This window comes from Takifugu flavidus, chromosome 13, assembly GCF_003711565.1.
Source record: "Takifugu flavidus isolate HTHZ2018 chromosome 13, ASM371156v2, whole genome shotgun sequence".
In the NCBI taxonomy this organism is placed as follows: Eukaryota; Metazoa; Chordata; class Actinopteri; order Tetraodontiformes; family Tetraodontidae; genus Takifugu; species Takifugu flavidus.
The window spans coordinates 13,167,966-13,311,055 of NC_079532.1; the positions used below are offsets into that span (position 1 = coordinate 13,167,966).

General features: G+C 45.0%; 7 protein-coding genes across 10 annotated transcripts; 5 read left to right on the forward strand and 2 right to left on the reverse strand.

Moving 5' to 3' along the window:
• Positions 1 to 6,494: 6,494 nt before the first annotated feature.
• Positions 6,495 to 11,537, forward strand: neto2b (neuropilin (NRP) and tolloid (TLL)-like 2b). The gene is made up of 12 exons (XM_057053014.1): positions 6,495 to 6,821; positions 7,582 to 7,638; positions 7,806 to 7,964; positions 8,043 to 8,291; positions 8,382 to 8,429; positions 8,594 to 8,721; positions 9,158 to 9,259; positions 9,423 to 9,549; positions 9,820 to 9,933; positions 10,386 to 10,516; positions 10,593 to 10,685; positions 10,765 to 11,537. The coding sequence occupies exons 1-12, from the start codon at positions 6,812 to 6,814 to the stop codon at positions 11,206 to 11,208; spliced, it is 1,662 nt and encodes a 553-aa protein (XP_056908994.1). The 5' UTR covers positions 6,495 to 6,811; the 3' UTR covers positions 11,209 to 11,537.
• Positions 11,538 to 12,035: 498 nt separating this feature from the next.
• si:dkey-30c15.2 (uncharacterized protein LOC558938 homolog) lies at positions 12,036 to 16,897 on the reverse strand. 2 transcript variants are annotated; one of them, XM_057053009.1, is made up of 12 exons: positions 16,645 to 16,897; positions 16,490 to 16,533; positions 16,013 to 16,076; positions 15,621 to 15,752; positions 14,652 to 14,747; positions 14,518 to 14,567; positions 14,308 to 14,433; positions 14,178 to 14,223; positions 14,004 to 14,075; positions 13,744 to 13,897; positions 13,297 to 13,376; positions 12,036 to 13,205 (listed from the first exon to the last, which is right to left on the reverse strand). In XM_057053009.1, exons 1-12 carry the CDS (start codon positions 16,675 to 16,677, stop codon positions 13,053 to 13,055), a joined length of 1,050 nt encoding a protein of 349 aa, XP_056908989.1. In that variant the 5' UTR covers positions 16,678 to 16,897; the 3' UTR covers positions 12,036 to 13,052. The 2 variants fall into 2 exon arrangements, with proteins under 2 accessions (XP_056908989.1, XP_056908990.1); XM_057053010.1 differs by having other exon boundaries at positions 16,490 to 16,529; positions 16,645 to 16,866.
• A 202-nt stretch (positions 16,898 to 17,099) lies between these two features.
• On the forward strand, positions 17,100 to 21,242 carry LOC130536809 (ADP-ribosylation factor 4-like). The gene is made up of 6 exons (XM_057053013.1): positions 17,100 to 17,295; positions 17,976 to 18,056; positions 18,524 to 18,633; positions 18,810 to 18,881; positions 19,650 to 19,772; positions 19,858 to 21,242. The coding sequence occupies exons 1-6, from the start codon at positions 17,229 to 17,231 to the stop codon at positions 19,939 to 19,941; spliced, it is 537 nt and encodes a 178-aa protein (XP_056908993.1). The 5' UTR covers positions 17,100 to 17,228; the 3' UTR covers positions 19,942 to 21,242.
• Positions 21,243 to 21,645: 403 nt separating this feature from the next.
• On the forward strand, positions 21,646 to 25,167 carry zgc:77752 (uncharacterized protein LOC393862 homolog). 3 transcript variants are annotated; one of them, XM_057051259.1, is made up of 13 exons: positions 21,646 to 21,858; positions 22,097 to 22,288; positions 22,358 to 22,438; positions 22,503 to 22,621; positions 22,757 to 22,894; positions 22,971 to 23,242; positions 23,320 to 23,616; positions 23,704 to 23,952; positions 24,024 to 24,140; positions 24,207 to 24,308; positions 24,389 to 24,457; positions 24,546 to 24,656; positions 24,733 to 25,167. In XM_057051259.1, exons 2-13 carry the CDS (start codon positions 22,098 to 22,100, stop codon positions 24,853 to 24,855), a joined length of 1,869 nt encoding a protein of 622 aa, XP_056907239.1. In that variant the 5' UTR covers positions 21,646 to 21,858; position 22,097; the 3' UTR covers positions 24,856 to 25,167. The 3 variants fall into 3 exon arrangements, with proteins under 3 accessions (XP_056907239.1, XP_056907240.1, XP_056907238.1); XM_057051260.1 differs by lacking the exon at positions 21,646 to 21,858 and having other exon boundaries at positions 21,915 to 22,288; positions 23,320 to 23,433; XM_057051258.1 differs by lacking the exon at positions 21,646 to 21,858 and having other exon boundaries at positions 21,931 to 22,288.
• A 22-nt stretch (positions 25,168 to 25,189) lies between these two features.
• On the forward strand, positions 25,190 to 27,244 carry cimap1b (ciliary microtubule associated protein 1B). The gene is made up of 7 exons (XM_057051261.1): positions 25,190 to 25,307; positions 25,723 to 25,838; positions 26,011 to 26,214; positions 26,345 to 26,446; positions 26,539 to 26,651; positions 26,732 to 26,881; positions 26,966 to 27,244. The coding sequence occupies exons 2-7, from the start codon at positions 25,727 to 25,729 to the stop codon at positions 27,119 to 27,121; spliced, it is 837 nt and encodes a 278-aa protein (XP_056907241.1). The 5' UTR covers positions 25,190 to 25,307; positions 25,723 to 25,726; the 3' UTR covers positions 27,122 to 27,244.
• A 176-nt stretch (positions 27,245 to 27,420) lies between these two features.
• rabl2 (RAB, member of RAS oncogene family-like 2) lies at positions 27,421 to 30,007 on the forward strand. Its single transcript, XM_057051262.1, has 8 exons — positions 27,421 to 27,944; positions 28,025 to 28,054; positions 28,214 to 28,293; positions 28,395 to 28,474; positions 28,888 to 28,999; positions 29,092 to 29,189; positions 29,284 to 29,367; positions 29,452 to 30,007. Exons 1-8 carry the CDS (start codon positions 27,838 to 27,840, stop codon positions 29,530 to 29,532), a joined length of 672 nt encoding a protein of 223 aa, XP_056907242.1. The 5' UTR covers positions 27,421 to 27,837; the 3' UTR covers positions 29,533 to 30,007.
• A 149-nt stretch (positions 30,008 to 30,156) lies between these two features.
• On the reverse strand, positions 30,157 to 113,989 carry shank3a (SH3 and multiple ankyrin repeat domains 3a). Its single transcript, XM_057051257.1, is given in 27 exon segments — positions 30,157 to 34,316; positions 34,319 to 34,424; positions 37,912 to 40,016; positions 40,112 to 40,638; positions 40,828 to 40,936; positions 41,053 to 41,180; positions 41,408 to 41,431; positions 41,566 to 41,646; positions 44,484 to 44,619; positions 44,744 to 44,868; positions 45,839 to 45,921; positions 47,240 to 47,293; positions 48,396 to 48,471; positions 58,120 to 58,233; positions 69,650 to 69,673; positions 70,033 to 70,214; positions 75,772 to 75,941; positions 76,030 to 76,259; positions 76,555 to 76,621; positions 76,703 to 76,780; positions 81,314 to 81,430; positions 81,788 to 81,955; positions 82,934 to 83,085; positions 83,404 to 83,512; positions 96,882 to 96,953; positions 100,152 to 100,355; positions 113,554 to 113,989. Coding segments are annotated over 27 exon segments (6,009 nt in total). The 5' UTR covers positions 113,860 to 113,989; the 3' UTR covers positions 30,157 to 33,854.
• Between the last annotated feature and the right edge of the window lie 29,101 nt (positions 113,990 to 143,090).

A 143,090-nucleotide genomic window follows, 5' to 3' on the forward strand; every position in this document is an offset into this window, starting at 1 on the left:
TGACATTGCTAAAGCTATTTTCATTTTAATGGTGTATTTTTTTCTTGCCTATAGATTTTTGCTGACATAAATGGAAACAGGTCATGAGGCCATGACTGCTCTGTCTGAAAGGAATTCCACAGGGCTCCGTCACTGGATTTCAGCGGTGCTGCTTCTCATCTTTATCCAGATGGTGATCTCCCTGGTGGTCTTTGGTGGTGAGTTCATCTGCTCCAGTGAGATCGCCATTAGCCCCTTTCACTTCTGCCTAATTCAGCACGGTGAAAAGTTCTGTGACGTCTGGCAAGGACCCGACATAAAGGTGGACGTCGTCACAACGGTGATAATTGTCAGTCTGTACGTTCCACTGGTGTTTGTGGCCTTTGCCCTCCTCTCCACGCTGTTTGCAGCCTACGGCAGGGACGGACTTCTCCTCTGCCTCAGTGGGGCCTTACAGGCAGCGTCCAGCCTCCTCATCCTGACCGGAGTTATCGCTTTCCTGATGCTAAACCAGTCATACCTGAGCTGGAAGCACATGACCATCTGGTTCTACAGCTGCTGTGGAGTCCTCTCTGAGCTGATTGTCGTGACCTTGCTGACACTTGTGTCAACAAAGAAGCTAAACTCTGTCTACAGTCCAAACTTTGAACCACTGGTTGAGATGGCGTGAACCAAGTCCACCACAAATGGTTTGTTAACGTTTGGATTTAATTTCAGCGGGATTTTGAACCCTTTGAAGATCTGCTTGTTGAAATGTTGTAAATGTGAAACAAATGTAAGACAGTCGTGTAAGTGGGAACAACATAAACGGGCAGTAAGGGGAAGGTGGAGGGGAGTCAGAAGATGAGTCAAACAGAAAGGGAAATCAAGTGTAGCGGTAACTAATGGACCGTATCCTTGACACTTTCCTGCTCAGTGACGAGGTTAAACCGGAAGCTGTTTAGTTCACTAAATCCAATATTCAACTCTAGTGTCAGACAGAAAAGTACTTCCTGTGTACCCACAAATAGTGATAAGACAAACTTTCTAATCATATAAAGGACATTGATTGTTTGTGTTGTTCTCAGCAGTAGAACTGTATTGATTTCCTGTTATCAAAAATCTGTATATACTGAAGATTGCTTCACTGTAACACAGAATCCTTTAGTGTTGCCAGTTTTCATTCACTAATAAAAAGAACTGAAGGATTTATTTGTTTTTCATTGGGGGAATTGTCAGAGTTACAAAACGTCACAGCTAATAAAGGCAGTCTGGGCTGCTCTCCTTCAATTTAAACATGGCAGCACATCAGAAGGCTGAGTGTAAACACTTCAATTCATTATCAGCTGAAGAAAATTTCTCGGACGAGCTGTAAACCATCTTCATCCCCCTTTGCTTTTGTCTGTGCGTTCCCGTCTTTCTCCAGTTCAACATTTAGCAGCTCATTGGGATCCTGAACTGGTCCTGACCTGTGACTTGCAGGTTTCTGTTGTGGCGGGCTTCTGGTGTACGGAAGAGTTTCCAACTCTGCAATATCCATGTCTGTTTCTGACACATACGTTGTGTCGTGGCCATAGCTATGGTCTGAGGACTGTCCCTCCTCCATTACCTGCTTTTCTGTCTTTTCTGAAGTGAAACATTCCTCCTTTGTCTTTTTAGTAGTGTCTGCTGCACTTTCTTCGGCCTGCGTCAGAGAAAAGGTGATGGTATGATGCTTACATAACATTGGCTGGTTTTCTGTTTTTGAATCATGCCAACAGAGTATTATGCATTTATATTTTTATTAGGTTCACCTCGGGTGCAGGAAAACATACTGAATATTAGATACCTCGGTGACGTCACTTAGACGTAAATTGTGAATTGGCGCCATCTTTCGGCCGCTCAACAGGATCGCATCCTCACAGGGAGCATCGTGAAGTACAGAAATAGCTGCTTCCACCAGCTCTTTCTCGTTCATACAGTAGAAGACAGCGCTGAAACAAATCATTGCATATCTGCGAGTTAAATGGACCAAACTGTTTTGATACAAAGTGGGGAAAACATTAAACAGGAAGTGTTTGTACGTCACATACCTCGCAGTTTTCCGTTTCCTCCGGCTCTTCCGCGGTTCGTCCTTCTTTACGTTCTCTCCCCTCTTTGACATCCATGAGGGCAATGACCGCTGTCTTTCTGTCATATGCGCTCTCGAAACACAACAGACGAAAGACTTGCGGGGTCGTCAATCACGTGGGGAGTCAGTCACGTGATCACGCAATGCTGACACCAACACCGCCGCCTATCGGACTGACAGAAAAATGCACCAAGGAAAACGGTTGAAATATACACATATTTCTTTTCTATTTTGACAGCTTACATAACTGTTTTTTTATGTTATCAATCATTTGTTTATCATATTGGAAAAGGAAAAAGTTTAAAAAAGAACCTTTTCTGTCTGGCACGTTTCAAATCTCAACTAATGTTATAGAATGTTTTTCCTGACATGAGCTGAAATACCCTTTTTTTCAGTCTGGTGAGTTCCAATTTTTTCCATTTTTACCCTTGTTGACAGCAGTAGAAGAATCTTTAATCTTCTCCCTTTTCGTCGCCCTCCTCCAGCCTTTGGTTTTCTGCACAGATTCCCTTTACAACACTTTGTATCCAAAGCTGCCTTCTCTCTCACTCAGGCCCTTTTTTAATTATGTCTCTAAAGCCACATCCTACCAGTGCTTAGGGCTTGATTGCAAATACCAGCTTTGTTTATTTGACTAAATTAAAAAGTCGAGAAAGAGCAAGAGGAAAACTGGAAGAGCGTGTTAACATCTAGATGGATCCAGATTTTTACTTTTCCCAAAGCTGTAAAGTTCATTGAGTTTCATCAGGCAAATAATCAGATGAGCTGTAATCAAGTGGACATAAAGCTCAAAATCCCCATCCACATTATCATTCTTATTTACACCACACATAAATGCAGGCTGTTTGTATTAAATATATATAAATATATATATATACTATTAATGACCTATTTTGTAAGAGTAGTCTATGCATGTTTTCCTTAGAAACAAACAGGAAACTCAAACCTTAAAACACACACTTCACTATTTTGATTTTAATTTTGTTATGATCAGAATTCTAATATGCATGACACAACAAAATGTGCACCAAATATCTATTGTCAAAACGCTGTAACTGCGTGTGAAAAGTGGTTAAAGTTATTAAACACTAGCAGAACTCCTCATCTCCTCCAGGCTCTTTGCCACATCCTCGGATCAGGCTAAGAAGATTTCTGCGTGCTATTGGAGTAAAGCTCGTCACTGCCCGACTTGATGCTGAAATATTGGGTCAAACGTGACAAAGTGTCTGCCGAGCACGATTTGGACTATCAGCGTTATTTCCATGAATTATGTCACATCGTCTTGTTTCCCCTTCAGTTCTCCTTCCCATTCAAGGACCCTAATTGATGAAACCCACAGTAATCACATGGAAGTCTCCCTGGGTTTAACCCTGCCCCCAGGAACATTTATTATCATTGGTATTTGGCCACAGCAATGCTAATGCTAAACATCTTTAAATCATCGGAGACATTTGTGCACAGTGATACACAGCCTTTTTTTTGGTTACAGAACAGAAAAAAAAGCAGTGCGACCTGATTTTAGACACAAACACCTGAGAAAAACAGAGATTTTCTGTTCAAATGTCAGCACTTTCATTTTTGTTGCCACATCACACTGAATTTTAAATAATCGCCACTTTCTGCATCCATTATTATAGCCTGTGTGACATTTTCCTGTCTCAGTCTAATCTGTCAACTGAGTTCAGGGTCAATTGCTCTGACTACATAACATCCCATATGTCTGCATCTGCCCAGAAGTGTGATGTTTGCGTTTACTCTCAGTGTTGGACTAAACACAAGCTGACCCTTATGTAAGGCGACATTCAGGGTCACGACTGCAAAAAAAACCATATGGCGAAAGGATATAAGACCGTTATGTTTCTAGTAATTCCTCCACTGATTGGTTTGTCTCCCCTGACGCGCTCTACCACAGCGCGCTCTGCACGTGGAGCCGAGGGCAAGCAGTTGTGAATTTAAAAAAGTAAAAACAAGCCAATGGGATGATAAATGAGAAGTCAGTGGGAGGCTGCAATCTGCTCTGCCCTATTAAAGTCAGGATGTGCATGTTGGCTTCGGCGCGCTCTCATCAACACTAATGGGCCAAAATCCACAGGGATTTCCTACCAATCACAGGCTGTGGCAGCGTCTTAATTACTTTCCCCCGGAAGCTGATAAAACTGCTTTTGGTGTAAATTTAATCTGTTGTGTTTTAGAGACCCAGCTCAAGCAGAGAGCCCAGAGAGTTCATTATTTGTACTAATGTAGAAAAATGAATGCATTATTGTATTTTTAACCCTTTAGCTACACACGGCTGTTGATGCCTGTGTCCATGATGATGGTAAAGATGTGTGGTTTAATCAAATATGTGCTTTTCCAATGAAAAAAGGGCTCAGTCAAGCTCAGACGCACAGGCCATTAGAGATCATATCAATTCATCCTCAAGCTAATAAGAACAACGGCCGGATGACAGTCCAATCAAAATGCTAATTACCACCTCAGAGCAGGAAAATAGGCCTGACGCTCCAGGATTCATTATCTGCCTTTAGTGCGACTTTCCTTCACAGTGTGTGTCGTTTACGTGGCTTCAAATCCAAATCGACTGTAAAAGGTTGCGACATCGTGACAATGTTTTCAATTACTTCCATAGCAGTTTTTTCATGAAGGTGAAACCTGTTTCAAGGTCTTTTTTCCCTAGTGTGCCAAAGCTGGATGAAGTGATCAATGAAACATTCATGAAAGATACCAGAGCTCAAAAGCAGCTACGAATTGGGTGTTGAGCTTTTATTCAATGATTTCTTTCATTTCATCTGTAAAAAATAAAAAAATAAAAATCTCTCTTTTTTTCTCAGGCTGTTGATTGAAACCAAAGCGCACGTATAGGTGCTTCACACCAACTGACAGGAGCAGAGCTTCTTTTTTTTTTTACTTTAAAATGAGAAGCAAATTCAGGGTGACTTCATTATCAAACCCAACAAGATAGTGATTCATTAAACTGTCTGATTTATCATCCCACCTCTAATTACGCCCAAGATTCCAAAGTCTCAGCATGACGTCATCTTTCCCACCTCATCCCCCTGCTCCTTGATTACCTCAGAACACAGTCCATCAGTCGCCATGGCAACAGATGCAACTGGCACCTTGGTAGAGGTTCAGTACGTGTAGGTGCGCGTGTTATCCATGGTCACGTGCAGCCCAGCGAACAGCCGCAGCTGACAGACGTGGCGGCCACCTGACGGCTCATCATCCTGCACCTTCATCCCACATCACACACCACAGATGAATAATTCATTAACTCCCTTCGACATTTTCCTTGTATAATCACTCACGCAGGGAGACTGCCGTCTCAAATCACTGACATGATGCAACCTCACCACCGTGCATATCTTTAACTGCTTGTTCATTACCCAGAGGTCGTTACCAGTCCCATTTTACTGAAGAACGATAGCGGATGCTGAGTCTATCATACCCCCCTCCTTCCTCCCAGGATCTAATGATAGGGTGGTTTACTCTGCTTTATGCAGGATGTTTACACTGATGAGGCCGCTGTTTTACTTTCTTCATTTCATGTCAGAGCAGGAAAGATGTGTGAAAGGATCTCATTGTTTTGAGGAAATATTGCATTCAAAGCTTACACCCACTGAAGTGGAAATGAAACTTTTAAGTGGGCTGAAATATGTTGGCACGGATCATGTTTGAAGTCACCCAAAAGCTGCCTGATGTAAAGTAACTGGCATACAGGGCTGTGGGCAAGGCAGCAGTACTGTGATTAAAAGGCGCCCCATCAAAAGACCTGAAAAAAATCCCTTGGAGAGCTCAGAACTCCAAATAGCAGGACATCTCCCCCCAAATTATGACTTAGACCCAAACTCTATAGGCAGCAGTCAAAGGTCAATGTCCCTCCAGAATCGGGAAAAACACCATTTATTTAGCCGTTCCGTTGCCCATTATCAACATTTTTGAATATTTTCATACATCCAGCTCAAGGTTTTGAGTCGTTTGGTAACCAGACAAACAAACATGGCTGTCACCACCTCCTCCCTGGGAGAAATAGTCTTGGCTTTAATCGTCATCTCTGAAGCTCTGGCCAGATTTATGAGGCTTCAGGCACCAGGTGTCCTTTTGTGGCAAATGTAGCTGGACAGCAGGGACATGTCTCCTGCTCTCTTCTTAATTATCCAGGTGCAGCCTTAGACGCAAACCCTATGAGCACAAGAGCCTGTCATTGTGTTTAAAATGCACAAAAATTCTCATTAGCGAGTTATTAAACTTTAAACGGGGAAGTCCTTATAGCCTGTGTTCTAATTAGGCTACAGCGGGCTGCATAATGAGCAGGTTGTATTTCTTATTTATGAAGACGCTCATGCGCAATGAGTCGCGCCAATTGCGCCCAATCTTTAATCCTTGCGCCTCCACAGACATATGACCGTCAGTCTCTCTCTCTCTCTCTCGCTCTCTCTCTCTCTCTCTCTCTCTCTCTCTCTCTCTCTCTCTCTCTCTCTCTCTCTCTCTCTCTCTCTCTCTCTCTCTCTGACACACACCACCACAATTTTGCATCTGACAGTTCTCGGCGATGAAGCTTAAGTTCAGCAGATCCTTTTCTGCCACCGAAGCCTCTCTCGTCTTGACCCATCCGGATTAAGACAATGTTTTTGTCGATCGTGCGCTTCTCCCCTGCGCTAATCCGGATCACGGGCGAAGGAAAGTGAGCCTGTTTTGGTCACATTTGGAATCCACCCGAAACGGAAAAGCGCGTCACCTGGAAGGATGCGTGCAGGTGAGTGAATGGAAAACCTTTTATTTTGTAGGTATTGCTCCCAAACGGCAGAAATGGCGCAAGAGTGCCTGTTTGTATGTGCGTAAAGTCTCTCAAAGTTTCCTCTGCATATTTAAATAATGCAGATATCTGCAGCTCAGCCTTGTCTTTGCATTCTGAAAACGCTGAATCGAACATCTTTGCTCCTACTCTGCTTTAAGATGCTAATTCAGAGCAGCAGTTGGATCTATGTCTGGATGATGGGGCGTCTTAGGTGCACTTTATTCTCTTTATTCGTGATATAAATCTGTTTGAGCTGATTTAAGAAGTAGCTGATTTCATGCAGACCTTAAGAGGGCAAAACGATGTGATTTTACAATTCCACAATGCTCAGGCTAAGATGTTGTCTTGTGTCCAGAGAGGCACAGAGCTGTGCACAGAGGATGTGATTAATCGCATGTACGTTTGTTTGATGCATAGAAAAGCAGCTCCCATAGTATCAGTTACATAAAGTTAAAGTGAATCAGGAAGCTGGAAAAAAGTGGAAGTCAAGGAAGCAGATGGTTGAAGGATGGAGGCAAAGTGTCCTTATCCTTTCTGTTAAGCTTTTTTTTTTTTCACCCCCCTTTGACCCACCCATGACCCCGTTACTCTACAATATATATAAATTCCAGTCTTTGGCAGAGAGACCACGGCGCATACACACTTACTCACACACACACACACACACACACACACACACACACACACACTTGCGCTCACAGACTCTCTTCTTTCACAGTCTGGACGTTCCTCCTTTTTATTCAGGAGGGATTTGCTCTGGCCCAAAAGACCAAAGGTAAGATTGATGCATTCGCTGGACGCCCATAATTCATGACAATGGAATTAAAGATAAGTGATGTTTTTTCTCTTATTTAATCAGTTGCCATCACTTGTCTGTCAGCTTTTCTTCCGTATGATGAGCCACAGCGATGTTTTCTCCCTTTTTTTCCTTCATCCAACCAGATGAGGGAACCAGATCCAAAGTGGTCAAACCCTCCCCGCGGCCCCTGCGGCCCCTTCACTGTGGTAACTGGGAGCGAAATGCAGATGGCGGCAGCTTCAGCTCACCAAACTACCCGAATACCTACCCGCCCAACAAGGAATGCTTGTATGTTCTGGAAGGTAAGCCACAGCGAGCCGCCATAACCATCTCACGTCCGTGTAGTCGAACTCTGAGCCGCGTTGCTCCGCTTCCCTCAGCTCTGCCCCGCCAGAGGATAGAACTGCTCTTTGACCAGAACTTCTACATCGAGGCTTCCTTTGAGTGCCGTTTCGACCACATCGAGGTGCGGGACGGCCCCTTCAGCTTCTCGCCGCTCATCAATCGCTTCTGTGGCTCCACCAGCCCGGGCCTCGTCCTCTCCAGTGGACGCTTCATGTGGATCCGCTTCTTCAGCGACGATGAGCTGGAGGGGATGGGTTTCCAGGTGCAGTACAGCTTCACTGCAGGTGATTATAGCAAATATATGGTCGGCATGGAAACCCCAGAATGTTCATAACATTAATAAAATGGCATTTGTCTCCATCTGTCCTCCATAGATCCTGAATTTCACCTGCATATCGGAGGACTTTTAAACCCCATCCCAGGTAGTGTGAGCAGATTCTGGAGTTCTGACTGTTAGTGAAATATTTTCATGATTCGGATCCAAAAGATCCTTTTTAGCATCGTCGCTAAGCTCCTTTTGTCTTCATCTCCGCGGTCGCCTGTTGTCTGACTCCGCGTTACCCATGTGTTGCTGTCTGTGGGCCAGATTGTCAGTTTGAGCTGTCTGGGGCTGACGGACTGATCCGCTCCAGTCAAGTGGAGGAGGAAAACAAAGTAAAGCTGGACCAGGCGGTGGACTGCATCTGGACTATCAGAGCTCCGCTAAACCACCGGGTATGTACGGAGAAATCCTTCCACTTAATGTTTTAATTCCCCACAGCCGTGCCGCTGCCGTCGCATCAATAACAATGGATGCACACGTAAGTGAGAGGGTGTAATGGAGTAGGATGAAATAATACTTTGATAAGTAATAAGTCTGCAACAGATGGGGGTTGGAGCCACATCTCTTGCATTTCCACCCCCATACAGTTGAGATTACGTGGGTTTTATGCTATATGACATAAGGCCTGCTGGCAAATGTAACCATTTTTTGTTGCACACAACAAGCTTGAGACACATTCATGCTCCAGTTCTGAAGCAAAACCATTTGTGCTGATAATCCAGCAGGAGTACAGATACATGTGATCTCTTTTATCCTGTACGGATGTTACAGAAGAATACGATCAGATGAATGAAATGTGCTGGAAATAATCCTGGTTTCTTATTCCAGATTTACCTGCGTTTTTTGGAGTACCAGATGGAAAACTCCAACGAATGTAAGAAGAACTTTGTTGCTGTTTATGACGGAAGCAGCGCCATAGAGGACCTAAAGGTAATGACTTTGAATAATATAATAACTAAATAATTAATGAATTAACATTTTAAAAGACCTTTTTGTCCTCAAGGACTTTAATCATGAATAGTTATCAACAGACCTTGGTGTCACCGAGGCAACACATCTTGTGAGAGGAAAATAATGCGCGGTGTCCTTGCAGGCCAAGTTTTGTAGCACAGTTGCTAATGACGTCATGCTGGACACCGATGTGGGAGTGGTGAGGATGTGGGCCGACGAGACGAGTCGCCTCAGCCGCTTCCGAATGCTGTTCACTTCTTTCGCTGACCGTGAGTCCCTCCCTGAGGTTATCCTTCCCTGTGCGTTCATTCAGTCTGGATGTAACAGCGCCCCCTCGTGGTTTCTCTTCAGCACTGCAGGTTCCACGAAAATACATTTAACCTTATTGGGCAGTGGAATGCCGCAAACTTTTATAGACAGTGACTGAAAAGTTTATCCTCAACTCAGGGAAAAGTCTTGCGCAACTTTACTTTGAGAAACAGCTGAATTGTTTGGCCATAATGACTACCTGGGATAATGCGCTTGCCCTTGTTTTCCAGCCCCCTGCGCTGGCAATGCGTTCTTTTGCCACAGCAACATGTGTATCAACACGTCACTGGTGTGCAACGGCATTCAGAACTGCGTCTTTCCCTGGGATGAAAGCAACTGCAAAGGCAAATCTCTTCAGTTGTGTTGTATCGCAGTGACTTGTGTCATATTGCATAACATGGTCCTTGTGGTGTCTGTGTGCTCCCGCCCCTCAAATTCCCTTTCCCCCAAATGTTCCAATGCTCCGTTTATGTAATTTTCCTCTCTGAACAGTGTGTATCTGTAAATACTGGACAACAGAGACCATCTCTTTGAAATGAGCTCTTGGCAGTGATGCAGCCATCCCATCATCTGTAATAGACCTCTAGTGCCTGTCGGCTGTTTATTGGCACCGCGTTCTCTTTGAACGGCTGTTAATCACATCTTCTGGCTATTCGGTGAAGGCTTTGAATAGTTCCTGGATACATTCCTAGTGTCCTGATGAAGAGGGGCAACAAGTCATGCGTGTGTTCTCATCGCTTCTAAATATGATTGTATTTTATTTCTCTTTGTCCCTTACATCACGCCGATCATGCAGAGAAACGGAGTAAAGGTCTCTTTCACCAGATCACCAAGACTCATGGGACAGTCATTTGCGTGTCCACGGGGGTGGTGCTGTTCCTCCTCATCCTCTCCATCCTGGTGCAAGTCAAACAGCCAAGGAAAAAGGTCATTAAGACATACTGACATCAGCAGATTGACTGGGAAGAAGTTTCCATTAAAGATGTTGATTTATTATTTGAAGGTGTTGATACGCAAGAATAATCTGTTCCAACGCAGTGACTTCCAGGAAGTGTTTGACCCGCCGCAGTATGAGCTCTTCACTCTGAGGGACAAGGTTGGGCTTCTTTATTTGCATATTTATGCAAACGATGATCTGTTTAAAATGAGACATAGAGCGGCGTTATTCTCCCCAGGAAATGTCTGCTGACCTTGGGGAGCTGTCAGAGGAGCTGCAGTCCCTCCACGCCCTCAGAAGGTCCTCATCAGGTTCCCGGTGCATCCACGAACACCACTGTGGCTCCCAAGCGTCTGTCAACACCTTCAAAGCTATCAAAGGTGCGTACGGCATGGGCCGGGGGTCCATGGAGCTCCCCCCGTTCAGGGGGGGACATTCGGAGAACTTTACCTCCCTGGGCGACTTTAACAGCAGCCTGCGGAAGAAAAGCTGGCCTAGCGTGAAACAGGGCCGAATGCATCACGGATTGGTGGACAGAGGTCTGGGGCAGGACGACAGGGTGATGGAGGAGGATGAAGAGGAGGAGGAAGATGGGAGGTACGGCGTGTATGTGCGCAGAGCAGGAAGCCGACCAGGGAATTTTGAAATGGTTCAGCAGAGATCCTTGTCCATGGACTTTTGAATTTGGACGAACCTTTCATATTTTGGACCAAACGTCGCAACTTGTGAATTTCCCTTTTCCTTATGATAATGACTGAATAATGATAATGGCATAATCCTCCCTCACACAAAATCTGTAACAGAGTAACACTCCTGCAGTTTGGACATGATGATGCTGCTAAACTCTAAATCAAATGTGTTTTTAAAAGTATGAAGAACCTACGACAAAGTTTTATAAGTGAGCGTAATTTCAGTGGGATAAAAATGACTTCTTCAGTTTTAAATAGTGAACTTTGTCATGACACTGTGTAATATTCAGATGAATTGAGATTTAAATTCAGTATCACTGGACCACAACTGGTATTTTTACCCTGTAAAGGTCATGTCAGATCGTAAAATCATAGTTTTTAAGAAAAAAATATGTTGGCTTTTGTGGATGTATCACTCACAATAGCAGCTTATAAATATTCCACATCCGTTCTAAGAGCTCCGAGCCATACTAATGCTCATATCCGCCTCTAGAGGACGCTCTGGGTATTGCGGTTGGAGGAGAGCTGCTAGAATAATGCAGTTATACTCAACAGTTGGAGTCAGACTTTTGACTGTCAAGTTAACAGCAGTGAGAACATAAAGGGGCAGTGCTCCCTGAGCAGAACAATGGCGAATCTTCTGTCTCTGCCACACAGTCCCCATACTAGCATCAAATTGGCAGGTCGTAAAAGTAACGTCCACAGATGATCACAGAGACTTTCAATTTAAAACCGTAGAACCTGATACAGCAAAAAGAATTCAAGATAAGCAAATTAAAGTAGAAAATGGAACATTAAGTGGACAAATAAATCACAAGTGTTTGTTAATATTGCTTTTATTTCTTAAATAACTTAAATACATCCCTTATTATTTCTAAATAAAGAAAAAATGTTTGAGACAAACGGCTGCAGTTAGCTATTCTTGAAAGATGCTGGAAATGAGTCACATTTATAAACCCAGCAGATCTGTGGGTCTTATCCATCGTATTCAGAAAATTCACTGAGCAGATAATTGATTGAGCAACTATGCATGTGCACACCCGGAGGAGCACATGGCAACAATATCGGTGCTGTTGGTGTCACCGTGTCCTCTCACGCACTCACTGTCACTGTTTGAGTTTTATTCAGGAGGAATTCCCTCTACTTTGCGAAAGTGCAACCAAGTAGCTGGGATGAGTGAAATTAGCCGTTCCCTCGTGCTGCGGCTCGTTCAGCGACGGCACACAAACGGACTTGTTTTTACTGAAGACAACCAGATACAAGAGCAGATAGTTCAGGCTTCATGTAACCAGTAAAGCCAGGTGATCTCTTACACAACCGGTGATGTGTCAGTCATTTACAGAGCCTTCCGTACAGACAGAGACACATGTAAAGTCCAATAAAATGCTTATTTTACAGGGTTTTGGAGCAACAACAAAGCAGAAATTCCTTGTGAAGGAATGCAGTGCCATATGTTCTGTGCAGACAGTAAATTATTCTGCTGTGTTTTAACTTCCCTTTTCACCACCCCAGCAATGGAATGTTCCTAAATCTGAAAACTGGAGTAATCATAAATGAAAAAGGCTCTGTAACATAAATACGCACAATACAATAAAAAAGGCCACTGACGGTGGTGACATCAAGGGTTCTCCGACAGCCCCAGAGGTCGTTCCTCACAGCAATTCTACTGAAACTCAAAAAAACATCAGAATCGGTGTTTTCTTTGATTGCCTCTCGCTCTCGGTCCGCACTTATGTCAATCAAAACAGTTCAGCGTTTAAGTCAGACCAGCAGCCTGTCAGGCCAGCAATATGCTGCTGTAGCCAGGCAACATCTCTCACGCCCACCAGGGCAACAATCACCACGAGCTGGTCAGTGACTGTTCGAAAAAAGCCAGACGGTCGTACACCAGCAAGGGTGTGTTTTCCCCAAGGATGGCCTCCGTGAAGTTCCGCCGTCTCCAGGCATACACCATGCTGTTCAGGAAGCCTTGCAGGGAAACTGTGGCAGCCTGGGGTGAATAAAAACAACAGCATGCAACAGTCTGCTGCTCGGACCTGAAATAATTCCCCTTCCGCTTACAACATTCTTTCAACTCTTACCTGAATGAAATAAAGGGCAAACAGGTGGTGCTCAATTTTCAGCCACAACATGAAGTTAGACAGCAGAACGAGGACGAGCACTGCGGCAGGACGACAGGAAAGAGGACATGTTTTCAGACAGCGTTAAAGTGTCTGTGGTCTTGCTATATATAGCTAGGTCGCTCTTGAAAAAGAGATTTTAATCTCAATGAGCCTTTTACCTGGTTAAATAAAGGACTGATAATATTAAGTGCCCAACTATGCATTCTACTACCAAAATGTGGAGATTTTCCTAAGAAATTCAAAGGGCTGTTTGAGGGTTAAAACATGGTTTTAAGGTCAAGGTTAGAATTTAATTAGGGTTAGGGAGCTAGTTGGGAGGGTTAGGGTTAGTGCAGGGAGCTGGGTAAAGTATTACGTCTATGAAAGTCCTCAGAAAGATGGATGTGTTCGTATGTGAGCGTGTACCTGGTGTCCAGCAGAATAAGATGACCATCATCATATTTCGGGCTGTAGAAAACACAGTTTTGAATCTCCTCCTTGAACGACCGTCTCCTTCAACAGGGAAAAGTCCCTCCTGCTTGTGTGTTTCATACCACTGACCGACCTTATAGTAAATCACCTGGGACAAGAAGTGGAATAAGTGGACATGGAGTAGGGAGCAGTCTCAATGATTAAAGGATAAAAACAAACATCCCCATTCCTCCTAACTGGATTCTATGACTTACGGAGCAGGACAACATCACCGGAATTACCACAAGGAAAAGGAAAACTCTGATCAACATGTCGTGGATGATCTCCTGGGAGGACAAGCAAAAGGATACTCCCATTATGGGCTTCCAAAAGACTTAAAAGCAATCAAACAACTGCATTCAGATGTCATCAGATGTTCAGATACTCACGGCATCAGAGCAGGAGTCGCTGGAGATGTGCAGGAATAATATGCAGCTATCGCACAGAAAACACAGGTTAAAATGCTGCGTTTGTTTTCTAAGATGAGGGTTTTATTGTTCGGCAAGGCGGCGCGCTCACCTGGTGCAGTATTTACTGCCATTGCGGATATACCCAGTCAGCGATGGGTCCGAATCCGGAATCACCACAGAGGGTTTTATGAGGGGAGTGAACACATAGCCTGCGTAGATCGCAATTGGGATCAACCTGTGACATCGGACAGAAATAACATGAAGGCAGGTGAAGGACAGAGTGTGTGAGTGATGGTGTTATGCGCAGTCATGCACTCACCACACGATCGCATACACGGGCGCGGAGACCGCCGCCTTTGAGATCTGATTCTGTGAAACCAAGACAACAGTGAGGAAGTCATGAGAGGTTCCAGATTTCTTCTCCATAAGGAGCAGATGTTTGACCGGACCCACCTCGTGCCCTGGGGGAGCGGCTCTCCACCCTTGGATGGCGCCCTTTGACTTCCAAGCGTAAACCAAAACCAGCAGAAAGGAAATTAAATAAAAGGTCTGGAGGAGAGCAGAAGAGAGGGTATTATGGGTATTATAACTGTCTGAATCCAGTTACAAACATCACGAAATTCACCTATTCAAGAAACTAAAACCTGAAAGTTTTTTTTTTTGTTGTCGTTTTCAACACTCAGGTATTGAGATTTCTCTAAACCGAACCAGCAGCACTGATTAAATATTGACCTAAATAATCCCCCTATCTGTTGAAACTGAAAGAAATCCATATTCTGAATGGAAGTGACATTCCTGCAGGGGTTTTCTCTGTAGGGCAAATATCCACCTGGACAATTCAGCACGGACTGAACTCGAATCGGAGATTCCGACGTGTGAAAGGACAGCAGGGCGAAACTTGTGTTTTCAGTCTGGGTGACATCGTGTAAACCTAGCCGCGACACGTGAAAGCAACACTGTGTACGTTTGCCAGTTTATAGATGCCATATAAAATAACTTGAGGTTTGCACTGTTTTTACTATGATTGTGACTCTGCAGTGATGTAACCAGACTCATCAGGATCAGCTTTAAAGAGTACTTTCGGGCACCTTACAATCCAATATTCAGCATTATTTAAATGGTACTTTTTAAAAGGGTGAATATTGAAACCTAAATTCCTGGCTTTGAAAGAATCCTGCCCATTTTTGACAACTCTTTAGGAGCAACCACAAAGAGAAGAAACTTTACTTTGTTTCTCTCTTGGTTTCAAATCTATCAGTAAAAACAAGGATTGAATAGCCAGTGATTATAGTTAACATATTGCCTACAAACATAAAACACAGATATTTGGAGCAAAGCCCCTTTTAACCTACATTTAAATCAAAGTTAACTTGGACTTATTCCATTGCTGATGGTGTCAGCTTTTAGATGGGGCAGTCTCACCATTGACAGCGGAAGGATATACTGACAGATGGAAACGCGTTGGTCGGAGCTGACTTTGTTGATGGCGCTGCTGTAGAGGAGCACCACGGCAGCCAGGAGGTCTGCCAGGGCCAGCTGGACCAGGAGGTGCCCCTGGAACCAAAACACACAAGAGGGGAAGTCTGCTGATCATATAGACCTTATAGATAACTATGTGCCCGATAGCAACAGGCACGAAGGCCAACACACAGGTTGAGGAGGGGTTTAATAATAATGATGCCATATATTTGTTTTGTAAAGATCAAATATGGAGCAGAATCTTTGCAACGACCAGCACTAGGTTGGGACACTTCCTTGTATATGACAATATATCCTGGAGTAACAAAGCCAATACATATCTGTTCTCGACGAACCTGTTTACTGAGATGCCTCCATCTGACAATGGAAACCACCATCACAGAAAAACTCCCGATGATACTGCATATAATTAAAAATACAGCACAGGTACAGCAGATCAAACATGCAGCAAATTACACACATTAGCACAACACAACTGTCAACATTGGTGTATTGAACTTGGCGTGCACTTGATGTGCCAGACATAAAAACACAAGTTTGTCACAAGCTTGTGTTGAGAGTTGTAAATTTTAGTTAAAGTAAATATTAAAACAAATCGAAACTGATGCAGAGTGCTCAGATTCTTTTTTGTGTGTGCGCGCCAACTGTCTGACGAACTGTTGTCACATGTGCTCAACGTGTTCGATCATAACTCTTTTGGTCAGTTCCAAAAGACTGACTCAGTTAAAAACCTTTATTCAAAACACAATCACCACTCGTGCTTTGCTGGTTTAATGTAATTCAATAATTTCAAAAGCATATAGTGATATTACCTGGGAGTGAGCAACACTATGTATTCAGTAGAGAGAATATCTATCTGGGGGGGGAAATGACAGTTATTATACATGTTATACCAGTAGGATAAGTACACAAAGATTCTTGCGTAGTGAACTATGCACAATAAATGAATAATGAATATAATGCCTACCTGCTTTCCACTCAGTACACCTTCAAACGTCATAGTAAATATCAAACTATGAACCTTTTCGAGATAAGAGCTTTATTTTGGTAAAGCTGCTTCCATAATATTGCTCCGTTCTCTCAAGAAGGACCGATTGCCCCTGCACGCTGTCCTGTCTTGCTGTTTTGTGTCCACCTGTCCTGAGGGAGATTCGAACAGCCCTCGATGGGAATTCCAAAGGATGACGCACGTGATTGCAGCCTGTCTGTTGTAGTGACATCTAGTGGTGGAAATTAGGACTGACCCATACGAACAACCGGAAGTGTAAAACTTTAAAAAAAGAAAAATGTCCATATTAAATGTCAAAAGTATCATATGTCATATTCATTGTCTACGTTATCACAATTTAACTATTATTAAAGGCAAACAACAAAATATTTGTATGTTGTTGTCGTTGACACTAATAACCGGTGTTAATAAAGTTGACTCAAACTGATGACGTAGCCGCTTCCACGTAAGCCCGGACGTGGCACTCGGCAGCACTTTGTGAGGGAAGTCGGAATCAGCAGAGCGGTGTCAAATAAGTATTTCATTGACATTTAGAGTTAGATATGGGACTCACCATCTCATCGATTTTTGGTAGCCTCTTCGGCAAGAAGCAAGTGAGAATTTTGATGGGTGAGTGAAAGCTTTGCTTCTCTAACGATAGTGTTAATGTAGCTTTTAGCATTGCGGCATGTCTTGCCCACCTAGCTTAGCTGAGTTTTGAAGTCTTTTAACCATAAATGTTTGAAAGAGCAAATGGAATACAGGGGGGAAACAAGCGAAAAAACTTAGTGATTTTCATATCAAGCGTAAACTGTCAGGTTTCCGATGGTATTCTCGATTAAGCTTTATACTGAAGTCTTCCAAAAGGGGTCCAAACCATCTAAAAGTACGCCAAACCTTTGTTTGATTACAGTTTTACGCTGCTATCTTCACTTCATACGTTTTTTCAGATCTGAAATCAATCATAGCTGAATCAATTAAACTTAATTTGTTATAGCCGTAACTCTGGAAGGTCATGGTGCAGTCATTCATTCCATTTGAATTTTGTAATTCGATCTTTTAGCCACTAAATGTCGCCTTTAAGTACCAGACAGCTAATCCAGTTTCTTGTTTATTTCTGCAATGATCTTGCATTTAATTTTAGTTTTAGGACATTTAGTTTTAGGACATGTTCTCATGTAAAAACATGTCATTATAATTATCAGGACAGTAATGGTGATCTTTCCCGTTATTTAGCCATTTGTGGGACAAAACTGCTAAAGCTCCAACTCTTCATTTTTGTTAATATTTGTGGGACTTTGTCTTTGTAGTCGGCCTGGATGCTGCTGGAAAAACAACCATCTTGTACAAACTAAAACTTGGTGAAATTGTAACCACAATCCCCACCATCGGTAAGGAATGCATGCGCTCTTAATTATAAATTATCTCGTTTATTTTGAGCTACTAATATTTAACTACTAACTACTTAACTACTAATACCGTTCATTGTCAATGATGATATGTATCGTTTTGGTTTTTCACGATACAAAAATTCTGATATTACACAAGTGTTGTCTTCCTGTTTTCTGGGGCTGCGTCACAGTAAAGTGACATCATTTCCTGTTCTGCCTGTTCAAGTATTTGCTTTTAACCCCGTCCATTTTCATTTCTCATTACTGCAGCCAAAATTAACGCCACAAATATTATGTCCAAATAGCAGGTGTGGTTATTGCTGAGTTTTGAATTGTTTTGTCTCTGCTTTAAAAAAAAAAAAGAGAAATGTGATATATGAGATGATCTATGATAAATTGTTATATAGATGTGTATTCAGTGTATCAGAGCAATGAATTTAAGACCTGTTTCTCTTTTTCCTGTAAAGGTTTCAATGTGGAGACTGTAGAATACAAAAATATCAGTTTTACTGTTTGGGATGTTGGTGGCCAGGACAAGATCAGACCCCTTTGGAGACATTACTTCCAGAACACACAGGTATGCCATAGGTGTGACTGTATCAGAGATGTCCACCTGGACATTTGCCTGTGAGATCTTAGGCATGTTTTCCTAGTCTGCCCATCCCCTTTTTTAAAAAAACAAAACAATGGAGATGTAAAGCTCACTTAAGAAAAACACGTTTTGCAAAATAATTCTGTATATTTGTCATCTAGGGCCTTATCTTTGTAGTGGATAGTAATGACAGAGAAAGAGTAACGGAAGCCAAAGAAGAGCTCACAAAGATGGTGAGTACATGAGTACCTGATACAGGTGGAACACATAACTAGCTATTACTGCTTTGCGGTTCTCATTTATGGACCAATGTTCTTGTGACATTTTCTGGAGCAAACTTTGTGCGACAAGTAATAAATGTGTGTCAAACTGCACATTTCCTTCCTCTGGCTTTTGCTCGTGGCGTACTTGTCTGAAGAGATTCTCAATAAATGAAAACACTGTAGGTTACTTTTAAATGTAGATAGAATCCATTTTAAATCGTAATGAGGATGTTTTCATAATCTGTGAAATCCACATATATGATAATAATAATGGTATGGCCGTGACACTGCTAGTTACTGACCCTGCTTTAAACTGTGTTTGCAGCACCCTAGGTGGCCAATGAAAGTGAACCTAGAGTAAAGTTCTTTTCTGTTTTGTTAATAAAATGTGAGCAAACCTTTGTTCTTCTGTGACTCTTGCTGTGCTGGTTCTCACAGCCGTCACTGGTTTCATCATGTAGAACCTGTTTTCTCTCCATTTATGTCAAGAGGGTTGATAACATCTGTCCTTTTAAGCCAGAAAAGTGTGGCTATGAAGTCATTTCCCCCTTGATTTTCAGAAAAAGTCAGTTGATATTTGAAAACAAACACGTTTTTCACAAAAAGCAAATATTGTCGCCCCCTAGTGGTAAAGATTGCTACTGTTCGGTACACCGTTATAGTTATTTTCAACATTTCTGCTTTTTTTAGTTTATTTTTCTACTGATTTTCACCTCTTTGTATCCCTGCTTGTTCTAGTTGGGAGAGGATGAGCTGAGAGAAGCTATTTTGCTGGTATTTGCCAACAAACAGGACCTTCCCAATGCCTTAGCGATCAGCGATCTCACAGACAAACTCGGTCTACATGGCGTCCGCAACAAGGTAAGTACAAATGTTATAGGACCTGCAATGTGGTTCAAACTTGCATTCATGTCTAACTTTGCTGTAATATCTGACCTATCGCCAGTGGTACATCCAGTCAGCCTGTGCTACCAATGGCTCTGGGCTGTATGAAGGACTGGACTGGCTATCCAAAGAGCTGGCCAAATGAGGCACCAGCAGCCCATATCAGGAAGAATCGACACCACCAGGCACGAGTGAAATCACAGACATTTGATCCAACATATTTTTCTTCCTGTACTAATCTGGACCAAAAGGACAAGGCTGGTGGACGGTTTAATCATCTTTGTAAAGTTTTAATATCTGATATATTTTTCTTTTATGTATGCCATTTTCATCGCCTTACATTACAGACTTTATCTTGCTCTATTTGTTTCCCCAAAGTTGGATTTCGGCAGGTTGTAAATACTTACAAATTTGCGTCGGCCTTTCTGGGAGCTTTTGTGATGATCATTTTTGTCCAGGTAGCATCTGCTGCAAAGAACCACTTTTGTAGATGTTTTTGAGCATATTGGATGGAGGGAGCTGAAACTAAAACCCTAAAATGGTGAAGGACAGTTTTAGGCGATTACAAGCAGGCCTTTAAGGATTCTTCACTGCTATTATATTATTCCAGTCCTGCTGGGAAAGTGCATACGCTAACATAATGATTGCAGTGATTTTTTTTTTTCTTTTTTATACAAATATATATGGAAAGTTTGGACAGTAGTTTGGAACCTTGTGGTCTCCAATAAATGGTTCCATAAAGTAACAGTGTGCCTTCTGTTGTGTTTCGGTAATTCTTTCATCATTTTATTCTTTCGCCACACTCCCTCCATCACCCCAGAGACATTACAAAGGAGTTCTGACACTTCCTTTGGTGTCGCAGTGTGCGTTGTGATGTTTGCATTTTTTGTACCACCAGTGCGTTTTCAGGATGCTCAGGAACGGAAAACCTTGGAAAAAGATGGTTTCACAGTATTCAGGGTTGACAGATGTCAGCGTTTCTGTAGCATTTTTTTTTCCTTTTCCTGTCAGTCACCCAAACTGCAGATGGGGTGGAAGCATTTTCCACCTGCGTACCTCAGATCTGTCGTAATCACAAATGTGAGCCTGAAACATTGCGTAACCCTCAGCTTTCAGCGGATGCCGCCAGCTGCGGCTTTCACGCCGTGCAGCTTGACCGCGGAGCTCGTTCTGCTTATTACAATCGTCAGTGTGGATGGAAAACTGAACACGTGCTAATAGTTGCCGAAGATGGCTCAATGCTGCAGATGTTGCTGTAGCTGGGTTTGACAGCGAGGCCAAAGGTTGCACTCCAGACGTGCCGTTAGCACTGAGTCGCTTCACTGTCTGCTTTATTACATTTCATCACTGTCCATTAATCCGTGTAGACATTTCAAACTGCGTACGGGGCATGCTGGATCTGTTGCTTTTGCAAAACTATTTTACAAATAAAATAACTTAATCTGACAGTGTTGTGGACTTTTATTTTTTCTCAGTTAACTTTTCCAACTTCTTAATGTGTAAATGTCTGAAGACATTTTTGACTACATTAATGATGTGTTCTCTTTTTCACTGTTTTTCAACCAGAAAATTAAACTATATTTATATATGTGCGTGTTTCACTTGAGTGAAGCAATGCTGAATGTTCACTTTAGTCAATCCATAATTTAAGGTGAGGGAAACGATTTATTTCTAACTGTTCTCTTTCTGGACTACAGGGGGCGCTGTGACGGTATGGCTACGTTCATAAAAAAAAAGTGGGCTGATTTACAATAAAGAAATAAATGTTCTTTGACACGCACGTAGAGATGAACATGCTTGTTAAATAAATGACTGATTTGGTGGCAACAAGGGCCTTCGTGTATCCAATATTCATCGGTGGTGTATAAGTATAATTGGCTTGTAAATGTCTGATGTCATGTGTTTATGGCTAATCGGGCTTAGTGAAGCTGTGTCAGCTCAGTGTGTGTGTGTGAGCTGCTGGGTCGCTCCGCTGTGTGTGTGTGGTCATTGTTCATCAGTTTCTTGGACTTGTCAGAGACATTAAATGGGATTTGTAGCGTCCGCGTCGAACAGAAAGCAGGTAAATCTGAAATCTTCACAGTTGATTGATTACAGGACAATAAAGGTTTGTTTTGTACAGAGGTTGCTGCTTAAAATATAATTTCTTTACAAATATTGCTAAAATAAAACAGAATAATGGAACTTTTATTGGTGGTAGGTGTGTAAATAGAATATTGGGGTTATTGAGAAGTTGATTTAGTATAAATTCAGATAATGCTGGTGAGGTAAATGCACTTGGTTGCGTGTCATTGGTGCAGGATGATGCCAACGATGACCTCGCACATACCGGTACCCCGGCCCTCCTACACCCAGGCCAGAGAGAACCTGGTGAAGGCCATCCCACCCAAGATCCTCTGCCTGCTGGCCTGCGGAGGTAAAGACTGCCGCTATGAAGGACCCGAGTGCTGGAAGGCAAACCAGCAGGTGATCAGAGGCCTCTTCTCCTCCTGGTGAGACGCCGTCTCTGTAAACACCACTTCCCTGCACCAACGCGCCGCTCACACCCTTCTTCCGCCCAGGGTCACGGATGACATCGTTGCCATGGCGCGGCCGTCGAATCACCTCATCGAGAAGTACCGCATCGTCGAACAGTTTCAGAGGTTATCTGTGTTCATCGCTGCTGCGGCGTTCAGGCGCGGTTGGTATTTCATCTTTTGTTTGCAGGCTGAACATCAGATCAGTCATCAACATGCAGCTTCCAGGGGAACACGCTCACTGTGGACCCAGCCTGGACCCAGAAAGTGGTTTCACCTACTCCCCGCACATCTTCATGGACAATGACAGTGAGATCTGCTTCTTTACCCACCTGTCGCGTTCGATCAGAATCACGTTAAATCTGCTTTTACGCGTATACCCGGATATGGGAATATTGGGATCATAACAAATATTCGTGGATGTGCGTATTTGTGTATTTTCAGTATATTTTTACAACTTCGGGATGCCAGATTATGGAGTGTCGTCCCTCGTTGGCATCATTGACGGGGTGAAAGTTTTGGCCTTTGCAGTGACAGAGGGGAGGGTGGCCGTCCACTGCCATGCTGGTCTGGGCAGGACAGGTACTGTGGCCTCTCTGCTAGTGGTGCACAAATGCTCTCCTGTGATTTCAGCATGTGTGTGGTGTTTCCTTGTCAGGCGTCCTGATCGCCTGTTACCTGGTCTACACTCTCCGCCTCAGCCCCAGCGAGGCCGTCCACTACGTACGGATCAAACGGCCTCGCTCCATCCAGACCCGGGCGCAGATCAACCAGGTGTTCGGCTTTGCTCGCCTGCTCGGCACGCAGCTGGTCCAGTACCCGGACCTGAGCCTGCGGCATGGAGCCCCATTTACCCTGCAGCACTACCTGAATCGACAGGCGCTGCTGCTGCACGGCCGGGAGGGACGCGCGCTCAGATACACGCCAAAGGTCAGGACGCGACACTATCGTGTTGTTTCCACGCACACAGCTGGCAGGGCTGCTGAACGCTCTCTCCTGACTCCCAGGTGGTGTACCTCCTTTGTGTGCGGATCTCCTGCCTGGCCCTGGGGCTTCCTTCTCCTCCAGAGGTCCATGCAGAGCTGGAGAAGAGGTCAGCTCTGAAGGCTCTGAACAGGACGGTGAGGGAGACCCTGGTGGCCAAACATTACTTGCCCCTGCTAAATGAAAGCAACAAGAGCTCCTGGGTGGGGTCAGTGACCTCCTGGGATGACCCCCTGGGGTGTCTGGAGAGGAGGAGAGAGCTGTTGGCCGACAAGCGCAGCTTCAGTGACTCTGACCTCAGCAAGCTCAAAATCCGGGAGGTCTGATTTTCACATTATCACTTTGAGCGTGTAAACCCAAAACCAGACCAGACTGAGACCGTCTTCCCCTCTCATTCTCCATTGAAGGACACTGGGTGGAGTCCATATAGCAGCCCGACAATGGGGAGACACTGGTGCGTGCAGGATCTGATGAGAGCTGACCTGAAACCAGTTAACTCGGTCCGCGCTGCACATTCACCAGACAACCAGACAACAAAAAAGCATCCTCATTCCATCAACTTCCAGATGTTGAGCATGAGAACAGGCAGCAGATTGACCAAGAGGTCCAAGTGGGCCCTTAAAAAGCCACTTCACAAACACAGCTCCAGCATTGAGGTACTTCTGAGCCTGGCTGCCATGACAACCCACCGGTGACTGTGTTACAGTGCGATCTGTGTCATATACAGCTGTGCAGGACTCAGCGTCATCCAAACTCCACCTCAGTGGCCCGCCTGGTGGCAAAGGCGATGGCGGACCAGGGTCCTCCGGGAGAGACTGTCCTGCAGAGATCGGCTCTTCTGCAGGTGACTGGTGCACGGATGGTTTATATCTCCCAATCTGGAGCGCCTTTGACTCTGGTTATTCTACAGGAGGAGCTGAACAGTAGCGACTGCGGGTGGGCTCTGCTGGTCACCGAGTCGGACCCCCAAGTACTCTGCTGCCTCCTGTGGACTTGGCTCGATAGGTTAAAGGTCGCTTGCATTTAACACGACTTTATTATTACGGTATTTACATTGTCTGAGGCTTACGTCTGTATTTTAACTACATCCAGGATCCCGTTTTAAATCCAGATGACGTTGAGAGGCTGAACAGCAAAAAGCCTTTGAGCGTTTTAAAGAAGGTAACCACGCTCACGATGCCAGTCATGCTTTACATTCTGAATCACATAGTGAAGGATTTGAAATGCCATCAATGCGACGCCATTACAGGCGCAGAGACACACCATCTATTGTCTCCTGAGCTGTGTGAACACAGTGACCAGCGTGTGTCCACACAGAGAGGAGGCCGTGCTGCTGCGGCTGCTGCGGACCCTCACCAGGGTGAGACGGGAGTATATATTCATGGGTGAGAGCTGGTGTTTGTCTGAATAACTATCGTTTCCTGTCGAAAACGCAGCGTCCTCAAGAGGAAGTGGCGAAGCTCGCGCATCTGATGAAGGTCCTGAAGGCTGGTTTGAGAGAAAGCTTCCACAGCTACAGTAACCTCAGCTGGGCCTGCAGCACCAATGCTACGCTTTGAAAAAGCAAACCCACAGTCAGCCTGAGAAATAAAGCTTTCTTTTCTTTCTAAATCAAATAATATGTAAAATTAAGGGGAAAATATAATTGAGATTTGATTTAGCTGCCTGGGATTCTGTTGCTTTCTTGCTTGTGTTTCATTCACTTGTGTAAAATATGCCAATTAATTAAAAACTTTTTATTCTCACACTGCTGTAGGGTTATCAGATGTATTACATTTAGTGTTTTTTTAAAACATTAAATGCATGTTTTCTCTTCAATTGCTCACTCTGCCATATTTAATAAATCACCGATTCCTTCGGTGCTACATGCATTCATGTATTATTCTTTCCTACTCACACGTGGTTTCATGGCTAATCTCCATGGTAACATTGCCATAGTAAAGGTGACAATCACTAAACACTCTTAGGGCTTAACACATGCCGAGGAAAGCTCAGACAGGATCTTTATAAGGTAGGTACTTTTTAAATTAAGCTTTAGTCATTTAATGGATGGATAAAAAATAGTTCTTATGATTATAAGTGGCATTTGCCAAAGGGACCACAGTGGTGTTTTGTTGATTCATAACTAATAAAGTCAGAGATATTCCTGTTGTAATGCCAAAAATATAATATAATTTACAAACCTGATGCTTTTTAAAAAACTCAAACATGATTGATGCATTTTTTAATAAATACATATATATATATATATATACACACACACATATATACATACACACACACACACACACACACACATATATATATATATACAGTATATACTGTATATATATATATATAACTGAAAGCGTTTATATAACTGTGATCTGTGTAGACAAAGGCATGTCCCACATAGCTCTTTCTTCCCTTTTCTCTTGCTCTGTCAGGATAATGAAAAGCATTGAAAACTGGGTTGGAACCTGGAGGCCTCACAGGCCAAGAGGACCTATAGCTGCCCTCTACAGCAGCCCAGGACCCAAATATGCCCTACCAGGACTGACAGGTACCCCAAAAATAGTTACATAGCCTTTTTCTGACCAACTTCATAATTATATCTTCTTCTCCTCATTCTATTCTTCTTCTTCTCCACGTCTCACTTATTATAATTTTATTTATCAGCAGCAGTGTTGGTCATTTTCAAAATGATAATGTTTGTCTTTAATTATTCAATGAAGGATCTTCTGAACATGATCCAACTAAATACAAGGCACCAATGTTCAGCATGGGCATGCGTCATAAACTGGCCAATCCCAGCTGCTCCCCTGGACCAAAATACTCGATGCACCCCAAGATCACCAGAAAGGGTCATGATGGGACTCCTGCTTTTTCAATCTACAAGAGACGAAAGGATCCTAGATTGGTCCAGACTCCTGGACCCGGTCAGAAAAACTCACACTCATTAGTTCTACAACAATTAAACAACCGCACATGGAATTGTGTATTCTGATACTAGAATGTTTCATCATGTGCAGATCTTGTACCTCACTGATCCTTGCTTCGGTGTTGCAGGTGCATACTCTCCAGAGCGCGCGGACAGGTTAAATTTCCACTCAGCTCCAGCTTGTTCTTTGTCAGGGAGGCACAAAGAAATCAACAGCAAGCAAACTCCAAGTAACTTTTGGTGTTGTTTTCCTAAATTGAAGATACAAATGGCAAAGTTCAATGGCACAAGAAAGCTACTTTATCTGTTTTTCTCGCTCCAGGTCCAGCCTCATACACCCTGCCCCCTGTACTTGGACCCAATACTGTTGTCACACCTGCAGCTCTTGCCTACTCAATCTCTGGCCGCAATAAAAGTGACAGTGATCTGAACAAAGTGTGTTCAGTTTTAAAATATGCCATTATGAAAATAATTTCACTCTGTACTATTAGTAATATTTGTTGCTATTGTGGTAGATTCCCCTCAAGAGTCCTGGACTTGTCTACAAAGTTGTGGACCCCTCAATTTACAGACCCAAAGCTCCCCAGTACAGCATGACAGGCCGCAACTTCCCACCCGATGACAGCACGAAGAAGCCAGGACCTGGTGCACACTATCCTGAAAAGGTCCTAATCATGCATGAGTTATGCAAATGGCCAAAATTTATACATGTTGTTAATTTCTGGAATATATTCTGTCTATATTCCCAGGTGACCCTTTCAAAACCCAAAGCTCCAAGCTTCACTTTTGGAATACGTCATTCACAATACATCTCATCCCTTGTTGTGGATGAATTTAACAAACGATCTCTTACAAATGAACGAGACAAGGCTGCTACAGCCTTAGAACCAAAGGCTGCTTGGTGATGGGGAAAATATTGACTATATCTTATATATAAAACCATAAATCATTGTCACAATTTTGGTTAGCCTGTGAAATGCTATTTCTATAATACTATTAATCAAATACAACGAGGGCTTGTAATCAATTGATTTTTTCATTTCAATTTCCAATCAGACTTCAACCTAAATCAAAATAAACTAGTAAAAGACGCAGCTGGTTGTTTGGAAAGAAAATATTTTTTGACAGGCAGCTCTAAGGACAACATTAAACCGAGAAGTGGTCCTTTGAGCGTCTCCGTTGCATAGGAACGAAACCTGCCGTGGTTGCCACCATTGATCACCACGACAAACGTACAATTGTAGGTAGCTTTTCCCTACACGAATGTAGTACATTAGCTTCGATATAGATCTACATAAGTTATATATTTGACCTGTATAAATAACTTCGGGTGATAGACGCCACCGACGATAAATCGGTAAGCAGAGTTTGCTAATTGACTTAAGTCGTTGGTTAGGCTGCCCAGCTAGCATGCTGGATAAACAGAGGAAATTTTGTTACAGAATATTACCTAATTGGTGGTGATATTGCTGCATTATTTGGCCAATTTACGATTAGTTTATGCGACGACTGACCAACAAAATGGAATAAAATAAGTCTTTGACATTGACTAATTGAGAGCTTGGAGAGTTCAATATTCTCTGCTAGGTTAGTGTTATCTAATAGTAAATAACAGTCAGAAATGGCCTGCGATGTGAGCAGCGCCCCCGAACTGGATCAGAATGACTACGATGCAGATGAGCAAGTAAAGATCATCTGCCTTGGAGACAGCGCGGTGGGGAAATCAAAGTAAGTCGACTCAAGAAGTGCTTATTATGGTGAATTTCCTCAAGTCATAAGCTGCTGTTGTGTGAATCTGTGTCTCACAGGCTGATGGAGAGGTTTCTCATGGACAAATAGTATCCTTTTTTAATTACAGAAATGGAAAATATCTCTGATCAGTCCTTTCTAGGCATTGTCCCAACAGGATCATTGCAGCCACAACCATCAAGATCAAGCTAAAGTGGGTTTGAAGGAGCTCTGAGTCAAGTTTACGATCCCTTAACCCATTTTTGTAGTCGTCCCCACCAGCTGTCCACCTACGCGTTGACCCTTTACAAACACACGGCCACAGTCGGAAACAAGACCGTGGCAGTCGGTGTGTATCGCGCTGTATTTGTGCACCCACTGTAACCCCAAAATTGAACGTTGTTTTCACAGAAAATGCAGTTTTTATGATAGCTATATTTGATTTGCCAGATTTCTGGGACACCGCTGGTCAGGAGCGATTTCAGAGCATGCATCCTTCGTACTACCACAAAGCCCATGCATGCATTATGGTAAGTGAGGGTGACATTCACGTGTGTGCAGAAAGGTGAGGAATAGAGTTTCAGTCACAATCATGTAAATGTTTCTGCAGTTTTGTATTCGAACCTTCTATATTTATAACTGGGAGAAGATGGCGAGCCATGCAGAGTTGGCAGCTGCTTATTGAGAAGGACTTGCACCTGAACAGAACTTGCTTTTATTTTGCGTGAGATTTGACAGATAAGCAGTTATGTTGTGCGAGATATCATACGATTATCGCTTAAACAGCCACGTTTACACATGTTTTTTAGGAGCTCAAGTCAACGATTACCCCATACAGTGTCCAATGTGGTCTTTTTTTCATAATACTGTGCTGGATGACCCAGAAGTAGGTTGATTCTGTATTGCTGTATTTGGTTCTTTAGTATTTTTTCCTTTCCATTAGGTGTTTGATGTTCAGAGGAAGATCACATATAAGAACCTGGCCAACTGGTACAAGGAGCTGAGAGAGTACAGACCCGAGATCCCCTGTTGTGTGGTTGCCAACAAAATTGATGGTGACACTGAACACTTACACAAAGAGTGGCTATTCAGTCTTTATGATGCTTGTAAATCAATTTTAGCTTTAATATGTTTTTAATTTCTGCAGTTGATTTGAAGGTGACACAGAGAAGCTTTAACTTTGGAAAAAAGCAGGCACTCCCGTTTTACTTTGTGTCAGCCGCTGATGGCACCAATGTTGTCAAGGTCTGCAGTTTGTTCTTGATCCTTGATCTTTAATTTGTTCTTGAAATTTTCATTACCAACTAAAGCAGCTCCCTGACCCCACTTGTCCCTGCAGATGTTCAGAGAGATGATCGCGAGAGCTGTGGACTACAAGCAAAATCCCAGCGACTTCATGGATGAAGTGTTGCAAGAATTAGAGGTAGAACCTTAAATGATGACTACATCAGGCAGAAGGCATAGTGCTTCAGCTGATGTCAGTAATTCTGGCACTCTTTAATTACAGAATTTTGACCTGGAGAAGAAAGAAGAGAACTCAGAAACTGATGAGGACGGACTGAAAGCAGAGAGTCCCGAGTTGGGCTGACGGACACTCTGTGATTCTGCAAACCAGTCAGCTCTTCGTGGAGAATCTGGCCTTCTCTGGGATTCAAGTGAAGAGTAAATGCTTCTTTTAGTCCAAATGTCAGGAAAAAACTCCCTGGGAGGCTCAGTGTACTTTTGCCTAATTGTGTTGATCGGCTTTGTAAATGTACGTTGAATATGGCAGGCGTGGTTTTTATTGAGATTGTCCGTCATCACAGGCGTAGAACCTTGAACCAGTGGAGTTCTCATGTTGTTTCTCATGTTCATTATTGTACTGCAACAATGAGAGATATGTAGTATTTCCTTAGTTTGTAAAACTGTGAAGCTATAAACTCACAAAGAGACCATGTGTGTATACACACACATTGTGCCCAATGTGGCACAGCAGTGTGCTGACCGCTGTTACATTTATTTTATCATGTACAGATCATGTTCCCTGTCTGGTAAATAAAAATGCAATACATTATATTACCAAATTCTGTATCATTCTTTATGTTGCGGCTCGCTGTAACTTGGAACCTATAGTCTGATTCAGGGTGTCATAATTTATACAGTGAATATAATACACTTGCTAAAAGGGAAATGGGCACGTGGTGGTGCTAAACGAGCAGGAAGCAGACGCCGGTCATGTTTTAATAATAAATTTATTACATAATATAACAAACATATATCTCTGTGGTGGAGATATCTTGTGCAACATCTCAGATCTTGCCTCGACCTTCCCCGTCACGTTAGCTTTGACTGCATGAGGAAAAGAATAATACTGCGCGTTGCTCCTGGTTAGCTCATATTTCAGTACTGGCTTAATGGCTGGTGGGGGGGGATTATGATGCTCGAAACATGTTACGGGTGCCGAGAAGGGCCAGTTCAGTTGTGTGACAAGGCTGAGGTGTTGCAGGGATACTTCCACCATTCTAAACTTCACAGTGCAAACAAGGAGAAACCCAACAATGAAAAAAAAAAAAGATGATAAGATCACTGGATCCAGACACCAGTAGGATTTAAAAAAGAAAATAAAAGGTTACACCGCTCCCTCTACGCTATGTAGATTGTGCTTTGTTGATTAGAAAGTAAGACAACGGTAACCTCTCACTGTACTTATCTGACCTCATGATGTGTAAGTCTGCTTGCTCTGTAGCATCCATTTGCATCTGTGTTTTATAGTAAACTTACACCACCACCTGGACCAAGTACTGACTGAAGTATTGTCTCTTCTAAGCAGGCCAGCCTGTGTGATTATACACATATTTTACTTATAGTTTGTAGTTATAAGGGAAAATAATAAGAATGACTAGAGTTTCTGTAATAAATACAGATACAGGAGCTAACAAATGTCTGTAGTTCTCAAGATTTCCAGGAGATGGCACCATATTATTGAGTCTAACAGCTCAAGAGTAAGATATTCCTAAAGCAAAGACAAATATACAGTTAAGCTATTTTTGGCACATTTTTTCCCCCTTCCTTTATGTTTATTCCATCACCTTATTCGCATATCAAAAAAACCCAAAAAATGAAGGTCTGAAATAGGAAAAAGGAGTGGAGGGCAAAGAGCATAAATTTGATCTGGGAATGGGTTTACAACGAGGTGAAAAAGCGTAAGCTGCATCCAAACAGGTGAATTTAGTAGTCTCGCTATAAAAACACAAAAAGTGACATGTTTGACCTTGTAGTAATCTCTTTCCTCTGTCACTCTTGGGCAAAACAGTCCAGGATGTCATTTAATAGAAAGTAAGAATGCAGAACAATGATCTGGAATTAAGAAGTGTGTGCACTATTCTGTGTGTGTGTGTGTGTGTGTGTGTGTGTAGGAGTGTGTGTGTTGTGTGAGACACAGCCACTGCCGGCAATCTGATGGAAAAACAGTAAGGCTATAGAGTGGACTGACTCTAAAAATGTACTCCCACAATGGTCAAACACGCACTCTTTTACACGCATTCTCACCGTCTCTCTAGAACAAACACACAGTAATGCAAAAAACATCCACATACGCACACACGCGCACACGCGGCAAAGAGGAGCCACGCACAGAGTTTCAGGGAATCCAGATGCACGCATGCGCTTGGACGTCGGGTGGCTTTTATGATAGCACCGTGTCACCTTGTTTTGTGCAAATCATCCCCTAGTTCAGAGTTCAAAAGTTCAAGAGTTCATAGAAAGAATAAAATCTGCTCACCTTTTCCCAGGTGTTAACTATGCATATAAGCCAAACATTCATATATAGATCTATATACTTTTTTTTGTTTTCAAAAAATTTATATGAAATCTATCATATATACATTGCTTGTGATTTTTTTCCCCCTTAAAAAAAGCAAGTATTTGCTCAATTCTTTTACAGGTGTTAGTATGATTTGAACGGGCAGGACGTTGGACCCCCCCACCCCTGGTGAACGATGAGTGTACGATTTAAGTGTCATGTTCCACACGCTACAAAATCGAACCACAGTGTCCGAGAAGTAAGTTACAAGAAGTAAGAATCCTAAACACACAAAAAAATTCTACATGTTGACAGAGGAGTGAGAAGAAGAAGAAAAAGAACCAGCGAGGTCACAGTGAGGCAGTGAGTGCTATTCGTACAACCAAAACGTTCTGTTCACCAGTGTTAGTGACAAATAAGGGTGTGTGAGTAGGGGGGAGGGGGGGTGTCCATGCAACTTTTGGCCAAGTGTGTATTTTTGGGCTTATTATCTCGATGCTGCTCGCGTGTATTTATAGAGAATGGTGGTTGATTTGATGTTTGGGTTTTTTTTGAGGGAGGGAAGGGTGTTGCATGAATAAAACTCACTGTTTCTCACTGCTAACAGAAACTACTCACTAATACAACTGTCGATTCGTTCAAATTATTGAGAAAACTTTGTCTTTTTTCTTGGGTCTTGTATTAAGAGGTCTGGCTGCTACTGTTCAAGAATATATATTAGCCTCTAATTCAACCGGGGTGAAAGGAGAAGCGGTGGCGTTACAGCAGTGCCAAAAATCAGTGTTTTTCCATCCCCGCTGTCTGACTTGAGAAGGGCACATTCTTCGCGTTTTGATGATTTAAGCCCTTGCAACAGGTTTTTGTTAGTAATCTGCACTGTCATCGGCCACAGGGATGGAAATTGCATCAACTCACTAGCATTTTTCAGACTCTGAGTCCTCACAGGTTTGGTATTTAAACGTATAGCTTTTTGAAACAAAGCTCTGTTTCATGCTAGTGCCCCGAACTTCCATCCCTGAGTGACAAACGCGCTGGAGGGGCTCTCAGCGCGCGGCCTTTCACACTGTCGGTGTGGATACAGAGGAGTCAGAAGCACATCAGATCGGTGGGATCAACGGCCAGGATGGGTGTCCACTGGTGTGTCAGCCTCACATTATGGGATGCCCTTTGCTATGAAGGAAGACCGTAGAAAAATAAAAACAAACGACAAACTCTCCGTCCAAAGACATGATGCAAACTCGTCATGCTACAGTCTAGAAAGGGTGACCATAAGGAAAGTTGTATACCTAGAAATTTCATTTCCATATCTATAGAATTTTTTTTCAAATATATATGTATATATATATCATATATATAATTGGTAGAAACAAGTAAACTATTAGTGGAATAAATTCAAATATTTCTTTCTGCTATCTATTCTAAAAACCCCAAAAAAACACACAGATTTATTATATTTCCTCTTTGCAACATTGTGTTTTCTTTTGAAAGCTATAATAAGATACATATATTTCATATTATATAGTACCTCTATATATAATATTCCCTTTGGAAAACCAAAAAATTGATTATGAAAAAAGCCACGAGTGTTGGTTAAACATTCTCCAAATATAATAGATAGCACAGTCTGAGTACCAAGGCGGAGCGGTTTTTCTCCTGTGGTTTACTTGGCGGAGCTCCATCGTCTGAGCTCCAAGGTCCTCAGTTTAAAAACGCCGGCGGGATGGTGAGGACACACCTCTCCGGGGGTTGTGTCAGCACTGCGTCCACCATCCCGGGTTCGTCACTATTGATCTCTGTATAAATATTTTTGAAAGGCAACTGAGCTCTCTGTTTGGAAAGGAAACCTAAAAAAAAAAATCCTTCCTCCTCCTCTTTGACTCGAACTCCAAAAGGCTAATGAAGGCCTGATCGATGGAGGGATAGAGGTAGAGAGGAGAGAAAGGCATGATGGGGGGAGGGGGTGAAGGAGAAATGTGTTGACCCCCTCTCTTCAGGTGCACGATCTTGTGCAACGTGTGACAACATGATTGATGCAGAATGTGGAGGAAAAAAAGAGCGAAAGAAGAATGGTGCCGCCCTCCTTTAACATCTTCGAACCTGCCTGCTCACCGTCTTCCTGGAGGTGGGGGTCAGCTCTCCAGCAGCTGTTTGAGCGCCCGCTCTATGTTCATGCGGTGTCCCACCCGTGTCACCCCCAGCTCCGCGAAGTCGTCCTTGGTGAGAGCCGGTAGGTGGGAGCCTTCGATCTCGTGTTCCTGAAAGCCCGCTCGGTGCTCCCCCAGGTTGATGCTCTCCAGCCAGTCTCCCACGTCGTACTTGTTCCAAAGGTGGAGGGGCTTCTGGTGAAAGGGTCGAAGGGTCAAGAGCGGGGAGCCCAGCCTGGGAGAATGGGAGGGCGAGGGGGACGGGGAGCGAGAGCGGGAACGAGCGCTGGAGCTCCTCATCACGAAGCGGACCTCTTTGGGCTCCTGGGGCAGGCTGAGGCTGGAGGATTTAAGGATGGTCTGCGGGGGCGTGGTCGGTGAGGTCGGCAGGCCGAAGCTTGTAAAGCGTCCGAGGGGGTCACCCCTGTCGGGCGAACCCGAACCCGGGCTTTGGTGCGTCGGGTGACGGGGTAACGGCTGCCGGGGCGGATGGTGAAAGTGGTGCCGTAGCTTCTTTGAGAAATGGTGTGAAGCTCCCCTAGGCTGCTGAAAAGTCTGATGGAGGGAGAGAAGAGGTGGAAAGAAGAACGTGAAACATTTTTCATCATAAACAGGAAACCGGTGTGAGGCTGCTGCTAATGTTCAGGTTAGCAAACGCTAAAGATTAAAGCCTGGCAGGTAAACGCAAACTGTTAATCACCGTTTGTTAAGTAGGCAAAGATCTTTTACACAAAGCATGACTAAAGACAGAATTACTGAATGAGTGAAATCTCTGGGAAAACTGGATTCATATTTTAATATGCGATTAAGACAGAACTGGCAGGTTCATACACAAAACTTCAGTACCTGAATGTTTTCAGCTCTGATTAGTATTTCTATGCATACATTTGCTTATGATTAAAAGGCAAAACTAACAAAATCTACAACAGAGCTCTAAATACTGGGATGAAGACCTCAAAAGTTCAGCTAGTGCCTCATTTAATAATCCACAACTTGTGGAATATTGGTAACAAACTGATCTTAACCAAACACAACCATTCCAGCTTCGGTAAAACTGAGGGTTTGTTTACATTCATGGTTTTAAAAAATACCTCAAATGGGCTTTTAAGAGCACTTAAGCATTAGTGTACATGTAATACATGTGCCAGCAGGTGGAGGAAAAAGGAGGAATAAATGAGACATTAGTAGGACATTTTTCTACTTTGGTGCAGTAATGTAGAAGAATGTGACTTTGAAGATGGTCAATAGTGAGGAGCGTTTATTTGATTCATGCATTTAAGTATTCTGTTTGAAGATTTCCCTCCGCAACAGTCATTTAGCTATTCGGGGATTTGGATGGAGATGTAACGGGAAGAAAAAAGATCCGGCTGCAGGGAAGCCGCAAAGATGAGATGAGCTCCATGCACACTTACACAGTCGTCCCGCCCTCCTGGGCGCACAGTCACCTCTAGACCAATCAGATCAGAGCAGCAGGGCGGAGCATGCAAAGGTGAGCAGAGACAAAGCAATGGGAGAGAATGTTAGCATCACTCAATGAGGTGCAGCCCGCCAACCAGACTGAGACCACTGCCCCCTACTGTGCTGTCTTTGACGTGAGTGAGTGAGTGAGTGAGTGAGTGAGTGAGTGAGTGAGTGAGTGAGTGAGTGAGTGAGTGAGTGAGTGAGTGTAATTTGTCCCTGAAGGTCTGGGCAGTGGGCTGCACGAGAGAGAAATGAGCACTGACAACATATCAAACACTGCACAAAGACAAACAAATAAATAAAAGTAGAGAAAAAGGACCCACTTGCGTCCCTGGACTTTTATTCTATATATTAACCAGATGCTACGTGTCCACCATAGTTGTGCTCGATCACAGACTCGATCAACTTGATGATTTCGTACTTTTATTTGCAATTGTTTTCAAATTAGAGTGCAATTTAGGACGCCTAAGCACCAAGGCCTGACGTTTGGGACCATGGTCTTATGATGCATGCAGTAAAATAGCAGTGTGCTGCACATTCTAGAGACAGAAAACAATTAAAAACAACACACAAAGCCCACTAGACCACAATGCCATGGTACACCGTATGACGTGGACACATGATACAGAAGCACAGGGTGGTTCTTAACTGGTTTGAATGGGAGCGGAGTGGATGAAGAAGTATTGCAGATGTGTCAGCTAAAAGTGCTCAGATGCAATCTGTGAAATGCACCAAAACTTTGACTCATAATGGTGTGTGTGAGAGCATCGCTGCAGCTGAGGAGAAGTGATGGAGACGATGACTCTTTCCTAACGAAGCAGTGAGAGAAGTCAGGACGGAGTGCTGCTCTGCCTCTGACGACTTGATCTCGAGTGTGCGTCTCACTCGTCTTTTGTCTTTGGTAAGAATGAAGGAACAAAGTCCTACGTGATGTATGCCGTGACGTATGTCCAGAAGCAAAGTCAGAGGCCGCATCAGTGTTCTACAGAGAAAAATCCCCACATCACACCCTCACACCAGAAGAACCGTGGCCGGAATGTTGCCCTGTTCTGATCAGTTGTCCAGAAATCCCTTTAGTGTTCAATGCCGCCATGTGATTACAGCTTAGATCAAATGAAAGAAAAGAGTGAAGCTCTCTGGTCTTTTTCTCTGTTTTAAATGTCCTTTCACATCTAAGGTCAATTCACCCAGCAGCTTAATACAGTGATGATAACATATTTTCTTTTTCTTCCCACCTCGTTTACAAATTTAGAATTCACCGCTGGAATAATCAACAGCAAACTACCGGTACTTATTCAGCTGAAAGGTCTTCCAGATGTGAATATAAATCACCTTCAAAATGGAGGAAAAAAATACATGCACAAACCCCAACAGATATGTAACGTCAAACCTAACATTTCCCAAAGAACTACCATCATACTGCCTTCTAATTCCAAGATAATGTGTTTGAATTGAGCACACCATTATAGCACACGTTCAAATACGGAAGGAAAATACATCCTTCGTTCTTTGCAGGGAGTGATGATACAATGGCGGCAGCGATAAGGACGAAATAACAGTTTCTGCTCTTATCGACTTTATATCAGCAATGGCTGCAAAGAGCTACTGGAACAAGGATGTATTGTGCATTATTTGAACAAGGACCTGGAGGAAAGCTCAAGGATAGCTGGAAAGATAGTCACAGCAGGGTCAGAGGTTCGGATCCAACACTGGGAGTGTGTGACAGACACGGAAACTGCAAGTGCATGCCTCCAAGCTGTTACCTTGTTTGCACCAACGGTTTACTCCTATCATTCTCACATCTGACTTCCTCTGTTACACTTTTGATCACCACTATTTACTAAATGCACTAAACAACACAGATTCCAGATCATTTTGGGGGAAAAAAGAACTGCACTCTTACAGGTTGTGCAAACGGGTGATACAAAACAAGGTAACAAATAGTATCGAAAAGGAAATCCATGGCACGAAATGTAGAAAAAGGTTTATTTAAAAAGGGATTTTTTTTTAGATAGGATTGCAAGGGAAATCAAAGTAGACTGTATATAGTGTAGATATGTTAGTAAAAGAAAAAATTTAGTTTACCCTAGGGCTATAACCTTAAGGTTTACTTTCTTCGGTGTCCTCACATCTGCAGAAATATAAATATACTTCAATGTTGTTTCAAGAATGTTGCAGAAAAACTCCAATATATAATACACAAAACAGCAATGTGCCTCAGATGACCTGAAGCCCCAAAATGGTGAGCAACTGTGTCTTTAAAACTGACCATGATACTGTGACGACCTGGGAGAATGTTGCCTGAGAATCTAATGCATGCAGAATTACTGTAAACCTTCAGACAGACTAAAATGTTTTAGCGTATAAGAATATGTTGTAGTGAGAACAGATGGACTGTCCTTAAAGTGGAATGTAAAAGCATAAATCAAAGATGTAAATTCTTTTTAGTTTAAGGCCCATTGAGTGAGGGCTCTTCCTTGTCTGTTTACAGGTCAGTTGTAAGTAAAAGGTTTAAAATGAAGCGAAGTACCTGCTTTAAAAGTAATTTTTTGTACCGACTTTTTCGTTACTTTTCTCTTACCTTGCACCTGCCACAGGTGACTTTCTGCCAGGGTCAAGTGATGCTCCCAAAGGTTCCTCTCCCAATGACCTTGTGTCTTTATTTAGCTGCTGCAGTCTGGAACTAAGCTCCCCCATTACGGATGGTTTTGCTTCATCGTCAGTACCCAGGCCCAGTCCCAGCCCTCCAAGGTTTCCCAAACTCCCAATACCAAGCCCCACCCCTGGTCCCCGAGGCTCCACTGGATCTCCCCACAACTTGGACCTCCGCTGGAACAAGTAACGTGGCTTGGTGGGGGCTAGTCCAGTTACAGAGGCTGAGCCGCCGGAGGGTAGCCCGGCCCCCCCAGCAGCGGCGGCCAAGGCAGCGGCTTGCTGTTGCGACAGCAGCTCGCTGTCAGAGCTCTGCTTCAGCAGGGGGTCCCTGAAGGTGACGGAACCTTTACCTCCTATCTGGGACTTGAGGCGGGGCTTAGGAGGCACTGGTGGCTTGTCGAGCACAAAAGTCTGCCCGTCGGCATAAGAGGTGTGCGTGGTGTGTGTATCAGCAGGCTCGCCACATTCTGAGGACAATGTGGACATGCTGGAAACCGTGGAGACGGTGCTGGTGGTCTCGAGATGGTGGTCTCGCTCTCTCTCACTGGAACTGCGTGTGTCAGCCTCCTCCACACCTGAATCAGCGGCAGAGCCAGACTCGCCCACTGGTGGGGGCTCTAGTGGATCAGAGGGCTTCCCTGAGACAGCTGCTGCACTGGGTGGAGGTGGAGGTGGGGGAGGCTGAGGCTGTGGCTTCAGTTGTGTCGGAGTCACTGTTGGAGTTGTCGGTGTTGAGGGAGTTTGCGGTGTTGGTGTGGTAGGCGTTAAAGGAGAGGAGGCGGGTTTAGCTGGGGACACTGGTGGGCCCTGTGCCTGCGCTAACAGGCCGTTAGCAAATCCATCTGGTGGCGGAACAACTCCGATTTTCCGCAGTTCCTCTCTCGTTTCCTCGTCACTGGATGACAACATTGCAGGGGGCAGTGTCACTGTGTACTGATCCACGTCCTCCTCTGAACTTCCCTGAGCCAGACTCTTCTCTTGGGCTGGACCAGCAGGTTGTGGACTTGGCGTTGCCGCCTGGGGTTGGGAGACTGCCGGACTGGGGGATTTTGCACGTGGACTGGGGGATCTACTGGGCTCTATGACCTTTGAGGTGCGTGCCTGGTCAAGCTCTGAACCTAATCCCTCTGCTTGGCCATTACTGGTAGCATGAACCATGATTAGTCCGGCAGTCTTCTGCTGTGACGTATCTACAATACTGATCAACATACTCTTTTTATCATCTAGTCTCTTATCCTCTTTCCTCTCCTCTACTTTGGCCTCCATCTCCTGTCGGAACGATAAAGGTGACGGTGACGGGGTCCACTGTGGTTTGGTGGGTTGGGGAACTAAAACTGATCCAAAAGCTCCAACTCCATGCCCCATTGCCTTGGCGCTTTTAGGTGAGAAGGGTGGAGTTGTGGTAACCCCTTCCCCTTGTGGTGACTCTTTGGTCTGAAGGTCAATAAATATTCCACCCTGGCTTATTCTCTCTGGTTTAGTCCTTGGCTCTGGGCTGCTAGTGGGGGATTGGTTCTGAGAAGTCAGTGCTCTCTCCCTTGCGGCCAGCGCAAGAGCCAGTGGAGAACTGGGGTCCAGGGGTTTTCCAGTGAGTGGATGGATGAAGGTAGTACCACTGGGCGAGGGGCTTAGGGCCGAGGCAGGGGGAGGCAACTGTCCCAGCTCCCGGGTCAGCATGCGTTCATCGATGGAGTGAGACTGTGTTAGAGAGGGGATGTCAGAGCTGGTGGTAGATGCCCCCTCCATGGTCCCAACAGAAAGGAAGACAGTGGATTTCCTCCGTTCCTCTAGGCGACGTTCCCGATCTTTCACGGCTCCGGCGATTGCGGCAGCAAAGGGACCCTTACCCTGAAACATCATCTCTCCTTGGGCACGCAGGTGTTCGCGCTCAGCCATCAACTGCTGCTGGTAGTAGTCTACACGGCTGGTGTGTGTGTGCCCATGGGTGTGTGGGTGTCGTCCTGAGGGTGAGCTCTCTCGGGAATGGGCAGCAGCTAAGGCTAAACTAGCTTTTTCTTGTGCATCTTCCACCTGAAAGCAAAGCAAAAACAATAATAACAATAACAATAACACACCAACAAGTCAAATGATGATTACAGCTAAAGTAAAGACAAAATTAAACCGACCTGTAGTTGTTTAACAAGGGGGCTTTTTTTCCTCTGTGGTTTAGTGGGCGTGTATAGTCCAATGCTAAACTGACCCACATTAGCATAAGGGTTGTCAATCACGCGTCCCTTCCTTTTAATTCGCTCTGGTGGCGTAGCAGCGGAGGGACGGGGAATTTCGGTCGGCTCTACAGGAAGATGGGATGAGTCCTGGAGAATAATCATGGAGCGAGCTTTCTTCTGTCTCTCGATGTGTGAGGCCTGTCGCTGAGCAGCCTCATAAGACAGATCCAAGGAGGAAGGCTTGAAGCTGGAGCGCACCCCCGGCTCGTGGCCCTGGCTCTGAGTCCTTGACGGGGGAGGAGGGGGACAAAAGCCCGGTGGGGGACCGGTGTCGTGGTAGTAGGGGGGAGGAGGAGGTGCCATTTGTGGTGGCGGAGGGATAGGATGGGTTTGCGGGTGATCTCGGAGGCTGTCTGTCATAGAAGAACTGCGGGGAAATCTGTGTTCGTCTGCGAGAGCGGAAAGTCGATCCTCCTCAGTGGCACCTGATGGAGAGAGAGAGAGAGAGAGAGAAAGAGAGAGGAGAGAGTCCAGCATCACTGGGCTTCACAAAACTCCACCATTTTACAACAAAGTCTAACATTTTGGCATCCACATTAATACACACATGTATTAATCTCTTAATTATTAATACTTATGCCTATTCAATCCGTTTTATTGCAGTTGAGTTTTACCAAAAGACTTGGTCCTGGACATCCCCTTTGGTATTGGTATGTGACCTCTCTCAATGCCTGGATGAAGAATTCCTCCATGGAAAGTCATTCCTTGTCTCTCAAACAGAGACTGCAGCAAACCAAGAACAGAAGTAAAGAAAGATCAGCGCCTGCGTATGTTTGAGCTGTTAAGTGTGACTATATGGCAAGCGTATCTGATGGTGTGCAGAGCCAAGCCGTCCTCACACTTATCTCTGCTGGAGTTATTCTCCTGCTGGTGGGACGCTGCTTGACGGTGGCTGCTCTGTAATCTGCCTCCGGGGGCTGAGAACGCAATGCAGACTCCTGGGATGCCAACATCTCGTCTAGCCTCTCTGTAAAACAAGGAAAAAGAGTTAGTGCTAGACAGAGATAGCATCAACATATGTGATTCTGTAAACATGCAAGCAGAGAACAAGCTGTGATATCAGTGAAGCTGTGTTGTACAAGAGTGTCTTGATACAAGGTCACGCTCTGGGAATCACTAACAAGCGATTAGCGTTGGGTTACAGAAAGATAAAGAAGTTTGAATATGCATAGGTATTACTGTCTTGAGACTTACCTCCTCGCCTTCTCCGAGCAGAAGCTTGGTGAAGAAAAGATGGTGAAAATGAAAAGAACAAGCCAGGAGAAGTGACTTTTTGACAAAGTGAAAGCAGAAAAGTGACCAAGCAGGGAGAAGGGAGTTCGGGGTTTGAATCCAGCCTCTCTCAAACTCACCCAGTTCTTCCAGCTCAGCGGTCATGGACTTGGAGCGCAGCGTCAGGGTGGTGCTGGGAGCTCTCTTGGGGGGTGGGGGCGCTGTCGAGAAAACGTATGGTGTTGAGGATGAAGTTAAGGGGAATGAAAAGCCTTTGGCTTTGCGGCTCAGAGCCCTCTTGGCGTCCCCCAGACGGCCGGTCCATCCAATCTTCCCTGCTTTGACCTGCTCAAATTCAGGAGGAGCGGCCGACTCACACTTCGAGGGAACCTTGTTCAGGAAGCTCAGCTTCTTCATCTTTTATTCTTTGGTGCAGTCTGTTCCAACAACTTTCAGGTTTTTAGTCTCTGTGCTGCACGTACCCCAGTGCGCAGCTTCTCTGTAACATCTCTACCTCTCCCGCTCTGCCCATTACACAACAAACAACATACTGTCACCATAAGCTGGGCGAAAATGAGCGTGATAAAGGGGCAGAGGATGTCATCCATCTTATTTCCAGGAAGATGCCCGTTTTGGAATGCCTGTCTGGAGTTGAACAGGTTTGCAGAGAAAAACAGATAGATGCAGCCGCTGACACACACATGCTCACTTGCCAACATGTGGGATCATGCGCAGATATGCAAATAAAACTCCCAGAAGGAGGACGCAGAGACACATGGGCGAACAGATGGAGATAACAGTAAATTCAATAGCTAACGAATACTATAATCCCGAAGATCTTCCCAGTCTTACCACACAGAAAAGGCTCAGGCTGTTATCATCCTTTCACCGCAAATGCAAAATCCAGAGTTAAAGATTCTTAATACGTATGCATGACAATCAACCAAATGATAACATGTGGAAATGGAATGAGTGTAATGCCATGCAGACAGACTCCAGTAGATCAAAGAGCAGCATCTCCTACATCTCCTTTCCTATCCAGCTAGATCAGGTTGTATCTCAGATCAGCCAGCTGAATGCACCGTGCTAAAACAGTCCCTAAATCTCACAGATGCCCCGATGCCTCACTAAATCCTGAGCGTCCTGCTCCCCATCGGCTGCTGCAGATCTAGTGTATAGACGGTGTCCTGGGTGCAGTCCGTAGCAAACGTCTTTGCTTTCTCCCCAGACTGCATATTCTGGGAAAGTTGCAGAGTCGAAGATACGGAGGAGGATGGAGGACGAGAGCAACAGAGACAAAGTCAAAAGAGAGAGAGAGAGAGAAAGAGAGAGAGAGAGAGAGAGAGAGAACGAGGGAGAGATGCTTTTGCTGTAATGTAATGCTGTTAATTCAAACATGAACTGTAGTCACCATGGCAACAGTTTTGCAGGAGTGGAGCCTTACATGGTGCAGAGAGTGCGTATTTGGTATGTGTGTTTGCTCGCGCACCTTTGTGTGTGAGTGCACGTGCAAACACGGGCACACTTGCGCAGACAAGCACTCGCTGCAAAGCAGGAGCCAGCGGCGGAGCAGCCAGCGAAGGGGTGGGGGGGGTTGTGGTGGGGGGGTGTTGGGGAGGGGTGGGGGGTGGATATGTCCCAAGATGAAAAAGAAAGTTTGATATAGCGGGTAGAAAATATCAGAGCGCACGTTTGCGGAGCACTGCTGTGCGTGATATCTGTTCACCTCCGAGATGCAACACAGCAGACAGCTCCATCAGCTGGTCTCATTCTGTCTACCACCGACAGGGATTCTGTAGTCTCAGCAACAAAGGACACACCGAGGATTTCTGTCCATGTTCTTTTTAAAGCAACGCTGGAAAAGGGTGTTTGCATGGCAACAGCACACAGTGAAGGTTTACATCATGATGCCAAACTTCTTTATGCTGATTTCTCCTCCGACGTAGGGCATCCAGGTTGTAGGGTTATTTTAAGATTCGGAGTGTTGCTATGGCAGTAAGATGACAGTAGCAACTCTGAGAGATGTCCGTTTGAAAGCCTGAGGTGGACGCTCTTGGGCCTGGACAGAACCAGACAGATCAGCCGTCTCTTTCACACCTGCAGTGCAGAACTTCTGTCTGACTCAAACAGAAGAGTGGACGCCGTTACTGCGCTGATGAAGCCGCGAGCTCCAGCGCTTCCTCGACGCCCCGACCCTGCAGCTCAGAATGCTCCTCTGGTCTGCTTTGGAAAATCCATATATATAAAAATGCACTGCGCCTGGAAAGCCAGTGTGGGAATGTCACCATCGCAATAAAGAGGGATTCCAGCAGATAATCTGCCAGCGATCATCTTAATTAGTGCAGTGTGAACTGCAAATGTGTGACATGCATAGTTTAGAGCTCCAGAAAGAGAGCGAAATCACCCGGATCTTTCCACACACAAACTAGTTTAACTGTACTTAATTAGATTAGCTTTATCGAGGAGAGATAAAACCTACATTTAGCAGCAGAATGACAACCATTATCTAAAGATAAACTCGGAGGTAAGAAGAAGACAGGAAGTCGCCCAAAAAGGCTGAGATGAATTAAGGCAGAGATAAAGATGGAAAAGTGAGAGGAAAAAAAGATTAAAATCAACCGTCGTTGAAGGATGGAGTGGATACAGTGTTGTTCCAATAAAACTGGGTCAAACCCACTTATCTCTGTCTCTGCATTTCAATCATGTCCGAGGAAGTGCACGCAACACGTTGCAATGCACGCACGCACACACAACTGGAGCAAGCACGGTCCAGAGGTCATAGTGCCAGGAAGTGTGTGGGAGCTGAGTAATGGTGAGCTGCTGTTGACATGGAAACCGAACCCATCTACGACAGGGAACTGCTGTAGAAACCACTTGTGTGGGATATTTCCGAGACGCCTGACCTCAACTCAACCAGTGTGTCACCTTTAATTACATTTCTAAGCATTTCCTTTCAATATTTGAAAGGGTGGCTTAAGACAGGACGTACGTATTTTACATTAGCGACTGATTTCTATTTGATCTGCTATATGAACGGAGGTCATTATCGGGACTTTACCTTTCCTGCGGATCACCTCCTCGGTCTCAGGTTTGCGTGTGACCGTCACCACCTTCATCAGCAGCCTGTTTCCTCCTTGCCGGATCAGAGACACCACCTGCTTATGTCCCAGCTTAATTACATTCACGCCATTTACCTGAGACAAGGACGCAGCACACGCAGAGGCCGAGTCAGACGCTTGGAAACTCTTGTCAGCGGGTCAATTTATCGGACGTTATCTCCGTCCTTTGTAACTGTTCGCTGTAGCAAAAGGCGGTTACCTCGATGAGGAAGTCTCCTGTCCTCAGACCGGCTCTCCAGGCCACCCCCTCCACGTCCACAGACTCCAGATACTGGAGGGCAGGGAACGCAGGGGTGGGGGTGAACTCCTCAATGGGGGTCTCAGCTGAGGGAAGAAACAGGCTTCAACAAGAGTTATGCTTCTATCTATCTATCTATCTATCTATCTATCTATCTATCTATCTATCTATCTATCTATCTATCTATCTATCTAGCTATCTATCTAGCTAGCTATCTAGCTAGCTAGCTATCTAGCTAGCTATCTAGCTATCTAGCTATCTATCTGTATTTTTTTGGAATTCACAAACTCCATTTCATCTTTTCATCTTGAAACTAAATCACTGACTCCTTAAAGACACATTTGTGTGTGTATGTGTGTGTGTATGTGTGTGTATGTGTGTGTGTGTGTCTTTAAGAGTAGTTGAGAGTAAATGACAGAGTGAGTAAAAGAGAGAGCGCAGGGCCAGGATCTGTTGTAGTGAGTGATGGAGCAGTAAAGAACATTCAGACACCACGGTGCCGGAGAGCGGTTGCCATGGTACCCGGCGTGAGCAGGAAGAGCGCGGGCATGTTCACATGTAAAATGAATTTGTGGCGATAAAGTGGAGCGAAGGGAGAAATCTCCACTGTGTGTTTGGCGAAATGCATTTCTGAGGAGGTGAAGGATGGGACGGACGTGGAGGAGGTGGCAGAGGAGCTGGGAAGGACAGACGGAGCAAAGATAAGACAGATAAGACAACTCAGGGAGGAGGGGAGGGGACGGAGGACGGCGTCTCAGCTAAAGCCGAACACCATGTGTGAGGAACAGATGGGACAGCTAACAGATAGCTCAGCCAAGGATGAAACACACACACACACACACACACACACACACACACACAGACACGCCTGAGCGCATCTGAGTAGACAAGCTGAGTGTTGACTGAAGCTGCTCATGTTGTGGTTGACTCACAGAGTACCAACACAGACTGTCACACTCATGAGTCACATCAACACACCACTTCTGATGCTGAATGCAGAGGTCTACATGTGAATGCTAATGGGTGTGTGTGTATGTGTGTGTGTGTGCATCTCACCTTTGGCTCCACGCAGGACAAACCCAAACCCCTCACTTTCTTTCTTCTGTAAAACAGCATTTTTCTCCTCTATGATATAGTCACTGTGAAGGAGAGAGCAGAGCGAAAGCAGGTATGAATCCAACATCATCATCATCACACACACACAGACTCAGAGAGAGGGAGAGAGAGAGAGAGAGAGAGAGCGAGAGCGAAAAGGTTCCAACTGGAGGGCAGGTTGGGAGGAGGACTTTTACCCACTACAGGTAAAGGTCAAACAGCTCTGGATTCACAGAGGTCCAGAGAGGGGGCTGTTGGATGTTTAGAGGTTATGAATCAATTCAATAATGTTTTCGTTTTGGTTTCTTTTTGTAGCCGTTTTGTTATCGCGTGTAGAAGGAAAAGTAAAAAGCTAGAATGGCTTTGCTGTCCTTGCTCCTGAAGATTCCTGGGTTACTTGATGCACTGGGAGGACAGCATGTCTGCCCAAGCCCTCTGCCATCAAGGTCACGAAGGTCTTAAGTACTTATGACACTATCTATCAGTGGCAGTCTTGAGATCCTTTCCCAGGCGGCTTAACCCTCATCCCCAACCCGACCCAGGGCAGGGCCACGCATCCTTGGGTCAAGTTAAATGTGAAAACACCAACTGGGTTAGAAAATACACGTGGGCTACATATTTCACCCAAAAATAAAATGACACTAGAGTAGAGAGGATATACACTAAACACCCGTAAAACATCACACTGGTTTCAGTTAAATACGGGCGATAATCAACACTGGAACTTAGAGAGAAGGTTGTTTTTTTTTACTTTTTCCTCACTTTAGTAGTGCTTGAATCAATGTTAAAGAAATGACTTAACTAAATATGTCTCGCCTATAAGAAATAATGCATATATTATCATTTTTGGGTGAACTATCACATCAGCATTTGTTGCTTTGCGCACAAGGAAATGTTAGTTTTTAAAGAAGCCTGTTAATGCCTGTAAGCTAGAAGCTTAAGCCCGAGCTGAGAGTTAGTGAGGCAGTTTTAGAGCGGCAAAGCAAACAGCAGTGTGTGTGTATGTGTTGTTAGGTTGAAATAAATTAATTTTAAGCAGGAGAAAAGCAAATGAAAGAAAGGTTGATTCTTTTTTCAGGGGGGAATTAAATGGACACTGTAAATGTAGGATACTGGACTGAACTTTATGCATCAAGAACATGCTGTGTTGTCATTTTGTGGTCCTTTCACACCACTCTGAGCACTCAGGCCTTGCACAGCCTGAACAGTATGATGAAATTGTTGGACTTTTGGAGTGTTTTTGTCATGACATGATCCTCCAGCTGAGTTGAGGCAGGCACAGAGGGCAAGCGCTCAGGCCGCAACTCAGTAGGTGTCTCTGGTCTCCATTAGCTTAGCTACACTTCACTCTCTCAGACTTACCAAGTCAACACCGAGCCCCTGCTGCCGGAGCGAGGAGACAAATAACAAAGCTTTCTGCGGGAGGAAGGTCAAAGGTCGAGTTTCACGAAAAGCTCGTTGATGCCAATTGTTGTACACAAAACATTGCGTTTGACGTGATATCGGTCCAAATCCTTTTATCCACTTACATCTCTGCTCTATTTCCCACAAATGCTGCATTAATGGAAACAGCTCATTGACCTTATTCAGAAATTCCACCCACACGACTCCATGGAGGAGGAAAAAAACCCAATGTTGTGAGGCTGGATTTCAAATGGTGAATTAAACATACTGTATCGTAATTAAACAAATAGCAGCTCGCTGCGGTAATTGGCCACATTGTGCGCTATAAACCTTAATTACATAAGGAGGATAGGAACCAACATAATCGGTAACTGCTTAAAGGGAATTCACTCTTTTGATGCAGAGCCGGATAAAGATTCAGAGAGATCCAGGAATTTTAATCCTTTGCAGTGGTTTGCATTCTGCCGAGTGACTCTCTCAATAATTCACCCGACATTCACTTCCCCATCAGAGGTTATTACACCAGATCTGTTGATCTATTATTCATTCTTACAGAACTCACTGCAGCCGCTTGGGTAAGTGCAGAGGTCCAATCGTATGGAACAGCTTTTCCGCTTCAGAGCGCAGACAGCCCTCATGTGGGAATTTTAAAAAGATATTTCTATTTAAAGCTCCAGTATTTGGGATTAGATGGGTTCAGAAATGAAACATAGTACACACGGATATGTATTTGAATAATGGGAGCATACCGTTGTTGAGTTTTTGTGCTTATTTTAGAATACGGCACTTAAATTTTGACCTGGGTCCCCCTCTAAACTGCTAAAATGTTTCTCAATCCATTTAACCTCTGCATGACGTCAATGGTGTTATTAAATATACAAGTGGACCTAAGTTAAATATAAAGATAATTTGTCTTAAACATTCATTTGAATTTGCGTGTAAATTGGGGTTTAACTTCTGGAACACGTATAGAGACCTGGGTGCAATGGCGGCCTGTTACCTTTAGATGGCAGCAGTTTCAAAACTGTACTACCCCCTTTCACACAGACGTCCTTGAATATCTACAGTACGAACATTAAATCATGTTTAATAGACAAAAAAGGAGAATTTGTACCTATACGAGGTGAAGTTGTCATAGGACCCCACAGTATAGTGCCTGAACAGTCTCTTTGTGCGGTCCTCCCGAGTCTCTGCAACACACATTAAATGCATTTAGTCAGATGATTTTGTCTGAAATTTTGCATTGACATTCTATTATACAACACTTGATGGGGCATATTTACAAATGGTGATGAATTATAAATCACCACAACAGCCCCGGTTGTGGAACAGTGTTGTTACAGCAGGGTCAGCCAAGTTTGCCAAAGGTCACTGTTGCTGCAGCATTTTGTCCCCCGCATCCATAAAACCCAGCATCCCCCCCACCCCCACCCCGATTTCCATTAACAGCTGATGAATGCATGAGTGGGATCTGCAGGTCTGTGTGTGAATGCGTTGCCATTACAATCTCATGAATAAAAGAAGCAAAACTTTTACAAAACTACATCATTCACCATCACATGGTGCACACACATGTATGTGTGTGTCTGTGAGAAAGAGAGAGAGTGTGGGGGGGAGATAGATGGCCGTGGAGCTCAGGTTATCTATCCGAGCGCTGCCTTTAGATGCTTCTGGCCTGTGTGAAACAGATGACAGTTGTGATGAACGAGTCGCATTTCACACTTTCGGACCAGCTTTTACACCACATGCACCAATGCATGTTCCACTCAAACACACCCTGTCACCGTGCACATCCTGCATTTTCTATTTCATCATGAGCACCCAGGCTAGCAACATTGAAAAGAGAAAAAACAAACTCACCGGATTTAAGGTTACATTGTCTGTTTAACACCCCACTAAGGGATTGAAACTGAAAATGCCCCAAACAGCCACGTTAATTAGTGTGTCTGAGAATTCCTGTTCAGTCTAGGTCACAAAATCTGCCAGACGTGTTTGTCCAGCATGTTATTGCTTTAGAGGCAATAACTCCGCTGCAATAAATCCTCGCTGAGGCAACAAACATGTGACAGCTATAGTTGTAAAGCATGAGCGTTGTGCCTTAGACTGTATCACTATAATATCCAAGCAGCGACCTCTCTGCCCGGGGACGACAGGCCCGTCTATCTGATGTCTCCCACCCAGCACAGACCGCACGGTCCAGTGACACCGGGACCTGTAATAAACAGGACCTCTCCTTTTTTACACAGAAAATTCACCTTTGGGAGATTTTTTTTTCCTCTTCCAGGAGAATTTTTCTCAGGAAGGTGGATCATTGACGAAGTTTTTACTCTCGGGGGGAGTAAAATAATAGCCTTGTTATCAAATAGGTGGTCCTTGACCTTGTAATAAAGGGTGTTTCTGTGTGTGCTATGGTGTGTGTGTGTGTGTGTGTGTGGTAGAGGACTAAAGGACCTGAAGAGAAGAAGAAATTGAATCAGCAGGTGAGAAAAGAACAAAGGGATGAAGATTTAGACTTTAAGAATTTAAAGTGAGCTGCTAAATTGGTTTTAGTTCCCCTCTGAGTGTATCAACACGTGTCAGCGAACGCACCGTCAGCGGCTGTCACTCACTCCAGACAGACGAGCTGAAGTGGATCTGAAGACACCAGTCAAGTCTGTATACTAAGTTTGTTTCATTCCTTGTTTCATCCTTTCTCTCTGAAACACACACACACAAATGCACACACACACTCACACACACACACACACACACACACAGACGTAAGGGCTTGGTTTTATTAGACACCACTGAAAGTGACAGGGGTACCAAGGTTAAAATGCCTGATGTCCCACATCAACACCGTGACACGCGGCACCTTAACCGGGTTAAGAGTTCAGTGGAGGATGCCGGGCTGTGAAGTCAGCAGACTGCTATTTATCGGGGGAGTATTGTGTACTATGGGGATTCGGAGAGCACATCAATCTCTATCAGTGCAGCTATTGGCTGAATCCACCCACATGCTGACAGGCAGCCTCCACACCTCCCCTGCCAACGGATACACAGTTAATTTTAATGAATTTGATGATTAACAGGTTTTGGTAAAACTGTTTGACATATATTTATGGTTTAAATTGACTTTATCGCCATCTGGGTTAAAAATAGACTGATGATTCAATCATAGATCTGAAGCTAATAAAGGCACTAGAAGGTGGGTACTGAGGGTGCTGCAGCACCCCCTGGTGACAGCAGATAGCATTGCTCGAATCACTGCATCTTCCCAATTTGATCAATATTATATATTATTAAATACAACCAAAAAACCCTGAAAAGTCTTCTAAAATATGCTTTGAGGATTTTTTTTGGCAGCTTTAAGAGCCACTGTCAGTATTTATTCTGAAAGGCCAGATGAAATCCACTCACACGATATTAAAAAGATATGGAAGGTACCAGGTAACGCCACCAGTATGAATACTGAACATTAGCAAAACGATGTCTGAACAAACACCAAAACAGCAAAATGTGCCGTGTTTATTAAGAGAGAAAAAGTAGAAGGGAATATATCTTTCTGAGAGCTGTAGGACACTTGCTGAAGTGTTACATTAGCGAGTGGCCTCATAGTGTGGTTTCATAAGAGACATCTGGAGAGGATGGCACTTTTATTAGAAGCTGCAGCGCAAGAAACAGGTATACAGATAACAGATGAAAAGGAAAAGCTTTGGCTCAAAATACGAGTGTAATCAAGAATGAAATGCAATCATGAATTTAATCAAGTTCGGTGAAGGAGTGAAGGATGTGCATGAGAGACAGCAGAAGCTCTTCACTGACATCTTTATCACGTCTAAAATCCAGCTCATTAACACCTGCCTGACATCTTTATCCTTTTTTTTTAATCAGATCCAACAACAGCCAACAACACAACACTTCATTTATTCCAATTATATTTTCCCTTTAACAGACAAAGGCAGATCAAGATAGCTCAGTTGTAAGTCGACTCCGAGAGCATGTACGAGCTGGCCTTTACTCTCTATGAAGTTCGCTTATATTTTGCTGACCTGGCAGAGTGGCCACTTCGATTGCAGTACCAGCTCTGACCACAAAGTTACACACTGTTCCTTTAACATTTAGATGAATAATGCAGGGAAAACAAAGCTTTTTTAAAAAACATAAACATTAAATAATATAATATAATAATAATATTAGCTAAAACTGGGTGCGTATACCCTGCTGAAGTAGAAGCACTGAAAGTTTGGGGATGAGTTTAAGTGACCAACCAACCACATTTCCCCTCTTAATGTTCCAATTAAGTCTCACCTGTGTGTGTGCAAAGGTTTGTGTGCTCTTCTATCCCTAAACCACATGGAAAGACGACGCAGCGACCATGATAAACTCCCAGTGACAGTAAGACGGGTGCTTGTTGTTCTTAAACATGAATACGTCCAAAGCCACAAGGATCAGATGCAACAGATCGATTCAAAACTCATCTGACACTGAGCTCTGGGCTGTGGGTAGTTGCAGAGAGAGAACAGATGAAAATGTCTTTTCTTTTTATTCCTTCTACGTTTCTAATCTTAAAATCCTCCAATGAGAGTTGAATTATGAAGGTAAGTCATCCTTTTCCTTAATTAAAAATATACAGTAAGTCATGGAAACAGTCTGATGAGAGCAACTATGACCAAAAGGACGTTCTGTTCTATTCTGTTCACAAAATCTTTTTAAATTTTACCAGAATTAAATTTAATGATTTAATGATGGAGTCGATATCGAGCACTGTAGGGGGCTTTTATTCCAAATATGTAGACTATAATATAGTGAGGAGAGAGGGACATAAAAAAAAAACGGAGTATTCATGAAAAAGACAAGAACAGATGAAGAAATAGATAAACTGTAGGCCGGCACAGTACAAGTCCTGAGCAGCTGGAGCTCGGAGATATTCCTGGGAAAACACTCACAACAGGAAGCTGAAAATGAGTTTCAGAGACACCTTATCTTTAACTTTCACCAGGGCGCACACAAGGTACTTCACGATCTGTTGAATGGATAAGTGGAATAGTTAATCATCTTATCTGCACCAGGAAAGATCGACAAGAAGCAGTTTATCAGGCCCGTTTTTTGGGAATTCTCCACATCCTCAATAGGGCTGGACTGGGCTGGAAGAAGCTCTGATTCATAACCGAAGCATATTTCAGAAAGATGAAGAAGTCATATATTAATTTGCATCTCTTTGTGTTTTAAGTTGTGTCTTTTTCGAGTCTAATTGCCCCCCTCCTCAAAAGCCATCGTTGCGAAAGAAGAATCATGCCATCTTTACTTTCATTACTGAGCAAAGATGCTCCGATTTCTGTCAGATGTTGGAAACAAAAGCTCTTGATTGTTTCTGAGCAAATGCTGCCATCAGTTTTCCTCAAGGACATTCTGGTCCGGCGCGGGTTTGAGGGAGGAATCAGATTATTCATGGATAAAATGCCAACATTATGCATTATTGAAAGGACAGTTGAGATATTTGACATTTCATAAAACAGAATAGCCGATGAAAGGGAACAATACGACTCATCAAAGTGTGAGTTGGACAATATATTTCCTGGCTCTGTGAGTCAAAACGCCCAGACTGGATGATTTGATATTGTAATGAAAACAGATTACAAAGCTTGAAATATTCGCAAATAAAAGAAAACATATTTCACCTTTTGGGTCCGAAATGATGAGAAATTGAGTATGAATAAGTTGGTGCTGTTGTAAAATCTGACTCATTCACTTGAGGAATAGTGCTGACTCTTCTGAAAAATGGAAATGATGGCGCTGAACGCTATTTATGACCCTTCATGCTGAGTCATATTGTAAAGTCCGATTGTATTGTTCCTCCCTGCAGTTCTCCAATAAAAGTCGTCTGTTCTCTTTAAAGGACAGACGCTGACGTTGGGACGGGGCAAAGAGCTTTGGACGAGGACGAACTCACCCCAGTCCGGGTAAGGACGCGTGGAGTTCAGACGGTCCGTCTTCACTAGTGTCACCACCCCGTCTACCCTGCTGCCCATGACAGGCGTGTCCGACACCATGACCGGACAACAATCCATGTGTGTTCAGCTCTACCTCCTGCTGTGGGATGTCTTTAACTTGCCCTCCAGAGGGTCCATGACTGAATGAATCCAGAAGATTGACTAATTTCTAAAGGGATATTTAGAAGTCGTTTCAGTATCCTTACTTCAACTTCCTGTTCGGGTGTCTTTGTTTTGAAAGACAAGTCGGCCTGGAAAACAAGGTGTCAGCTTCCTGGAGCGCTTCGTTTTCCTAGTAACAGAAAACAATGGCGGCATACTTCTGTCTCTCTCTTTCTCCAGAGTCTTGCTTCTTCCTCTTTCCCTCAGGTTGATTTGTTCCTGTGACTTCAGAGCGCTCCCTGTTGTCTAATATCACAATAGGAGAACAACGACTATAAATACCTCCGCTCTGGCAAACAGAAGGCCTTGAATAATTCAGTCAAATCCAGACAAGAAGGAAACTATTGCATGAACCCTTCAAACGCTGACTGCGGATGGCGACGCGCGTTTGAGCCCAGGTCGAGAGGAAAAGACACACTTGGCTGAACACGGATGGCAACAGGAGCAGAGCGAAATGCGGACAAAGCGGAAGCGTAGGAGTGATTGTCGGGAATGCTAAAGTTGAACAAAGATGGAGAAAATCAACAAAGACTGTGACGGACATGGCAGATGTCCGCTTACGGATGCGTGACTGAAAGGTCAGTGCGAGATACCATTACAATCACAATCCTGCAGAAGTATAAGCAGGCAGAGACCGAATGAGCTGTTGTTTTCGGAGAATGTGGAAATGCGACAGCATTGTTCCTGCAACGGCGTTTCCAGCGATGTGATGCATGTGAACGCTGCACAAACCGCTAATGGTTCCAGACAGCTGATTAAATCAGTGATAAAATGCATTAAAGTTGAGACTAATGGGATCAGTGCGAGGCAAGGAAAAGAGCTGCATGTCAACTAAAACGGGTGATTTCCTTGAAGAAGTGCCAGTGACGTAAAGGTCCATCGGCCTCACACACTGAATTACTGACTGTTTTTTTTTCTCCCACCAAAAACTTCTTCTGTTACATCTTGTGCCTTTCTTGGAGCTGCGGGGTACTTCGAGCCAGCTCTGAAGGCAGTCAGCTGGATTTCTACAGCTGCATTTTTGCTAATTTACATGACATCAAGGTGTTTGTGCCCATTTTTTTGGTGCTACGCCATCAAACTGAGCAGAATTCGATGCACTTTTTTGTTTTTCGCATTCCCTTAACGGACGTGTTGGAAAGAGGAACAGTGAAGCTTCCTTTTGTAAAGATGCGGGTGCGTTGAAGAAAGGGTTTCCATCTCTGCCCGTTGCGTTGCCTCGTCTGGAAGTTGCCATATTTTCGATGTCACGCTACACAACACTGATGCACAACAGTGAACGGCCACAAATGTGTGTGTGTGTGTGTGCAGCTGATTCGCTGTGTTCCATGACAAATGAGAGAGGACTCGCCGAGTAATTGTTGAAATACTGTTGCTTTGCCATCTTTTATGGGTCAGGATGGATGTGCCCTCCAGAGGGGGAGGGGACGGCTCAATGCACTTGGCTGACTTCTGATGAAAAGTGAAGATGGTGTCTGTCACTCTGCTGTGATCAAGACAACATCAGCCAGGCACACACTCGCCCATCCCAAGATGTTTGACTGCCCTTAGATGTGATTATGGAGCAGGACTCTGTTTCTTCACACCAACATGAAGGAAGACAACCGCAGTTTGATCCTATGGGTTTTTTTTTGCCCATCCTGATCTTTAGGAAGACAAAGATCACCGAATGCATCTCTGATCAATACAGCGATGGCCCACATGACAGGTGCACCGTCATAGACTTGGCCAGACTGAGGAGACAAGCAGCCTCCACATCACGTTATGGCTGTACAGTGATGTCATAATCTATTCAATAAATACATCCATGTGAAGGTGGATGAAGCAGGTCATGGGGCTATAACATATATCCTATAAGCTGTATGCTGTATTACGATTTCTATGATTATGTCCAGGTAAATTCCTGTTTGATCCCTCTGTTACTGCTCTGCAACCTGCTCTGCCTCCATCAGTCTCAGCTGCTGCAGCTACTCCTTTGTTTTAGCATTCTCTGGGCGTACAGGCACACTCCAAAACTTCTTAATGGGCAGGCTAAAAATAGCTCAGGCTGGATCTGTACTGGGCTGATTCATGCGGCTGTGAGTCATTCAACTCCGGCGTAGTGGGAAGACAGCCGAGGAACAGAACGAAGGGGAACAAAAAATAAATAAAAGTTAAACTTTGAATACTGTTTAAGTTACTGGGTCACAAAAAATAAATCCAAAAAAGTGCTTTGCTTGTGGTTGCATGACGAGAGGCCCTCAAGGCTGCACAGCAGCCAGAGGAACAATGTGCTGGACTGCTGCTTTATTAACAGTCTGGCAGATTTCTTCTAATTGGAGGACAGCAGGAGGGTGGGTGGGGTCTGTGTAACCAATAGGTTAACAGTGCTATAGCTGAAAATGATGGACCCCGGGTAATTTGGTAGCATCATTAGGAAGGGAAGAGTAATTCCTGCTCACATCATTATTCCCTCCATTATCATGAGTAAACACTGACAATTAAAAGCCACAAAATATGGCCAGCGGGCCTCTGCACTGTGTGGAGCTGTTTTACCGAGAGGATGGAGACACTTGTGCTTAATTTGGGTCCCTGCTTGACTTTTTTCTTTCAAAAAAGGTCTGAAAGCGGACCACAGTTATTTATTATGTTACAATAATCATTTTTTACTTGCCGCAGGACTGCAGCAGTACTCTCTCTCTCTCTCTGACACACACACACACACACACACACACACACACACACACACACACACACACACACACACACAAACACACACCTGGCATTTTCACAGCTAGCATCACTCACTGTGTTATTAAAGTATTCCATCAATCGCCTTTGCCTTCAGCCCTCATTTGTCTCCTCAGTTGTGAAGCATACCTCTTTCCTATTACTGCTTTTTTGTCACTTCCCTCCAATTATTCCTTCTAGCAACAATGGAATATGAACCCTTCTCTGCATTTGGTCATATTGGAAAATGACAACGTATTGACGGATCGCAGCCGAGAAAATTCATTTCCTTTTTTTTACCCTTTTTTTTCTTACTCTCCTACTTTGAACATTTTTATTCACCTCGCAATATGTCTCAAAATGCTCTTCCCAACTGATATCAGAGCGGAGCGATGCGGGCAGAGATAGACAAATAGGCGCAGCGCTTTGAGAGCCATGACTCATGGTTATGAGAAAGGGGGGCAGCCCATGAGAGGAGACAGAGCAGCCATGTTCAAGTGCCTTAATTGTAGCCCGGACTGTCTTCCCTGCTCCACTAGTTTGAGACATATTGCTCTAACTGTCAGAGACGCTTCAATGGCCGTCTTCAGACAAACAACCATGAGGATTTGTGGGAATGTGTATGAGCTGTTCCGTCAACGTGTTGGCTCCGCTGCTCTGTCAATCATTATGAATCAAACGATGATAAATGCTGAAATGCTTCACTAGATTGAAAAACTAGCTTGTTATTGGGCGATGTTGCGAATAAACTTTTGATTCACAGCCAAATTTGCCCAAGTTGCAATGTATAAATCCTCACACATGCACAGACATACACAAATATTGGAGGAGGTGTTGTTGTTCCTGGCCTAAAATACTGCTGAAAGTTTAAACATGATTTTTCATGAGGTGAATGTTTTTGCTCTCGGAACTTGTCCTCTGGTAACTTGGTTCCTGTGGTGGTAAAACAAGTCATTGCTCTCCTCAAGTGGGATTATAAAGCCTATAAATAAATCCCGACAATAACTGCTATCCATCCTGACATTGAGGCTGGAAGGCGCTTTCATTCATTTGGGTCAAAAAGAGTCTCCGCGTCCTGAGTTATTGCGGATTTATTAGCGAGAGTGACTCAATATCGCGGCCATTTCTTCACACCTCTGTCCTCGTCCTCTGAAAGACACACACATTGCTGTCCTGTAGAGTAAGTGCCGCCATCCATCTCCCTCACTATCAGCCCTTCACTTTTGCACCATGCTCTATCTTTTTTCTTTTGCACAATGCATTTAAATGGGGTATTTACAGGTTGTGAAACACTTTCATTCTTTAAGGTAACCTTAATCCTTCAACAACGGTCAACAGTTGGAAAGAGACAGGAGACAGAGGAGGTGAACAGCTTTTACATGTTTTGTTCATTGATAGCTACAGTTGCTTCACATTGCAATACCTCTGGCTATCATTAGGAAATTAACTGTTTTGGACTGTAGTCTTCTTTTCTTGACTCGTTACTCCTTACATAAATTCAGTTGTCAGCTACAATGAAGTTACACCAAAAATAGACTGGTGGATTTGTTTTTATCGTGGTCGTGTGGTTATATAAAACCAGGGTTTTGATCGAACATGCTCTTAAATTTTTAGTAGCTTTTAATAAACAATTGCTTTAGAGGTGGCAAAAGCAATATGTGAGTGACGATCCCTCATAATAAGACAGGGTCACACCTTCCTGGGAGTTTCCAGGGTCGGGGGTCAGTTCCAGGTCATGATTTAGCATGTTACTGAACTGCAATTTGTCATAATGATTTTACATATTCGGCTTAAGCGTTGCATGTATGGCATTTACAGCTCATCTTAAAGACAATTAATTTGACTGTATTATCCAATTTATAACTCAAAACAATTCAAACGGATGGATGGACGGTTTCTTGTCCACGTCATGGATCATACAGGTGAGAAGCAACCCTCTTAAGCATAGCAGCAGAACTGTACGGTACATAAACGTGTGTGTGTGTCGCATCTTACCAAGTCGTGGGTCAAACTGCCTCATCTGAACTTCTTCTACATAGTCTGCTGGGAACCAGCCCGTCCTCCCTTTCACCGTGCCCTCCCAGAAGCCACCTTCTCCTATGCTCAGTACTGAAGGAGAGAAAGAAGAGGAAAGGATTTATCGGTCAAGTGAGCTCATTAAATGAGCCCGTTTTTTTTGTTTTTTTTATCGTGATGAGATTACAGAACCTGCAAAAAAAAAAAAGAAACAGACAAAAAACACAAAGGAGAGAGGGAGCGAGAGAGGGATCTTTGCAAACACACACAGGACACTAGTGTGGGAGACAGTAGGCATGTAATGAGAAAACATTGGCCTGTGCCTAATGAAGCGTGCAGGTGTGCTTCAGAACCAGACTGGATCCTTTTGCTGAGATTATAGATTTTTAAATGGGGGAAAAAACTACAGAATAGAGAGATGCAAAAAGGAGGAGGCTGCAGTAGAGGGAGTAAGGAGAGACGTCAACAAGAGCAAGAGAGAAGGAAACACAAAGAGAGATTCCTATTTTGTTCCACTGTGGTAATTAGAGATGAATGTATAGTTGATATTGATCTTCCCTGCAGGACTGAGCCAGCCTGCTCGTTTCTACAACGCTCATTCATTATCCGCGCAGGCCAAGACTCTCCCTCTCCCCCTCTCAGAGATCACCAGCTGGAACCGAAGCTTCGCCTGAACGAAACCTCCTTCAAAACTGGTTGCTGGGATACAGCAGTGTGATGTTGCAGCCAGCAGCCAGGCTGCTAAATGATGATGATGGTGATGATGATGAGGATGATGTCTACTTCCTCTAAACTGTGCTGCTCTCTGACATCGGGACAGGTCAGTGTGATGTAACCCAGGCGCCGCATGGACATAATAAAGACTCAACCATCAGCCTTTCACAGAAGCCATATGATAGCACAGACAGATCGGATCAGCCAATAAACAGCTAAATGAACTGATCTGAGAGCAGCACGGGCTGCAGGCTGCTGTAAATCCTCACTGTCTGCTTCATCATTGGAAAGTCTCTACAGGCTCATGCAGTAAAATGATGAATGCCAAATATATAAAGGAACCGCGCGCTCAGGTCGGCTGACGCAAACCCGACTGCAACCCGACTGGGGGTGTGGGGGTATTATCGACTTCTCGCTATAAAAGACTTGACACTGAACTCGCAGAGGATACATGGACAGATCCCCGTCTCTGATCGCAGCTTAACACATCTTTACTCTGCCTGTCTCGGGAGAACACACTCCCTCCATCCCTCATTGTCTCAGCTCAAATCTGTTATTCCTTCTCTGTCCTCTGCCCCACCACCTCTCTGTGTCCTCCCTTGGTTTCCAGGCCATCATCTTCATGCTGCTCTTTGTCTCTCTGTGCAGCGGTGAGACCCTTAGACACCTCAGCTGTACACTCTCTTCCCGCATCGACAGAAAATGCGGAGCCTTTGATTGATTTGGGCCCAAAATGTCCACTTCTTGTCCCTGACACAGATGGTAAAAATAACGCCCAACCAGTGAATATGTAGAACCGTTGAAAAAACAGAAAAAAACCCCTTGTTGAATAAATCCTGGGACGATAAATGGTAAGACATTTAAGCCCAACTAAGGCCATCCGGAGAATCTTTAAAGATCAGGCACCTCTGGTGAGGCAGAACATGTCGCTTTTCACATTTACTTTTAATCACTTTCACTTAAATTGTTTTAAAATTCCCAAATACCAAAGGTCATGGAGTCTCACAGTCACAGTGAGTACAGAAAGTACCCTTTTACTCTTACTTATGGTGAAGTCTCATGTCAAAATAAAACCAAGCCCACGGTTGTCTCAATAAGGCCCTGCAGCTCCTGCATATCAGAGCAAAACTGAGATCCATGAGGCCTGAAGAGCTCAGAGACAGAGCTGCAGCAAGACACAGATTTGGACAAGACCACAAAAAAACTCTGACTCTGATTGAGTTCCATAGATCCTGTGTGGAGATGGAGAAGTTTCAGGCAACCACTGCTGCAGCCCGGCACCAAAACTGGGCTCAATGGCAGAGTGGATCAATAAAGACACAAGAAGTCTGCATGGATGCTCAGAGCCTGGGAGTCCCTCAGGTTTACTTTTAAAACCACATCTTGCTGTTCATGTGTTTTCTCTCACAAGAATCCTCCAGGTCCACTCTGCCCGGTTTTAAAATCAGGTCCGGTCAACTTAATTCAACACAGATGGGCTCTAAAAAAGACGTTTTGGATCTTGAAATGGGGGTCTGAATACCTTTCTGTACCCAGTGCGTTGAGAAAAATGGCCGGTATGTACAGTACATATCCACACACGCACTACGAGAATTCTCCCACTGTGCGAGTAGCCTCCGACTTGCCCTGCCTCTCAGCTTTGGTGCTGGCCAACACCATGTTGGCATGACAACTGTCACTGTGAATCAGATGTGTGCTTACGGGAGCCAAGTGGCAGGAAGGAAATCAAACAGTGCATATCTGTGCAGGAGACTCCACAATATGTGTGGCTTGTGGATGCTTTCTTTCAGCCAGACTGTGTCGGAGAAGCTGCCATGAAGGGAGCCACAGAGAGACGGCAGTGTGGAAAAAAAGGAAAGCAGGTGCTTAAACAGAGCTCACCAAGGGTTGCCTGTTGGCATTTCAGGCTCCATATTGACCCACGTTTGTGCTACATGCTTAAGAAGGTTCTAAGGTGGTTGTTGAAAGATCAAATGTCCCTTAACCCAAACCCAGAATCATCTGCCAATTCATATAAAGCTTCTACAAAACAGTGCAATGTCTACATTACACATAAAATCCACCTGATGGTAAATCTGCCCATGGTTCTTAATAGACGTCTGCTGTATGATTTTAACCACGACTCGGACAGGAAGTCCTCACACCTGCCCACTAAAATGCATTGTTCTAATCTCTTTTTGAATTAACGAAACAACCTCTCGGCGCATTAGGCAATCAACACCTCAGCTGGACACCAGCTTTTCCCTCAGCAGCATAACAACAAGTCAGGTTCCTACTGAAGCTGTGATGGACCCCCCATGGACTCATAATCACCTCAACGGGCAAACATGTGCAGGGCATATGTTAACATGCATGATCTCTCTCCACCCCTTCTCTCTCCTCTCTTGCTCTCTCTCTCTCTCTCACACACACACACACACACTACATCAATATGCATGTAGCATAAATGCAAACTGCATCTATAAATGCACTTAGTTGAGGTCATGGAAGCACGCATACATCTGATCACACATACATTGCTGGCACTCCAGCTGTGCTAATGTGGTCATTAACAGCAAAAAAAGGCGCTCTGCTACAGTATATTCATTAAAATCAATCTCTTCTGGGTTTTTTAAATATTATAATCAACTTGTTATTATAAATGATGATTTTGGAGTTCCTACTGGGAACATTTGCAACCGACACACTCATCCCTTTAAGTCAACAACATGAGATTATAATCAGTTTGATGTCATTTTTACCATCAAGATATGGAAAAAAAAAGATTTTTAAGAGCTGAACTGTTTTATCATGACCCCTGAAAATTCAGTAGCGTCCGCTCAAAGTGACGAGAAGTTTAAAGATTTTGAGAAATTACCCCAAAATTAATGAATTGAACAATGAAAGAAGCAATGACACAAAGACGGTGTGAATAACGCTGCAGCAGAGCTGACAGAAACAGGAAGTGACCCATCACACAGACAGATGTGGCGACGTGCAGATGCAGATGTGCTGATGAAAGGAAGCGTTTTGAGAGTTGTACTCTCATCAGCGACATTCCTGCAGTCAATATTCAGGTGGTTTTGTGTGTGTTTCTTCTGCCCTTGGCTAAACCAGGTTTAAAAATAGCATCAGCCAAAATGCAGAGCTATTTATACTCTTCTCACACACTGTCTGCAGGGGTAAATGCATGTGCAGGTGTATCTATGTGTGTGTGTTGTATTCAAACCATTCTCTTTCTTTTTCTTTTCTCCGTCTTTATTAGAGCAAAACAAAAAAAGGAAAAGAGGCAGACGAGCCTTTGCACAGCGTGGGGGAAGCTTAAATCTGTGACACACACATACACTCATCTTCACAGGTAAGATTTGGTGCGTCACACACGTGTATTTGCCTGCAGGAACGGAGGATTAAAAGCTGCAGCTGCGCTGAGAGGGGCTGCTGGCCTCCTGCCATCAGTGCACTCACACTGATTCAGACACAAATGTCACTAAACACCCGCCAAAGTCCAAACACAAGTTCCTTCCCATCAAACAGCAAGACAGTATTCCTCTATGATCAGAAGCTCATTTAAGATGACAGCAGGCTCTGCGGCTGCACTACAGTCTGCAGGTAGGCGTGACATGAGGAGACGTGACAGCAGCGTGTAAACTAGCTCGCACGCACGTCCGGTGCCTTGTTGAGATGGTCATAATGCATTTATAACAACGCAGCTGCCGTGTGATAGGTTCAGAATTCTAATGCTGCTCCTAAAGTCTCAGACTCCAAACTTCATCCTTGTAAAGAAAGACATTTAAGTGGATTAGATGCATTTGGCTCTCAGGAATAATCAGATTAATAATGGAATAAAAGGATCTAGTGTGCCGGGTTAAGACATCAGAGCGCCGCCACCTCTGTTTGGGTGTGAGGTGGGTTTAATATAATATGAAAGCAAGTGCTGAGCAAGGAGTTTTGAATAATGACTGAGTCTATATGTTAACCTCTCTAACCTTGTGTGCATGCGCGTAACGAGTGTGTGAAAAGTAAGTGTGCAGAGCATTCCAATAACCAGAGTGGAGCGGTTATTAGATTTGGGTCCCACGCTTTTTTATTAAACTTCAGTTCAATTTAGTGTAAGAGAGAGAGAGAGAGAGAGAGAGAGAGAGAGAGAGAGAGAGAGAGAGAGAGAGAGACATTACATCTTTATGAAAAACACAGAACTACACAAACGCACAGAAAGAGGAATATAATACACACCGATACAAAAGGGATGAATATCACAATCAATATTACTCATATTGGTAGAAGTCCTCTTTTATAGTCCATCTTAATTACTTAGACGCTATATTTTATGGTGCTCAATTGTTAGAAAATGAACACTGGTAATAAAGGAGTAATTATAGAAATACCACTATAAAAGTACAATTAGGGCACCACATTTGTAAATTTCCCTTAACTGCAGTTATTTGTCGAAAGCCACAGTTAAACAGAGGGAAAAGAAACAGTACTTTCCTAAAAGAGCACTCATTTCAAGGACTGTAAATGGAGCTTTGGGCCTTAAACCGTCTGAAAACACATAATTTATCCTCCAGATTAGAAGGATGTGTAAAAAAAAAGAACTACAGTGAAGATGGACGTGAAGTTCCAAAGGTATAACTGAGGAAATGAGTGACAATAAGAAGCACTGCAGTCTCTGGCTAATCTATATTCTATAGTGTATGTGTGTGTGTGTGTGTGTGTGGTGTGTGTGTGTGTGTGTAGACCTTCAGAGGTCTGAGAAATGGCTTTTTGTGAATGACAGAAAAGTAAAAGGAAGAACTAAAGGGGAAAAAATGGTGAGGAAGCTGTAGTCATGGCAGGATGTGGAGGAAGAGGAGGAGCAGGAGGAAGAGGAAGAACATGAAGAGGAGCAGGAGGAGGAGAAATCTCCAAGGCACACCGAGAGGATTCCCTCTTCTCATCTTTTTATCCCTTCATCTCAGGCATCTGGGGAGCTGCGTGACATTCCTCTTCCTCCAATCTCGCCTTTTATTCCAGTCCTCCGTCTCTCAAACATAAATAGGACAAACTAATTGTAGTTTTTCGAGGTCGCATACAGTAATGCCTGGCCTACGACTGGGAAAACTCGCACCCATCAAAGCGTAGACACGCACGGGTAAATTCCTACCCACATTTACCTGCATCTTCCATCAGAGTACCGGTAGGCGTGATCTATTAGCTGTGGTGCAACAATTGATCCTCAGCTAATTTGTATGTGATCAGTGATAGATCGCTGGTTGTGGAGTCTTTAATCACCCACCAAATAGCCCGATTGGACAGTCATGGTGTCACATGACTGATTGTGTTTAGGAGGTGATAAATGAACAGGCGGTAATGAGCTGGACTATACTGCCGCTTCTGTCACATATTACAACATGAATGCGGTCACCGCCATTTACACGTGACTGCTGTTGGGTTAGCGTGGAGCTACGGAGAGGTACGCGTGGACATTAACAACATCAATGCGCTGAGCGGAACCCAGAGATTTTCTTTGTTGAGGCTGGCAGGTCTTACTGTTCATGTTTATTCATACACAGATACACTCCTGCTTCGGATTTGTTTCCCAATTAGCATTTTGTGTTCGGGATGTGAACCGTGGGGACGAGAAAACAAAGCGGTTCAGGATGTAATAGGAGGACAGGTGGTGCGAGCAGCGGGGAGCAGGTAGATGAATGGGCGGGACTCTGCACCCTGCTGCTACTCTGATTGGACAGCAACAGGGTTAGCTGTGACATCAGTGTCCTTGCCTAAGGCTTGTGCCACCGTCCAATACTGATGATGTCACGTGTGCGCATACACACACACACACACACACACACACACACACACACGCGTGCACACACGCACATACACACACTGAGCGAGAGAGAGCTCAAACATTATGATTGACCTATAAGTAAAATCAGTTAATAAACTAAACAGCCTCTGGGCTAAATTGTGATATATTAATTTCTCCTGGAGAAGGGGTGCTATAAAGTCCTCCCCATGCAGTGTACAACATGCCATCAACCATCTTTTTGGAATGAGCTTTTTTTCTGGGCTTTGGGGAAGGGTTGGAGTGGCTATTAGCAGAGAGTTATATGTCTAACGTGTACGAGGGTGATGAGAGTGCAACAATAATTTTAAATTCACTTAACTTCCTACTTAAAAATGAAATCCCTTTGAAAGTAATTACTGAACAATCAGCAATCGCCATTTTCATATCTCAAAATAGTGTTAACCCCATTAACCATGGTTACAACCTCCCCCCCTGTGAAATTGTAGTAACTGAGCAGAAGACATTTAGCATTAAGTGAAAGTATGTATGCCATTAATATTACAATAACTGCCAAAATGGTTCCGCTCTAAACAGTTATAAATGATCAGAAATGACGGAATGACAGACAGCGGAGCAGGAAGAATAGTCACAGGAAGAGACACGGACACCTTCCATCCATATGTGCCACAGACATTTCGACAGCTGGCTGCTCGATACTTGAAGGATGCTGTTTATCTAACTTGTGGGAGGCAATTACTTACACTGTGCTGCACACACACACACACACACACACACACACACACACACACACTCACTAACTCTGTGAATGATAACAACACATATGCTTGTGCGCATTGTACACTTGATGATTCAGCCAGACAGAGGACTAATTAATTCACGCTAAGCTCGCCGTGGGAAGCTGTAAATGATATGCAGTCTAAATCCAACACTTGGCACACACTTTTATCAAGTCTGATTTCTAAGTAGCAGAACAGCACGAATCAGAAAGACAGAATGACCGAAAGCGCTAATGCACAAAGCACCTGTGGACCGGATACATATAGTTGTTTAGTCCAAGCAAGACAAAATTCCATTGTGCAAAGCTTCATTTGAGCATCACGCTGACTCTCGGTGTTGAACAAAACACACTCGAATCCGCATATATCCCTGTAAACGAGCGTAAACTGGTACCAGAACAACACACGTATGCATCCATTCAGAGTTCCACGGGAATCACTTGTAGCTTGATGGCAGGTTGAATACCAAACAGTCGATCCTCTCACAAAAATCCTCTCCATGCGGTCGATGGTGAACTTCTGTGAGTGTGTGCAGCTCTGTGTAGCCTTGCGCGCGCATTTATGTTGGGGGCACATCTGGTCCATGTATGCACTCTGGTCCACAGAAGTGTTAATATTCTGAACACACTGGGTGCACCCAAATCCCATTAATCATGTTTGTGAACGTCTAATCTCAACGTTACTTGCTCTATTTTCATTTTCATGGCTGTCTGTAAGATTTATAATGTCATTTTGAGACTGTGGATTGGGTAAGTGTGCGCCTGCGTGCGTTGTAATGCTATGATACGGAAGTGTGCTCATAGGCGTGTCACCTTGTTCCAGAGAAGGATGTCCTAAATGTGCTCTTAGTGTTCAGAGCTGCACCAGCATGACGGTATAAAATTCTGCCACCTCACATCTGCTGTTGTTTCCACTGTACAGTGGGTGTGTAAATCTCAGTTACTGTGACCAGGGCAAAATGGCACGGTTCCTGTTTGTTACCACGGTGACAGTAAGTGGCTTTTTTAAGAGATGTCCATCCAGATGATAAGATCAGATTACATCAGTGGCAGGCAGAGAGCAGAAACAAACACAGGGATGGGGGGACGAGCCGGGAGAGGGTGGGGATGTTTCCGCTAATGCACCCGACGGACGACAAAACCCCTTCAACCATCCATCTGAGCGTAATGGCCGTTCTGTGGTCAGATGTGGGGAGTCTGCACGGCGAGCTAACCCCGCTAACTGATGGCCGACAGTGTTTGTCCGGACAAACGCTGTCGAGGGACGACAACCCGTAGTGACGGAGCGATTGCTGAGGAAAGACTAGGAGGTGTTTCCATTCAATTCTTTAAATGAAACATATACAGGCACGAAAAAATGAGTCACGCCCCGCCTGTTGGGGTTAAATCCACACGTGCTGGACCAAAGCCAGTTGAGGGACGAGCACATTTAGTTTAACCCAGCCAGCGAGTAAAAATCCAAACATTTCTGCGGATCCAGTCAAGTGATTAAAGGAGGAAACTTTAAACAGCAGTGGCAGCAAAACTCAAATCATTGGCGCTTGTCTTGATTTATCCTGTCTTGTCTTTCTTGTCCTTCAGTTAAAAAAAGTGTCATAAGTGTCACCGGTACTTCTGCAGGTGTAATCATTGTTATCATTATAAAGTATGAGAGCTGGAGGGCATCAGATACCAAACCATTATTACTGCACATATTACACATAGAATATGCATAAACACATCCAATGCTGTCATTTGAATGTCCACTGTTTCTATGTATGGAAGATAATCCATCAGTCACGCTGAATCATTACTGCATCGAACAGACGGCCGTGACACAGAATCTAAATTTCTGCAGAGTTGTGAACCCATTTATCGGAGGACGCGGGAACATTTCAGCAGCGATTCCTTCAAAGCTCTGAATCCCTGGAGGGCAGGTTCAGACAAGAACAGCATGTCTACTGTTCAGCTTGACCTGGAAATACAAGCCAATCCTCCGTGAGCCGTCTGAGAGGGACGTAAGGCAGGAGGTGTTATGGCTTTAGAAATGTAAATGTTAACTTTCTGGTGATTTTCTCATGACATCATGGCCGTCGTTGTGTCATACAAATGTAGTTTACTGATCATTTGTGGGTGAATTTGACCGCCTGTCGACTTATTTAGGCAGTTTTTCCTCAGTTTAGATGAATAAAACAAGGCAAGAGGTGAACCGAAAGACGGTCGTCTCTGGTCAGACTGCAAAAGCTGTGCTGGAGCCTCAAAACTGGGGATGCTCGGCGATTCCTACGACATCTGATGTATGAATCTGCGTCGCCGCTTCAGTACGCTCCTATGACATTCTTGTCATCTGTGCACGTTGTGTGACTATTTCGGCATCATCCTGGCACCCCCGTGCTCCCTTTCAACTCAATTGGATTCGCAGCGTGCGCAAGCCTTTTGCGAAGTGAAGAGAGCGAACTTCACGTCACAAGAACATCGCGGCGTTCCTCCCCAAGTGTTCTACAGGGAAGCGATACAGCGGCGCAGAACCACTTACAACACCAAAATCAATGGCCGCCATTAAACTACTCTGTCTGGCACATCTACTGCACAGCATTACTCTCAGCCCTGGGAGCCAACAATCTGTCCTATTAGATGAGCGAGGCAGCTGTTATGTGTAAGCGTGAACACAGACAACCATCATCGCGGACAGACGACTCACCTCAGTGACATTTACTTATTCTGGTCTTATCATGAAGATGATACCCCAGCGTGGTCAATAAAAATACCACAACGTTAGTGTGAGTGTGTAATTGACGGTGATGTGGGAATGGCAACGTCAGCCCGTTTTCCCTGTGAGGTCATCAAGGCAAAAAGAGGATAGTGTAATTATTTTAGGTCGCAAAGAATGCGTTTAATAATTTCTCGATTACAGAACAGTCTTGGAAAAACTGCACATACAGAGGGAAAGAAATGATGAAAATAAACAGCCCTCCAGACAGAAATGATGAGAAGAGGAACGTTCTGAGTGATCACGAATGAACCAGCGCACGCAAACACACATTGTCAATTTGCGGAATTGTTGCAAACCCTCGCCAGCCTGCGATGATGCAATCGTCTGCCTGTCGCTGCGCGTGAGCTTTATCACTAATTGCAAATCAAGCATTTATCAATGCATAGTAAATTAATTATCAATCAAATTGAGGTTTAGGTTCCCCTAAAAGACCTGGAATGGCCAGTTGAACACTAACCATTTACCTAAATCGGACGTGTTTCAGGTGAAACACCAAAGCTTTGGGATATAATCTGAAAAATTCTATAGACTCAATATAACCTAGTGCACCATCTTATCAACTTGTCAGACCGAGCTCACCTATCAAAGCTTTCGTGACGAGCCAGCTGATATGAGTCATTTTCTCCTACGTACCAAAACTACCGGCGCGCAGTGAACGCAGCACGGCGATGGTTATGATGGTCAGTGTTGCGTAACAGGGCCAGATGGTTTATTTGGCTCCGCCATCGTGTTGGCAACCTGGTGAATCTGTATTCATTTCCTGCATGGCCAATATGGACGGACGGACCCATCTTTGTCACTGGAAAACATGCCAACAGAACCACACAGCGGACTGAGGCAAGCTGCCACGTATCGCGCTGTCTTGTGCTCCATTTGTGTTCATTTCAATCATTTTGTCTTGTGATCGCTGAAGTCAGAGGTTTAACCCCATGTAAATTATTGCAGTGTTTACCAAGCATCAAGGGAAGGTTTTGTTTGTTTATTTTGAGATTAATCCTTAATCTGGACTTCCTGTGCCCCTGTAGATCTGGAGGAAACAGGAGTGATCTCGGCAGGAGTGCAGCTCCGCTCTCCTCCGCCTTGTCTGAGGACATGAGGGAACTGGTTCCATTAAGCTAATGCAGGTTTGATCCATGGTGATGTATGTGATGTGGTACGGTCTTGGGTGAGGGAGGTCAATGTGAAGGTGGGCGTGTGGACCTGTGATAAGATGAGGGCTGGGGGGGAATGTTTCACATTCAAGGGTAGGCATTATCAGAGAGGAGGAGGTGCTTGGCTTGTGTATGCACACCACACCACTAAAGCACATGGGACCCTTCTGAATTTGCATGCCCTGTCCTTAAAGCAATCACAGATAGAGACCCGGATTGCAGACATATCACACACGAGTGGACTCAAACACAGCCAGCAGCTAATGGCTACGCCGTAAGTGTAGGGTTGGTAATCTGTAGTGTTTGGGAGAAACACAGGGTAAAGAAAAGAGCATGGTGTTTACCTTCTAGGTCATTACAGTCATAGTCTTGAGTGAAGCATGGATGGAGACAAAAGCACACACAGACACATAAAGGCAAAGCCACCGCACCTCTTCTGGAGCAGAATAAGCACATTAAGATAGAGAATGAAATGACAATTCATAATGTGGAGCTCAAATGACACCGAATGACTTCCAGGTTGAGGGATTACGTAACTGGTTTGTGGCCAAAAACACAGTGAAGTGATGGCGTGTCGTGAACTGTACAGGAAGGTGATAAACACTGCAGAATGAAAGCAGCAGCAGGGCCAAGGACTAACAGTAACATTAGCAAATGAGCTCAAGGAAAAACAAAATGATCGAACCCCCCCCCACCCCCCACCCCAAAAAGAAGACAGAAAACTTACCTTTGACTCTCTCGCCACGGTTGAGCTGGATCTCCCCCTCCCCCTGAGGCGTGTAGGGCTTCACCACGATGAAGGTGCGTCCTGGGACAGCGCTGTAGAGTTTGCGCTTAGGCCCGCGGGAGCCTGCCAGAGCTGGAGGGGTGTGATGAGGGGGGCTTGGGTCTCTCTGCATTGAGCCCGGGCTGTAAACAAACACATAGGTTACTGTGGTGATCCCGGGGAACTGAAAACCGGATCCCGTGGTCACCGACATGGCTGTCAATGGGACGACAACCTGGTGACACCCCCTGCTCGTTATGGCGGTCATGAACAAGTCCCGGTTCCTTCTACTTCACGCACACCTTCAGTGTTCGTTGGAAGAGTCATGAGCGAGTGTGCTCCTCACCAGCCTCTATCCTTCCTTCCTTCCTTCTCTCTCTTTGCAACACAAGATGCTTCTTTCCTTCTTCCCTTCACCCTCTCCTTCTACTCCTCACCTCTCCCCGGCATCCTAAAGAGGTACGAGCAGGCATGTTTTATGCAGAGAGGGACGGCACTGTTTCCTTCTGTGTGTGGCTCTGTCTGGAAGTCCCCCTTGCTGTCAGACACATCCTGAGTCAGGGTTTACGCAGACGCCCTCCTTCTGAACGGAACAGAGATCCCTTGTGAATCCACCGCTCCGACCGCTCCGGGCTGTAGCGTCCTCGTCTCCCGCTTCTCCTGCAGCGGAGAAGAGAGGCTGGATTCGCTCCCCGACTCCCGCCTCTTCTCCCGGGAGTCCTGCCGCGTCTGCCTCTCCTCTCCTCTCCCCTCCACCCCTCACACACACTCTCCCGCTCGCACGCACTCACACGCACAGTGGCAATGCCGCTCCCGCCGCCGCCACCGCTTCTGCGCACCGCGCCTCCCCTCCCCTTTGACGGCTCGCTTACACTCACGCGCCGCAAGCCCTTTGCATGCATCGTGGTCGCGCGCGCACGCACACGAACGCACAGTCTGCTCGGCCCCCGCTAAGAGTGCACCTTTACCAGCAACACACACGCCACCACGAGCATGCTGCTAACGCATCGCTGACACTCTCGCGCACGCAAACAGGCGTGCACACCAGGACTGATGTCTGCCTGCTATCGTGAATGCGCCACGGATCCCTGAGGCAAGTGAGTGAGTGAGTGAGTGAGTGAGTGAGTGAGTGAGTGAGTGAGTGAGTGAGTGCAGTGGGGCTGGTGCCAAAAAGGTCCATCCCATTTTACACATTGGCAAATAAGACTCTTTTCTTTTACTCTCTTGCTTCCATTATATCCTACAAATGTTTGCATTTGCATCTTCACTCTCTTTCTCTCTCTGTCACGTCCTTAAGTGCTGCCCGAGCTGGATTAGAAGAAGGAACTCTGATACAGCAGAGCTCCTCATTCATCTCCACCCTGCCACCACTGTATGAGTGACATTCATCATTATTACTCTGTGTGTGTGTGTGTGTGTGTGTGTGTGTTTAATTAATTGTCACTGTTCACTTCAATTTGCCCTGAACTGAGTTTGCAGTTTTCTTCCTTGACAATAGGAATCATCCCTTCATTTATTTCCCATTCCCTCCCTCCCTCCCTGCTTGATTTGGAAATCCCGCTTGATTCCAGCCTTTTCTCCATCCTTCCGTCGACACTTCCCTACGCCTCGTCCCCTTCGCCATCGAAGGCGACGGCGTACTGACGGCTTTCCAATTACCGCAGGGACCGAGGGGTCCAGATGACTGCCGCATGTTAATGTTTGAATCCCCAGCCGTGAACATCAGTGGAAGAGGCAGGGGAGAGACAGAAGAGCTGCGGAGGGTTAGACGACTATATCAAAGTGACACACACGGGTGAAAAATGATCCCTTGAAGAATACTTATTAGGATGAGTCAAGTCTGCCTCCGACACTCATGCACCTCTCCAAATCCAAGGCTGGAAACGCAGGTCCCCTACAGCTCTTTGCATCTAAGCCACAAACCATCAGATTGACACGTTTTCACATCCAAATAAACAGTCAGTAATCTCAGTTCACTCAGCTTTAATGATCTGTTGGTATTTTGGGGCTAAAATGCTGTTTCTACTGGCTAGAATGTTTTTTTCTCTCCTCACAAGACTTGACGCTGGCTCTAAGCTCCGCCCTCGAGCGTTGTAATTACCTCATATTCCTGCTGTCTATAACACAAGGTTGCTGCCTCCCTACACTAGCTGTAACATTAAACTACATAAAAGCAAAATAAAGAGCAGAATATTAGTTTCATTAGTATATTGATTGAATGTGGCAGGTGTATGAATCAGACACACATCTTACATACAAACAATGATACAAATATCTTTATAAATATGGAATATCAGAATATATTTCCAAAACTAAGATAGCTGTAAATACAGATAACTGTCTCAAATCTGATACAGAAGCTCTCAGTGTTTCCAAGGATACTTTCTGTCCCCGTAACAATGGCAACTGTCAATAGACAGAAAGGAAATGCAAGCAGCAAGATCCAGAGGAAAATAAGCATTAAAATTAGTCTTAGTCTTCATACAAGCCGAAGGATATCTGATCAAACGTCATGCAAAAGTAGTTCTGATCAGTTGGCAAAAGCATTAGCGCCAATAGTTGTGTGTGTCGACAATCTGATGCTCGATTTGGTCCAATACCGCCTCCCAAAGACAGGTTAACATCTGAATGGGTCGATAATGAGTGAAGCGGCCTCACATCTGAAGTCAGAAAACTCCCGCCGATGCAACAGGAAGTCTCATTAAATGCAATTTGCGCAGAGCCTTTCAGACCGACCGCCATCAGCCTCACATCTTCTCACACGAGTGCCTCTGGCGCTGCAGGTAAATGGGTGTTTCTGCTCCGACAGCCCATCTCTGCAAGGTGAGATGAGCGCCTAACAAACAGAGTCGTAATCAGCGTCACACTTTGCATCCTAATGATCCCCTTCCTGTCCTTTGCTTTGCTGCACCTGAGCAGACACGAGCCCTCTCGGTCTCTCCTTCCCCCACCACCGGAATGTTTATGGATACGGAGGAGGACGCTGGATGTGGACTTAACGGCAATAAGAGAAAAGGTCAATTGATACGATCAAGGTTGTTGATCCCCACGACAGGTATGGCTGGTGGTGGATAAAGAGCAATCTTCCTTTGTGGGGGGGGCTCTGGGCTTTCCCTCAAGGATGGAACTGCATGTCTGAGGGGGACCAGCGCCGAACCTGAAGGACACATCAGGCCCTGAAAAGGTGCATGAGCTGTGGGGGACCCTCATATGTGTTTGGTCCCTCTTCATCACGGTCCCCTCTGCCTCCATCCCTGTTTGCCTTTCTTCTCGGAGTATCAGACACGCTAGGGATAATCTACACGCCAACAGCCTCTGGTGTGACTCATGCAAAAAACCCCAAAAAATAAAAGGAGGAGGGGTGAAAAAGAGGTGAAAAGAGTGAAGAACTTAAGAGAAGAACTAGGAGGTGAAGGGACTTTTGCTTCAGACTCCTTTTCCTGGTGTGAGATCCTTCTTTTTAAATCGGGGTTTTCATACCCGGCAACAGTAAAGTTCAAAGTCCCGAGGCGGCATCACTAAAGACCCACACTCCGGTCCCAACTTTCTCCTCTACTCTCCACATGTTTCTGGGGTACCATGGCGATCGTTTCAACTCCTTGAGTGACCTGTGAGGAGTCTCCAGATTGATCTACGGTCTCATTTTAGTCCAGCTATGCTAATGGCAGCTCTCCTTTGGGAGCCTTGATACGGCAACGGTGAGCTCATTCATACGTAGAAGGTCAGAGAGGACAAGAAGAGGGAAATATCAGATGGAATACAGAATACTCTCTCACTCGAGTGAACATTTCGGAGGCCAGCTGCATATTTTGGAATTTGGCACTGAAATCCCGTCACCTTTTTAACATTCTAAACGACTTTAAACTCCTGTTTATCTCTGGAGTGCAGCACATTAGCCAGGTCTTCCACTCGCACACCTGGCTCCAGTGCGTATGCTGCCAGCTCAATTTGGGTTTTAGGAATAACTTTAAATTATAATGGGAAAGTGCTCCAATGCAATGCGGCCAAAGGATGCCTAATCCTGGAGGACTTCTGCAACCAAAGACGATGCCCAGTTTTAGCTAGTCGAGATGACAACATTATTTTTTCTGGCTCCATCGCTGTAGGGGTAATCACCGGGAAACAAGCTCTGTCTGGTCTTTGCTAATTTTTTTTTCTGCCTTTGTTCTCATTATCTGATAAAGCTTTTACAAAACGATGCTGAAAAACGCAGCATGAACTGCTGCAGGTGCAGATACAGCAGAGCGAGCAGGTTAGCAACACGCTAACGATGTAAATTCACTTCTCATGACTGAATTCACCACAGTGAAAACAATGCTGACTCAGTTTAGCCTCTCAAAGATTCAGTTTGCAGACTCTGTGACGTGATTTAATAAAGTCTGCTGACTGTGTTCTGGCTGCACACTGTCGAGATTAATGACTCGGTGTGTACATGTTTTACAGAGGGGGGGGGGGCGATAGAGAGAGATAGAGCGGCAGAGAGAGAGATTTGACAAGTGGGCTAAAGTGACAGGAGAGTATTACATGGAGAGTTCAGTACAAGTGGAGCTGTGTCTCTAATGCAATTCCCCTGTCAGACAACAGATTAACACACATGCGCTCGTCCACACACACAAGGGGTATGCACTGCAGCTAACAAGTGTCGGTACACTTCACAGTTAGCTCACCCGAGACGCGTTCAGAACCCAGGTTTGCCGTGCAGTTTACCCGTCGGTTGGATATAAAATTCACCATCTTTGTTCCAAAATAGCTACAGCACAGCTACAACTGTGGGTTTATGCATCATTTGAGTGACAGGCTGTTTTGAATTGAGCGGCCCCTCCAGTGACATTACTCATGGTTCTAATTCCAGAACGTACTCTATGTTCCCCACCTCTCCCACCCCCGCCCCCCCCCCCCCGCCTGATTTACAAAATCCCGGCCTTCAATTGGTCCCCACGGTGATCATTATTAGGCGGCTTCCATCTGCAGGAGTTTGAACTGTGCAGGCCCATGTGGGCCAGGCGGTGTGCAGAGAGTACGCGGATGCATTCTACCCTCTGTCTTCTCTGAAAATTGAGAATTTCTTTCTGTTACACATAAATATGGATGCTGCCTGTGCCTGACACACGCCATCATTAGATTCTCCCCCAGACCGGAGCACAGCGTGCGCAGCAGCTACATCAAATCCTCACAATCCTCACACAACAAGCATGATTCCATTCACGCATTCCACCTCCAACTGCTGGCTGTTCAAATCAAACAGGTTCATTATATCTGTGTAGCAGCAAATTTCCACCACATCTGAGAGTCTGTACAGGAAAGAATGAGGAAATGACCCCCCAAAAGTCCCTTTTAACTGGGGGAAAAAGGTGGGTGCCTCTGAGGGAGCATCAGAGGAGAAACGTGCCAGCCGTTGATTTATTTAAGAAAAAAGACAAAAAAATCCAACAGCGACTTTATATTGATTGATGTCATGTTCATCCCCCAGATCAGGCAGAATCAGCCCAAGCAGGAAGCCAAATGCTGCCCAAGGACTAATGAGTGACGCACGCATATCTCAGGGGGATTTGTGGAAGTTGGAAATGTGGTTTAATTATCAGAGAGTGTGCATGATCACATGGCCAAGCGCCGATGATCCGTTTGAAAAGGCAGAGCTGCCCAGTCAGACTCTCTAAGCTCACGCTGTTGGGACTGAGATCGGACCACCATCGCACCCACCTGAGTCTCCCACGATGGCCGTGACCGTGAGGGTAGCCGTGGCTGTGGGAGCGCCTGGGTACCGGCTTGTCTTCTTCGTGCATGTGATGTAGCGAAGGCGAGCGGGAATGGGAAGATCGGGAGCTGCCCGTGCTCTGGAGACTGCTGTCCGGAATTTCCCCATGACGGCTCTGATGAGATATAAGGAGACACCAGCATGTGAATGGAAAAGGAACCCCCCCCCAGGGGTCAAACACGGGTCAACCGTTGCTGCCTCACCTCTCCAAGGCTGCCGTGCTGCTGCCCAAATGCTGGCAGGCTGCGCAGGGAGGGGACGGGGGAGTGACCTCGCCGGCCGCGGGTCTCTCTGTGGGGGGCCTGGCTGTGGATGCGGTCGTGGTCCCCGTTCAGGTTGTTGTCACTCGCTGAGCGGAGCAAGGAGCGTGGCGAGGGCAGGGGGCCGGTCGCCCGTCTGCGGTTGGTGTAGGAGGGGGTCTCCCTGAAAGGCACTGAAAGCAGACAGTCACCAACCGCTAATGTAAAAAAAAAAAAATGGATTCGACACAAACTGAAAGCGCAGGACGGAAACACATTTAAATCGCATCTTAAATTAATGATGAAGTCTAAAGCCTGAATTTAAACCGGCTCCCGTGATTAATGCGTCTAAGGGGGCGGACTGACAGCAATAAGTCCTTTCTGTGACCCAGCAGAACGTTCTGTCCTGCCCTCACTAGATGGCAGAGTTTTCCTGTTCACAATCTCCCGGCTTTCCTTACGCTTTCATCCCTCCTCCGCTCAACTTACCAACGTCTGATGATTTGTGGACCTTTACGATTTCAGCCAGGTCAAAATTTCCTGCAATGATGGCCACCTGTGGAGCACAGAATCCAATGTTACCCTCTCCTCTGTGTCAAACATTTATGGGATGCATTTTTTTAAGAGTCAAACATACCTGAAAGGCAGTCTGGCTGTTGTAATTCTTTATTTCCTTATTGGCCCCCCGGAACAGGAGAACCCGTGCGCAGCTTTCCTGAATGACACAAAAGGTTTTTTTTAGAAGACGGCCGACTGCCGCGGTTTTTCTTTCTCTCCCCCTACGTGGAACGGTGTGCACGTGTGTACACAATCCCACGGTGATGTATGGAAGTACCGCGGCTGTCATTTCCCTGTGTTCTCTCATTTGTCTCTCTGTCAAAGACGGGAGAGCCACCGAGGCTGAATATGAGATTCCGTCCAGGCCTGGAGACTCGGGACAGGTAGCTCCAGCCGCCGGCGAAGGATTTAGAAAGCCTGGAAAAATCTGTGTGATTCCACATGACTTCCACCCTCAACAGCAAAGAAATCAGCTGTCTATATTTGCATGTCTCCATTTAACCGACAAGGAAACTGATATTGAAAATGACACGACTGATCAAACACCCCCCTCCTCACACACACACACACACACACACACACACAACACACACACACACACACGCGCGCACACACACACACACACACGCACGCACTATGAGCACACTCATCGTCCTGCTCAACATTCAGGCTTAATTTCCATCTGCACTGATTACAATATAACTACTGGGTGAACCTCCAGCGTAAGTTATTTCACACTGGCGAGGTCACGGTGACGACCTGGAGCAGCTCTCAGATGTGGCTGCGGAGTTTCCCAATGAATGTCTTCAACTTCACAAAGGCTACACACACCTGAGGGTCGAGGAGAATGAATGTAACAGAATCTAAATTAAATACAAAAGCCAGCACAAATTGGACAGTATAAAAACCCCCAAAAGCACTATATAACAACAGTATAACACTAAATAACAACACATCAGCAAAATAAAACCCGGGAAAAGAGTGCAAGTTGTGATCACCACAAGCTTAATTAACTGTTCCAAGCATTAACAGCAAATAATGTCCAAACGCTCTGATCCAAAACACCATTCCCTGCACACTTCCTCCCTCTGGTGCGTCGCACTATTACCGTATTATGTGTGTAAACGAGCACACAGCCCCTCTGGCAAAAGCACAGCCCCGATTGTAGATTGACAGGCCTGGTTATGAGCGTATGTACTGGCTCAACTGATGGTCGATATGTAATTTAACACAGAGCGGAAGTGAAAGCACCAGCGTTAGGTGGACAGAATGACTCTCGTAGCAGTTTGGGGACTATTTCAGAGACACGTGCACAGATGGAGTGATCATGGATCAGGATTCAGCAGATGAAAGGGTGTATGAAGTACAGAGCGTCTTCTCCTCAGTTAAATGCTTAGCTACGGGTTCTGCGGCAGCTCCGCATGGCTCCGCTCTCAGGATGTCAATGCCTCAGAAAATCTATGTGAATTACTCTGGCTAAATGAACAGGAGGTCCATGTAAACACTGAAGGTGAAAACATGGTGGGTAGAGTCATGAATAATACAACGTTCTTGCTGTTAATTACCCCCGAAAGCACTAAAGAACTAAAAACAACCATAGATAAATGTGAGGGTTTTTTTTTTTACTCATTCATTTAGTGTAAGTGGTCCAATACTGCTGGACCTGGGTGGAGTGTGTGTGTGTGTGTGTTTTTTTTAACCACCTAACACAGGGAGAATCAAACTGGAGGTTTTGTAATCAACTTTTTAAAATGGCATTTCTGTGTGACAACAGGATCTACCTCAGTTTGAGCTCTCTATAGAGTTTTTTGGGGATTAACTCTACATGTTTAAATTTGTATGCCCATTTATATATGCAGGGATATGGTTAGGACAGATTTGTCATCATGACAGATACAACAACGTAACCAGTAGCAAAATATGCAGTTGGTCTCAGAAATGTCCCACAGCTAATACCTTAAGAGATTAGGCCAAACTCATCTGCATTTGTTACATAATGTAGAGCAATATATGACAACATGTCTAAAATATCAATTAAATTAAGATTTCACGCAACTCACAAGCTCAACTCACCCAACAGATACACTCTTTCTATTTATTTTCTTCCTGCTAAATCTTAAGTGCAGACTTGCCCTCTATTAGCTCTGTCAGTGTTAGCATTAGCAATTGTACTGTTGTAATGGAGACACAATTGGTAAGTAAACGGTTCAAATCGTGTTTTGGCTACAGCCAGTTTGCATTACGCAGTATCATTAACCAAGCAAACAACTTTATTTTGGCTCTCTAGCGCCCTCTGCTGCAGGGCATATATGCTTTAATCAACAAATGCAACTTACAGAAGTCAAAGTAGTGGACGCGGATAGATTTTACCACCTACATCACTATGAGTTTTAGTGCACACACACACACACACACACACCACACACACACACACATGAACACACACGCACACACATGAACACACACACACACACACACACACACACACAGACCAATTACAGTTTGGGCCATCTGTCTTGTTCTAGTCCCGATAGCTTCCTTTAGGAATTCATTAACAAACCAGCAGTCCTCACCCTGGTTTGCAATTGCATTAATTCACTGCAACGCACAGTCGGCCAAAGACAGTCGTTTACAGTGTAAAAGACAACTCATGTATGAAAAGTGTGACAGATGGATCCTCTCAAGGCCGTATCCCCGCATCTGAGGCTCCTTTCTCTTGTGAGTATGAGAGCAGATTCAACATCCTCCACTGAGTGTAGAACTTAATTCCTTTACACTGATTCGTGAAATCACATATTTCAGATTCTGTTTCTCGTCACATTATTCCAATAATGTGCAATACAACAAAGGCAGAATCGATATTGATGACATCTGCATCTTGCTCACTGCTGTTGCCCCCCCCCATCTTCCTTTTAGCTGCTGTGCCCCCCCTTTAACTCAGCCAGCCCTCTCTTACTGCTCATCGTCCTATTACAGTACACTGCTGATTATCTTATCCAACATTTCACTCCTCTTTTCCTCTTTTCCCCTTATCGGTCCCTTTTTTCTGCAATAGTGGCTTCGCAGTCAATTCTACACGCACTGATTTCTTTTTGTGATGCTCCCCAATCACGAGCCGGCTGAAAACAACAGAGTGTATCTATAGGATCCATCTACTAAATGTGGTGTCCGACGGCCGATGGCAGCCGTCTTCAGCAGAAGAAATAGAGAATTCATTACAAGAGAGAAGCTAGACAAACCTGCACCTACATGAGCAGGCACACAGACATGCATGTATGCCCCCTTCCCCAGAACTCAGGACCTGAGCTCCTTACCCACACCTCAACCACCCCATCAAACCCCTCCAACCCCAACTCTGACCCTAATCCTGACCTAATCCTGACCTCAACCTCAAAAACTCCCTTGAAGTTGTGAGTACCATCTTAAAAGTCGTGATCTCCCAAAAAGGGCCTCACATTGATAGTAATATGTACTTTTTGTACACACACACGCACACATGCACACATTTAATGAAATGAAGCAAGCGCTACCCTCGTCTAGATCTTCTGTTTTATATCTTAAACCTTTTCTTCCAGCAGACTCAAACCAAACAGAACATGTGTAGCTCGGATTATACACATAATTAAGGCTCAAAGTTTAAATATTATAAAGCAATCTTTTTTTAGTGCCCAGAGAGGAAACTTCACTGCGCATATAATCACTGAGGTGCGACCAATTGGGGGTTCAGTACCTTGCTGAAGGGCACTTCAACAGTACTCTAGAAACCTGCACCTCTCCTGTGACCAGATCATCTTCAAATTGAGCTATCAAAGGTGTTTTGACCAGAAGTCCAACACCCGGAAAACACAGTGGCCCCCAAGTAACACGAAATATGGCCAGAGGTTTATACTTCAACATTATTTCATGCTTGTGTTGCTGTCTTCAGAGGTGGTTCTGACCCATCTGTCCATTCATAGCTTTGCCTATTTGCTTGGATGGAGTTTGGCAAAGCCTTTAAAATAAATGTGGGAAAACAATTTTGATGTGGCTGCAGACAAAACAGCAGATGCCGAATTTACGATGGTAAAAGCGCATTATAAACGTTGCATATTCAAAACTACAGCTGCAAACCCCAGTATCTTTTCTGATTCTTTATTATTCTTTATCCACACAGATTCAAAGGATTTGACCCGATGAAAAACGTTTTATTTGTTGCGATATGCTGCGCATAAAGAACATGACCAGGAAATTGAGCCTGAGGATCAGTAAAGTGCAAACTTGATCTTTGCTCTGCATGCTCAACATTAACCATTTTAACTAAACAGCGCACAAATAGTCACCTCGTACATTTTCATTGTGTTTTGCCTCTTTTTTTTTGTTCTAAATTGCAGCACGTACGGTTTAATCGCCCTTCCTGTCATTTATTCCTGATACTTGTTTGTTTTGGTGTCACGCCAACACTTTTCCCGCTGCACATTTAATCCATTATAACAACAGAGTGGAGAACACCAGCAGGTAAAGGACACCTCTGCTTCACACAGCCATTAAACACAAGTGTGCACGTGAAGTCGACGTGAAAACACCAGCGTCACGTGGATGTGACACTTAAAAAAAAACACCTGATACAATAGTAATAATAATAATAATTCCAGCCTTAATGTGAAGCAGGAGGACATCAGAACACAAAAAGCAGGATTTAAATGGTCTTCACCTGGTTGTAGAGAGCACACACATGCAGGGCAGTGTTTCCAGATGCATTCTGGGCACTCATGTCAGCTCCGTAGAACAGCAGGTGTTCCAGGTGTTGCACGTGGCCGTATCGGCAGGCCTGAAAGCAGAGACTCACGCTCAACTCACAATAAAGCAACAATAAACAAAAGGGAAATTGAGGAGTTGTTTCTATGTCTGCACACTTTCAGGAACGTCCATCATCTGAAGCCAACGTGTATGTAAATGAAGTGTCCAGGATTGTGTTGTACCACAAAAAAGGGGTAGAGATTTGGCTGTGGGAGTGGTTTTCCTAATATCAAGTTAATATGGTCACTTATCTTTAAATAAAAGGGAAAATTAGGAGGGCGCAGATGTTTGTGGCCATGGGGACCTTCTCAAGGAACAAAAACCAAGCCCTCAGACTGTGAAAAAGGCACGAGGAACTTGCCCGTTTCTGGAAAAGCGAGCCGTTTACCTGGTGTATCTCCTGCCAGCCGTTCTCATCCACGCAGCCGACCTGGGCGTGATCGTGCAGCAGCAGCTCGCAGCAGTAGGGGTCTCCTCCAACCATGGAGCTGTGATAGAGGGGAGTCAAACCCCGGCTGTCCTTGTAGTCCGGTGACGCACCCAGGTCCAACAGCGTCTGACAGAGTAGGAAGAAACACACATCATTTCCCCAGTACACAACGTGGAGGTCACACAGACCTTCAAATCTGAACCTCTTTATTCCTTCCAAACAAGGAAATAGAACCACGATCTGTGATGCCCATCGCATTTATAGTAAAGATCACATTGGATGCACATTTCTCCAGCAAGCCTTGAAAACGCTACTGGCATCATTTCGCCGCAGCTCAATCGCAGCAAATGTAAACGTTGCCACGCCAACGAGAGGAAGCGCGGAGGAGGGTGACAGCTGAGAGCTGAGGTCGAGGTCATCCGAAAGAGCCGGGGCACTCGAGTGTGCAGCGTCTTCCTCTGCACGTGTTCATGATGGACACCAGAGAGGGGGGAGTCTGGCGTCTGCGTCTCAACCTCCTGCGAAACCCTTCACTCAAAATGTCAACATGTGGAAAGACCTCAGTCGGGTGTTCGCTGGAAGGCGGCGACCCAAACGAACCCTGTCTTTGGTTAAATGCTTTCTTCCTGTCGCGTTCGAAAGGGTGCTGCGGCACATTTGTCACCGATTCCGCTGACAATTCCGCTGCCACGCTCGTCAATGTGCTTCCTGTGCCGAATAATTTGCTTTGGGCTTTAAAACTGGGCCCAGTGACGTCAAATATGTTGACGGTGGTGTACAATGAAAGTGGAAATGACGAATTACAACATTAACATTTCTGACTCACCAGGAAATCAGTGAAAAAACCTTTCATTTGGATGACAAGCCTCAAATACCACATACGGAAAGGCCAGCCCAGCCCATTCAAGGAGCACTTGTTATGCCTCCTACAGTATATCAAGTAATTTGTCAAGCATCTGAACATAATTGCTCAGATGTTATCTACTGGCGATCGCCTGCCTGCTGACGCTCGCTCACCCCAGGGGGAAGTTTCCAAGCAGGCATTTGAAGGGACAAATAAAGATGAGTCAGGGTTCCGGTGTGATCGGGGTGCGACGCACTCACTATAAGGGCCGTGTGGTTCTTGCTGCGCACGGCCTTGTGCAGGGCGGTGATGCCGTCCTTCGTTCGGAAATCCAGATGCGCGCCTCCGTTCTTGAGCACTTTGATGAGATCCGCGCATCCCTCCAGCTTTGCTGCCAGCGTTAAGGGACATTCTGAGGGGGAGCGAGCAAACAATTAAAGGAGAAATGATTCAATTATCCACATTTGGTGGAAAGTTAGAGGAAGTTCCGGGGACTTGGACGACTGTTTTGGCTCCTTCGCTTCACGGCTCCACTGTCAGACCACAGGTCAGCCAACAGGGAAATCGCCTCCAAGGCTGGACAATTATTTGTATAAACTTGAGGAGATTAGCAGGACACGTAATCCCATTCTGGCCAGCATGCAGATGGCTCATTTCAGAAAATCCAAATCATTCTGGAGTGAAATTAGGGAGAGTGACAGCCGGAGAGAAACCCGGCACATTCCCATACCTCCTGTGTCTGGATCATGGAAGTTGGGGTCCAGGCCTTTATCCAGGAACCTTGAAACCTTTTCGATGTTCCTCTGCTGCACATGCTCCATAAACTTCTTCAGATTTGCCTAATGGAGGGAGACGGAGGGGAAAGGGGATGGGGGAAGCGGAGAGAAAGACAGGCGTGATTGGGTGATGTAAGACTGGGGAGGGGGATGTTTAATAATGCAGTTCTGAGATGAAAGCTGCTTTCTGCTTCTCTTTGAAAGGATGTAGTCCTGTGCCGTCATGCCAAGCAAATGGCCCATGTGCAGCAAGTATGGAAGCGTTGAGAGGATGGACAGAAAGAGGAGGAGGAGGATAAAACCGACACTTCCTCTCATACAGACGCACAACACACAAAGAAAGTTTCCATTGGGGTGGAATCCATCCTTGTGTTCACCCTCACTTATTTTACATAAAGTGGCAGCGCACAGTGATATTGAACCAATGCGAGTAAATGTTCTAAATGATAAATAATCACTAATCAGCAGTAACGGGTCCTTCGTTAACATCCTGCCTTATCTCAACCTTCCCCAGCTTCATAACTATATAAAATCCAGACAGGCAAAACCTCCCTGACACACACGCACACTACATTTTACACAGCTTAAGATTAAGATTAAGATGGACTTAACACCTGAGCTCTTAACATTTGATGCCATTTGCTTTGGAAAGACGGGCAAACGTGCGCTCTCAGCCGCTGGTTCAGCACTCACCGTGTGCAGCATGGTAGAGCCTGGATCCTTTCCTTAACCGTCACGCTCAGCACCTTCCGAATGTCACACACCCCCTTTTCTCTCCTCCTTTTCTTTGAGTCATCTGCAGCACACCTGCCTCCTCCAAGCCTCCACACACACGCAAGGCATACTGACACACAGCGCTGGGAGATGCCGACCGCCGCTTCCGACCATCTCCGAGTCCAACTGAGTGAAAGAAATTCACTTTGGTTTCCTCCTCGTTTTTTTTTTTTTTTTTAAATGCTCAGTGAGGCAGTTGTTATGGCGATGGCATACAAAGACGGCTCCGCCAGCCAATGTCCACGAGTAGGAAGATCACTGAGTTTTTTCACGTGCGTGTGTGTGCGCGTGTGTGTGTGTATGTGTGCGTGTGTGTGTGTGCATATAATAGCTTGGAAATGCTATGAAGTGGTCGGGGGATGATTTGTAAAGCATCAGCTGAATGGGATGGGTGTTTTATTTCCTGCTGATCAATGGTCTGATAAACACTCTTGGTATTCTCTCCATCCTCTCTGCATCACACACACCAAGACGCACACATTCAGCTACGGTCAAGGACAACAGCGTGCTGGCACAGACTCAAAGCTGCGTGCACAAGTACGATAGTGACTGTCACAGTCTGACTTATTCTGATAGAGCAACAGTCGTTAAAGGGAATCGTGTGTTTCAACACAATCCGATGAAAGGGACGTATAGAACAACCTCATCCGACTCAAATTCTCAGTTCAGCATTTCCAGATTTGCCCTATTTTTTATTTTTTTAAAATCTTTGGTGCATATCAAAAACACTGGAGCTTTGATGTCAGCACTTTCTTGTCCACTGTTTGATTCTGGTGAAAAAGAAAAAAATCTTCAGTTGCTTCAGACGAATTAGACGGAAGTTCAGCGATATAAACCTCAAACTGTTTCATGTAAAAGCGCCGCCTGTCAAAGAAAGATCTGCCTGTTCTATTTTAATTTTCATTCATCGTGGCAGCAGACGTGGGTGGTGGGCTAAAACCCTACAACCCCTTCAACCACATGTCAGAAAAGGCTCCTGCCTTACAAAGTTAAGTGGATGTTGGAGTCGAAGTAATACTTTAGCAAACATTTAGCCAATCGGTACCACATTCTGACAAATCCCCCCTAAGGGGAAACAGATTTTTCTATCCTTGTGAGGTCCTGTCTTTTCTCAGCACCAGAAAACTGCCAGAGAAGTCAAACACAGGGGTCTGTATGCTGGGGGTTGCATGCAAGATCTCATGCATGTATGCATGTGTGGGTGTGTTTCTATGAGTGTATGCCTGTGCGAATGTATATATGACCGTACATATAGTCCTATGCATGTATATATAGGTTTACATGCATGTGTCTGATTTAATAGGACGCACAGATGAGTCTAGACATAACTAGAATGTTCACAAGAATATAAACGCGTGCCAAGTGACAACAGCTGACTACTATCCTGATTAATGTCTGCAGATGTAACACAGCTACTGGAAGTAATGTAAGTCCCATCACCCCCACCCCCACCCATTCCAACCGAAGGACTATTGCACGGTTCTAAGATGCATCTGAGTCCTCTTTCACTTTGGAAGGAGAGATGCGCTCTTTGACTCTGTGTTTACGGCAAATGGAGGATCAGATGGCTGCATTCACCAGTGATCGCAAACAACCAGGAGCATTTTTGGAAAGTGACATTTGCCAGCTAAATCACAGTCATATAACTGATCATTAGAGCTTGATGGTTTCTCACCTTGAAGCATTTGTGTCTCGTGGATGATGGACAGATGACACCCGTGTGAGCAATAAAGGGCCGTTTCTGAGACGCATAAACGCAGAAACAACAGTAGATGCTCAGAGACGCACATACTTACCTGTCTAAAGCAAAGCCCCAGTGAAGGCTGCACCGTGGTAAAGATGGATTATCTCTGCTGTGCTGATTAAGTTAAAAAGACACGCGAGACACACAAAAAATAGCAGAGAATGGCCGAGAGGAAGGCAGGAACGACATATAGTCTTTCATCCAACGGCGGCAGCCATCGACACTCAGCATCTGATGGCAATTTCCCAACATGTTAATGTAGGAAAATACTATCTGCTCGGCACTGGATTTGTTGGAAATGTGATTCTTGTCTGTGTGTTATTTTCAGACCAGAGCAGATACAAGAGAAAGACGGTAGCTTTCTGGTAGCTACTTCCTATACTGAAACAAATAAAACAGCACAATAGTGTGGTGAAATGTAGGTCGTACATCTGCCGTCTGAGAATAATCAAAGAATTTGATTTCATGAAGATTATTCCTGATTTTTCCGTTATTTGGCAGATTATTCCTACATTTCACCATTTCAAACAACGGTGGACTGTTGTTACCTGGATGAGGGGCCACAACAATTTATGTCTTGTTTGTACTGGTTTTAATAGGTTTTATTATCAGGTTTCTTCCGCTCTTTTAAACCGTGGTCCTCCCGAAGCTCCTCACAAGGAGGACGACCTCCTCGGCAGCTCACATCCAGCTATATGTGATCCATACGGGCGCTGCCCTGACACTATCACTGCCCCATTTTTACACTCGTTACCACAGGGCTCTGTGGCCCCCCGGTCCCTCACAGCTGGCCTTCAGTGCAGTGAGCAGTAATTACAACGATCAAGTAAATGAAGCGCAGTCATGAATTGATCGCGTGAGCCTGCCTGGAAAATACACACATCCTCAGGAAGCATCACCAAGTGTGTGATGGGGGGCAGATGATTTAACCTGTCAGGGCTGTCAGAGCCAGCTGCGGTTCTGAGGCCACATCAGGAACGCTGGCTTCAGTCAGAGAAACTCACACACACGTGACTTCTGCAGGACCCAGGAGCAGGTCAGCTGCCAGCTGAGGCACGTGCGCGCGTCACGTTCTAGCTCACGAGCAAGGTTCCATTTATTGAGTGGTTCCCCGTGACGAAGAAACAGTTCATTGGAGTTTATGAATGGAGTGTAAATGTCAATAACCAGTAGCGGGATTCCACAGTCAACCACTGTTTGTCTGCTGTGTCAAAAGGAATAACGAGTTTTTCGGAGCGCAGCAACACTTAAAGGATTACGCTACTTCACAGGTTCATTTGAAAGTTCTTTTTATATTTATTATCATCTGAAACTATTGAACTGAGACTCTCACAAGGCCTAACATCTCTCAAAATACTGTTCATCCCTTTTTTTTCGGCGGGTGGGGGGGGCTGGCAAATGGTTTAGCTAGTTTTATTTGTCGGTTTATTCTATAATTCATAGATTTATTGCATAGCAGTGACGGTCTAGAAGTATGTTCGTATTAAAAATGCAGCACAAGGATGTGGTGTGGCAGAAGACATGGCACAAATGGGTCACGTGCACAGAAGATGGAAAGAAGAAGTGCAACGATGTGGCAGGAGGAGAAAAAAGACATCTTATTATTATACTTGAAGCTTATAGGCTTTCAACTGGTAAAGCGCTAATGAGGCAAATATTTATTTTAAAAGCACAGATGATTTGAGTGGGGGAAAAACACATACACTTTTTGTAGTTATCTGTTTTTCCTGCGTCTGTCCCTCTCCCTGAACCTGAAACCTCATCTTTGTTTCTTCTCTTATGGCTACTTCTGTGAAAAGCTCTCAGCAGGCTTTCATGACTGACCTCAATCAGAGCCGGGCAGAATGAAGCGGCTAATGAAGCAAGTTACACAGAGGGGGCGAACAGAAGAGGACATTCATGTTTGTCTGGCTGTGTTTGCTTCATTTTGATCCCCCTCTTGATTGGGGAGACTCACTGTTGTCGTGGAAGCAGTAGCAGTTCTCACCAATGTAATCCTGCTCTTCATCTATCATCAGTAGCTCCTGTGTCAGCCTTTCATTTGACATGGGACCCCTATAAATGTTCAGTTCTAAGTTCAAATTCTCTATTTAAAAAAAAAAAAAAGGTCGCGGCGCCTCCTTAATCCAGTATTGTGCCCAACCGTGGCTAAAGTGCTTAAAGTGTTCGGCTTTTAGCTGCAAAAAAAATGAGTGGATCGCAAGGACTAGGGTTTCTTCTGAAGGGACTCTTCAGCCTTTACTGTACAGCAAATAATAAATCATGGTAATATGATACACCTTAAGGGCCGATGAGAAGAGTAGCCACACACAAGAAAGTAATTGAGGTGTGAGGATATATGGTATTGCACTACCTTCCTCTCTCTCTCTCTCTCTCTCTCTCTCACTCATGCAGACACACACACACACACACACACCAAACCAAATAAACACTTCCTGACTCATAGAGTCCTGCATTAAACAGAAAATCTATTCCTCCATGAGTGCAATAGAAAAAAAACATGTCGCTATAAGGTGTTGCTATAGCAACAACGTCGAACATGGTATTAGATTAAATGATTCTGTCAAACATGGAATTCATTTCCACACCTCTTTAGAAGGCTTAGTCTGCATTATGATATTCACACAATTGAGTGTCTTAATTTAAATAATCTGCTGCCCCTGCAGGGATTCCGTAGAGTTTCACGGTGTTTGCACCTCGCTCATTTGGAGGATCCTGCTCTTCCTATTGATGGTTTTGAAGGATTACGGAAGCAAAAAGAGAAAAGGATACAAAGATTGAGCCACCAAAAAGCCCCTCTGTGTTTGAGCAGAGAGCCGGTCTCCACCTGGAGCCCTGCCATCAGCTGACGAGGCGCACACATACCAGCACGGTTCCAGTACGGTTCCCCTCGCCTGACTGCTGCCTCGCTTCCACGCCAAATTAAATTAGACACAGAGACAGATAACTAACGTGACCTGCTTTTAAAAATACTCATTTAACGCTCATATCAGATGCTGATGGCTGGAAATCTGAAGAGAGATCTAAACAGAGCGATATGACCTGACCTTGCTTTAAACGTGCAGAAAATTTAACTCTGACAGAGAAATCCCCGAAGAACCCGAATCTACGGGTGTCTCATTCACATCGCTGGCAACGGGTGACCTGCGCAGGCTAAAATGTGACAGTTCCATTCACTCCTAATGTCAAACACGTTAGCATAAGTGCGGTGCGTCTAACCTCTGCAGCGCGGATCCTCGCGGCTCTTTCTGATCGCAGCAGCATGATGCCTCCTCGTTAAGTCTTTTCAGAAGCATGAACAGGAAAGACATGAGCCCTCTGTGTTTCACTTGATGGGACAGTTTGGACAGGTGAGTCCGTACGAGCTAAATGTGGCCGCGCGGCCCGAAGGCTGCAGTAAACACACGGCCTCATCAACACGCTCGCAAACATGCAAAGCTCGGGACCATTGTTTGCGGATCCCCAAAACATTCTGCTGTCCATTCATTCAGGTCCACACAGCGCTCTGGCCGCGGCGGCCGCTTGGCCTCGACCAACATTGTCTCATTGTGTGGTCCAGCCCTGGCTCCATTTTTCCCAACAGAAAAGAAACAACAAAACAGGAAAGTGAAACAGGTATGAGAATGATCCTATGAGGTCTTGACGCCACACAGGAAGCACAGCGATGATCTCAGTCGAAGGTTCATGATGTAGATCCACATCTCAGTGACATAAAAGGAGACCGATGGCCAATAAAAACCATTCCCATAAACTTTGGTGAATGCAGCTTCTCCCAGGTGTTACACAGAAGCCTTCTCAGGCAGCCAGGACAGATTCACAACATTACAGCTGCGAACCACAGAACACAGACTGTCTGAAACGAAGTTTGGGCGCACAAAAAAATGTGATTACGGCCATCAGCCAACCCCAAAACGAACCGCCACCAGTCCAGAGCCTAATGCAGGAACCGTTCCTCTGGGTTGTTTCTGACAGCTGGATTAAACGACTAATTTTGGTGCACTGATGTTGGAGGAGAAGCTGGAGAAACGGTACAAACGGTGCGATGTCCACTAGCAGCAGACTGTAATCGGGGTGCTGGGAAGGATGGGAACTTCTGTGTAAACACAACGGAGCGCGTGTATTCCTAGATCTAGATTTAAAAATGCTCAATTATTTCTGTAGGCTGCTGACACTCTGATTACTTTTTTAATGTGGCTCATTCTGCAGCAGACTGAAGGATCGGAGCTGCAGTATAAAATCCGTTTGTGTCTCAAGCCATCCTGCAAGGAACACGCACAGCGGAGGAAGATGAACTTCAGCAAAAGTCAATCATGCTTTGCATTAGCTTCCACACGCCAAGCAAGACATTTCTGCCTCAGGATCAGGATCCTGCAGAAATCCTTCCTTAAATTCTTGCTGGATGAATTTCACTGTTACCTTGTTCAATGGTATGAACACAAGCTAATTGGACAAAAACCACCACTGTTAAAATGGGCTGTTAAATGGGCTCAAACTGATCTGGAGAAAAGTTTTGGGTCCGCTGACATCTAAATGTCGACACATGTATGCATGACTCTGTGTTTTGTGCGTTTTTGTGTTAAGCAGGGCGGTGGGGGGTGGATGATGGGAATGCATGCTGTCATCAGAATCAAAGCGTCAAGAGAAAGAAAGAGCTGAATCAGGTCCAGTCATGTGCTCTAACGCCAGGACAGAGCAGGCAGGCAGCCTGCAGGGGCATACAGCAGGAGAATGAAACACAATTAAACAACTGAAGCTTACTGGGGTGAGACTTAACTCGAAATAGAGCTGAAAATATCAGACACACACACATGGACACACACCCGTCCGCACACAGAGACACACATCTGAACTCTGGCTGAAAACAGTCCGTGAGTGAGGCCAGCCAGCAAGCTCCAGGCAGAAACAAGGAGTCTGTGGGTATTGTCTCTATTCAGCCAGATGATTATTAGAACACAATTGTACTTCATGCCTCTGGCATCCTGCTCCAGTCTTGACTATTCATACTGCCTGACCCAGAATTATGGAGTCTGCTGCCAGCAGGCAGTATGGGGGCTCCGCATTATTATTTTACTGGGATTTAAACTTGGGTTGTGATTTAAGGATAAAAATCCCCTTAAATGGAGAAATGGAGGGATGGATGTGACCTAAGCAGTTGTAGTCAGACATCTCAGGTGGTGAGAGACACCTGAGGTGTCGTGGAGACGTGAAAGTGCGGTTTTGTGTTATTTCAAAAGCAGGTGAGATCAACTGACTGGGCTCTTTCTGCTGCCGTGCTGCAGTTTGGGTTTAAAAAATGAGGCGCTACAGTCGAGCTGACAGTTCTCCCTCCTGCACCGGCGTAACGCTGAACTCGAATGACAAAAAACTCCATTATTTGAACATTAACTAACCAGTGAAAGACACGCAGAGTTTATCAGGTTGTGTTATGGATGGCCTGGGGTTACAGCCCAAGAGAACCAACTCTAATATCTGCAGAGACTGATTGTCCTTCTCAGATATATATGAAATTCACCATCAAGAAGCAACAAAAGGTATTTTGCTAACAGTGGGGCCTGCTCATATCAGCTCATATCACATATAATATTAGACTTTAGCGCATTGCTGTCACTGACTGCTTGTGCCCGTGCACAACGTTCTCCTCCTCCAACAGAGGTGGATGCCCCCAGCACACAAAGACGCTCCACCGACACTCCGAAGTGAAAGCCAGAGGCTCCGACCCGGCCTCCCGACCCTCCACATCTCCCTCCTATCAACCACTCACGCTGTGGAACAGAACCACGGTTGGAAGAGAGTTTCCACCGCTCCGGAGGATCGATACAACATTATGGAGGGAGATTTAATGTTGCGGCATCACGTGCGGATATGACATGTCACAGTATCAGATTATTGAAGGGTTTGCTCAGTTCAGGATGCCCGCGCGGCTCCTCAGCGACCACACATTTACACCAACACAGATCATATGTGGGAGTTCAGCGTTACAACCGAGCCTTTTTACAGTTTTGTCTCCATGCCAGAGCGAGTCAGTCGGGGCTAAACTGTGACCCCGGCTGCCCGATCCCCTGGCAGATCCCGAGAGCCCAACTTCCAAGCTGACCACGTACGTACAGGGAGCCCCGCCACCCATGCAACAAGCGCCACACCAAATATCCACGACACAGCTGTCATATCACACACACGCCCTCGTGTTGGCGTCCACGGCGAGCGTGTGAAGTAGTGCTGAGAGAAACATTAGCATTCTGTCAGGGTTTGAGTCAACACTGCACCAGCCAAATATGCAGCAGGGCATAACAACCACAGGCAGAGAGCGAGGTAAGAGGACAGGTACGGGACTGGGGGTGTGTGAATAATTCAAGATAATACGAAACACACAGGGGGGTGGGGTGGGGGTGGGGGGGCATTTTTAAACTACAAATATGTCAGAATTAAATCAAAGAGAAAAAAAAAGTGCATTTGAGGTACCTTACTATTGAGTTTGGCCTTGGCTTCTTTAGTTTTTCTCTCCTTTTTCTCAGCTGCTTGTCTTCGGCCCAGAGCGGATCCCATCTCACACACTCCCTGTTACACATGCACTCCCTGGGGGGGTCAGCTACAGAGCCAGCACCAAAACATCCTCCGCATGGCCATGTCCAGTCCCCCGCCTCTTCTCCTCACTCTCTCCTTCGCCACCCCTCGTCTTGTCCGAGCAGCACGCGCGCGCTCACATGGCCACTCGCACAAACCCCTCACCCCGACAAGGACACGCGCGCCAACTCCTATCCGTGCACAGGGAGACAAAGAGAGAGAGAGATGGCAGGGGGAGAAATTGCGGGATGTTAGAGAGAAGAGTGGGAGGGTTGGGGAATGAGAGCAAAACCAGAGGGTGGGGGGGGAAGAGGGAGGAGTGAACACATAAGATAGAGGGAGGCAAAACTGAAGTATCAGATGAAAAGGACAGTATGTTGGGCACATAAATGTTTGTTTTTTTAAAGAATGGACAGAAGAAAACAGAGAATGAAACTCCAGAACAGATGTGAAAATGCTGCCGGATGTGGAAAGAGTAGCAGGAGACAGTGGGAGATGATGTCAGAACCAAGGAACCAGTATAATCATCAACTCAAACCTCAATCAATGTCTCCCTGTGCACGCACTGGTCGTGTAGGTTGGGGCCATGCGCGTGCACGCTGCAAGTCATGCAAGAGTCCCGTATGTGACCTCCTACAAAGCCCCTGCAGTAGCAATAACGGAGGCTTTGGAAGCTTCCGCGCTGCATAAATATCACAAGGACAAAGATCCACATTCTGGCTGGAGTTTCAGCCAACATAATGCAGGAATTACCCCTTCATCCGTAATAAAGGTGTGGGCGGAATAAGGCGAATTCTGCTTTCCCACACATGACAAACACTAAACTTTCATATTAGCTTTAAATTAGTTTGAGCTTCACGGTGCCTGTGTGTGTGTGTCTCTGTGTGTGTGTGTGTGTGCCTGTGTGTGGTTCAATAATAGCAGCACATGCGGAATCCCATTGCTCCAGCGGTGCAGCATCCGTGACCACATTACCAAATAGGGCGTCACTAAATGCTATCCACAACTGTATATGCCTCTTTGGCTCCTTCTACCCCCCACGTCTCCTGGTGCCAAGTGCTTTTACTCATAATTAGACTGTATATAGAGTATAGCCATCCATCCATCCATCCATCCATCCATCCATCCATCCATCCATCCATCCATCCGTAAGACGACTCTGTTGGGGGAATTCTGACCAGTTAATCTGATGAGTTTGATGAACACGGGTGACATCAACTGAGCTTTAAATGCAACATTCCTCCCCCCGAGATGTCGCTTGAACACGTTTTATGTGATGTCTGCTGTGCGTAACGCACCCTTTTGAATGCACCAGCGCGGGGGCAGAAAGACGTTTACTCATTTGCCAGATGACCAGATTAAAAACGCCATCTTGTTCTATTTTTATAGTATATAACAGCTAATCATCACCTCATGACTGAAATAATTAAGGTATATGGAAACAATCTATTTTATAATTCCAGGTTTTAATTATCCTACGACGGAAAACTCCAGAGACGGGGAGCGTTCAGCACTTTTGATATATCATTACGTTAAAAGGGCCCGTGATATTTTTAACGTTAATCTGTCGTGCTTTCTAAAATCTCAGGGAGCTCATTTGAATATCAATCTTTCCAAATTTAAATACACATGCAAAAAGAGGTTTTAGTTTTAAACTGGAAATATTATCGCAGTCCTCAAGCCACCCAGGAAAAGACAAAGGACGCCAACGAAAGCGAAACAGCGGTGTCTGACGTGCAAACCTCAAAGCCTAGTTTCAATTTTTATTAGTACAAGATGAAAAAAAGGGAGCGAAATGTTTCTATAATGGAAGCTCTGTCGTTTACAAAGAAAGCTGCATTCTACAGCTCTGTCCATCACATGGCTGTCTGCCCACACCAGCAGCCCACACGCTCTTCTCTCCCCCTATAAGTAAAGCTTTGAAATATTCTACATTGGCCGGATACCCAGGACAGTTTTGTGGTGAGTTTAAGGTGAAACGAGGAGGGGGCATATAGGAAAATGCTATCAATTATGACCTCATTTGAAAAGGCGGCCTGCGGCAAATGAGCTCCATGCCAGCGAAGTAGGCTAATGTTTGACCTGACCCTCGCAGGGGAGGTTTTGCGGCAGCCGTGGCCGTGGCTGCCAAGGCTGGGAACGTCAAGCACGGCAGGATTTCCCTCTTTAACCCAGGAAGTCATTATGCAACGAAAGCAAATTTAGAACTCGGTCTTAAAAAGACACGTCAGTGCTTTAATTACCAAATTTCCTTGTTTTCATTTAGTCCATATAAAATAGCACTGATGCACATATGTGTCACTTGATTGGCGGGAGGAATAAATATGCAGCAACACTGGTCCTTCTATTCCATTTCATTTAATGTTTTACAAAATATTGACAACAAAAATGTGATTAAAGCCTGCCTTGACTTCTCTTCCTGCTCTATTTCCTTTCTATTTTATGTCTCAACAATGATTATCAGCCGCTAAAAACTGTCACACATGTCTAGAATGGATTAATTTAGGGGCTGTTTGCCCATTCAGGTGTTTTCTGAGTTTTAAACACTTTTATTCCCCCGTGTTTGGATGATTTATTGTTTACCGCCGAGGCTCGCTTGAGCGCCGTTTGTGCTTGAGCCACCGTGTGATTCATCCATCTCATCACTTTCTACATCTCATTTTCTACAGTGCTCCTCATTTTCTGTCTTGTCGATAGCATCAGCAGAAGTGCACCAGAGAAACCGCTCATTTATTATACACCAGACGAGTGTGTGTGTGTGTGTGGGGGGGGTCACTCAAAAGTTTAACTCCTTTCCAAGAAACCTTTGCAGTGACATTTTCAAAGAGCCGCGCTCGGACCAGGGACACGGTTGTCATTTGGGGCTGGCGCCTGGTTTGTAAATGTATTAAAATAGCAAAATTTACCACAATTTGCAAAGTTGTTTATTTACAGCGAACAGCAGCAGATTATAGTAAGCATCAGCACGCTGAAAACTCCAAAAGAGCGTCCTCCTTTAAAACTCACAATAATAAAACAACATTTTTTACAGGCTTTTGTCGGGTTTATTAAAGTCATATAAAGTTAAGTACATAAGAAAACAAGGTTCATAAAACAAAGATCAGTTGTTCTTAAATCTCCTCTGTCGTTGGAGCTCTGATTATCTCAGCCATCAACAGTGTCACAGACCCCCTGCACACACACACACACACACACACACACACACACACACATTTCCATTCATCCCAAACTAAAAGCTGCTTTAATACTATTAAATAGTTTGATTATATCCATCTTGCACATTTAATGGAGAAGGCGGAGCCACAGCTGAGAGGTGACGTTTGTATGGATGGTGATCTGTTCTGAAGCGGACCTGTGGTGATATTTCAGCCTGACGATGCAGATAATGCTCTCGATTCTTCCTGCTGTCCGTGTTATTGCACTGTGATCGAGACGCTGTCTTTCATTCATGATGTGCAGCTAAACCCAAATGCTAACCAATGCATGCTGAAGTGCCACGGGCTCCCTTCTGACCCCGGGTCAGCGCCGCGGTCACAGTCAGACAATCCTCAGATATCTTATCATCAGTGATTCTCAGGCCGAGTCAGAAACACCTGCATAGGTCTGATATCGTGGACAAATAAGCTCCTCCAGCATGTGTCCTCCAGCTCTTATACATAAAACTGCAAAGTACTCTGGACACAATAAAATACAGAGGGCAGAGATTGTATCTGATCCACACTGCTGCATATTCCCACTGGGCATCATAGGAATGATTTATGGAGAAAAGAAGCCCCAACAACTGTAGAACACAGCATTTAAGTATTGTATAACTGAATGTATGGAATGGTTGTGTCTAAAATATAAATCAGTTTAAAGCAGAACAGTTTTCTCAGTATGACTTGTTTTCAATTTCAGGCCAACTTTATTTATACAGCCATGGCTACAACCCAGAAACCAACAGTGTTCGAGGTTTAAAATAAAAAACATATATACAAATATAATCAAATAAAAAAGCAAAGTCAAGTTTGTAATAATGTGTCCTCTCCATGTTTCCGCTGATGCACATACATTTAAAATGTACACTTTCTAGGTAGCTCACACACACACACATGCATGCACGCACGCACGCACACACACACACACACACACATACTTCTGTGGTGAATGTGTGTGAAAAGGTGCGTTTAAAGACATGTTTCTAGCATCTGAGAGGTGGTTGGAAATTGGGCAATTTGGCTGGCGTCATCAGGTATTCCCGGGGTTAATTCACGGATTAAAACTGGGAACTATCATCATTTGTATCCAAAGACCTTCAGATGCCGCATACACGTTCCGCAGCAGAACGTGAGCGCGATCAGCGTTTGCTCTTACCTTCGTGTGAAGCTTAGACAGCTGCTTTTCATCGAGGTGAGTCTGGGTGTAGACACGTCTTTTGTAACGGAACTGAAACACAAGAACAGGAAGTCAGCTGACTTTGTGTCTTGTCCTTCACATTTGTCCATCGGCAGCAGTTTTTGCTCCGTCGGTGGTGATTTTTTATTATCTTTTACTAAACTTCAAAAGAAAGCAGCTCAGAGCAGCAGGTCATTCCCATCCCAAGCTCCTGGACAAAAGCTCTCCATGATGGGCTTGGATGAAATACACACAACATGTGAGCATTATTGTAGCAAAAGTATCTGTAGATGCCTGACAGGATCAGCAAATGCCTCATGAGATTTGCAAATGGGCACGCGCATTCAGAAGTGTGAAAACATTTGCTTCAACTGCCTCTGTGCTAAGAATTTCAACAGATTAAAGTTGGTGGGACTCCCTTTAAACCAGACATTGTACACTTAGCGCCTACTGGTGGTGGGAAAGTGTACAGCAAGGCTGGAAAACGGAAATCCTCCATATTTCCAGATGGCTGGAAGCAAATATGGATCAGCACAAGAGTAGCTAAAGTCACGTGTAAAAACTATCGACTACTGAGAGACTGCCTGACCTGTAACTGATGATTTGATTTTCATTTTTAGCCCCAACAGTAAAATAACACAACTTATTTTCAGCCAGTGACACACATTTTTTAGCTTGATCTTCACATTTGCAGATTCTTTTTTACACACACATCTGAGCACATTTAAAAATCATATTGGCACACTATATCACACTTTTGTAAACACATTACTACAATAATGCCCCCGCATACAATTCACCTGTGTGCTGATTTTATGTATGAGTGCGTTAACACGCTGCAGTTTTGAAGTTGTAACAAGCTGGAAATGATCCTGCAGGTTTTGAGAACATTTGTTCATAACTAGAGCTGAATGCCAGGCTGGCAGACAGAGATGATTTGTTCCATTTAAAAAGAATAAAAAACGGGAATGACTCAACACAGAGGAGGTGCCACCATCTTAAAAGTGTCAAGCCGAGCAAAGCATTTTGAGATCATAATTCAAAACAGCTACTTCTTTGATGCATAAATAATTAGGCGCTTATACCTGGTGTCTTCTGCTGTAATAAATGGAGAAGTTGTTCATGCAGAATACGATCATAACAAGTGCTTTGTAAAGAATAACAAAGGATCACGATGCTGCTAATACACACAGTGATTAAGCAGGTAGTGAATAGTGAGTTTGGGTGCTATTAAGACAAGTTTAGTAACCTGGACTATGCAAAATTAACAACAAAATGTAATCTGCAACGTGCCCCAATTGTTAATTACAGTAATTAAACCATCTTGATTTTGTTTCTATCCCCATTTTATCTAAAGGTGTAAACTTATCAATATGTTATAATATGCACAATTAAGAGGGTTGCAATGTTTTAAATTCATTACCCACAGTTATAAATGCACGTTAAGAGCGCCCAGTAAAAATGTGCCCTAGTTGCACACATTGCTTCGAGAGTCTGGCCCAACCGACCCTGTAATTAATTAGCAGTGATTCATTCGCTTGGCATCAATTAAGATTTAAAGTTTGGTTCTTTATTGCCTGTTTGCAATGTTTTCTTTTACAGTATTATGAGAATAAATAATAGGCACTACAATATTCTTCAATCTGCTTTCTTATGAGTGCAATAAGTGAGATTAAAGAATAACCGCCAGACAAAATTCAATACCTTCACTGCAACCTTCTCATCCCATCACAGTCACTCAAACCCGCAGCAAATTTCACAAACACGTCCAGACAAGCGGCATTTCTGGTGACTTGTTTCAGGCGGCCGGCACTCATAATAAATTCTAACCCTTTGGGAGCACAATTCCTGTCAGGTGGTGGAAGGCAGAGCTGAGTGGAAGACTTCTGGGATTGGCTGTAATCAACTCTATGACAGATGAGATAAGGTGTCCTACACAAATTCCCCCCCGCGCATTTACAACCTAAGGATTCTGCCTGGCCCGCCTCGGAAATGAAAATAGACCATCAGCGTTATGTGGACCAGCTCCGAGGTGATGTAGGGACGAGGGGGAAATGGGGCTGATTCTCTACAGGCGTGCAACATTTTCCAAAGAGGAAAAGCAAGTATCAGCGCATGGCTCCAACACAACCGCTAATGCTAGCACGCACACCATGACCTTTGCCCACAAATGGCCAGCTAATGCTATCAAACCAGTCCAGCCTCCTCTGTAATTGTTGCTGTCGAGACCCAGTCAGCGGGTGCCGCTATCAGCCGGGTTTTCTGTCCCCCCAGGCGCTTAACGGCTTTAACTGAGGTGAGAGGGATCCCAGGTTGTCTACCTGGTAGCTCAGAAAACCCGGATTGCATTTTCGCCCTCGAGGACTTGGTTTCAGCATCCCTACTCTAGAGTAGGGCGTAAACAGGACTACAGCACCTTGTGAAACCTCCAGAACTTTGGACCACTGCTGTTTTGCCTCCTAGCAACGTACAAATTCAACCTATAAGGACTATACCTGCGATAAGAGATTGGTTATACCCTGATGTGACCAGAGGAGACACATGCAAAAGGTATAGTGTGATGAAGAACTATCCCATCGTTACTGGAGTATTTCCACAATCCTCCGTGTTCCTGGACAACAGAGAAACAGTTAGAGATTCTAAACTGTATATTCAGATCAAATCTCAAAGAATAAAGAAAAGAGTAACTCGGTTTGGTAATATAAACATTTGCACCCCAAACAGAGGAGAGCACAATTCATAAAGGGATTCAGATCCTGATTTCCAATCCAAGCTGGAACTGTGAAAACCGCTATTAATGAAAATCTCAGTATCCTCCGTGTATCAGGGAACATTAAACTGTGGCTCAGAGGGCAAAATAAACCATAATATTAGATTCCTCATCCCTCTAATGCAACATTAAACCCGTGGAAAAAAGGGGTGACAGACGAGAACCTTTACTTTGTCTTTTGTTTATGTCCGTATTTCTGACAGAAAAAAGCAAGCAAACAAAAAAGACGGACAAGCGCCGCAATTATGAGGGAGAGATGAGAGCAGCTCCAGACGCCGCGGCGTCGCAGAACGCAGCATTGAGCGTTAGTGCAGCTATTATGACTGACACACCGTGAAAACACAAACTGGCGGGGGGGACTGCAATACCAACCAGATCATCCCAAACACCACTGAATTGGGTAATTAAAAAAAAACACCTCCTTCCTGCCAGCAGTGAGCCCTCCATAAAGGCTCAGACAGTCATACATCCATCCTCACCTCCAGATATGGTACAGGAGCGAGGGAGGGGAAGGGGTATTCTCTTAGCTGCCGCTCCTCATCCAGAAACTTGCCCGCTTTGCCGTTGTAAGCTGGTTGGAAAAGGCCGTAGTTGAGTACATCCTTCAGGCTCTGGTTGAGGGTGCACAGGATCCTCCGCTTGGACAGCCAGATGGGTGCGTCCACGTTGAATTTCAGACATTTCTGGAGGAGCGAGAGAGAGAGAGTCAGAGTGATGCTTTAGGGACAAAACAGGGACGATGAAAAGTATGTTAGAATATTAGATTGTTCAGGGCAAAGTGATTGTATTATCCACAATATCACCAACGAACGACCCAAAAAATTCGGAATGGGACCGATGGAAGCAAACGCACCATGCCAGGATCCAGGTTGGGAGTATTTAGCTCACAGTATTCACTCAGATCGGCTTCTTTTATAATTAGAATGTATTTTTTCCCTTCCTGTCTGGTCTTGCTGTAGCTTTCTGCGTGTTCTTCCCGATTTAAATCTCCTTGTTTCTGTCCATTTGGAATCCTGTACAAAGTTTTGAATCCCAAACTGTTCCTCTTTCTGCATTTGGTCCCAAACTGTGATCCATTCGGAATCCAATTATTTAACGAGACACAGCAGAGATTCTTCTGCTTTCCAGTGGGTAAAAACCAGGGGAACAACAACAACACCACTAACTCGCACACTCGCATGCGGCCTGCAGCCAAGCGTGCATGTCTGTGGACGGTTGGAGATAATCAGGTGGCGGAAACTCTCCAGGGAAACTGTAAACTGGAGCTTCGGGGGGGGGAATTGGCACAAGCAAAGCAACAACAGACCTGGGCTCAGGAAGGAAGGATATCACCAATGGATCGTGATCAGAGCATTAAGATGTCAGATTTCCTTTTAAAAAGGAGCAGAAATAAACCTCCCACAGCCTCTCATGTTCCAGAAAATCAGCTCACCTTTCTTTTGCTAAAAGCATCACATATGAACTGAGGCCATATAAAGACACTCGTGGTGATATGAAGATGTTTGTACTTTCACATCCGGTGTGTTTATATCTGACTATAATGAACACTTTAGGCCATTTAAAAGGCTTGAATATGGACGTGATGCAGGAGAGCTGCCTTTGTGCAGCAGCATCTTAATGCTGCTGCACAAAGGCAGCTCTCAGCTGAAACACTGGGAACAATGTAAGATTCCATCAACTATGGCATGTTTGTATTTCAGACCCACGTATCCCAAGGTTGGATGCAATTTCCCTTTTACTGATCGCTAATCACGGAAAAACAAAGGCAGCATCAGACGCACATTCAAAAGTTTAAAGATGGCTGTAAAGCTGAGATCTACATGCTTCTTCCCCCTCTCTTGATGACAGGCGTCGCTCTGTCGCTCCTGTCGGACAGAGAAGCATGCAGAACGCTGCCAACGTCCAACAGTGTCAGTTATCACTGACAGGCTCAGGGCAGACAGGACATTTTCGGCTCCCGCTCCCTCTGCGGACCTCTGGGCTTGTTATAAGGTCAATAGTGCAGCGTTTTTCTGATACCTCGTGTTTCAGACGGCGCGGTGACCTACTTAAGCGGAAACACAACCTGAAGCTGCTCTGCTTGTTCCGCTCGTCGTCTTCCAAAACTGCGCCGGCCTAAATGGACCATGTTGAATCCTGCTCCTGACTGTACACCTCAGTCAAACTCCGCAGGTCCCTGCAGGCCATGGGGGATTTAAATTATGGATAAGTCATTATTTTTAATAAATGAAAAATCTTTCACGCCGAAGAGAAATGTGCAGAAATTGTTTTCTGTCTAATATCCAGTGAAACTAATCAGCTCTGGCTGTTGCTGCAGGTAGTGTGATTAATGCCGCCATTGGTAAAGATGCATATTTATTTATACAACTGTGACCCCCTCTATCAATCAGGGCCAGATCTCACAGAAGTATCACTCAGAATGGCCTCATTTATGCTCAAAACACAGATTAAACACGGTGGTTCTACAAAGATTCTTCACAATTTCAACTTTAAGCCTGTTATATTGACCCCAGCATCATCGTCCTGTGATGCCACAATGGATTATTGTTTGTCTTGAGCTGCTAATACTTTGTATATCGCCACCACATAAGCGTTCTAAGGCTCCAGGGAGCACAGACACCCTCCCGTGTCTCAGTTCATCTCATTTTGGCATCCAGTTTTGTATCGACTGGCTGACCCCGGAGGTTCTGCGGCATCACTTACAGCCGAGTATATAAAGGTTAATTGGATCAAACGTAGAAAAAGGATGAGCAATGACTGAAAAATGAGAGGCTAGGCCTCCACACAGAGCAGCCGCAGGAGTGGAATCCAGTGCAGAGAAGTGGAATTTAGTGACCATCAAACTGGTTCAGAACCGGGGGAAGTAGTGGGCTTCCACTGATTCCCATCATCACCAACAGGATTGTATGATTGGTGAATCACCGGGAAGGTTGGTAGCGCACCTCCAAACTGTATTTATTGCTTTTTTTTCTGATTAATTAAATGTCAAAATGAACAAAGGACTCACGCACACAATAAAAAAAAGCTGGTAAACATCCTGGATTGATTAGGTGGGGGTGAGCGTCAAAACTCCCCTGATGAAAAGCGATGAATTGACAACGCCGCGACTTTAATATTTCATTTCCTGTGATGGACTGATTGAGCTGGGCTGCGTTTGTAATTTACAGCCGTGGGTGTTGACAATTCAGACCGTTGGGTCGTTAACCAGCGATTAACCAGAGACAACAGAGAAGCGGACCAAACCTGGACGGCAGGTTTTAAAAAGATCTGTTTTTGAAATATTCAAGATTCTAATGAGGCACATTTCTTTTTTGATGCAAATATAGCAGCAGAATAAGGAGAATCATATCCAGGAAAGTGGGCAGGATTAGTGCTGTAGTGTTTACACATGTAACAGCCAGATTCTTGGGAATGTTGAGACTAGGATGGTTGAGAAGGGAGCATCCCAATAATCTAACAAGGACAAGAAGCCCAAACAGAAATTGCAGGGAAAAAACCACAGGCCGAATCTGTTGTAACATAAAACACTGGAGAAATACTGAAACCCACACACGCACACACACACACACACACACACACACACACACACACACACACACACACACACACACACACACACACACACAATGAGCAGCAGATCATTGACTGGTCTGATTCCTTGGTGTCAGTGAAAAAAGGTTCCTGCTTTAAAGTGCAGCAGAGGTCTAAATAAAGGCTGTAGTGGACCTTTCTGTGGGCCCGGCGGTGCCTTTGAACTGCATTGCAGAGCCAGACTGGATCTGACATTCGGAGCATGAATGAGGAGAAGTGCGTGATCGCAATAGAGAGCAGACAAACAAATTAAGTGCGGAACTCAGGAAATCGGGGCCAAAGAGGAGAGATGAGCTGAGAAAGGCCATGACAGCCGAATAATCTTTGAACACAGAAAGGGATCATCTGTAATTATTAAGCGTGTGTGTGTGTGTGTGGGTGGGGGGGGGGTGTATGACAGCACAATCAGAAACACAAGAGGAAACTGGCTGTGGACTGCAGTGTTTTTTTAAGTTTTAAAAAGACACAGGAGCTGTACCTACGTATCAAATCACACCGTAACATGCACCAGATTTTGCCATAAACTTGTCCCCAAAAATCTCAATTTAGAGCCAAAAGACTTCTTTCAGTTAAGGATCTCGATTAAGGCTCCTAGAAAGCAGGAAATCTCACAGAACACGCACATTTTAAGTCATAGTCATCTTAGTTGACCAGTGGCTCCCACTGAAACAGGTTGGTAATGAAACGTTCCCGCAGAACCCACAGGAGCGTCATGGTAACTTCATCACGGTATGTTGAGAATGTTCAGAAGGTGTTCAGGTGGGAGACATTGATGCCTGGATGCACACTGTCAAATTCCACAGCTTTTAATTTTGATTGAGAAAAATAAACAGACTGAAATACGACATAATTGCGAAAATTCCAATCTACTCTCTCTCAAATGCACCACCTAGTGGCCAATTTAGATACCAGAAACACTGAAAAAATGGACTTGGAGGCAAACCTAATGTTCCTTTCATTCCCACATGGACGAATATAAATCAGATCACTACGTATTATAATGGAATATCAGAAAATCTTGGACTTTTGATGCGATTTTAGTGTGTGACGACTTATGGATGAGGGGGATATGATGCAGAGCACATCGATGTCTCCATGCTTTACTAACTCTAACATCAGAGAATATTCCTGAGGTGGAATAAGAAACATCTGTACATTCAGCATAAATGCTGCATCCCGTCCTTCACACATGTGCTCCCGTTCGTCCTTGCGTGTTGTCCCTTCATGTCAAGCTCATCCACACGCTGGCCGCCACCCTGGGCTATAGCATTCATCTCCCCTCTTCACACTCCTTCAACAAGCCTTGATCTTTTGTCTGCTCAAATTAGAGACACAAGTGAAGGATAATTTGACAGGAGTTTTGGGGCCTGAGGGAGGACAAGGAGACAAACTGTAGGTCACACTTGAAGAGCGATGAAGAGGGGAAGCGTGAAGGAACACAGAGAACGTGTTATGTTTTCAATTAACCACTAAATTACACGGCCCCTGGCTACACACGCATCAGTGTGCATCTAGAAGGTAACAAAGTCCAGTTATAGAAACATCTGTCAATTAATCAGCATGTCTGCAGGGTGTCGGGGGGATTCTTTTTGATGGTTAAAAGTTGTGTTTATACATTTGCCAAAACGATATGTAAATCCTCTTAAAGGTCACGGAGCCAATGACGCCCAGACCACCTTTTTTTTTTCAAATTTTGGGCTATTTTGTTCTAAAGTAAAGCCAAATTAGAAGCCAGTGTCAACAAAAGTTGAAGTCAGTGCTCAGAGGAAGCAAACACAAACCGACACGACCTCACTCCACATCTGAATCCCAAACGCAGCCTAAAAGTGCCTCTCTAATTAAGACACATGGCGCGCGCGTGTGTGTGAGTGTGTGTGTGATTATGCAAGCAGCAGTGATGTACAGAGGCAGAGAACCACTGGAGTATCTCTGTAGACCCAGATGCATCCCGCAACAATGAAGGGAGACATGACATTGTTGTCGTCTTTCACCAGGAAGTGATGCATCGACGGCGAAGACAGAAGAGAGTGAACCTCCGTGGCGAAATGGCGCCGAGTTGATGGAGAGTAATGACTCTCACACGGCCGTGTCTCAACCTCCCAAGACCTCTGGCTGTCACCGGTCACATGACATATGCACTAATTAACAGTGCTGAGCCTCATATGGATGCAAGAGAAGCTCGGGGTCCTGAGCGATGCCCCCGTGGGATTAAACACATCGCCGCTCCGGCCAGTACGTGCACATAACAACCCACGACCTGCATCTACAATGCTTTCACAAGTGTGTAGCGAGATACAACGGACATACTCTGGACGTTTTATAAAGCAACAGATTCAACTCTATACAAAATAAGCCCATGGCCCCCAGATTTGGGAAAGTTCATCTTATCAGGGAATCACTGGAGCGCAGCAGAAGGCCAAGAGTCAGTGATATTAAACAGGATGTCAGAGGCGACCGTGGCCATTCAAAAAACCATCTGAGGTTGTTATCTGACTTTATTGTTGAGAAAAGGACCTCTAAAAAAGAATCATTCCAATAATTCAAACCTTTATTATCACGGCTTCAACCTGCTGGTGCTAATACACTGAAAATTATACAACTGGGGTCCGCCCGAGTGTGGCTGTGCGGTTCTAGTATCGACACACGCGCATCTTAAATGTCAACACTAAGACAAGAGAAGCCTCTGAGTGATTCTGGGGTAAGAGGCCCCTGGAGTTCAATTAAAGCCATTATAAAGAAATGGAAGGAATAGCGTACATGTGCCTACAGCCGGTCGTCGTCACAATCTCAGCGAGCCTGTGGGAAGAAGAGCGGAGCGGGACGCCACAAGACACCCCTGACGACTCTGAAGGAGCTTCAAATGCAAAAGAGACAAGAGAAACTCTGTGTGTGTGCGTGTGTGTGTTGTGCTAATGTTTTAAGCAGAATTTTGTACATGAATTGATGGCAAAAATAACTGTCTACCCTGGTCTTTAGGGTGTTGCTGATGTGAACCTGAAGCACCTTTTAAATCTGTCTCAATAAGTTCCAAATGTGTTTTTGCCACATTTTTCTCTGATCATCTCAAAATTCCAAATAAAACAGGTTTGTCAAACGTTGCTTCAACACAATTTCGGTGGCTTTTTTTTCCAAAGAAAAGGAAAGAAAATTGATATTTGATAAAGGCTCTGCATTGAGAAGTGATAAATTAGCATCATTAGCGGTAGCCTGGGCATCATTAGACCGATTATTTGATGAACTGGCAGCAGACGCGTGTCGGTGCAGCTGATGCACTAACAGCTCTGTTTCTCATTCACACTAATCAAACACGATGAGCCTGTTATTCATCCCATGTTTAGTGTTCCTTCAGAACAGAATAATAGCGCCGATCCTCACATTCGCTAGTCTGATTAACACACTGCCCAGGGGTTTGAGTGTGAGCCATTACCTTCACACACCCATGAGACCAGTGTCGCCGGGCCAGCTGCATTGATTCAATTAACTCAAATTAATGGGTTCTCATCAAAATTCAGGTACCTTGAAAGATGTCATGTGAACGCACATTATTTAGAAAATGCTGAGGCTGAGGTTTCCCTAATAGCAGAGAACGGAGCACCATTCACACCGTCCACTGATATGAATGGCTGAGTTTAATTTGGTGAGGAGAGCGGGAAGGGGGGTCCGAGATGTTTGACGGACTACTGTGAAGATGCAAGAGATTAATTTTAAAAATGTTTAAGATTTTGAAATTTCACAACAGGATTGTATGTCAGAATCTCAAAGGGCTCTTTCCCCTCCTCTTCAGCAGATCTTTCATCCTTTCATCAGGTCACATCGCGCTCTCTTAACTTTCTCCTCAATTCTCTGGCAGTAGAGGACCTGACTAATGTCCATTTGTATGTGAAGCCACAGGAAAAAAAACAGTTTCAATTTGCTGGGAGCCAGTGGACTTTTATCTGTTATCTGCAGAGAACTCTGGACCTGAATATGTAAAGAGCTGCAGACCGTCATCACAGGTCAGCGGCCAGGAGCAGCCACTTCATCTCCACCACTCTGTCCGGCCTGTATATCTTGATCTCTGTCTTTTTAAAAGCGTGTTGATCTCAGGAACATGGCGTCGTCATTAGTGCAGTAATTTAAAAAAAATTGAAAAAAACAGACACTCTCCTGCCACTGCAGAGTGTAAAAGTGTTCTTTATTGAAGAAAGACCACTTTTCACTCGCTAAACGTGTCAGACAAGTGTGTGTTTCACAGAAACGCCTGTATTTTGTGAGTGTGTTAGATAAAACTTCATTTGCATTTTATGCTGAGATGGATTTTATGTCCTAATCTTTGACTTTGATGATAAGATCACCTGCGTGCCATCAAAGACAATCATAAATACATTATTGGCGTTTCCAGGATGGCCCTGATCTTTCCCAAGCAGCATCAAAAAGCATCAGTTGAGGGGTTATTTATCGCTTTATTGTGTGAGGCTCAAGAAACAACAGGTTAAATCTAAGCTAAAAACTGAAAAACGACAAGCCTCTTATGTACCACAACAACCACGGTGGCTCAACCTGTGACTCCATAAACATCTGTGCTGGCACCAACATCTGCCCTTTGCAAACAAATCAAGTCAAACAGACTGTGTTTGCAGGACAGGATGTCTGCATATCGTTGGGATTGTACTCCCACTGCAAAGTGTTTTGTGGAGCGGTGCGCCCGAGCTGGTTGCCAGGGAAACTTGCTGAAACGGTCAAACTGACCAATAGGGGTTGTACATTACAGCTAAACCTCCACCGTGATTCCAAAACCATGAAGGGGACAAGCTCCAGATATACTTGCAAATATTGTGTCGGTAATTTAGCCCTGCACTCTCCTGCTGTAACAAACACCACTAGCTGTACTTAATACCTTAGTGAGTCTTATTAGAGCGGCATTATTAGCTACCTCTGAATCATTTGGAGCACACCTTTCACCTCATTTGTAACAGAAGTAATAAACAATCATCTTGTGATGAGTCAGAGTTCAACGTGGCTGCATCCTCATTATCTGTTAGTTTTCCAGAGTTGTTTTGCGTCTACGTACATCACAAAGTCCTCAATACAAGTTTTCTCTCAACAAGCGCTGCAAGGTCACACGAGAGATAATGGGATGCATTTAGAGGCTTTTTAGCAGTTTTTCCTTCCCCAGTGTGACCCTGCACATAGCTGTAAGCATTAGCATGACATTTGTGCCATAAAATATGCACGGGAATCGGCTGGGACGCCATCAAGCCCTCTTTCTTCCACAAAACCCAAACGTGCGCTGCTTGCCGTGCACACAAGCCGGTACCTGCGTTTATGAGCCTCCCCCCGACTCAATGATAATCAAGCTTCAGTTCTCATCACAATATGCGACGGCAGTAGTCTCCATCTGGACTGGATCTCATCGCTAATGTGAACCAACGTACTTACAGTACGCACAATTAAGCTGGCTGCAAACAAGCTAGCTGGGACTGAAGCGGCGAGGTGCGCTGGCTGAGTGACAAGCTGCTCATCTGCACCGCAGACGTGCCCAGATCAACCCGAAGTGACACGGCGATGGATGAAACCCATGTTATTAAGCCCAATAAGGACGCACGTGACACACGCCACACAAACAGCGTAATCGATAATGTTTGCGCAGTCCGACACGCAAACGGTCAACCGGCTTAATCAAATAACGTCCGCTAACTAACTGCCTCCAGCGTGCGGCGCAGGCCTGCACGCACACGTGCATGAGCAAGAGTCTGCATACAGCAGCAGCAGCTGGCAGAATAAATATCAATTAACTTCCTCCTCTCCATTACTGCAGACAGGCAACAGTTAATATGGCAACAAGATCTCCAGTTCATCTCATTAAGAAGGAAGAACTCCATCTAAAACCCAAACGATCACTTGAAAGCTAAACCTGCATTACAGATGAACAGCTACACCAGCACATCCACCCTCTGCGTCTGGTTGTGGAATAAATGCGTTGCCCTCTCCTATTTAGTTGTTCACAGAGGGATTATCACAATGTTGACGCAATGGTCCCGGTCTAGATTCTAAAAAACAGAAGAGGAGGAAGCAAGAAAACAACAGCAGAGACGACAGCAGCCGTGTGAAAATGAAGCAGGAGCAACATTGTTAAGCAACCAGAATGGATCAATAAATCAATTAAATGGCTGAGAATTACCAACACCACACTGATTTGTGACCTGGTTATATTAGTCAGAAACCCCACCACCGTGTTTTAACACTGTAACACTGTGTTTTCAACAGACAGCAAAAATAAACTTATTTCCCTTTTTTCCCCACTTCATCCACACTGAGGGGGACATATTGGAATAGAGAATGTCCAACTGGGCCAGACAGCCCTCCAGACCCCCCAGTGTGAGGCAACGGATACAGGAAGGGTCACATGTGGCGCTTGTGTTTAATATGAATATAGATCTATGGCGATAAAATAAGGGCAGAACTAGTTTATTTATTAGCTGTAAATTAGGTCCAAAGGTGAATATTGCTTCAATTTACTGAAGTTCATGAGCTTAAAAAGCCATTTTGTTATCATCTTTAGAGTCAAGGCTATTTTACTGGCTATTAAAACTGTCAGAGATTTATATGTTGATCAGTAACACAGCTGAGAGTTCCGATTTACATATACAAAGAAGAAAATGTTTCTATCTGAACACTGAGAAAAGTGAAGGACACGAGGAGAGAGAGGGAGTAAATAAAGGTTAAAAGGTGGTGAGTACGAGTAAATCGGAGCTTCTTAGTTGCTGAGAAATAAATGATAGCGGCTGAAAAAAGACCCTTGCTTGCTGCTTCAATTGCAAAATATGATGATAAATGATTCAGGCGCCAACTGAACAAAAAAACCAAAACAATATCTGTAAATCATTTAGCAACAGGAGTCAGCTGGGTTAACCTTGTCTGCATCAAACCCCAAAACCGGCATATTTGTAGACGTTAAATGAAAGATGTCGAGTGTACGTGAAGAAAACGACACCCTTTTTGGCCTCATGGGACTACGGTGAGATTTTTTTTAATGCTTCAATCAGAGCGAAGCTTTTCCTGACATCACTGAAGCTGCACGAGTTTGCGCTGCAGGAACAGAAACCAAGAGCCCGACACTCCATCATGCAAGGTTGCTCTCGCTGGCAGGGGATTTAGCAAGCCGACTACATCACAGGAGCTGTTCCGCTCCCCCAACATCCTCTTTCCACGTAGAAAACCTCTTCTCTCGATTTTTATCTACCAGGACTTGGAATGATGGAGTTGTGTGATTGGTAAACGGTGGAAAAAGTGACCCGTAAAGGCCAAAACCCAAATCATCTACCAGATTACCCTGTTGCCAAACACAGTTTGAACCCTGTAGAGCCTGCAGACCACAAAATTGCTCTATGTGCAAGGCTGAACACGCGCCTTGGACCTAAAAATGCTGGACAACAAGTCGGAACAGAACGCCAGCGCGGTAATACAGCCTCTGGCGTGCAATCCCCGAGACTTGACAATGAGTTTTACCAAACCGGTGACCTTGTGCGAGCGGAGAGGGACGATTTGGCCGACGATAGCAGCACAATGAGAGGGAAGGAATGAAAATCTGCTTTAGCTGCCGGTGGAATGGAACGCGCACCCGCTCAAATGTGCAGCTCAGGACGCCGCCAGCAGAGCCGAAGATGCGTCACCACCGGCGGAGGAAGCCACACACGCGTTTGAGTGCGTCAGAGTTCACCAAAGGCCTCGGCCTCTAACTTCCTGCAATTAAAAAGATTACGGCCCATTACGAGGCATCTGAGAGAGGGCAGAGCCAAGCCAGACTGTCAGGTGTAGTCTTCCTCCTTACGGAGAAGACAAACAGAAATACTTCGCTGGCCTGGTCGCTCGCCAGTCTGAACAGAAATGAAACAGGGAGGATTTTGAGCTTCACCTTTACTGCAACTGTAGCCTCGCACCTCCTCACACGACAGCCACAACTCCCATCTGCTCTATCCCGTAAGTATTCCAGGTTCCAGCGCCCCTCAGTGCGCTCCCGGTTGTTAATACTCATTCTGACTCCATTTTATGGCTGTTACAGCAACTCTTGCTGACAGGGTGGCTATCAAGGTCAAATCTGACTTGCGTTGAGATGAAAAGGATCAGCGATCTTTGGACCTGGAGCTGGCGACCGACCGGTAAGGGCCATGCTCGCTTTTCAGGAGATGAATGTGCCGTAATTTTACGCTTCACGCAGCATTGTTAAATTGCTGCTGTAGGCTAGGATTTGACTGGAGGCCTCCATTAAGGGCGCCAAGCGATTCAGGCACCATGCTGGGTTTCAGCTCGTTGACCAGATGCCTCTAACGAAGTGCCAGATTCTACCGACTCGAGCACTGGAACAGTCGGGCCAAAGCTTTTTGGTCATAGGTTTCATTGTCATTGACCAGAAGGCACAGGTGGAATTTTATTATTATTATTTTTATTTCTCTACGGTTATTTAACACGTCATTGATAAAGTTGTGTTACTGTGTGATGTAGTTTGAGTTCATCATGGGACTTTCCACATGACAAATCCCTGTGTTGTCTTTGGTTTGATGCTTAGCCACCTTTTCAGAGTAATTAGCCGGTGAAGTCACTGGCGATTAATTGAAAGAGTTGAGGCGCCGGGATAAAAGTCTACAGGATTAGACTTCGTGACTCACTCCGACATAGACGCCCCCCCCCCCCCCCCCCCCCTCGCTGAGAAGGGAAAATGATCTGTTGTGTTTTATCTTCAAATGATGCTTCCTTCTCCTGTTCCAGGCCTGAAACACAGCAGGAGGTGTGTAAATCCTCCTTTGGGTGGACGATTCTGGCGTAATCGCTCACTCGGGGTGGAGACGAGTCACTTTTGACCATCTCCACCGAAGACTCAATCCATCAGATTCCGGCCATCTGTCATCAGCCTCCATGTTTGTCTTTTCTGTGTTTGTCTTTCTTTCCATCGCTGCTTCTTTCTTTATTATTGCCCAATTTTCCTGTACTAACTCTTCAAGTGAAACCAGTGATCTGTTGCATGTCTTTGAGTTACATAAGCACGTTGAGGGACGTCTACTACCAATAGGATTAGGCTTTATGTGTGAGTGTGTGAGTGTGTGAGTGTGTGTGTGTGTGGAGGTAGAGGAGGGAATCAGCCCTAGCTGAGGGAGCACCCTTTCGTTTCATTGTTTTCCTCTTGTTTCCTGTCCTTATTCCAAGCCCGCGGCGCAAGAGGCTAAATGAGATGCAACAGTTATTTTAGCAAACGAGGTAACCAGCTAGACCAATTAGTCAAAATGTTGGGTTTCATCTGGCACCTGAGGAAAATTCTGCCTGCATCACACTTTCAGACTAACGTACCGGGGGGGGAGTCCATGTTCATAAATAATGGCCACTGCAGCTTGGCACGAAGGTGCCACAAATTCGGGTCAAAGGTTTCAAAGTTGCTGTTCCAGCCACACGTGCCTTCATTTAAATGTGACAGCCCAAACCTGCCTCATCCAGGTCTGTGTGTGGACCGGACTTTCACTCCGACGTCAAAGCTCATTTGCAGCTACATTTTACTGGAGGGCGTCTTTGCCCGTGAGCATAGAGAACAGAGGAATTTGTAGCAAGGAGCCCTGTGAGACCAGAAAAGAGGCTTCGCTGCAAACGTTGCATTAATTGTAGGCCTGCTGACACATTTTGGCTGCTTTCTCATTGATTTATACGGTCTGTAAGCTTCCGGAGGCTCCTGTGCACTTTCCTCACTGGATTCTGCACAATTGCGCAGTCGTTATCCTTTTTCACCGTCTTGTTGATCTATAAGATGCTAGATATTCGCTAAGGAAGGGGGGGGACTCTTCGGGAAAACTCCTGTGTAATAATTTTAGTTGAGGGATGCCTGACCCTCCCTGGTCACGACGCCACAGAGAGGAGGAGGAGGGGGGTGTGGAGGGGTAAAAGGAGGTCTGACAGCTCAGGTGCAACTGAACTGCCGCCCTGCACGCTCTCAAAGATACCCCCCCCCCCCCCCCCCATCACACCTTAAGTGGCCGGTTGTCAGCGTCAGCTGAAGCTCAATTAATGAAGAGGTAGATTTATTAGCATGGAACAGGCGTGGAGTGAAAGCCCAGGAGCCAGCAATTACAGTACAGTTGCTAAGCGTGCATGCAGAAAAGAGGTTAAAAGAAGAAAATAATCAAAGAAGTGAGGAAAATCATTTGCATGCAATAAAGCACAAAAGCAGACAGAAGAGCGGGAGGAAGCCTCCGTCAGTGAGGGATGAGGAGAGGCAGCTTCCCTCTCTTTTATTCTGTCTACAGCTGCGGCCACGGAACAGGCTCTTACCGTCTGTTGCAGGTCTGGGATTCCAATGCGGATAACCACAGTGTTGCCTGTCGGCTCCTCCATGGGTGCCCCTGCACTGTGGTGCTCTGCAACGGGACGGAAAGCCTGGACGCCAGCAGGGGAGGGAACGCCACTGTCCTCTTCCTGGGAGCTGCCGCTGTCAGTGCTGGCCCCCCGACTGCTGCTGGCTGCGCGCGTGTGTGCGTGTGCGTGCGTGCGTGAGGGTGAGTGTGTGTGCTGCTGCTGTTGGTCCTGCCGTGGAGGGCTGGGTGGCTCATGTTTGCCGGCTGCCGGGCGCAGAGGCATGCTCCGTGGTAGAGGCTTTGCCTCTCTCTCTCTCTCTCTCTCTCTCTCTCTCTCTCGCTCTCTCTCTCTCAGTCACACACACACACCAGTGGTTTTCATTCACACACCTCTTACGACGTGCTTCGCTTGCCTGGGAGAGAAAAAGAGCAGGAGAGCCAGGCAGAGAGCATGAGAGAGACAGTGGGAAAAAGAGAAGAGGGGAAATGGGGGTGGGGGGGGGCACAGAATACATAATGAGTAAAACTCAGGAGAAATATGCGGAGGACAAAAGAAACGTCATTGACAGCAAAATGTCTCACTCAGCGATGAGCAGAGCAACTCCGTGCACGTTAGCGACGCACTGATACTGCGGTGACATCACTTCAGCTCACAGTGAGGGAATGTTTGCTCGGATCGATGCCGGACAGGATTTGGCCTTCATGCTTTACTTTATCTATTTGCACTGGGTGGGTGGGGGGTGGGGGTCCCCCCGGAATGGCTCACAAAGGTTTTCTCAATGAGGATCGTTCCCATAGATGCTGTTGTTTCAGGCTGGAGGGTCTGAGAATCTCTGGTTACCGTCCATCAACGTTGACAGGAGCTGGAGTAACGTGGGCTGAAGTTCAAGTGCTCTCAAGGAAAATGTTTGTTTTTCTTACAGTACATATATATAAAAGTGAGCTGTAATCTCACCACTTTATTGATTTAGACCCGTACAAGAAGAACCAGGCCACTTGGTTTCTGGTCCTTAAATGGCTTCATCTGCTGCTGGTTTCTAATCAAGCCAACACAACAAATATTGACAAATACTGAGGTCGGGAAAACGTCTCCAAGACTTCAGTATAAGAACTTTCAACAGACACCCTGATGACATGAACTTTATATTGACTTTATCTTGTAGAGAGATTCAATAACTGATGACAGCACTGGCTGATTCTTAAATAGGCCTCGTTTCTCATTAACACTAAAGTTGAGAGGCTGCTTCCCATAAAGAAACGAACTTAATTCCCTCTCATCATAACCCCACCAGAGTTTTATGACTCTTTTATGACAACTTAAATATTCAATGAGGTGACTTTTACTATATGAGCTTTCAAACAAAATGAGTTAAAAATATCACTGTCCATCAATTGTTTGACCAATGCATCACCAATTAGAGCAAGACTGAGCTGTTGAATGCAGCATCCATCCATCCATCCATCATCCATCCATCCATCATCCATCATCCACCCACCCACCCATCCATCCATCCATCCATCCATCCATCCATCCACCCATCTATCCATTCATCCATCCATCCATCCACCCATCCATCCATCCATCCATCATCCATCCACCCATCCATCCATCCATCCATCCATCCATCCATCCATCCATCCATTATCCAGCCAGCCAGCCAGCCAGCCAGCCATCCATCCATCCATCCATCATCCATCCATCCATCCATCCATCCATCCATCATCCATCCATCCATCCATCCATCCACCCATCTATCCATCCACCCACCCACCCACCTACCCATCCATCCATCCATCCATCCATCCTCCATCCATCCATCCATCCATCCATCCATCCATCCATCCATCCATCCATCATCCATCCATCCATCCATCCTCCATCCATCCATCCATCCATCCATCCATCCATCCATCCATCCATCCATCCATCCACCATCCATCCATCCATCCACCCACCCACCTACCCATCCATCATCCATCATCCATCCATCCATCATCCATCCATCCATCCACCCACCCACCTACCCATCCATCCATCCATCCTCCATCCATCCATCCATCCATCCATCCATCCATCCATCCATCCATCCATCCATCCATCCAACACTTCCCTTTTCCTCTCACTCACTTTAAGAAAACAAACCTAAGGAATGGACAACAGCCATAAAAATCCTGCTTCTTTTGTACACCATTGTCTCACACAATGTTCTGTCATATCCAAAAGAACATCTTATTTCATAAAGTAGATTGTATTTAGAGAGAAGGGATTCCACTCAGTTACATGTTGTTCTGATCAAACAGAGCACAGCTTGCACAGAGACTGCCATTGCTGGGCGCTACAGTAGGTAATCCCATTAGCATTAGAGACACAGCGTGGCTGTTAGCCTTAATACATGAGGGGATTTACTATATCAGTCTATGTAAGGGCAGCCTGTCGAATAGTGAAGCAGCGACAATTAATAATTCTATTTTAATACACAAAAAGTCTTTTGTTGTAAGAATACCATTAGCAGCAGAATGGATATGACTTGAATGATTTCCTGCTGGAAAAATAAATGATAAGACATCCCAGATTTTGAAAGATTATGTTTGGGAAATGTGGCAGGGGGACCTAGCAAACCCTGCCAATTAGCACTGATGAGTCCCCCAGATATTAGTGGTGGAGCAAAGAAGGGATTTCGTTCTATTTGCATCAGACAGAGACGATGAAGAGACCTTCATTCAAGCATCCTGTTGGAGCTGCATAACAAGAGAAAAGTCATGGTCACTATGGATTAAACTTTCGTGTTACTATACCTCATATATGCTAGCATAGTAACAGCATTAAAATCGAGTACAGAAGTTAATGTTGTTCATTCATGTTGCTCGTTAATTTTTCTCTTTAATCTAAGGTCTGAGCAGTTCCACTCATATACTGTAATAAATGAGCTATTTGATATTTCAAATATTTGCACCAATGCTCTCAACCAGAAAATGTTCAAAAAGCAGTGAAGAAAATGGAATTAAACGTTCTTAACTTTCTCTTGCAACAACACATTTTTAACCTAAAAATAAAGCTGCTTTTCCCAACGACACAGAGTTTGATTTATATGCTGGCAGGACACAGGACACGCTGAAGCTGTCCTGTCCCAGGGAGTACCGCGGTGACAAGCAGCATTAATCGTACAGACGACTTGAAGGCCTTCCTTGGTGTCTCACTCTTACTCTTCTAAGAGCTAAAGCAACGCTGTGATGTCAAAGCGGACGCACGTGTCGCCGTTTGGCCTTAGACTGCACTTTACAGCAAAAGCAGCGCACCAGATGAGAGACAACCACCATCCACGCCACTCACAGCTGCCGGAGGCCGCGCTGCAATGTTGCACGGCACAACTCTCAGGTTTCACCCCACTTTATGTTGCAAATGACACTGTCGCGCTCTCAACATTTGGAGAGAGAGACAGAGAAACAGAGAGAGAGAGAAATGTGCGGGCGGAGATTAATAATACATAGACGCATTCTGGGTCAGAACTGCTTCAAACACATGGTGTGAGTGGCCCTGGAACAAAAAATGGAGCAGGATGGAACATAATAAGGGACACGTTTGCTTTTTGTGTGCATAAAAGCTGTTGTTAATGCAGGAAGGCGATGGAAAGGCATCACCACGGGGAAACACCAAACATGGTGGGAAGAGTGAAACCAGCACGGAAGGTTTACTGGTGGTAAAGCGTGGACAGGTGAGTGAGGGCTTATTGTTGTCTGAGAGTGGGAAGCGTTGGGGAGTCGTGAGTGTATCTTTTAGGTTAATGCTGCAGCCCAGACTCTGTCCTACTGAAATTGCTGGAGAAGATTAAGAGAGTGGACTGGAATTATAAGGAGGGAGGCTGACGCCCAGGCTTAAGCTATCAGCCGCTGCCTCTCTCCTCCGCTCAGATCTTATTCAGCTCACCCTTCGCACCCTGTCTCTTATACCCGGCCACAGAAAAACAAAGTGAATAATTCATGAGGGCGCATGGATCTAGCGTGAAGTACGCCAGTATGTGAAACATCTGCTTGGCTTTGAGAGTCAAGCCGTAAGAGGTGGGACGCTTGCAACCGCGGCTGGAATCCACCGCCTGACATCAGGTCGGCCGTGTCCCCTCTAACGCTACAACCGTGAGCAGGGAGGGGAGATAAAGTCAGTCGGCGGAGGCACGAAGCGGAGAGGCCTGGAGAGGACGCGGCTGTGACAGTCAGGTGGCCGAGAAAAAAGGAGAGGGGAAAATCAAAGCCGGAGAGGCGAGAATGAAAGAAAGCAAGGAGGCAAGCCCCAGCAACCCGGCCCACGGCCTGGAGTAAATGTGATAAGTGCTCACAGAGCCGATCAGAGTCTGCTTCACGCTCCACTACGCCTGCGAAAGTGAATGTCACAGCTGAACCCAAACCAGCTTCACCCCCAATAACACGTCGATGACGGCGTGCCTACCCCCTCCCCTCTGAAACAGTCATTATCTGCAGCTTACCCACTCGTCGTTAAGGCAAATAGGACCTGCTAGTTCCCCACCTGCTCCTGTGGGGGTTCAGAGGTGACCCCTACAGGTAGCAGGTCCCCACTAGGAATGACACAATTAGCGGCCATAGCATGAGGACTTAGCATACTAAAGACGTTTAAGGCATGAGGGTGGGGGAGGGGTCAGGAATGAAAGAGGTGGAATGAGGACGGAGAAGAGGAAGAGAAGAGGAAGACCCAGCAAGACAAGACCGTGTGGAGGAAACGCAGATCACCAAACACGAAGGACAAAAATAACGTCAACGTCAACTTAGATTAGTCACGTCGATATGGAAGCCGTCGCCGCCGTAATTGGATGTTGTGAGGACGCAGAATCAAGTGGTAACACTTGCCAGCTCCCATAAATATCAGGGTTAGATCCTCTGTAACCAAAGTGTAACGAAATTGTAAAAAAGTTGGAACAAAATTGTGAAATAAAGCAACAATTTCCTCTAAATTCCAAACCTGCTCCCGACCTGAAAACACACATTGGAAAGTTGCTGCCTCAGCACACACAAACTCGCAATTGTCAACAATCACACATAAACTAGATAATCCCCCCCCCCCCACACACACACACACACACACACACACACACACACACACGACAGAGCTGGCTCAAATGGATTAAGCACTCAGTGTAAACAATACAATGCCTGACCCTCTCAGGGAAGGCACCACAGGCAGAGGCCCCATATGGAAAAATTAGCCATGTGCTAAAAGCTTTTGGAATCAATACTCTACAGTAGTTGCATTTCAAAGCCACCGTCCCTTCCCAGTTTGCATGGGCTGACACAGCACGCAGATATGAACTGTTTTCACACACATAAACACACACAAACACACACAAATCCAACTGTACCCATGACAGCTAAATACCAACACGAAGCCTCAGCCTTCACGATGTCTTCATTTTCCACGGTGTCTTCGCTTTTTTCGACATAATGCATGCTCTGGTCCTCACTCAGTCACATGTTCAAGGAGAAACACACACACACAGACACACACACACACAGACACACACACACACACACACACACACACACCGAATCATAGCTGGGTGGTCATAAGTACATGAGTTGTATAAAATGTATTGCTTTTGGTTTACAGATTCTATCTATCTATCTATCTATCTATCTATCTATCTATCTATCTCTATCTATCTATCTATCTATCTATCTATCTATCTATCTATCTATCTATCTATCTATCTATCTATCTATCTATCTATCTATCTGTCTATCTGTCTGTCATTCTTACCTCCTTTTAATTCGTTCCCTTCACTGACAGATTTATTCTCTCTCTCCATCTCTGTATAAATTCCTCCTCTGCTGCCACCGACAGTTTGGAAGCATTTCATGTTGATCTCTGTGATTCCAGGGGTGCTTCTGGAGCGGCAGTTGGCTCTTTGATGCAGCTGCCTATTAATAATCAATGGCCACCCCAGAGAGAGCTTCATAAAGCCTGGCAGCCAATTAGGACCCATTTTATACCAGGCACTGCATTATATACATACTCTGTAAAAACCGGCTCAGGATCCTGGTAGGTTAAGGATGTCGCTGTCGGGGTCAGCCTAATGGCATCACTTTCAAGGTGTGTGTGTGGGGGGGGGGGGGGGGGGGGGATTCAGGGTCGGAAGCGATGCTCCTTGGAAGGTGACGACCATTTTTGTGGGGGATCTGCAGATGAGTTCTGGAGACATCTGTGCACGTTCACCCCTGCTTGCTCGGCAGAACCCCACCCTGGACAGGTCACCTGTCTTAAATTGCACACAAACACACCTTTCACTCACACACCCTTTACTGAGGCCAGTGTGAAGTCTCCAACCTCTTAACATGAAAATGAGAGAACCCACAAACGCAGCAGATCCACTTTCATTGCACATGTAGCATTAACAATATTCTGCTAAACTTGCTTCATATCGGCCAGAAATGGAGGAAGAAAGGCGGTGTGATTGGAAGAATGACAATTTTCTAGATCTAATGTCTCACTTTTGCTTAAACATTAACAGAAACTAACTTTATACACCAAACATTTTACACTGATAACAGTGACACTGGCATTTACTCCCACAAAAGAAACATAATTATCAGCAGGTGGAGCAGAATATTGATTTATGATCTACGCACCAGGACGACCTGGCTTTGTTTCTGCAGCCAGTCAAGAGTTTTAAAAAGTCACATGAGATGACAGAAATATGATAAAACTAAATAGATTTTTTATTAATCAAGCCCCCGGAGACGGATTCTCATTAAGCTTCTCTTCTCTGTCACCATTTCTGTCAAAGTTAATTATGCACGTTGAAACTGTCACGCCACACTGAAATTATGATGTTGTTGTTTTTAACTGTCGTTTATGTTTTTCACTTTTAAAAATAGCCATCCTCCTCTTAATCCCTCCTTTATGTAATTTTAGTGCCTGCTGTCAGGAGGGAAAGCCAGTGATTCAGAAAAAGGACTGGGGAGTAATACCCACAGCGATGTTGTCCTTACAGAGACGGGGGTCAACGGCAGAACATTGGAGCCATCGACAAGTGGATTGATCAACGATGATCGTTATGATCTGCTGGAGCAGAAAAATATTACAGTGCCGGACATCGCAGAGACAATAGCACGGACAAAGTGCAGCTCTTTGCTGTTTCCGAAGCTACTGATCAGCTATACAAAGGAAGAGTAGGTGAAACCTTTCAAAAAGTGATTGAAATTCCTCTTGCACCAAAACAGGCATCAACAACGCTCTCATTAGCTGTTTAATGTCACTAATGGTGCCATTAACCTTTTGTTATCATTAAGCTAGCTGTGAACAGCTATGGTGAAACATCTAATGTTAATATCCAGAACTACATAAAGTTCTGCTGGTCTTTAATGTACGTTTAACATGATTGGGTTATTAAGTATTTGTGCTGAGATATGTGAGGATGCATTGAAATAGAAATCACAATATGGAGGAAGAGTTGATGATGGGTCTCTTCCAACATTTTACTCTAAACAATGTTGATGCTAGCTGCTAACACTTCTTCAACAAGATTATTAATATTTCACGCTGTTTACTCTGCTGTTGGCATTAAATGTTCACGGTAGCATCTCCGTTAGGTCACGCGCACCCTCATTGTAGCAAGAATGATGAAAATATCACAATGAATTAATCATAAATGAAAAGCTAAGAGAGACTCAGATAAAATATTTCCCCTGAGTTGTCACACAGAAAAAGGAGTCATGAAAAATGAATCCTGACCAACAGACAAGACATTAATGAGACAAATGTTTGAGGAACTTTGAATTAGAGAGGATTCCTGTGAAACCTTCAATTTAATGGAGTCACATCACAATATTACCTGACAACTGCTGAAACAAATGCTCACCTGAGAATAAAATGTTGCTGTCGGAGCTGGAATTGACTCCAGCTCGACAGTAAACATAAATTAAATGCACCAAGAAAGATAGCACAGTGATTCCAATATAGGCAGCTATGTGAAATAAGGCTGAAGATATTCCTTTCTCTTCAAGCACCAGCTGCACCCCTGCGTCTGATCTCCTTCGCTGGCCTCCTTCTCTAACTAAAAATCATTTGCTGTCGATGTGTCGTGACTCTCAGCCGAGTGCAGTAATTAGAGGAGAGCCGTGGGAGCGGAGACAGAAGAGCAAACATGACTGCACAGGTGACAGATCTTTCCCAGAACTGCAGGCTGCTGCAGAGCAACTCCAGTCTGCACAATTCTGAAGCATCATGCACCCCCCCCCCCCCCTTCTTCTTCTCTTGAATATTTTGGACAATGCCACTGAATTGCACTGAAAAGTTGAGCACAAGGTGATAATACAGTGATGTCAGACACACACACACACACACACACACACGCACGCACACACACACGCACACACACACTTGATGATGTTGATGTATTGCCTATTAGTTTGCAGTGACAGCATTGGTGGAGTGCCCGCGGGCAGCGGATGGTTGATGCTGTTGGGGAGCTACAGATGCACTTTCTTTTCATCAAATGCAGCTGAGAGACGGAGCGGTGATGTTGGCGGTTGGGACGGACCCTCAGACAGGACACACAGGTGACCCCATGACAAAGAGGTGGGATGCACTGTCGCATTTAGGCATTGTTAAAGTTACACACAGGGCAGAGCGACCACAGTTTTAAACTCTTTACCCCCCCCCCCCCCCTTCCCCCCCCTCCACAGACACACACACACACGCACACACACACACGCTCTCATCTACTGGTCTAACACGTCGCTGCTCAGCATCAGACAGGGGTCAGTCTGATGCCAGCGCCTCAGAGAAATGTGGGAAATGTAGAAGAATTTGCGATATGGGACGTGCGTGGATAATAAACGCATAAATCTTGGCCTGTGGGTAACTTGGTTAGTTTAGTTTGTTGAGGATCTTCATTTATTTGATCTATTTGTACATAACAGGCTGATGAGTTGTGTTTTTTGTTTTTTAAAAAAAGTACAGAGGGAAATAATGTCGGGATCCTCATAAAATGGAAATAGTTTCGACATAATTTACAGTGGTTGTGCCATTTCCAAAAGTAATGACCCACATAAGACTTTGATTTAATATAAATACAATGTCACCCCCCCCCCCCCACACACACACACACACACGCACAGGTACAAGACGCTTATCATGGAGCCAGTGGAGAGGTGTTTGAATGAAGTGTCTCTAAAGCTTCAATAATGATCCACTGCAGCCATTTTAAGTCTGCTGGGATCAATGCTTGTTTGTGTGTATGTGTGGTTATGGAATACACAATGAGTGTGTACATAAAAGCACGTGAGTGTGTGTGTGTGTGTGTGTGTTTGTGCACATCTGCCCGTGTTGAAACTGTCGTCCCTCAGCCTAATAGCCAAGCGGAAAAATGATTTCCCTCTGTCAGGGGCAGCGGATTGAGAGCCGTCGCCTTTTTCCGTGGTGCTCGGCAGAGCGTTCCACTGGGGAAAAGGAAAATCTGCAGGTTCTCTGCAGGTAAAAGAGAAAATCTATAAGCACAAAAGGTCAAGGCTGAGGGCTGCACCACAACACGGGACCTGATATGATGGTCCAGCTAGTGGAGCAGAAGTGTATCATAGCAAATGTCAACCCATCTTCAAGAGATCAAACAACATGGGAGCGGAATCGCTTTCAACTGTAAAATGTCCCAGGATGCCTTTCACTCAGTGGCTGTAGGTGATTTCCATTTGTTTTTCCTACATTATGATCTGCTGGAGTGTGGTTAGCCTGAGCAAAGGTCCTTTTTCTCATTAACTTAAATTATAACATCTCTCCTCTCAGAGCTCCTAACTTCATTCATCCTGCTCTGTCTGGCCTCACACCCACCGGAATATGCACGGGAAAGTGTGTGAGGGCCTTATGGAAATCTGCAAGAGGCCAAAAGATTACACTTTATAGTTGACCTCGACTTGACCTTGTGATATACATGAGAGGTGAGTGAGTGGCCTTATCATTCTTGGGATGAACCTCCTATCCTCTGGTTTGTAACGTATGCACTTTTGATTCCCTTATCTGGATAATTAACAGACCTTTACTTCGGGTCCTGGGGTTTTGAGCCTGCTTGAGCCTCAGGCCGGGCATGAGTGTGCATAATATGTGCCGGCAGAGGTTGTGGAAAGTTCGCCATCCAGACGGGCTGCTCTCTTACTTTGGGTCCAGGCTTCAGTTTGCATTTGGTAGCTGTTTGTCCGGGGGAGCAGCTTTGAAACAGAGGATAATGCATATGGAAACATCAAACAGCTGGAGAAGAAACACAAAGAGGACGTTCACAGATGGAGGCCAGTGTAGACTCTTAGAAGAGAAAGAAACTGAACCTTCCTCTGTGACCTGATCGCCTGACGTCACTTCCTGTTTGCTTTGTGTCAGGTCTGCTGCGACAGGAAAAGACTGGATGTGGTTTGCATACACAGCATTGCAGAGTCCATTTAAGTGATAAAAGAAATCCCCTCATAATCTGATTCCACCACAGTGCCATGAATGCCTATAACGGGCATTCAGCCCTTTCATGCTGCATTAAATTAAATAGTCTCAACTCTCACCCATCCTTGTCTTTTAGTTTCTCTGAACTGTCCAGTTGGCTTTTGGCTACACCTTTATGGAGGGTAAAATCTGATTATTCCAATTATCTGATTACTCCCACTCATTATATTTCGTGGCCATGTAAACAGGTTCAAGATTTTTAATATATTGACTTAAATTTGAAAAGCCAAAAAGGTTGATAGTAGAAAAAAAGGAGAGGAAGAGCAGTCCTACCCTGTTTAAAGCTTCTGAAGAGGCTGTTTCTGCCAAGCACAGGCAGGAAGCATGGCCCCTTTGGTAATGGTAATATCTCTCTTCTCTATCACACACACACACACACACACACACACACACACACACACACACACACACACACACACACACGCATGGGGGAATCTGAGAAAGTAATTAGCAGGAATAATTCTGCAGTACCTCTCATATCTGCGGACAAAACAAGAATGTAGGTTTAAAGTAGGACTTTGAAGAAATGATGCAGTTCCTGCATTAAGCTAGCTGTGTGGCTGTGTCAGTCATCTGTTTGAGCGTCCAGGATCACAGAAAAAAACAAGAACCTCAATGCCAGTTTAGAGCAGCAGGAGTCAGAGCAGGAGGGACAGATTTTGTATAAAGAAAAAAAAAATCACTTCTAATCTTTCAAAAGCTCAAAGACAAGATAGAGAAAGTGACTCTGCGACATGAAATGACTCCACGCCCTGTTAAAAACCACGGATAAAAGCAGGTTTACCATCAGACGCTAACACACCTCCCATTAATTCCGGAAGAGGGTAGATAACTGGCTTCAGAAGGATGCAGCATAATTGTGTCGGATCACTTTGGTGCGGTGCACGGTGATGAAAACTCATGCATCTTGTAAATTGTGTGCTGGTGTTCTCCTCACGGCCCCTCTGGGACGACACAGAACTCCGCTGATGCTCGTGTATGCCGGCTAAGTGTTGAGGCATTTGCTAATCTTGTAAACATCCTTTCACTGATCTCTCATTAATTCAGCCCAGAGGATGGCAGGCTGGGATTGGAAGCAAGAGGAGGAAACGTGAAATTAAGTGCTGGTGTGAAGGTAGCGCTTGTACCAGTATGCTAATGCAATTGTTGTTCTTACTGCCTCTGCTGCTGGAAGAGGTTTTTCTTTAGCGGATATGCATTTATAATTGTGTTTTCAACATTGGCTTGATCCAGTTCTGACTGGACTGAATGTGAATATAATAGAAACAGTTTTAATTAGGCCTTGAAACAGGAAATGGGAACAAATGGAAACCAGATAGAAACCATGATGGCAACCAATATGGCTGTGACAATATATCAATCTGTGATTCCTTTGACCATTTCTATTCATAGTAAATGATAAAACCAACAACCGGGAAGCACTTTGAGCCTTTAAACGGCGTCCCGACTGAGGCTGATGCGTTAAAGCAGGCTGGTTCTTCCAGTAGGGAGACCAGTCCCACCAGAGCAGACGCTGAGACAAATGTGGATTTTCCATCAGCATCAGGTGTGAAACAACTCTGTAACATCAAACCTCAGCACATTACTGTGAAACCAGCCAACTGGAGGAAAAGGGACCAAGAGCCTTAGCAAGCAGGAAGAGTGACAGTCCCGCGCTCTTCTATATATCTGCATGACTGTGATTAATCTGCATGATGCCAATGACGATGACTCAGCCCTTTTTTAAAGCGGCCCAGACAGAGGGGGGCAAAACACAGTCCATCCCTAATTCAAATCAATCCATTTTCTGCTTCTTCAGCCTATAAATTTGCTCTCCTCTCACCGTAAGACCATTCACCCTCTGCGCTTCTACAGGCGCTTCATATTCCCATTTCCTCCTATCAGCATCCAGTGGGTGAATGAATTCCGAATGAAACGTAGCTGCTGAGGTTGGGAGCTGAATAAATCACCAGCGTCGGGTCCACAGGCGGGTGGAGGCCACCGTGGCTCTGGCCTGCCTCGCTCCCTCTTTACTGGGTGTGACAGAGTTCAATGTCGCGGCTGCTGCGTCAGGGCAGAGGACGACAGGGCTGCATTCTAAAACGCTGAGAAGGAAATCTGGTTTCTTAAAATAAGAGGTGATCATGTATGCTACACCTTCAGACTCAGCCTGATGACCTACTGATTGTACATATACATACACATAGAGGCTACAGTGAAGACAGCCCTGTAAGTGAGTGGGACGATTTAACAGGGATAAAGAGGGTGCAATCCCATCCCATCATCAGAGACCCAATCATTGAGGGCAAAAGCAATTCTGTAACTTAGATAGCTTCCTAGCTGTAATGTCTGTAAAGTACAGAAGAAGACAGGAGATGATTTTAAGAATGATCTGGTTATGGTGACTAAAAAAAAAAATCAAAAATCAAAATCAATCTTTATTTATATAGCATCTTATACAATCAAAATTGTTTCAAGGCGCTTTCCAGAATCCCAGGGCCTAACCCCAGACAAGCAACAGTGGCAAGGAAAAACTCCCCTTTAACAGGAAGAAACCTTGAGCAGGACCAGGCTCATGTAGGGGGACCCTCCTGCTGAGAGGAGAGGAGAGGAGAGGAGAGGAGAGGAGAGGAGAGGAGAGGAGAGGAGAGGAGAGGAGAGGAGAGGAGAGGAGAGGACAGGACAGGACAGGACAGGACAGGACAGGACAGGACAGGACAGGACAGAAACACATACAAAAATACACTATACAATGGGTCAGCGGGGCCGGAGGTCATCATGCAGCTCCGAAGGCGGCTTTACCTGTAAATGAATAGGAAGGGGGGGAAGCAGAAAAACTACACAGGAATCAGCATAACTAGTCTGCTTGATGAGGAGGAGGAAAGGAGAGGAAAGGAGAGGAGAGGAGAGGAGAGGAGAGGAGAGGAGAGGAGAGGAGAGGAGAGGAGAGGAGAGAGGAAAGGAGAGGAGAGGAGAGGAAACCATGACCCAGTGTGGTGACAGAGGCCTGTCAGGTGATCATGTTTCCGGACCCCGGCAGCCTTGGCCTATAACAGCATAGCTAGGTAGGTAGGTTTTAAGTCTGATCTTAAAAGTAGCGATGGACACATCAGGGTCATGTCAGGGTTAGTCGTTGTTCTTCCCCATCCATTCTGTGTCAGTCCTCTTGTGTTCTTCAGTGTCTGCCTTCTGTATTTTTGTCTTCTTGGACTGGATTAAAGAGAACAACCTGAATAAATTTTGTTGGACTAAATTCTGTGAGATCAGAATGAGTAAGAAACCATAAACTCCTGGGAAAAGACGTTTTGTTCGCATTAGGGTCTCTGACTGAATTGGAACGTTCCAATCCTGTGAGCTATATAAAAATAATAGAAATATCTGGTTCAGACTTTAAAGACGGAGACGTTATCTCTGATCTCTGTTTTCAACCAAATTCTGACAAATACCAACATACAAATATTGGTATTAGATTATGAAAAATCTGGATGTTGGAACCATTTACTGCACGTTGCTGTTTGATCAGACCTTGATTCTTTTTTTTTTCTCCATCCCAACAAAACAAAATCCTCTTGATCTCAATTTCCAGCCAAAAAATAAAGGACATAAAACAGACTTGGTGAATAAAGGAAATGAAGCCTTCATGCGTGTTTAACAGGAAGGACCACCATCATTGTAATAAGGCGGGTCTGCTGACAGCCTTTTAATGTCACCTTAACACTAACCCTGACCACGATGGTGACATATTCAGTATTATTTAAGGTGATGAAATATTCACATGAACATGATTTCAGAAGAACCCTCTGCAGGTTGATTTGATTTCCAGCCAATTACCCAGCAGAGCTCCAAAAGTCATCATGAACCCCCAAATGTGATTGATTTGGACTGATAGTCTATTTGAAGAAGCTATTGTTGCTCTAAAAGATGCAGGACATCCTTTTATGAGCCTCAAACAAAGAAACGCGCTGAGACGTGTTTTCCCGCGTGGACGGAGAGAAAACTCGGGAGTCTGTGAGAGGTACCGAGCAGAAGGGACGAGGCAGCGACGGCACAGCGGAAGCTAACTCAATGCATGATCGTATCACGTGTACCCTTGGAGAGGAGGGCCTGTTCTGGCAACAGTTCTGGTGTGTCTTTATAAGGCAATTATAAGGCAATTCTTAGTCTGCTCCCAACATACCTCTGTTTTTTTACCAAACGGAAAAGTACAGGTACTCCTTGCGCTCCCAGGTCTCACTGATGCTCTCTGTTCCAAATGTCCGGGCAGAAATTGGGAAAAAGAGCGTTTCGATTTGTCACGTGCGGCCTGGAATTCGCGGCAAAATGCTTTTAGGCTACAGGAGCTTGTGTCGATTTATATGCAAAATGATAGACTTAGAAGAAAGATGTCAATATCTTTAAATAAATACATACTTACATATGTATGTATGTATGTATGTATGTGTGTGTGTGTGTGTGTGTGTGTGTGTGTGGTGTGTGTGTGTGTGTGGTGTGTGTGTGTGTGTGTGTGTGTGTGTGTGTGTTTTGTTTGGCCGCTGACTGTCTTTGCCTGGTTGCACTTAAAATAGAGGTTTGTTCCCCTCAATTGGGCTAACCTGTTTAAATGAAGGTTATATATCCTTTTTTTTTTAAAGGAAATCTTTATTTAATGGCCCAGTTTCTGCCATGACCTGGCTAGCAGACATATGGCAGACTACGCCATCCGGCTTATTGGAGCATGCATGATGTCAAAATCTGTTCCGCTCCTCCGTACCTCAGCTGAGCAGCCTTTACAGTAAGATCATTTAATCGGCACTAGCTGGATCTTACAGCAATAGAAATGATTCCATCTGTTTCTCGACAGCCTCCTCGTTGTAGTCTCCACAAAGACAAAGATTCAGATTAAATGCTGCTAGTGAGAGCCGACGTGAGCTGTCAGGTCCTTCACCTGTTTGACGTCTATGCAGAATATAAGACTGAGGGGAAGAGACGGTCGGTCAGATGCATCTCATGTGCAACACTGCGAAAATGTGTAAATGTTCGCTGCATTTTAAAGGAACACAGCAACCATGATGGCACATGGAAAATGAGATGCCGAGACAGGAACACGCCTGCATTCAGCTGAGCCCCAACAGCATACATGTAAAACTGCTAGCTAATATAAAGTCCAGAAAATGAAACCCACAAGGCTGACACTGGAGAGAGAGGCTGTGGATAGAGAGGCTGCTTTCAAGGACCTGGGAGGTTTGAGGCCACTCTAAACTCTGGAGATGCAACAGGTTTGCATGTTGCGTGTATCTTCCTGACTATAAAACAGGATCAGATATAGACAAGAAGAGTGGATGCTGTTCTGTTATAATTGTGCAGAGCATTCAGAGGGATCAGATGGCAGTAATGACAACAGTAATTTACTTGTAATAAAAGTGAAAGCCAGCAAATTAAGCTGGGTGAATGTGACTCCCAGGGGAGGACTGGTCTCCACAATAATCCATCATATTCTGTACTGATTGGAAAAGCTGTCAAATGATGAAACTGTCATCACCGGTATCTTATTTAATTTCTCATGTGAGTGCGTGAAAAGGATTTGGTTTTCTTTTTGAATACGGGGTTTTGTTCTTCCATTTGTGATGCCGCGCTCACAAAATATGCAGATTGACTTTTGGAATCGAAACAGTAAATAATAACACGTGCAGTGCTGGCATGCTGAACACAGGCACTGACATAAATGTGAAGTTCCCACTCACATTTCCCATAAATGGAGGTCGTCAACAGCTGAAAATGGAGATGAGAGGACAGAATAACAAGCTAAGGAGGGGCCGACCATGGCTAGGGTGGAGTCTTTTTGCAATCGATCATTTGTCCGGCTCAGTGGAAGCTCAGTCTGGAATGATAAATGCGACATGTTTGACATTTGTGATTCCCGATCAGGCTGCCTCATGTGTCTGCTGAATCTGAAATCTGTTGCCACCTTTACAGGCTGCCACTTGCTCACCGTTCATGGGCGAAACTCTTGCTCCCTCATGTTTTTAGGAAGAATATATACAATAGGGTGGATGTGCTCTGAGTAGAAGTTGCCTTATTAAGGTTTGGAATTTCAAGAGATTCCAGTAGGCCCTGTCCATTTAGCCTCACTGCCCCAATTCCTTAACCTGAAAATGGGCTGTGGGTGTGTGACAGCAACTAAAGGAGCGTAAAATCCCTCCACACCTCAACGAATGCCAACGTCTATAATAAACGCGGCTGGGGATTTGCATTCAGTCAAACCGACGTCGGCGGGTGAAACCAGAGCGTCTAATTAAGCGTCACTGATCACTTATTGTGGGATAACAAAAAAAACAAAACAACAAGAGGATATCAGTCACACAGTGAACGATCCTCATCTGACAAACGCAGTGGTGAAAAGCATCGCTGCCATTTATCCTGCACCATCTGGATTCTCCAGCCACGACACCAACGAGAATCGATGTCACCGGCAGCACAAGACGGTGCACCCTGACCTGTGCATCCAGACCAGAGCGCTGGTCTTAATCCTTCCTCCCCACCAGAGCAGAACAATGATGCCGGGTTATAGCGGGGGTCACCCAAGAAGGAGGAGGATAATTTATTATGGCCTACCTGGGGTCTAAAGGTGGCCAGTAATGAGATGGGTTATGAGAGGATATGATGCAGTTTAATGAGAAGAAGCAGGACACCCTCTCAGCTTATATCTCTATAACTAATTGGCTGAGGTGGCGGCGGGTGGGAGGTTGGCTCTCTGAGCTGTTAGCGGCCCACCGATGGGTCAGAACATGCTGACAGATGGTTGTGTGAGTCCAGCGTTAACCTTGGCAGCGGAACCTAAACAGTAGATCTCTGGTGTGGCAAACTGCTCCGGCCGTGCCTGCTAAGACTCGCAGAACAGCTAACACAAACACAAACGTCCCTTTGTTCCACCTTGGCAGGAGGATCCCTCTGGTCTCTCCGGCTGTCCTCCCCCCGGCTTGTCTCCTCTACCGTCCACTCCCGATCACCGACAATGACTCAAGATATCTGGGCCGTTTCCCAGCCAACAGTGGAAAAGCCCGGCGACAGTAAAAAGCACAAAAGTAACGAGGATGCCAGGTAGAGATTAAGCGGCTGTCGCAGGTGCGCAGACGCAAACACAGGACCCAACACGAGACTGGAAACTAAATGTTTCGAAATACCTGGGCTAAATACCCAGAGGAGCACAGAAGCTGCTGTACTTCCGAAACAACGGGGGACTCAAAAAAGGCGGCCACAGATCTTCCTTCCAGGCATTTTATCACTGTCTGACGATGAGAAACTTGGTGCTGATGAGACAGGGAGCACAATGTGCAGGGAGACCGACTATGTCTTTCTGTCCCTCCACAGAATCCCTTAAAATAGTCCAGTCAATGAAAGCTTCACATGAATGTGTGAATATATTAGTGTGTTTGCACAAGTTTGGCCTCGGTTATCATCGCAGAAGCATGCCAGTAGGCTTTCACTCCTCCCCCTCCCCCTCTCCTGTGAACCGTTTCTGTTAGTTGTTCCATCGTTACTCCTCATTTATGGTCATCTGTTGTGTCAATCGGTCTAAATCACTATCTAAACTGTTTGGCTCTGGATTATTCCTGATGATTATATTCTAATATGGTGATTTGGCTAGATAGATGTAAATAAAATGGGTCTTAACCTCTGAATGGGAGGCAGTAAATGAGTGAGCGCAGTGAGGATAGCGATTCATTGTTTACCGTCTCAACCAAGAGTAAACAAGTTACCTAGCAGGACAGCTGTGACTTTGGCATTCTACACACACCTTCTGAAGATTTCGATGAAAAAGAAGAATTACTGAGAACAGAAAGAGATAGAGTGCATCACATGAGACCTGCATGAGAGTGGGCAAGAGAAGGAGGGATGGATGGATGCTGTGTGGAAGGGAACTGTTGTCAGGGGGAGAACGTTTGTTTGTGAGGGAGGCAAATTGACCAGTTTTTCAAGAGGAAACATGCGAATAAAGAGGAGAGAACTGATGTGTGGGTCCTTAAAGGTGAGCCAAATTCCTACAAGCCTTAAAAGGCTTCACCTTAAAGGCGTCCGACATGTGACGAGAAGAGAGGGAGAAGATGAGATTGTTCGAGCCCATCAAGTCACTCGGTCAGCCGAACCGATCCCCGGCTTTTTCTCAGACAATCTATCATCACCTGTTCCCACATTCCTACTGCCGGGGCAGACGGCGAATAAACAGCCCGATCGCTGGCTCCAAGGCGCCTCTGACAGACCTGCAGAGGGGCCGTCAAGTAAAATATTTACAGACCTGCAACAGCAGCTGAGCGATGATTAACCAGTTTAGTTTTATGGACGAGCATTTCTGATCTGTCTGAGTTCCCGTTTTCCACAAATCACACCACCTGGATAGCAGGTGTGAATAAACTGTGTGTGTGTGTGTGGTGTGTGTGTGTGTGTGTGGTCACCCATGTAGAACACAGCAAAAGTAATCAAAGAGAAAGACAAAAACAAACGACCATGACTACAACCTGAAACAAAGCACCTGTTATCAACCCCCCAAACACACAAACACATCAATGCACACCTGCCTCAATGATTTTCCAACGGTTGCTGTAGCAACGTGGGATAATGGTTAGCGGCTGGTGAAGGACACCAGCTTAAAGGAGTTAGAGTTTAGGGAAATACTGCAAACCTTCAGCATGAAATCCTGATATTTGTGCATCCTTTTATTGAAATTAAATGAGGAAAATCAATGAAAGGCATCATGAAGTTTTTATTTGACCATATTCGATATTGGGAAATTGAAGAAAAAGTATTCTAAAGATGGTTACAGAGAAAGTTTAAACATTTTTAAACTTAAATAGAATCCCATCTTCTTTTATATCACAGGTCTTTGTTAATTAGCTTATTATTTCTGAAAATCACTGGCTTAAAGGGCAAAATGCAAATTGCGGACGTCCGCTGGTAGCACAACCCCCCCTCCGAGTCCCACCTAAACCGAATCCTGATTGAGATTAAGAACAGTTAATAAGATAATTTTGCACCTTGCAATTATTGTTTTTTTTAAACTCATTTTAAAAGCGCTCAAGGCTATCAGCTGATTGTTTGTTCCTCTCACCAAAGCTACTGGCTGAGAGAGCCAAATCGACTGTCAGGCTAAAATGCTGCTAACCTTTGCTAAACTTTTTAATGCGTCTAATAACAGCTGATGAACCTGATCAGCAGGATCAAAGCTCGGTGCGTCGCCATGGGGTCGATTGCACGGATAGCAGTATACCTGCGTCAAGGCTGCGGATGGAGAGCGCTCATCATCAGTCAGAAAGAAGATTCTGATTGCAATCATTATTAGTTATAACCACTGATTAGGAATTCAAATGATTGTGTCTAACTAGATCGAGCAAGCTACTTGTCTCCATGGCGACGGCTTTAAAGCTGTTTGGAAACGTAAATAAAATGCGATTCGCTTCTCGTTCCTCGGTTTAACTCTGTGTTTGTCTGTTCATTCTGTTCCTCCTCTCACAGATAAACCAGCAGAAATAAATGAGGCGCTTCCTCATCGGCCTCATTAAGCCCGAAACCTCCTTTGGCGAAGTGATTTTAAAACAAACACTCATGAAAGAGAATCCGCCTGTTTGTAACAGCTTTGGGAGTCTTTGCTCTCGTACGCAGTGTGTGCACTTTGATGGATCAGGTAGGTTTTTGCTCTGCTAACCTGGCAGCCGTCACACTGAAGAAGCAGCTTGGGCTTCAGTCATGTGGTCTAAGGGGATGGAAGCGCTGACCTTTGGGTCCCCGGAGCGACCGCTCACCCACCTGAGTCAGGTGTGGGTTTTAAAATGCAACTGGGTCCACGACTGTGCTCCTGACCGAAACAGGGAAAGCTTCAGCTGCTGGGCAGTCACAGGTAGATGCTGTCTTTTATCTGAAGACCACAGAGGGAGGATCGAGCTCCAAGAAGAGACGGATAGACTTTATACAGTCCAGGCTGCTGCGTTTTATCAAGATAACGTAGATACATCACAAGGAAAACCACCAGCAATCACATTACTGTCAGAGAGGCCTTTATAAGGCGAAGAGTGAGGAAACACCAATTGCTCCTTCCACGTCTCCGTCTTTTATTGTATCTTCCGAGGGCTGAATAGTCCCAACAGGTTCCGTTTAATAACGCTGCGCTCAGACACCTGCATCTGTTGTTGTGAGTTAGGTGGCACGGACGATGAGTGTGTGTGTGTGTGTGTTTTCATTCATCCCCTCGCCTTTCCATGATGGAAATTTGATCACAAACGGCCGACGAGGGTTTCAGCATGATTACAAGGGTGTCCTTACGTAGACGAATGCGAGCCTACACAGCCGCTGATGAGACTGACAGAGAATTTGAAGGGGAGATGGAGGAAGGCGCAACAGGAAGTGAGGCCCTTGTGCTCTTTAACTCTGCCGCAGGTTCTATGGCAGAGCTGTAGCCACGTTTCAAGTAGCGATATGACAAAGACCAAGGCAACAGAAAGCAACCCTGCTCTCTTTCTCTCCTGCCTCATTCCTGCTGCAGAGCATTCACCAGGTCGCCATGGTTACTCGAGCTTCCTGCCAGGATCACTTCCAATGCATCGGCTTTGACATTTCTCCTCGCCCCGTTTCCTTCTTGTGCTCTGTCTGTCAGTCTGTCCTCCCTCTCTTCTTACATCTGTGCAGCCTCAGCAGCCCAACAGGCATCGCGATCTCCTTTCTCGGCCCTTTCTGAATTTTTTTTAAGCGTTGAGAGACTTTATTCTTCTCTAAAAGAAAGTCTGCCTCGATTAAATAAATCGTAATGGAATACATACAAATTTGTGAACCACTTCCCCCTTTGTTTCAGCTAAAAAAGGATAAGCATTATTAATTGATCTGCTCTAATTCATAGCTAATATTTAGATCGCTATTATAATAATTACAATTATTATTATTCAGAGTATTTGTGGCCCTCAACAAAATTACGGATAAAATGAAGACTTTAACTTTCAAGCTGGCTGTTGTTATTTGTCTAAGTCCTGCACAGTCCAGAAATAGGACTTTAAACTGCCCAGTCCTGACCTTACTGTCCATTGTTGTCATGTAGAAATAAATCCTGTACAGGGCGCTCAGAGGACACAAACGGACTGCGGGCTGCTCTGAATAAAAGGCAAAGCAAGGACTGACTTAAATGCAGAGGTTGCTATGGAGAATCTGTTCCGAAAGCAAAACTTATACAAGGTCACAAACTTTCTGAATGTGCTCACACAGACAAAGGATGCAGACTGTATGATACAGAACTTACAACTGAGACAACAACCCAGAGTCCAGTTTCAAAGCCTCAAACTGAAGTTATAGTCTGATTTCAGGATTCTGTATGACTTGAATCCACTTTCTACGGACTAGTACGGGATCCTTGGGCCATGGTGGTGCTGCAGACCATCCCAGTGGTCACCAGGCGAGCGTGTGGACTACACCCCTGGACATGTCAGCAGTCCATCCCAGAGCAAACGAGCGTTCCCCAAACACATTTCCATTGAGAGGTAAGTTGTCGTGTTTGGACTGTGGGTGGAAACCAGAGTAACCAGAGTAAACATACAAACTCCACACAGAAGCGCAGAACGCAACCGATCATACCACGGGGTGACCATGGTAACCGCTGCACCACTGTGCCAAAACCACAAAAAAAAATCATTTTAAGAGACAAAAAAAGACGCAATCATGAAGTCAACTCAACATTTGTTTTCCTCCATTTGCAGCAGTTGAGCCTAGTTGATGAAACGGCAACAGGCACATCTTCTACACCCTCCCCTATCGCTCACCGTAATTGAATTTATTTAGTCGATCATTTCGGTTTGCATTGCATGCACGTTTGTGACTGATTTCTTATCCCCCTCTCACCAGGACACGCCTGACGCTGCCCCTTTACTGATGCTGGTATCTGCCTCCCAGCCAGGAACGCTGTGGCAAAGTTCCCAGAAGCAGAAGATTTACACTTTGTTTCACGTCTTTTGTAGGGTGTAAATTTCAGATCCTCGATCAACGTCCGCCTCTGCCTTTTTCCATCTGAGCTCAGTCACATAGAGGCCAGCCAGTTTCTTTAGCCTGTGAGCTTTAGCCCTGCATTAGCTTTAGCGCAGCTAAAGAGTATGAATGAGCTGCTCTATTCAGTGAGACGCTGATGACTGTTAATCCCAGTGCAATGGATGGGTGAAAATGAACGTTTGGAAGTTTTAGCCTTTGTACTTTGCTGCGATTGTAACACGAGCCGCTCTCACCACTGGGGACAGGTGGCTAGGACAAAAATGACACAATGAACTCTGAAGTTCAATTAAAACCTTTCCAAAGGGGACGTGAGTGTTCAAGAACCAATACAGCTCAGACGCATACATGAGGCTTTCCCAAGTCTGAGCCTGACCCAGCAAACTGGTCGGGGACATAAAGTAGAGGCAAAGAATCAGTTAATCTGCTCAACATGGACCTGGAGAAGGACGAGGACAAATAAAACTGCCAGGCAAATCTGCTGCGCAGATAATCCACTGAACAAACGTCCCTGAACGCATTTGTGGAACGCTGCTTTAGATCCCCAACGAAGCTGTTTGCTCAACCTCGGGCACGGCCTCGGGACCAGAGCGAGAACAGACCTGCACTATCAGAACACTAAAGCGAGGCTGGGCGGGTCCAGCCCGGTCCGGCACTAGTCGGTGATCACGGTAGCCAGTCAGGGAGTTTAAAATCACGGTGAGAACGTTGAAGCTCTCAGAAGCATGTGCAGCGTACCCCCATTGTTCCTCAACCCCCCGGGCTTGGAACAATATCACAATTTGTGCAGGAGCTCCCAGATTAAGAAGAATGCTTTTAATTACAGTTTGAGGGTTCACCATGGCAACAACCTTGAACTATACCACACTCAACGCTTAATTACATACTGCACATTTTTCTTGTGATGAGCTAAATTGAACTGAATGCCTGAGTGGTTGTAAGTTGCACAATAAGCCATAGTTATTGATTTCCATGTAGATGTAATTACAGGTAATCAAGCTTTCACGACACAGTTTGTGTACATAACATGCGAGAGGCTCGGAGGCCAATGAATGCACAACCATCAGATGTGTAAATCACTTTGTTGAGACTGATGGCGTGTAAAAAATGCTGAATCAAGCTCTGAGGACAGAGCGATAGAGAGGGTACACAAATAAAAGAGAACAAGGCGAAGCTCTGAAATGACAGGGGGAGTAGAGCCGGCGGCAGAGTGGACAGCGCCATTACGGTGACGATTAGATCAGCAGGAGGGGTGAAGGAGGGAGCAGAGGCGTTGAAGGCAGAGGAGGGACTCAGATGGGCTCCGTGGTGATTGGACCCTGCAAAACCAACAAAATAATCAACAACTTCAAGGGTGCGCTGACTGAATTTGGAGCGCAAACGTTGTTGTCGTGGGGGTGGGGGTGGCGGCAGAGGGCTGTTATTGGGTGTGAGGACCACCACGATAGCCGGCTGTCTCATATGCTCGGCACTAAGCAACTTTGACTCCCCTCAGCCCCCGGTTTGGCTCTCCATCCTCACTGGCAGCATCTTATCGGAGCTTCTTTAAAGAGAGACGCCAGAAATGGCATCAGTGTCAACATTAGCTAATGTTTAGGTGTTTTTAGGTGTTTACGGTGGCTTTAATGATCAATAGGAGTCATCACATTAGACATCAGCAGGTGGCAGAGTAGCTAATGAGGTGAGATAATTGAGAGACTGACAGGATAACAGGAAAGAGGCAGCGCGCACCAACCCAAAGGTTAATGTTCATCATGGAGGAAAGCGTTTTTAAATCTAGTTTTTAAATCTTTTTCAGTAATGATGTGTGAAGAGGGCGGTGATACTCTATACAAATGTCGAATATAAAGTATATCAACTCGGTCCTCGCTGATAAGAAATCCTTCTGAAAGTCATGTTTCTGCTTGCATCAGCCCAGATTGTGGGATCAAAACAGTCAAGGAGCGTCTGCGACCTTCAAACTCACGTCAACACAATGAAGGCAATCGCCAAATCTGGACGGCCCTCAAGGCACGCCAGAGATTAAGGCAACTAAACAATTCACATTCAAGTGGCGGCAGCGGTGAGGAATCAGAGCAAATGAGAGAAAGCAGGAAGTGAAACATTTGCCCATCTCCAGCCCCAAGTGCTCTTCTCCTCCTTGATGCAGGCAAACAGTCACTGTTTGCCTGCCAATACACTATTAGCAGTAAAGAGATTATGCAGCAGCAGAGGGTCAGAATTCACCTCCAGCATTGTTTCTAGTGTGTGTGTGTGTGTGTGTGTTTTTTTGTGCAGTCTAAAAGATTATGGTGGGAAAGACTTGGAAGACATTAAACGAAGTCTGCCTTTGTTTTTTATGAAGCCCATTTCCTCCAGAGGGGACGGTGTTTGTGTTATTGCTCAGCCATCATCATTTCTCCACATATTAGCTTTCTTGTTCTTGCTGTTATGTAACTCCTGTGCAACTGAGATAATAAGGTTTTATAAACCAAAGAGCAACAAGATACAGGCTGTCAAAGGGATGTTTGTGTCCCTTTAAATAATGATTTTAGAACTAGCTACAGCTGTCGGTGATTTTTCTCAGCAGGAATTTTGATAAGTGACTCTGTGAGGGGGGTTGAAATCAAGATAAATCTTCCTATAGTGTAGCTTTTCATATTTATTTCAGGGCTACATTCATTATAGGAAGCAGGATTTCGAGCATCAGAATCCTGCAATGTTTTCCTATTTTCATATATAATTGAAAACAGGGAATCGTAGGTTAATGATTGACTGGTTAGTCTGGATAAACCTGGCCTGTAAAAGTTCATGAAAACATGTGACAGTCCAGGTTTAGCTGGGCTAACCAGTCAATCATTAACCTACGATTTCCTGTTTTCAATTATATATGAAAATAGGAAAACATTTCAGAATTCTGATGCTCAGAATCCTGCTTCCTAAACTGAATGTAGCCCTGAAATTAATATTAAAAGATACACTTTAGGAAGACAGTGGCAATGACTGGAGATTTTGGACAGAGACTCTTTTTTTATCTCAGTTGCTAATGTGCTAGCTCGCTATAAGCAATTGTTACGAGGCTATAGGTCAGCCAGAAATGGAGAATACCAACAACCTGAGAGTAAAAATCACCACCTACTGTAGAGGACAAAGACAACAGCCCAGTTAAAAGGGCTTAGTTGAGCTTAGTTGGGCCATAAATAACACCATAGATGGACTAAGTTGTGCATGTAAACGTACAAACTGGCAAATGAGTGTGTATTAAAGCAAAGTTTACGACCCATTTAAGATACTTACAGAACAGACAATACCTAATGTTTAAAAAAAAGAATAATAACAGAAGTATTTAAGAATGAAAATTGCATTCTGCGCAATGACTGTTCTTTTTGAATCTGTAATCGCAGGTCCTGTTAATTGCACATATGCTTTTAATTACTGGACAGTGACTGGAGCCGCCTACAAACATGCGGCACAACAGCTCGTTACTGTGCTGTGAGATTTAACAAGCTGTCTGCACGCCTGCTACTGACCAGAAACAGTCATTAGCCTCTCCCTCGTTGTAACTCCTCAGCGCTGGAGGGAGAGTGATATTTGCATTTCTGCTGTGTCTGACACGGAGTTAAAGCAGCATCTGTTTCTCTTCCACCGAAATCACATCCTCCATCAATCATCTCTTTAGGCCATCGCGAGTATGGCGCCTTTGCTCGTCCTGAGTGCTGTTTGTTAAACGTGGAGGTCCTTAGGCTTTAACACTTGTAATATCTGGAGGGCTCGAAGATATGGAGATCTAAAGCCTTTTGATCAGCCCTGAGAGCTTTTTCATTCTAGAAGCCGAGAGAGTGTTTCAGAAGTACAATGACTCAGTCGCTGCTATTATTTTAATGGACAGAAGCAACACCATCGTGTATTTATATCAGTAGGAGAGATACACTCCCTGGCCACTTTTTTAGGTACACATTGGCTTGTTAGCACAAATAGCTAATCAGCCAATCACATGGCCATAGACGTGGTCAAGACAATTTGCTGAGGTTCAAACGGAGCATCAGGATGTGGATGAGAGGGAGATTTAAGTGAACATGGCTGGGTGTTGGTGCCAGACGGCCTTTCAGAAACTGCTGATCTACTTGGATTTTCACCCACGACCATCTGTGGGTCTGTGACAGAGATTGGTCCTAAACACGAGAGCTTATCCAGCGATGTGGCTGAGAATGAGTTGTTGATGTGAGAGGTCTGAGGAGAATGGGCAGACTGCTTCCAGATGATACTAAATCGTTCCAACCAAGGAATGTAGAAAGCATCTCTGAAGGCTCAACACGGGGAACAAAGATGGGCTACAGTGGCAGAAGACCACAGCGGGTGCCACTCCTGTCAGCTAAGAACAGGAGAGAGAGGATCACCTAAATCGGACAACAGAAGATTGATCAATTGTCACCTGTCCTGACGAGTCTCAATTTCAGCTGCAGCTTTCAGCTGGTCAGGTCAGAATTTTACTTAGATAACATGAAAGCATGGATCCGTCCTGCCTTCTATCAACACTTCAGTCTGGGAATGGTGTTGGGGGTATTTTTTGTAACACTTTGGGCCTCTTAGTACCCGCTGAGCTGTGTTTAAACATCTCAGCCAACCTGAGTGTTGTTGCTGGCCATGTCCGCCCTTTTATGACCACGGCTGTACCCATCTTCTAATGGCTTCTTCCATCAGGATAATGCACCATGTTACAGAACTCACACCATCTCAAACTGGTTTCTGGAACATTACAGTGACTTCACTGCACTCCAATGGCCTCCACAGTCACCAGATCCAAGATCTCAATCCAATAGAGCACCTTTGGGATGGAACGGGAGCGCCGCATCATAGCTGTGCAGCCCGTCAAATCTGCAGCAACTGCATCATGCTAACACATCAATATGGACCAAAATGGCTGTAGTGTAGTTTTAACAAGGTGTTAAGGTAGCTCTGAAGAGAAAAGGGGGTCCAACCTTTGACAAGCAAGCTGTACCTAATAAAGTGGCCCATTTGCCTGTATGGACGTTCGGTCTTAACAAGTCAGATAACTCTGATACGATTGTATTTTTCTGTCCTAAAATTGGTTACCTGGCTTACCTGGAGTTGAAAACTGAAGCTGGAAATACTTTTAAAATGGATTTTAACGGTTCCAGATGGTGGGCCTCTATAGGCAGAATGAAATGCCGAACACCAGCCCACTATTCAGGTGAGCGAGAGTCTGCTTCTGCTCTCCGAGGGTCTTTGCAGCTCCGCACCCTTTGAATCCGCTCACGAACTGCCACATTCTTCATCACTCACTCACAGTGGTGCCGCTTCCAGATGCCACTCAGCCGTCATTTCAGCGCAGTTTTCATAACGGCTGCCTCTACCCTTCTCCGATCAGGCTCTTTGATCGGGGGAATTCATCAGGCTGAAAGTCTCATCAGCGCCATCACTGTCAGGAATAATCACTGGAAGGAAGCTCCTCTCCATCAACCGCCCGCTTGTTCTCAACAAACTATTCTTTGGTCTACTCCAAATTCTGCCCTTTCCTTTTATTCCTAGTCTGCACTTATTGATATTCACATGCTAATCCAAGGTGAACCCTCCGACAGACGCGCTCTCCGTGCACAGCAGGAACTCTGAGTTAGGCAGGACGCTCACTCAGGTGCTGCAGGAAGGAGCCAACCCGCTTCTCTGCTCTATGTAAACAGACAAACAATCATATGTGCACTATGAGGCGCTGAACGGGCTTTAACAGGTGTTGTTCAGAAGAGATTCATTGGATTTATAGATTTTATATGAGACTATTTGTTAAAATGTGCTCGAATAGTTCAGGGAATTGGAAAAATAGCTTTTTATTTTGTTCCTTTTGTTTGTCTCAATGGTAAAGGCAGGATTGGTTTGGGGTATCACGTACTAGACAGGCATAAAAGCTTAAAATATGGGTTTTGAAATTTGAAATATTAAACCCAACAGGATTACAAATGCTAATGTAAGTGGATGTTCCATGAAGGCCTCTTAGAAAACATACACTCATTCATTGATTCCTTTATTCATCCTTTGCTTTGTCCTACCTGACTATCTGGAGCCCAAAAAGCAGCAGCATGATGGGGAAACTCCGAATCCTTCTGATCCAGGAGAGCCTGTGAATGCACCTCTCAACGTCTAAACAGAGGCTGGGAAAGCTGCGTCTGTGGATCCTGCTCCCCTGTCTGAAGGGGAAGGGGGGGGGGGGGGGGGGGGGTGAGTGTGTGTGTGTGGGGTGGGGGGGGGGGGGGGGGGTTGGCCAGCTTCTCTTTATAGTTCAGGGTAAGAGGATCCAGCCTGGTGAAACAATACCTGTCCATTCAGGGGGGAGATGAACAGACCTGACTGAGTCATGCTGAGCCGATCTTAGCCGTGCATGGACAGACCAGACAGAGCTGGGGGGACGTTGGGGGGGGCAGGAAAGATGAATGCCTCCTCTGTGAGAAAAGGAGGGAACCAGACTTTTTGGCAAGTGTGTGTGCATCCTCGTGTTTGCTACATATTGACGACCAAAACACTTATTCTAGCAAAGTGAGGACATTTTGGCTGGTCCAACACAACTGAAGAGGACTCACAAGAGCAGTTTGTTTGTGTGTGTGTGTGTGTGTGTGTGTGTGTGTGTGTGTGTTCAGGTTCAGAGATCCTCCAGTTGCGTTACCAGGGGTAATTCTTGACATGGGGGGGTCTGAAGGAGATTAAAAGTAGAGACAGGAAATGGAGAGAAAAGAGTGAACAGGTCACTTTAAACCAATTTAAACTCTTCCCCTCTGTGGAAGTAATCCACACCTGCATTAATAATTGAGGAATGTTCTCTCTTTCTCCCTCCCTCCCTCTCGCTCTCTCTTTCTCCTCCTCTTCTTTGTGCACGTGCACAAAAATCAAATGAAACGCGGGCACCAAAACGACCGCCTACAAGCCAACTAAGAATCCAAAGTTGTGGAAGGCTGCAGGGAAATTTGTCCACTGGTCCAACGGCGGGAATAAAATAAACCGGCAACTTAAACAGGGACGCGTGGAAAGTTTTAGTTCTGTTAAAATAAAAAACGAAATGGGGCGAAATAAAG

Coding starts and splice junctions, on each gene's coding strand:
- neto2b (XM_057053014.1), top strand. Junction 7,965..8,042: donor ATGCTTGTATGTTCTGGAAG/GTAAGCCACAGC, acceptor CGCTTCCCTCAG/CTCTGCCCCGCCAGAGGATA. Junction 10,517..10,592: donor TCAAACAGCCAAGGAAAAAG/GTCATTAAGACA, acceptor TATTATTTGAAG/GTGTTGATACGCAAGAATAA.
- si:dkey-30c15.2 (XM_057053009.1), bottom strand. CDS start 16,677: ATGACGTTTGAAGGTGTACTGAGTGGAAAGCAG. Junction 16,534..16,644: donor GTGTACTGAGTGGAAAGCAG/GTAGGCATTATA, acceptor TTCCCCCCCCAG/ATAGATATTCTCTCTACTGA. Junction 14,224..14,307: donor GGCAGTAAATACTGCACCAG/GTGAGCGCGCCG, acceptor TCTGTGCGATAG/CTGCATATTATTCCTGCACA.
- LOC130536809 (XM_057053013.1), top strand. CDS start 17,229: ATGGGACTCACCATCTCATCGATTTTTGGTAGCCTCTTCGGCAAGAAG. Junction 17,296..17,975: donor GCAAGTGAGAATTTTGATGG/GTGAGTGAAAGC, acceptor TTGTCTTTGTAG/TCGGCCTGGATGCTGCTGGA. Junction 18,634..18,809: donor ATTACTTCCAGAACACACAG/GTATGCCATAGG, acceptor TTTGTCATCTAG/GGCCTTATCTTTGTAGTGGA.
- zgc:77752 (XM_057051258.1), top strand. CDS start 22,068: ATGCACTTGGTTGCGTGTCATTGGTGCAGGATGATGCCAACGATGACC. Junction 23,243..23,319: donor CGCTCAGATACACGCCAAAG/GTCAGGACGCGA, acceptor CCTGACTCCCAG/GTGGTGTACCTCCTTTGTGT. Junction 24,657..24,732: donor TGCTGCGGACCCTCACCAGG/GTGAGACGGGAG, acceptor TCGAAAACGCAG/CGTCCTCAAGAGGAAGTGGC.
- cimap1b (XM_057051261.1), top strand. CDS start 25,727: ATGAAAAGCATTGAAAACTGGGTTGGAACCTGGAGGCCTCACAGGCCA. Junction 25,839..26,010: donor TGCCCTACCAGGACTGACAG/GTACCCCAAAAA, acceptor TATTCAATGAAG/GATCTTCTGAACATGATCCA. Junction 26,447..26,538: donor CAACAGCAAGCAAACTCCAA/GTAACTTTTGGT, acceptor TTCTCGCTCCAG/GTCCAGCCTCATACACCCTG.
- rabl2 (XM_057051262.1), top strand. CDS start 27,838: ATGGCCTGCGATGTGAGCAGCGCCCCCGAACTGGATCAGAATGACTAC. Junction 29,000..29,091: donor GGTTGCCAACAAAATTGATG/GTGACACTGAAC, acceptor TAATTTCTGCAG/TTGATTTGAAGGTGACACAG. Junction 29,190..29,283: donor ATGGCACCAATGTTGTCAAG/GTCTGCAGTTTG, acceptor TTGTCCCTGCAG/ATGTTCAGAGAGATGATCGC.